This window comes from Xenopus tropicalis, chromosome 1 (assembly GCF_000004195.4).
Source record: "Xenopus tropicalis strain Nigerian chromosome 1, UCB_Xtro_10.0, whole genome shotgun sequence".
Taxonomy (NCBI): Eukaryota; Metazoa; Chordata; class Amphibia; order Anura; family Pipidae; genus Xenopus; species Xenopus tropicalis.
Window position 1 is genome coordinate 96,825,771 of NC_030677.2, and position 144,179 is coordinate 96,969,949.

The 144,179-nt window shown below is 35.8% G+C and overlaps 1 protein-coding gene across 8 annotated transcripts; it reads right to left on the bottom strand.

Moving 5' to 3' along the window:
* Positions 1-27,199: 27,199 nt before the first annotated feature.
* On the bottom strand, positions 27,200-115,137 carry nrg1 (neuregulin 1). 8 transcript variants are annotated; one of them, XM_012955099.3, is made up of 12 exons: positions 114,472-115,137; positions 96,811-96,997; positions 96,145-96,263; positions 76,925-77,056; positions 56,798-56,921; positions 53,811-53,869; positions 44,560-44,583; positions 36,433-36,535; positions 35,508-35,634; positions 34,683-34,810; positions 32,856-33,056; positions 27,200-31,396 (listed from the first exon to the last, which is right to left on the bottom strand). In XM_012955099.3, the coding sequence occupies exons 1-12, from the start codon at positions 114,569-114,571 to the stop codon at positions 30,724-30,726; spliced, it is 1,977 nt and encodes a 658-aa protein (XP_012810553.3). In that variant the 5' UTR covers positions 114,572-115,137; the 3' UTR covers positions 27,200-30,723. The 8 variants fall into 8 exon arrangements, with proteins under 8 accessions (XP_012810553.3, XP_012810549.3, XP_012810544.3 ...); XM_012955095.3 differs by having other exon boundaries at positions 34,683-34,813; XM_012955090.3 differs by lacking the exon at positions 53,811-53,869 and adding an exon at positions 54,363-54,430.
* Between the last annotated feature and the right edge of the window lie 29,042 nt (positions 115,138-144,179).

The window sequence follows — 144,179 nt, forward strand, 5'->3', positions numbered from 1 at the left end:
AGAACAGTCTTCCATTTTGCCACACTCCATTTTAAATGATCCCTGGCCCAGTGAAAACGCCTGAGCTTGTGGATCTTGCTTAGAAATTACTTCTTCTTTGCACTGTAGAGTTTCAGCTGGCAACGGCGGATGGCACGGTGGATTGTGTTCACTGACAATGGTTTCTGGAAGTATTCCTGAGCCCATTCTGTGATTTCCTTTACAGTAGCATTCCTGTTTGTGGTGCAGTGTCGTTTAAGGGCCCGGAGATCACGGGCATCCAGTATGGTTTTACGGCCTTGACCCTTACGCACAGAGATTGTTCCAGATTCTCTGAATCTTCGGATGATGTTATGCACAGTTGATGATGATAGATGCAAAATCTTTGCAATTTTTCGCTGGGTAACACCTTTCTGATATTGCTCCACTATCTTTCTGCGCAACATTGTGGGAATTGGTGATCCTCTACCCATCTTGGCTTCTGAGAGACACTGCCACTCTGAGAAGCTCTTTTTATACCCAATCATGTTGCCAATTGACCTGATTAGTGTTATTTGGTTTTCCAGCTCTTCGTTATGCTCAAATTTACTTTTTCCAGCCTCTTATTGCTACTTGTCCCAACTTTTTTGGGATTTGTTGACACCATGAAATTCTGAATCAACATATTTTTCCCTTAAAATGGTACATTTTCTCAGTTTAAACTTTTGTTCCGTGATTTATGTTCTATTCTGAATAAAATATTAGAAGTTGGCACCTCCACATCATTGCGTTCAGTTTTTATTCACAATTTGTTTAGTGTCCCAACTTTTTTGGAATCTGGTTTGTATTATTTTGAAAGAATTTTAAATTCAAATCATGTTTCTAGATTTGGTAGATGAGAAATCACAGTATCCTCTTCATATATATATATATATATATATATATATATGTTTCACGATGCCTATATTCTGTATTGTGTCATTTACTCTCTTATAATTTAAAAAGACTGTGACTAAAGAAAAAAGCCTTTTTTTAATATGTAATTTATTGATCATCAATAGCCTTGAATGTTCATTCAGTGCTAGATTCCTTTAAAAGTAGCACAATGTCTAAAAATTCACAGTAGCAAAATGTCTAAAAAAGAACACAGCATTTCCAGCTGATTTGACTTACTACAAGATACTACAAGATAACTGAGAAATAATACTAGGAGAAATAATTCTAAATAAACTGTACTTTCTATGTTTCCTTGAAAACGTTTTACCATTTATCTGAGCGACTTCTTCAGTTCAGTGAGTGGTAGGGAATTTCTAGTCATTTAAACCCAGAAGGGTAGTACATTCACAGACATCCAATCACAATGATTCCACTCACAGATGGCTGAAAGTGATCCAGTTACAATGGTACCATGATTCTCATTGAAGCAGGTGTTAATCTTTTAATGCACTGGTAGTGTAAATTGTTGTAAAACCACCAGGGTAAGGATATCAAAGCAGTAATGTATGTTGGTGACAAGCAGTGTCACAGGACCCTCCTATGTTCAGGGATGGTTTTTCCAGTTTGGCATAAATAACCTGCTTTACACCTTCACCTTCTTCACACTTCTTTTCCAACCATTTGTCTTCTTGGTCCAAAATATGCACATAACTGTCCTCAAAGGAGTGTAGCTTTTTCTTGAGATGTAGATAGACTGCTGAGTCTTGTCCTTGTTTTAGCAGAGTTATTCTGCAGGAAGAATGGCCAAACTTCCATGTGGGTTAGCACCCCCACACCCGTCCCTTTAATGGTGGTCTTAGGCCTTTAAAAAAATATGGGTGTTGATTAATGGGCTGTCTTCTCCTTTACAAGCCGCGAGCGGGGGAGGATTAAGCCTGTAGAACCAAGCTGTGGTCCTGGCAATCTCTCTCTATAAAAGCAGAAGGCATGGGAGTGACTAAGCCCTCTGACTCAAACCAGCCCCAGGTCAAGAATGGCAACAGTGCACGGGAGTGCCAGCCTTTGAAAAATATGACCAGAGGTAAATAGATAGGACCACCATACGGGGTTTACCTTGACGTGGTATGGTGGCTTACCAATCTTATGATCATAATTTTGTAACTAAAAACCCCTGTTTTTTGTCAATACATGCACTAGCATAGACAATTTACTTATGAAACAGGGGACCAGGGAATGTGCATTGATCAATCCCTCTCTCTTTTTGTAAGCTTGTAGTTAATTTGCCCAGATCAGTCGCACTTCCATTGTATTTGCATATTCTATTTAGCCTTGGAGTGCTCCCACAATGCCCTTTCTGTGTATCTATGTATTTTAGCAGAGTTATTCTGCAGGAAGAATGGCCAAACTTCCATGTGGGTTAGCACCCCCACACCCGTCCCTTTAATGGTGGTCTTATGCCTTTAAAAAAATGGGTGTTTGTTAATGGGCAGTCTTCTCCTTTACAAACCGCAAGCGGGGGAAGATTAAGCCTGTAGAACCAAGCTGTGGTCCTGGCAATCTCTCTCTTAAAAGTAGAAGGCATGGGAGTGACTAAGCCCTCTGACTCAAACCAGCCCCAGGTCAAGAATGGCAATAGTGCACGGGAGTGCCAGCCTTTGAAAAATATGACCAGAGGTAAATAGATAGGACCACCATACGGGGTTTACCTTGACGTGGTATGGTGGCTTACCAATCTTATGATCATAATTTTGTAACTAAAAACCCCTGTTTTTTTGTCAATACATGCACTAGGATAGACAATTTACTTATGAAACAGGGGACCAGGGAATGTGCATTGATCAATCCCTCTCTCTTTTTGAATGTATGTTGCTGACAAGCAGTGTAGCAGGACCCTCCTATGTTCAGGGATGGTTTTTCCAGTTTGGCATACTGTAAATAACCTGCTTCACACCTTCACCTTCTTCACACTTCTTTTCCAACCATTTGTCTTCTTGGTCCAAAATATGCACATAGCTGTCCTCAAAGGAGTGTAGCTTTTTCTTGAGATGTAGATAGACTGCTGAGTCTTGTCCTGAGGAGTTAGCCCTCCTATATTGGGCCAGTCTCTTACTGAGTGGTTGTTTTGTCTCCCCAATTTATAGATCCAAGCACTCTTCACTACTACTACCATAGACCACATTAATTTTTATTTGTTTTGGTGCTGGGTCTTTTGAGTGTACTGACTTCTGTCTCAGGGTATTCATTTGTTTGAATTCTTCTAAGTTTTTCTGATGTTCCAGCCACATACAGGATGACTTTGCATGCTTTGCTTCTCACCTTTGTTTATTGGTCTGGTCTTTTTGCTTAACTTTGATTTCATTTTGATAAAGGCCCAGTGTGGGTATCCACAGGTTTTAAGAGCTCCTTTCAGATGCTTGTATTTCTTCTCTTTAACCTCTGCATTGGTTGCTACAGTTTAAGTCAGATGGTGTAGAGGTCTTATAGGAGCATAGCAGGAAAAGCAAAATAGTCATCCCATATGTGGGATCCCATATCAGAAAAACTGATCATTTTCAACAAACATCACATTTCGGTGTTTTTCAAACCAAGCAACACACTGAGACAGAAGTTGGTGTGCCCAAAAGACCCAAAACAAAAGCATATGAAAAGTAATGTTGTCTATGCTGTCTAAATGTCCAATGGACATTTGCTCAACACAATGAAAAGGATACAATAGTCAGAAAAGCTTTTGGATGCATGTGGTATGCACCTATATTGTCCTTAAGAAAAAGAACCTTGGAGGAAGCTTAGGTTATACTATTCATAACAAAACAATGTAAGTACAGTACTGCATAGTTAATCCTATGGTAAACTACACTTCGCAGCACAAGTAGAAAAAAATTAAGGGTATAATCCATGCATAAATCTTTCCAGATAAAATAGATAATTTACGCTATCCTGTAGTTCAGTGCTGTCCAACTGGTGACCCCCCTCTGTGTGGCCCCCCACCTGTCTGGCTGCTTTGATGGCTTACCTTTGTGTAAACTTTAAATGGTATCAGTACTGAGATTAACTGGCCCCCTGCATGGTTCTCACCTCAGATTCAGGCTGTAATCCCCTTGTATTGTATAAAAATGTAATCCCCTGCATTGTTCACCCCCTGCAGTGTTCACACCTCAGGTTCAGGCTGTAATCACCCCCATTGTTCACCTGTTCACACTTCAGGCATTGTAGGTACTGCCTGGACTATGCTGCCTGTGTGTATAGCACACACAGGGAGTATAGGGTAGGCAGAGTATGGCACATAGGCAGCATAGGGCAGGGAGGGTATGGCACAAACAGGTAGGACAGGCAGAGTATGGCACACACAGGCAGCATAGGGCAGGCAGAGTATGGCACACACAGGCAGGGTTGGGCAGGCAGAGCATGGCACACACAGGCAGCTAAGGGCAGGCAGAGCATGGCACACACAGGCAGCTAAGGGCAGGCAGAATATGGCACACACAGGCAGCATAGGGCAGGTAGAGTATAGCATACACAGGCAGCATAGGGCAGGTAGAGTATGGCATACACAGGCAGGGTAGGACAGGCAGAGTATGGCACACACAGGCAGGGTAGGACAGGCAGAGTATGGCACACACAGGCAGGGTAGGACAGGCAGAGTATGGCACACACAGGCAGGGTAGGACAGGCAGAGTATGGCACAAACAGACAGCATTGGACAGGCGGAGTGCTGCCTGTGTGTGGCATACTCTGCCTGTCCTATGCTGCTTGTGAGAGGTGGACCTGGCAGGTGTTTGTTGTGGGAGTTTGTTAGCAGTTAGAAATAGCCATTAAATGGTCCCTAAGGTGTGTAATTATGTGCTGGGGGTTGCTGTGCTATCCACAGGGGACGAGGAGGCATACGGATTTTAAGGGTATATCTTAATATGGCATAATATAATTCTTTCACATATGAATGACGGTTGATATCCCCGCAGTAGGGGCCAAGCATTTGCGATTTTGCTCTGCTACCACCATTGTGATAAAATAGGTGTGGTTTTAAAAAGGGGAGTGGTAAAAACTGACTTCCATTAGCGGCCCTCCACTATGTATGATAGAGGAATTCCGGCCCTCGGCACCGCAGAAGTTGCACAGCACTGCTGTAGTTGATCAAATCCCCTTAGAGTGATAACTATAATACAGCATTCCATTGTAAAGGCTGAATTGATCTCCCTTTCATTACTGTAACCTAGTAAAGGTCTCTTTCTCCTGTGCATTTTGATGCTATATTTCCTTTATCCTGCACTCCTACTGTTAAACAAGGCACCATGAATAGTAGATTAGAGACCCAGCAATACAATACAGGTCATTGTTTGCACAAAAATATGCAACTGTTTGGTTCATTATTAGACTATTACATTTTAGACCATTTATGTATAAAGCACAAGAGGTTACCCAGACCAATCTTTCCATAAATTGTGTTGGTTTGGCTAGAAATATGAAGATGTGATTAAAGACATTTTTCTTTTAATAAAAACATTCTTTTTTCTGGGGTTTCCAGGCTATTTATAGAATTTCATTTACTACTGTCTATTTCAATCATATTCTGAATTATTCTTTTAGGCCAGATGCTGCTGTCATCAGATGAATGCAAAGGACATCAGTTAGTAATGCAACAAATGAAACTGCTGTCAAGAAATTCTAAATCAGCAAGTTTTCCCACCTGTCTCCATAGAAAAAAGCAATTGGAGCACAATCCCAAAAGTGAGGAAAATTTGTTTGTGGGAACAACCATTTAGCACAATGACATCTGCTTCACAGATGTGCTTGTCCATCTTGCCAGCAGGAGACCAGTGGAAAAAAAGATTCATTTATATCAAACTATAATTAAAATGTACACTACCTCAACAGACAAAAATGTTAAAGTATTTGTTCTTTCAATGCATTTATTTCAAATTTTTGGGTAATAAAACATATAGTTGCACAAAAACAGCTGAAGCTTCAACTGAAACAATGTTTAACTGACTGTATTATACACAGGGTCCAGGTACACAAGCCTTAAGGTGGCCATACACGTAAAGATCCGCTCGCCTGGCGAGGTCGCCAAGTGAGCGGATCTTCTCCCGATATCCCCACCTACAGGTGGGCGATATCGGGGGAATTTAGGCTAATTTGGGGCCAAATGATCGAATTAGAACGACGGTAATAGGCACAGTCGATTCAGGGACCGAATTAATGAGCCGATGCGGTCCCCGATCTGACTGAATTTTTTAACCTGCCCAATCGATATGTGGCCGATTTCAGGCCAGGTATCGATCGGGAAGGCCAGTGGTTGTTTCCCCTACACTGGCTGATAAGCTGCCGAATCGGTCCAAGGGACCGATATCGGCAGCTACAATTGGCCCATGTATGGCCACCTTTAGACATCAGCAAGGGGAGATGATAGACAAATTCACAATGAGGTAGGCACTCACAGAATCCACACTCAAGACTTTATTATTAAACAAAGCATCCCAAACATGAAAACACCTTACGCGTTTCATGTCTTTGTAATAAGTATCCTAAACAGAGGGGTTTCAGATACCACCAATCTTAATTCTAATGGTATTACTGATTTGGGATTCCTTATCCAGAAACCACTAATCCACTAATGTTCAGGGCTGAATCGTCAGATATGGAGTTAGAAACAATAGAAATGATACTTCCACCTGCCGATTCAGCCCGATCAAAATCTTTTAACCTGGCCAATAGAGATGTAGCGAACCTCACACACTTCCGCCAAAAAGTGCGAACCTTTGCGAACTTAGTGAACCCCATAGACTTCAATGAGAAGGCGAACTTTAAAACCTAGAAAAGCCATTTCTGGCCAGAAAACTATTTTAAAGTTTTTTAAAGGGTGCCACGACTTGGACAGTGGCATGCAGGAGGGGCAAAAATTTCTCTGAAAAATACGTTGTTGACACAGCGTTGCGTTTTGTGCTGTAAAGGGCAGAAATCACACTACATTTTTAAACTTGTGTAATAAACTGCTTTAAAATGTCCGGCGTCTACATGCCAATCAAGTCGTGTAAAGGTTACAGCCGGTTCACACGCAAAGACAAAACGCCGCAGTAGTGGATACGGAATTTATTATTGCTGGTGGAAAAACAGCAAACAGCACTGGACACATTAAAGAACAGTAAGTTAAATTAAAAAAAAAAAAAAATTAATAATAAAAAAAAAGTGATCTCTGGTTGGTGCTGGGGGTGAACTACTAGGAGCAGCACACCAGTCCCCCACAGCTAGACTAATAGCACTCGGCTCTATAAATTACAGTAGCAAAGTAAAAAGACACAAATAAAAAAAAATGATGTGAATGTGTGGTTGGTGCTTAGTGCACTACTATGAGCAGCACACCTGTCTCCAACACACAGAGATGGAGCTGCAGTACACAATGAAAACAAGAGTAACAGTAATCAGAAAATAAAAGCAGTCCTTACAAGGACTATTGGGTTACAGCAGATGAGATCAGCAGGACAGCAGCCCACAGCAGCTACATACAGAGCAGTAGAAAGTAGATTACTAGTCAGCAAAGCTACCTAAACTGTCCCTCAAACCCCTGCACAGCTCTCTCCCTATGTGCTAATACAGAGCAGTAGAAAGTACTGTAGATTACTAGTCAGCAAAGCTACCTAACTGTCCCTCAAACCCCTGCACAGCTCTCTCCCTATGTGCTAATACAGAGCAGTAGAAAGTAGATTACTAGTCAGCAAAGCTACCTAACTGTCCCTCAAACCCCTGCACAGCTCTCTCCCTATGTGCTAATACAGAGCAGTAGAAAGTAGATTACTAGTCAGCAAAGCTAACTAACTATCCCTCAAACCCCTGCACAGCTCTCTCCCTATGTGCTAATACAGAGCAGAAGAAAGTAGATTACTAGTCAGCAAAGCTACCTAAACTGTCCCTCAAATCCCTGCACAGCTCTCTCCCTATGCTAACTCATCAAGCACACACAGGCAGAATGTAAAATGGCTGCTGGGCTTCGGTTTATATATGGAAGGGAGTGGTCCGGGGGTGGTCCAGGAGGGAGAGCTGCCTGATTGGCTGCCATGTATCTGCTGGCTCTGGGGTGAGAGGTCAAAATTTGGCTCCAGCTAAGGCGAACCCAAAATTGCGAACATCGCTAAAAATTCGTGAACTTGTGAACTTGCAAACACCCGATTTTCGTGCGAATTAGTTCACCTGCGAACAGTTTGCCTGCGAACAGTTCGCTACATCTCTACTGGCCAATCTACGAATCGACCAATATCCGCAGCCTTCTGCAATATCAGTCACCTCTTCGAGCCGCCATACACAAAACTAGGTTTCGTACAATAATATTAGTGCCTGTGTGGCCTGCTTTATCCATAGAGCTCCAAATTAAAGGAAGGCTACTTTCCATAGAGACCATATTAAATAAATAATTCTAATTTTTTAAATTATTAATAATAAAACAGAACTTTGTACTTTATCCTAACTAAGCTGCACAAATCCATATTGGTGGCAAAACATTGGGTTGGGATTATTGGGTTATTTATTGGGTTTAATAAATATTTTAATGATTTTTAGGAAATTTAAGATATGGTGATCCGAATTACAGAAAATTCGGGAACAAAAAACAGATTCCAACATTCTATATAGTAGATCCAATATCTGTACTCTAATCAAACAAACAGTTAACACCTGCCTCAGTAAGCTCTCTGGTACTACAGTATAATGACTGGATTGTTATCAGCTTGTGACCTTATTAACATTTACACATCGGTGGATTTTCAATACCTTTCAATAAAAAAGTTCAGTGGAGCTTTAGTTATAAGATATAGATATATTGTTACTGGTCTATGGCAAAAAACACTTGCAATATTGTAGCATTTTATCTCCTGCATGTTGTGTTCAATTACAGGGGCGATTCTGAGACATATAGCCACCCTGAAATGGCTACTGCAATGCCACCCCCTGGAGGGGTTCCAGGGGGGCCGCATAGTTTGTGCAGAGAGTGCAATCGAACTAGGAGAGGCACATTTCCAGTTCTATTATAACTCTTGTGAGCTAAGGCCTTTCACCTTTTTCAAATATAACACTGTCATATATATAACAATAATATTTTCTAGTTGTTTAACTACAATAATGTTAATGATGTACAATAATGATAATATCAGGAGCCAGAGTGGAATAGCACTTAAGCTAGCCCAGTAAACTAGGAGAAGAGTTAACTGCAGCAATGGGGTTTCATGTGCCCCAATGCATCAACAGAGCCTATCCGTTTATATTGACAGGAACATCTATAAACTCAATTTTCCCCAAATCTCTCATTTTCTTTAGTGTACTTCACAGCAAAATCTTGCACTAATTGTTTCCCACCCCATCAACTTTTACAACTAACTCTGTCATAGGGGAATTCTACAGATCTAAAGCATTATACATTGTAACTTTCTGACCAACTTTTGCAATTAAATGCAATGCCTTTAGTGGCAGAAATTCTGGCTTAGATAAATGACCTTATCCATTCAGTTAACATTTATTTCAGATTTTTTACATTTAATTCTGAGTGTGTGTTTCTAGAAAGCAATTACAGCTTTAGGTTTCGTGTTTTAAACAGCGTTGTTTAAAACATTCACATAATTTTTCAAGGTCAATGCCAATGTTTTATTCATTTTGGCATTCGTGCTGCAATTTACAGTATGTGTGTGCTTTTTGGAGGCTTAAAGGCAATTTGGTACTATAGTTTATATTATCATTAAGAGATTGCAAGTGTATATGCAATAGAAGTAAAGGTATGTAATCTATTATCCTGAATGCTTGTGTCCTGTGCGGGTTGGTCTGGCAGACCAGCCAAGACCCACTAATATGCCCCATTCCTACAAATTGCCCCACTCCTACAAGTTCCCCCTACCAAATGCAAGAATCTAACCTATAACATGGAGTTTTCAGGAAAAGGGATCTTCCTATAATTTGGATCATCATATCTTAAGTCTACCACAAAATATTTAAACATTAGAAGAATTCACAGTATGGATTTATGCAGGTTAGTTAGTTTCACCTACAAAGTGATGTTTTATTGATACAGAGAAAAAGGAAATCATTAAAAAATAATTTCTTGCTTAAATGTGAAATGGCATCCACTATTTTGGAACTTTCTGGAAACCAGGTTTTTGAATAACAAACCTCATGCACTAATAACACTTAGGAGGAGATTTATCAATGTTCCAGTTTGATTTTTTTCACAGTTCAATTTTTTTGCATTGAAAAAACTCAAATTCGAATTATGGTTAAAAAAATTTAATGTATGGTATTTATTAAGTGCAAAAAAACCCAAAAACATGAATGTAAAAATTTGCCATCTAAAAACCTGCGAGTTTCTATAGAAGGCAATGGAAGTTGTCACAGGCAAAGTCAAAGCATATTTTCAATTTGAGATATTCAAGTTTTCTAGTTTTTCTTCAAGTCTGTAAATTTGAAAATTCAAGGTATTGGAGTTTTTTACCTGAACGAGTTTATTCAATTTAGAAAAACAAACTCAAATTCACAAACTCAAAAATTGATAAATTAACCATTATCTTTATTTTCAAGGGACATTGTTCACGTCGTTAAAAAGATATTTTAGTTAAATTATTATTTTTTCCAACTAGGAAAAATGAAGATCAGTATCATTACATTAATCAGTTTTAATCAGTACAAATACAGACAATTATACAGTGGCTTGCAAAAGTATTCGGCCCCCTTGAACTTTTCCACATTTTGTCACATTACAGCCACAAACATGAAACAATTTTATTGGAATTCCACGTGAAAGACCAATACAAAGTGGTGTACACTTGAGAAGTGGAACGAAAATCATACATGATTCCAAACATTTTTTACAAATAAATAACTGCAAAGTGGGGTGTGCGTAATTATTCAGCCCCCTTTGGTCTGAGTGCAGTCAGTTGCCCATAGACATTGCCTGATGAGTGCTAATGCCTAAATAGAGTGCACCTGTGTGTAATCTAATGTCAGTACAAATACAGCTGCTCTGTGACGGCCTCAGAGGTTGTCTAAGAGAATATTGGGAGCAACAACACCATGAAGTCCAAAGAACACACCAGACAGGTCAGGGATAAAGTTATTGAGAAATTTAAAGCAGGCTTAGGCTACAAAAAGATTTCCAAAGCCTTGAACATCCCACGGAGCACTGTTCAAGCGATCATTCAGAAATGGAAGGAGTATGGCACAACTGTAAACCTACCAAGACAAGGCCGTCCACCTAAACTCACAGGCCGAACAAGGAGAGCGCTGATCAGAAATGCAGCCAAGAGGCCCATGGTGACTCTGGACGAGCTGCAGAGACCTACAGCTCAGGTGGGGGAATCTGTCCATAGGACAACTATTAGTCGTGCACTGCACAAAGTTGGCCTTTATGGAAGAGTGGCAAGAAGAAAGCCATTGTTAACAGAAAACCATAAGAAGTCCCGTTTGCAGTTTGCCACAAGCCATGTGGGGGACACAGCAAACATGTGGAAGAAGGTGCTCTGGTCAGATGAGACCAAAATGGAACTTTATGGCCAAAATGCAAAACGCTATGTATAAAATTGATTCATGTTTGTGGCTGTAATGTGACAAAATGTGGAAAAGTTCAAGGGGGCCGAATACTTTTGCAAGCCACTGTATATAGTCATAGTCTCTGCTATAAAAGCTTTTCTCAGGAGGATTCCCCTTGAGAAAGGCTTTTATTGCCGAGATGTCGGGGTAATTCTCATTTTGGCAAGTGTATCCACTACCCTGTGTATCTTTTTTCATCATTGTGCACAACTTTGTGGTATGTAATGTACTTTATGACTATGTGTAATTGTCTTTATTTGTACTGATTAAAACTGTAATCTTGTAATGTAATCTTTTTTTTTAATTATTCATAAAGGATAACGAATTTCAATACTACAACTGTGCTTTATTATTTCTGTGTGCAAGCCCATTTATATACAAAATGTATTGTCCTTGTTACACTATACGGGGGTAATTTTTTATGCTGAATTTGCACCAAATAATTTTATATTGTGATATTTGTTTATTTCCTCCATTATTGCCTCCATTAATTTATGTTTTCTGTAGGTGAGGGTCAGTGCCAACAGACCAAAAAAGGTTTTTTATAACAGTTTAAACAAATACACCAGTTGATATAGTATTCTATATTTTAAATAACAGATTTGAATAAGTGCATTGTATTTTTCAGCTTCCATGTGGCCTGGTTTCTTCCAAAAAGTATGGTAATAAATTCCAAAGAACAAAAACAACATTCAAAGAAAAAAAACTTCATATTATATTTTGTTCACGGTCTAACAAATATATCATACATCCTTTGTTTCTTTTCAGTTTATACATGCTAAAAACAAATGCTAAGAATTATCATGTTACTGAGAAACTATGTAAATGGTTTTATATAACTTTATTCATTGTTGCATAGATCTAAACACCCATAGTGAACATTTTGTCCCTGCATTTGAAATAAATAACCAATTAGGCATAGAAAAAACTAAGGGTATAACTAAGAGTTGTGTAAACATGCATACACGGGCAGATTTAATGTTTAGACTGAAAATTAAGTGCAATTTAATTGCTGGCAAATGTTTGGAAAGATTCTGTTAAAAATTAAAAAATTGTGGCTGGAATTTGGCCAGTTACAATGTGCTTACAAGAGATGCCACGTATACATGTTTTGCCTGGTCTGGTTTGAAATTTCATTTATTGCATCATTTCATTGTCAAAATGCTATATAAAAGAGAGTTTAGCCCTTTTACTGATTTTTAGACCCCGCCCCAACCTTCTTCAGGGCTCTACAGAATACTTCCATATAATTTTCCCTTATGCAGCTGAACCTTGAAAGTATAATATATTGAAAATTGGTGGTCTGTATGGTAAAGCTGCTTAGAGCTGGAATACAGTACCTACCTCTTTTAGTGCTATACAATACTGTGTATTGTAATTTCATTGTTCTTAGCAAAACAACTTCTTAAGGGCCGATTCATCACAATTCACGAATCGAGAAAAAATGAAAAAAGAAAAAAAACAGGAATGTGAATACACTCCAAAAAAATAGTATCTATTTATTTCAGAAAAAGTCCTCAAAAAGTTGTTTTTGGCAAGTACAAGCTGACGAGTTTCAATAGAGTCAGTGAGAATCGTCTCCGACCTATATCTCTGCTCCCATTCATCTCCAAACTGCTTGAGCGCCTAGTTTACAACCGACTGACGCTATTCCTCTCTCACAATAACCTACTGGATCCCCTACAATCTGGTTTTAGACAACACTCCACTGAAACTGCTCTAACCCGACTAACAAATGACCTCCTATCGGCTAAAGCCAAAAAACACTACTTGCTACTTATACTTCTCGATCTCTCTGCTGCTTTTGACACTGTGGATCACCCTCTTCTCCTCCAGACTCTCCGCTCTCTTGGCCTTCGTGACACTGTCTTATGCTGGTTTTCATCTTATCTCTCAGATCGATCCTTCAGTGTCTCTTACAATGGGGAATCGTCTTCTCCCTTGCCTCTTTCTGTCGGGGTTCCCCAAGGCTCTGTCCTGGGCCCCTTACTATTTTTTCTCTATACCTCCTCACTTGGCAAATTAATCAATTCTTTTGGCTTTCAGTACCACCTTTATGCTGACGATACTCAGATCTATCTTTCCTCTCCTGATCTCAACCCAGAGCTTCTAACTCGTGTCTCTTCCTGCCTGTCCGCTATCTCCACTTGGATGTCCCAACGTTACCTAGGTATCTATACAGGTTAACAATTTTACCATCACCCCATCTTCCCAGGCCCGGTGCCTTGGGGTTATCCTTGATTCTGCCCTGTCCTTCACTCCTCATATCCAATCACTTATCAAATCATGTCACTTTCACCTAAGAAATATCTCCAAAATACGATCATTTATCACCCAAGATGCTGCCAAAATTCTTATTCACTCTCTTATAATATCTCACCTGGACTACTGTAACTCCCTGTTAATTGGCCTTCCCCTCCAAAGACTGTCCTCTCTCCAGTCCATAATGAATACTGCTGCCAGGCTCATACCAACCGCTCCTCCTCTGCCATGCCGCTCTGCCAATCCCAGCACTGGCTTCTCCTACCATCCAGGATAAAATTCAAACTCCTGACTCTTACATTCAAAGCAGTCCATAACTCTGCCCCACCCTACATCTCTGAACTCATCTCTAGGTACCATCCAACCCGCTTGTTACGCTCCTCTACCGACCTGCTCCTCAACTCCTCTCTCATTCCCTCCTCACACGCTCGTATTCAAGACTTTGCAAGGGCTGCCCCCCTTCTCTGGAATTCGCTCCCACAAACTGTCAGACTTTCTCCCAATCTCTCTGCCTTCAAGAGATCTCTAAAAACACATTTATTTAGAGAAGCTTACCCTAATCTAGTTTAGCAATACCCTGTGCCCCACCTCTCACAACTCTGGTCATGCCCATTCCCACACCTTGTGTCTCAACCCTTTCTCCTTGTAGATTGTAAGCTCTTTTGGGCAGTACTCTCTTCACCTCTTGTATCGGTTATTGATTGCTTTATATGTTACTCTGTATGTCCAATGTATGAAACCCACCTATTGTACAGCGCTGCGGAATATGTTGGCGCTTTATAAATAAATGTTAATAATAAAAAAATAATAATATCAACTTTATTTATTTTCCCAGTTATTAAAAAATTCAAGTTTTTTTTAGCCTCATTGAAAATGATGGAACAATTACCATGGTTTTAATTTTGATAACACTATTCAGTAGCAGAAATCTAATGGCATGTGTGCCATATTTATAAAGGACAAAAAGGTTATAATATTTTAAATTGGTTGTCCAAGTTTTTGTATAGTGAATAATATCCCCCTGTTGTAAAATAGAGGGGAAGTTACCGAGGAGTCTTTCTGTAATGGCACAATACTCTATTGACTTGTATAGTGGTTTCAGTAAAACTGAAATAAAATGTTGAGCAATTTATCTGTAAGACAGAGAATTTACAGTAAAATTTAGATCAAGCTACAAGGCTGCTGTGTCATAGCTTTCATGATCAATTAAACCTTTGTTCATTTGCCAAGTAAAATGATTAAACTTAATATGAGAGGAGAGGGACACAGAGCTCTATTTCAGACTAATTAATCCTACTCTGAAAGAAAAGCAAAACCATTTGAAGAAGGCTTACACTGTACAAATTAAGGGTTTACTAACATTACACCCACTGACTCCTTTAGTCTTTATGAAATATTTTATATTCTAATTTTCAAAATTGTCATTTTTCCAAGGCACATTTATAGTTCAAAAGTGTCTTTTAGTTATTCTGATTTTACTATCGTCAAGAGAGGAGCAGATTAATTATATTGTTTTTCTATTTCCAAGCTGATTCACATTCCACACATTTCATTTGAATTTACCAACAGTTTGCTTTATAACTAGGATGTAGAGCTAAATATATACAAAACAGTATAACCTCAATATTACATTCACAGGATTTGTTCCCAATAAGGGGGTCAACCAAACTACACGCCACAAAGATTAATGAATCAAGGCTTTGGAATTCACTAATAAAACTTTTAATAAATACATTTAATAAATTATAACTTTAAAAAGTGACTGTCTACCCTATTAAGTTCATTTATTACTTTAAATTAAATCCTCAAACATCACCTGATTCATGTATTACTATAAAGTACAGGTATGGGACTCATTATCTGGAAACCCATTGTCCAGAAAACTCCCATAGATTACATTATAATAAAATAATAAAACAGTACCTTGTACTTAATCTCAAATAAGATATAATGAATCCTTATTGGAGGCTTAAAGGGGTGGTTCATCTTTAAAGAAGAACTAAAGCTTAACTAAAGAAATAGGCTACAAATGTTGCACATTATGTTTTGAGCTTCTGTACCAGCCCAAGAAGATCTGTGCCTCCAAAGATGCCCCAACAGCTCCCCATCTTCTTTTCTGCTGCTTCCCTGCACATGCTCTTTGCTGCTGTCAGTTACTGAGCTTAGGGATCTATGCATAATATACTGTATATATAGAATACAAATGTAACAATATAAAGCTGATTAGTAATTGATTCGGATTCCCATAACATGACAGCGCTGAAAACAGTGCAGTTAGCATCAGAATTTAATATTCAGACCTGTAGCCTCAGTTTATATTACAAGCCAGCCTCATTTTCTGCTTGATTGTTTGCAACAATCCCTAAGCTCAGCTTCTCAACAGCTGCTCAGAGCCCACTGAGCATGTGCACTTTCATAGGCATTATTACTACTATAGAGATGCTAAAACTTTTGGCTAGTACAGTCTAGTATAGTGTATATATAGTCTAGTATATAAAAAAATGCATTTCTAGCCATATTCATTTTTAGGGTTTAGTTCTCCTTTAAGTTCATTCTAGTATGTTAGAGAATGGCCAATTCTAAGCAACTTTTCAATTGGTCTTCATAATTTATTTGTTAAGCTTATGAACTATTTTCTTTCTTCTTCAAACTCTTTGCAGTATTTAAATGGGGGTCACTGACCCCAGCAGCAAAAAAACTATTGCTCTGTGAAGCTACAATTTTATTGTTATTGTTACTTGTTGTAACTTTCTCATCTATTCAAGCCCTCTCCTATTTCATATATCAGTCTCTCATTCAAACCACTTCCTGGTTGCTAAGGTAACTTGGACCCTAGCAACCAAATAGCTGCTGAACCTCCAAACTGGAGAGCTCCTGAACTAAAATGAAATAACTAACAAACTACAAATAAAAAATGAAGATCAATTGCAAATTGTATCAGAATGTTACTCTCTACATCTCTAAAAGTTAACTCAAAGGTGAACAACCCCCTTAAGGCATGGTTATCCAAATGACGGAAAGAAACCCTTGTGTGGTTTATTTGGTCACTGTTATTTACACAGCATGATAAATAAGCCTCTTGAAGTTTGCAATTTGTTTTTTTGCTTTTTTCATTGCAGGTAATAACCTTTCCATTAAGTCAGTGTAATACTTTCTGACACAGTTCACAGTTGCTGTGAAGCCAGGGCCGCCATCAGAAATCACGGGGCCCCTCACAACAAAATTTTCTGGGCCCCACCCTCCCACTGGCCCTCCCATCAATACAAGGGATACACAAGGACTGGTAGCCAGGGCCCCCCTAAAACATTTGTGGCCAAGGGTTATGTTTTGCATTAGTGCCAGGGCAGGGACCCACTAAAACATTGCTAGCCAGCCCAGGACCCCCTAAAACATTGTGGTCCTCCCCCAGTGTTCCCATACAATGGCCTGCTCCCCGCTGCTTCTTGACGCTCCCCCCCCCAGAATCCTCCTGCTTCTTCCAGGGCCCCCTAAGCATCCTTCAGCTCCCCCCACCCAACATCCTGCTGCTTCTTCCAAGCCCCCCCCAAGCATCCTCCACCTTCCCCCAGGGCCCCCCAAAGCATCCTCCACCTTCCCCCAGGGCCCCCCCAAGCATCCTCCACCTTCCCCCAGGGCCCCCCCAAGCATCCTCCACCTTCCCCCAGGGTCCCCCCAAGCATCCCCCACCTTACCCAGAGCCCCCCCCAAGTATCCTCCAGTCCTCTACTGCCGCCGCCGCCAGCATCCTTCTGCTTCCTCCGGCTCCTCACCTGTGTCAACTCCGGCTTCATTTGTATCTTCCACTACGTCCCGAGCTCCCCGCTACATGTGCACTTTTATAGGGTTGCGCCCCGTGCGTGTGACGTCAGTGAGCACATGGCGCAACTTTATAAAAGCGCACATGTAGCGGGGAGCTTGGGACATAACAGCGGATGCCGGCAATGGAAGTAACAGGGCCCGGAGTTGAGTGAAGGGGGCCCGAGGTAAAAAAAAACTCTAGCACGGCCGGGCCCCCTTTAAACGCCCGGGCCCGGGACAACTGTCCCCCCTGTGCCCCCCTGATGGCGGCCCTGTGTGAAGCACTGGTACTCACCATGTCCACAAGACTAAGTTGAAGTACACTATAGTACATTTTAAAGTATCATTTATTAGCAGTGCAAGGCTAATGAACAAAGTCACAAATGGAAAAGAAAAAAAGGAGAAAAGAAAGAGAAGTGGAGATAAGATATACATGAGATGTACATGTATGTGTGTATGTTTTTGTATGGCCTGCCTAAATATTGGTCTGTATTTGTAATCAGCAGAGGCATTTGACTGTATAAAAGATCTAAAGTGCAGTGATAATGATAGCAAGAGAATGTTCCGCACTCACAGGTCTTAGGTGAAACATAAAGTGTTTAATCAAAACAACATCTAATGTTTCAGCTGCCTCCGCAGCCTTTCTCAAAGACAAAGGCTGCGGAGGTATATGTATATGCAGTGATATATGTCCCTCTTTATCCAAGTAACAGCACTGATTCAGAATATACAACATAAACTCTATTCTACGCATGGACAGATATTTAAAAATAACTAAAGTTAAAGACTTTTCTGCTGAAACATATACTAAGATGCCATGATAAAATACAGGTATGGGACCTGTTATACACAATGCTCGAGACCAGGGGTTTAGAATAGAATTGTTTTGCCACCCATAAAGATTAATTATATCTTAGTTGGAATCAAGTACATGGTACTGTTTTATTATTACAGAGAAAAAGGAAATCATTTTTAAAAAATGTAACTCCATTTTAACTTCAACAAGATAGTCTTCCCCTAATTCGGAACTATATGAAAAACATTATCAGTATAACGTATCCCATACCTGTATATTATCTGATTGTAAATGACCCGTTTATGACCCAGTTTATAGGAGTTTGTTTTTCTTTAAGCAATTACATTGTAGAGATCTTGCAGGGAAGTTGAGATAATTAGTAAGCATTTAAACGTGCTAGAGTGCCTTTTCCATTATTATTTGTGTGACTGAACAATAACTAGGTATATAACACACAGCAATTCTAAATAGATTCGAAGCATTGACATGGAAATGTAAGTTAGAGATCAAGGAGAAATGCTAATTGGAAAAAAAACTCAATCAATGAAGAAAATTAGGATTCTTAAAATGTTTCCTCTGGGAAGCAGCTTATTTGATCTTTCTGTACAATACCTGAAATGAAAAGACCAGAATCTAAGGCTTAATTCCAAGCGCAGAAGAAATTTTATTCCAATAGTCAACCTCATTTATGTATTTTATCTGCATTGTCTTGGATACCTGTTCCAGAAACAACATTTTGAAATAAATTTTCTGACGTAATTATTTTCAGACAGTGTAAAAAAATTAATTTGCAGCAAATGTTGCAGTTTTTCTTATCTGACTTTCTAATAGTGGCTTTGTTACAGGGATACTGTATGATAAAGAAAATCAAATCAAAAAGAATCCACTGGAGAGCCCTGACACTGCAATAAGGTGTTAGACTTAATTTAGAGATGCATAACACTATGTTTCAGACCACATGGGTCCTTCCTCTGGTGAACAAGATGGGGTGCCTTGTTTATTAAAGGAGAAGGGAAGTCATTTTGGCATTTTACTGCCAATAGATTAGCCACCTAGAATGCTATATTTATTATATGAGTAAAGAGCCCTAAAAGCTCCCTCTGTTTAATATACCAGCTGCCATTTTAGCTTCCTGCTGCAGCTCTAGCCGTTGGTAGCTCAGATTCCTAAGGGAGGGAGAAGTGAGTTTTATGAATTCTTATGGGCGGGGGAGCAGGAGAGGGGAGAGAGCTGTGCAGACTCCGGCCTGGGAATGAAGGATTTTTCTGAGAAAAGAAGTCTGATACCGAAGAACATGTTTACATAAAAGGAGACAAGAAATCCTGAGTCTCTTTTGATAGAGGACTTTCTGTGAATGCTTAAGGCTGTATTTACATAGACGTTTCTGACTAAGCTTACTTTTACCTTTCCTTCTCCTTTAAATATCTAAATATAAATTGCATATCTGGTGTTGTCTCCTGCCTGTCTCCCTAAGACATCGGAGCTAGGCAGTTAGATAGTATTTTGGAAAATAGTTTAAGATCTGAGTTTAAAAGGGCAGTAGGTGTGCAATTTGTACATTGGGTAGGAGCCTTGCTTTCTTTTGGTATTAAAGAAAGATAAGACATCAAGTTTGTAGACAGAATTAGTTTACCCTGGAGAAACTGGTTAAACAATTTTGTTAAGTAAGGATATAGTACCTGTTGGTATAGCTTATAGAATTTATAGGGAAAACATATTTTTAAGAGTGGAGTTCTTCCAAAGTGATTTCCCTATCATTTAACTGAAAAAATCTGAAAAACTGAAAAATTTAAGTTTAGTTTTCACGTATTTGTAGACTTCAGGTTCATGTAAAATGGTCTCATGAAGGAGCCAGTGTGCTTTCCTAGGGGGTAACTGGACTAAATTTATAGTGAGAATCTAAGGGGCATGATTCGGTCATGACAATGGAAAAACATCTGCTGAAAAATGTAAATGGAGATAGGGATGCGACACAAAAAAGTAATCTATATGGGAGTGAACCTTGTATACAAGAGAATAAAAACTATACTGTCTATCTTAAGGGTGTGTAATGCACCATGTGTCAAATTTTGAGGCTTGTCTCATGGTCTGCCTAAACAAAGTAGACAGAGCATGAGCATACGATTTGAGAGGAAGTAGTTCTATTGGTCATTTAAGAACAGGTTAAAGGGATTCTTTTATGATTTTTACTTTTTATTTCTAAATTACAATGTTTACATAGCAAATAATTTACTCTACCATTTAAAATGTTGTTTTTAAACTAACAAATGCATTTTGGTATATTGGTATGTAGTCAGCCATCTTAGTGCATTGTTCACTGAACTTTCAGAAAGAGCCAGCATACACATTAGAACTGCTTTAAGGTAACCCCACAAGCCGGACTTGGATTTCTTACTATTGAGTGCTATTCTCATATCTACTGGGAGCTGCTATCTTGCTACCTTCCCATTGTTCTGCTGATCGGCTGCTGGGGGGAAAAGGGAGGGGGGGTGGTATCACTTTAACTTGCAGCGCTGCAGTAAAGTGTGACTGAATTTTATCAGAGCACAAGTTACATTGGTATGGCACCCTGGGAAGTGAAGAATATGGCTAGCTCAATGTGAAATGTTATAGTTAAATATAAAAAAAAATCTGTTTCATGCGTTTTGAATAAAATATGTTTTACCATGAACAGTATCCCTTTAAGTTAAAATTGCCTCCTGTAATTACATATTACATAAATTGGTTTGCTTTGGAAATCACTTTCCTAAGGAAGCTAATGTGTCTCTTGTTTGGAGAACAGACATAAACTAAGAAAATCTGAACATCAGTGTATGTACCCAATAGCATTAAATAATGACTCTTCAGGTCCTCAGGACTGAAAATGGGCAGTCTTTACGGAAAGTATGCAATAGCCATGCTTTATGTTTATGTATTATTATGCTTTATGTTTATGTATTTATGTTTATGTAGTATGGCTACACCAGCCTTCGTATACGGACCTGAAGCATAGTACGTGGTTGGGTAAAATTTTAAGGTGAGTTTGTAAGGGGTATTCTTAGGAAAGTGCATGTCTTAAATAAAGGCTATTGTATACCTTTTAGCTATTCTATTTAATCCCTTAAAATTCAGTGATATAAACTTAGCCATGATGTATAAGTATAATAACCGCTAGCAATAATAGCATTATATTCAACCAGGTCCCCCAGGGTCCCTTGGTAGTGAACACAACTATAGTACAGGTATGGGACCTGGTTATCCAGAATGCTCGGGACATGGGGTTTTCCAGATAAGGGATCTTTCTGTAATTTGGATCTCCATAACTTAAGTCTGCTTAAAATCATTTAAATATTGAACAAACCCAATAAGCTTGTTTTACCTCCAATAAGGATGCATTATATGTTAGTTGGGATCAAGTACAAGGTACTTACAGAGAAAAAGGAAATCATTTTTAAAAGTTGGAATGATTTGCTTATAATGGAGTCTATGGGAGATGGCCTTTCTGTTATTCAGTACTCTCTGGATAACAGGTTTTCAGACAAGGGATCTCATACCTGTATAAAACTAGTGATAAGCAAATGTTTTCACCAGACATGGATTCACAGCAAAATTCCACATTTCGGCATCAGCAAGTCGCCAAGGCAATAATGTTGCAGAGAAAAATAAGTTACTGCAAAAAAAGAGCCCAATACATTTGGAGTGAGGAAATATGCCCATTGACTTGAATGCTTTTGGAGTAAACAAAAGTGCCCTTTGACTTTAATGCATTTGGAGTAAGAAAAAAAGTTGCACACGTAAAAATGTTGCATGTAAACATTGTTGCACGTGAAAAAAGTTGCCAAAAAAGTTGACTTGCATTTTGCAAATTTCTCACCATTTTGCAAATTTTTCAGCAGTTTCACAAACTTTTTGGCAAAGCAAAATGGGACAGATTCGCTCATTACTATATATAACAAGTAACTATAGCAAAAAAAAAAATTGGGGAATTTCAGCAAAAATAAAGGCTAGCTTCCTTATTAGCCCCAAACTGCAACAGGGGGCTGCTTGCCCAACAGATTTCAATGTAGTCATAACTAGAGCTCAAGAATAAGATCAAATGATATGATTAGTTGAAATGAAAAATTTTCTGGGAAAGCAACTTTCATGAATATTAAAGTCAGGTAGCTTGGAGTGGAGAAGGGCTCAAAACAAGTTTCAGAGAAGCTGAGTTGTTCCATACTTTTTTCCATTGTGGGCTCAAGGCTACAGGGCTTTTTGATTGTGGGGATGTGCTAATTAATGTTGATGGGCCCTTGAGATTCAGGCCTAGTGCATGTAGAAATTTGTTTCCATTTTGAGGATTTTGCTGTGTGTAGGTTTGTCCTGAGCAATTCACCACAAGTTTAAAAAGGAATCCCAACATATATGGAATACTATGTTCCCTAAGCTTTGAAGTAACAGGCTTAAAATCCCTTCTCTTTCCAAGTGTAACTGGCGATAGATCCATGAATATTTGCAATTTATGGTTTTGAAATTCAATACGTAGAGTGCACTTTAGCCAGAAAATCTTCTTTACTCTGGTAGTAATGGAAACAGGCTATGATGTCTTGGGGAGGCTTAGACCCCAAAGAACGATGGACTCCAATAGACATGAGTCTGCTGATTAGTTTGGACATACAGTGGCTTGCAAAAGTATTCGGCCCCCTTGAACTTTTCCACATTTTGTCACATTACAGCCACAAACATGAATCAATTTTATTGGAATTCCACGTGAAAGACCAATACAAAGTAGTGTACACGTGAGAAGTGGAACGAAAATCATACATGATTCCAAACATTTTTTACAAATAAATAACTGCAAAGTGGGGTGTGCGTAATTATTCAGCCCCCTGAGTCAATACTTTGTAGAACCACCTTTTGCTGCAATTACAGCTGCCAGTCTTTTAGGGTATGTCTCTACCAGCTTTGCACATCTAGAGACTGAAATCCTTGCCCATTCTTCTTTGCAAAACAGCTCCAGCTCAGTCAGATTAGATGGACAGCGTTTGTGAAAAGCAGTTTTCAGATCTTGCCACAGATTCTCGATTGGATTTAGATCTGGACTTTGACTGGGCCATTCTAACACATGGATATGTTTTGTTTTATACCATTCCATTGTTGCCCTGGCTTTATGTTTAGGGTCGTTGTCCTGCTGGAAGGTGAACCTCCGCCCCAGTCTCAAGTCTTTTGCAGACTCCAAGAGGTTTTCTTCCAAGATTGCCCGGTATTTGGCTCCATCCATCTTCTCATCAACTCTGACCAGCTTCCCTGTCCCTGCTGAAGAGAAGCACCCCCAGAGCATGATGCTGCCACCAACATATTTGACAGTGGGGATGGTGTGTTCTGAGTGAGCAGTGTTAGTTTTCCGCCACACATAGCGTTTTGCATTTTGGCCAAAAATTTCCATTTTGGTCTCATCTGACCAGAGCACCTTCTTCCACATGTTTGCTGTGTCCCCCACATGGCTTGTGGCAAACTGCAAAGTGTTAGTTTTCCGCCACACATAGCGTTTTGCATTTTGGCCAAAAAATTCCATTTTGGTCTCATCTGACCAGAGCACCTTCTTCCACATGTTTGCTGTGTCCCCCACATGGCTTGTGGCAAACTGCAAACGGGACTTCTTATGGTTTTCTGTTAACAATGGCTTTCTTCTTGCCACTCTTCCATAAAGGCCAACTTTGTGCAGTGCACGCCTAATAGTTGTCCTATGGACAGATTCCCCCACCTGAGCTGTAGATCTCTGCAGCTCCCCCAGAGTCACCATGGGCCTCTTGGCTGCATTTCTGATCAGCGCTCTCCTTGTTCGGTCTGTGAGTTTAGGTGGACGGCCTTGTCTTGGTAGGTTTACAGTTGTGCCATTCTCCTTCCATTTCTGAATGATCGCTTGAACAGTGCTCCGTGGGATGTTCAAGGCTTTGGAAATCTTTTTGCAGCCTAAGCCTGCTTTAAATTTCTCAATAACTTTATCCCTGACCTGTCTGGTGTGTTCTTTGGACTTCATGGTGTTGTTGCTCCCAATATTCTCTTAGACAACCTCTGAGGCCGTCACAGAGCAGCTGTATTTGTACTGACATTAGATTACACACAGGTGCACTCTATTTAGTCATTAGCACTCAGGCAATGTCTATGGGCAACTGACTGCACTCAGACCAAAGGGGGCTGAATAATTACGCACACCCCACTTTGCAGTTATTTATTTGTAAAAAATGTTTGGAATCATGTATGATTTTTGTTCCACTTCTCACGTGCACACCACTTTGTATTGGTCTTTCACGTGGAATTCCAATAAAATTGATTCATGTTTGTGGCTGTAATGTGACAAAATGTGGAAAAGTTCAAGGGGGCCGAATACTTTTGCAAGCTACTGTATTTATGTGTAGAGGTCTTTAAGGTAGTTATGAATATCAAGACACAAGTAGCAAGGCACATACCTCTTCTGCCTGCCTACCCCTAGTTCTGGCCTTTAATTAACTCTGATCACGCCATGTTGTTTTTTCTTCGTATCTCACTGAAGTTGAATAGTAATAACCACTGAGTGGAGGGGGCACTTATGGATGGCAGGGGTTGCCTTGTGCCATTCCCTTTTGGTCTGGCACTGGTGGTAGCAAGTGAAAGACTGTCCAGACATTGGAACTTTGACATAATAGGCCAACAAATATATTGCAATATATGCAAAGGATTTATCTTTCTGTGTTATCCATTATTACTCTGTTCTTTAAAAGCACACATAACATAACTGTTCTTATTAGAATATAGTAACGTGGGCCAAAAAAAATCAGTTATGATAACAAATTGGTCAGGCTGGGACTGTTTACACAGTAGAAAAAAAAATCTATGTATAAACTTACATGAGGACTATACTAAAAACTACCCTTAGCCATACTCACCAGTAGATATTTCCAGATCCTATGAGGCATCTATTGACCTTAAACAGTGGTTCTGTGGTGCTGACCCTCCAATAGGGCTAGAGTCATTGATAGGGGTACCTGGACAAAAGGCCATTTAGGCATAGAAAAAATACCTGTATCCTCTCATGAGGTTGTGACTTGGGGGTGAACTTATATGTTTAAGAGATTCTTGAAACTATGAATAAATAGTTGATGCAATGGGTAGTGATCCCATTGCAAGTACATACAGAACACGTTTATTTTTAAAAATGATTTTTGTTATGCTAGCAACCGTATACCCTCAGGGATAAAATGTAGTCTTCAGAAGACACAATCCACTACAAAACATACAGAGAGGGTTATGAAGTATCTGCTGCAGTCTGGTAATGAGTAGCAACCAATAAAGATGTTTTATTTAATTACTTAGACTGTACTAGAATTATAAACTACTACTTATTTGCCACGTTACTGGACTGGGCTATTACTACATATCCCTATCAAATAACTACTTCCTATAGTAATAGAATAGTCCTATAGCTCATAGAATAGGAATTTTGTCACTGTCTTATTGTCAACAGGAAAGGGAAGCAGGGCTGTGCTATGTGTATATTTTTTAAGTACATTTTGGTCTTTATCTGAATTGTTAAAAGGCTAACCTACTGAAATGCATCTAATTGGGATATTATTAAATTTCATGGGGGGGTAAAACTGATTTGTTAGTTATAGAATAGGTCGAACATATTTCAACCAATAAATAACATGTGTAGCTTTAATTTATAAAAGGATGATGGAATGCCATGAACTGCAGTATTACTGCTTAACAAAAAGTGAAATTGAAGGTTGCCAAACCTCTCTTGCTGAAATGAAGTTATATATATATATATATATATATATATATAATGGATTTGTTATTCTGAAACCTGTTATCTAAAAAGCTCCAAATTACAGAAAGGCCATGTATCATAGACTCCATTTTAAGCAAAAAATTCAAATTTTGTAAATCTTTTCCCTTTTCTCTATAATAATAAAACAGTACTTTGTACTTGATCCCAACTAAGATATAATGAATCCTTATTAGAGGCAGGACAATCCTGTGTTTAATTAATGTTTCAAATATATTTTAATTAAACTTAGAATACGGAGATCCAAAAATACAGAAAGACCCCTTATCCCGAAAACCCCAGGTCCTGGCCATTCTGGATAACAGGTCCCATACCTGTATATGTGTGTGTGTGATATTAAATGCCCAAACACCCTTATCTAAGTGGCAAACTCATTATTTTATTGCTGGTGTAGTAGTGGATTAAGAAATATAATTTTTTTTACAATTCCCTGTGCATGGACATAAATAAAAAAAAGATGGGGTCTGGTGAACCAAGAGAATGGGATCTATTATTTATTTACTATTATTTTATTTGCCAATAATGGTCCAGTAAAACATAAATGCATAGGGTATTCTACAGAGAGCCATGTTGATCTACATGCTTGTATTAATTAACAGAAGTGTTAGCTGCCATATTGCTTTCTACATTATGGTAAAATAAATATTATATACAGACAACAATGTCCCTGTTTTCTAGTTATAATAAAAAATGGATGCTTTGCTAATCAATATATTTTTTTTTCCAAGCACCTCTCAGACACAGGAACTATTTGGTATTACACAGAAGGAAAAGAAAAATACATAAAAATAATTTTAAAATACATCCCTTTTGCTTGGATACTGCCATATTTTGACACGCCAGACCTAACTTCCTTTTCTAGTATGAATCCCATAGCACTGGCAATTGGGGGCTTCAAACATTAGGCTGGGCAAACATGGTGGCAGGGTTCACTAGTGAAAATCTGAATAAAGTATCATCTACAAATGTAGAAAACCTCAATTGCTTCTTTTCCCCAAATGGTCCTTATATTTAATATTTGATTTCTTTTCACCAAAGAAGAGAAACCGATTCTCTCTCTCCGATATACCACATGAAGTCTTACTGAATCAATCTAAACATGATGATTGGAATTCTTGAGTTTTATTTCATTCTTTAAGTCCTAGGGTTAGCAGCTTCTAAGTTTCTCTATTCAAGACAAACAGTATTCTTTATTAAAATAAATAAAATGTTTAAAATAGAGCACTTTAATACTGTGCATTACAAAGGATTATGAGAAACAAATAAAATTGTCTTAAGTTGCTTTGCAAGCTTTATGTATAGAAATTGTAGATGAAATGTGTTGCTGCAAAACTGGAGACTATCAGTGTTCATAAGAGTGCATATAATATATTCATATTTTGCAAAAGATTTGCCAAGCTAGCAAATGCCTAGTATTCTTAAACAGTTGAAATATTCTAAGGCAAAGCCACACTAGTACGTTTTATTGCATAAATCGTCTGTTTCAACTCGATCTGAGTAAGGAACGGAACTGGATACTGTCAAACTGAATAACATAAACACAAATAATGGACACATTGGTCAGTAAAAAAAAGAGTAAAAGCTGGATTTCTATTTGCAAGTGTGAATTATTATTAGCAAATTATCCCATATATACATTTTTTTAAACAGTCTGACAACCATTGAATGTGTATGTTGGATGCTGCATGCAACTAGTAGTTAATATTTTGCAGAGTCTTAGCAATAACCAGGTTGTTGCAGGTAAAAATGTGTCTGTTTTCCATCTTGCAGATCATCTTCGCTGTACCTCTGAACACTTCACTTGTGTGACAAATAGAAGAGCCTGTGAACTAAAAACCACCCGGTTGCATACACAGTGTCCCTTTAGATATTTTCTACATTGCTCTTTTTTACATTCCTACCAACTTGAGTTATTTATCAAAAGCTCCCCTGCTTAGGATGCTGTGTGTGCAATAGAAAGGTAGTTATAAAGCAAACAGCTCTTATTATGTTTACAAGTGAGGAATCAGAAGGGCAAAACCACAAGACTGAGCAAGTCAGTAAAGAGGGACAGTTTATTCAGACATATTTTCACATGCAAGGCTTGTACAAATTACAGTATCAGAGATTCACAGCATGACCAGAAATGTTTTCTTTTGTAGGGGAGAACCATCATATTGATTATTGTTTCTATATAAGGTAAACCTGTTGTAATATCAAATATTTGAAAACTAGACCTATATTCATTTAGGACCTATTTTATGCTGAGAAGTCAGCACTTTCTAATGAAATGCTTGGTTATATATACGGCAGCATTTTATTGCATCATAAGCTCCTTTTCAGATAGAGAATTGAAAAATCATAATTAGTTATTGCTTAGTATTTGGGATAATAAATTCTTTAGTTTTTCCAGTACCTTGCAACATATAACTTCCTTCTGCCAATTTCCAATACATTCTTTCTTCTCAACAATAAATTACTTTAAACAGAAAATAAAGATACATTATGTTCTGAACAGAAAAAAAAATGTTGAACTATAAAAAATACAAAAAAATAGACATTTACCATAAATTGAAATTTCTCTTCCTAGCTTAAAGGCTAAAATATAAATAATAAGAACATATATTTAACTTTTTACACAAAAAACTAGGAAAGAGCTAATGACACAAAACTTCTTATAGACGGTAACTGAATAAGTAAAATATTCATTAATATGTATTTACACACACAGCTGAAAAAAAAACATATATTGGACTTTGTGATATGTGCCAATTGTGTTGTAACCATATACTCTGCAGCATTTTCCTTAAAGTACAATTAACAGAAGCCAATGTGGCTGATGAAGCAGGAATTGCTACTACGCACTAGAATGGGATATGCCCTTCAAAACTACAGGTGCAGATTTTTAAGAAGCAAACTATTTTTAATCCATGTCAGTTTTGCAGAGAGTCCCACAAATGCAATTGTAACATACTTTTCATGGCATGAAAAAAGAAAGAAAAAAAAATGAAAAATGTTAGTTATGCAAAGCAAGACACCAAAAAGTTACTAACACGGTTGCTGACATTTTTAGTATGTCTCATTCTTTCAAAAAGCAAGCACTCAAAATGAGTTTTCCCTTTTATATTTAATTAGATTGTATTCTAGTTTTGTTAGGAAACAGAGGAAACGTAAACTGAATAGCATCATTCCCCAGTGAATCACAGTGAGAGTCAGATGTTGCTGCTACAAAGAGACTGTCTACAAAATGATTACATATATTGAATTCTTCCAAAAATGTCCAGAATCTGAAATGTTTCCATTGATAGAGAGAAACAGTAGTGGGAGAAAACATAATAACATGGATGGTAGAATCATGCTTAATCATTCTAGGGGAAGAAAATGCAAAATAATGATCCTTCTTAGTGTAAAGATGCAATATTTTCAGCATGGGTCTAAAACTAGAGAAACTACTAACAGTCACCAAGTCTCATTTAGTCACTTGTTTCATGCACATTCCTAAACAGATGCTCATGCATTTTCAGCTTAGTTAATGCAAACGTGCTTATCTATATATTAAAAGGACTTTTCAAATAAATATCTTTTCTTGTATATCAAAATAGGATGCCCAATTCTGAAACTATATTTATATCTATCCTATAAAAATTATTTTGAAGGAATACCTACATAAAAGAAAGATTTTCCCATTTCTTCTTTTTTTTTGTATTTTTTCTTTTCTAATAAGGGGTGCAGTTGCTACATTTTCTGTTTGCCTCTTACATACATAAAGTAGTAAAAAAGTTAAAGAGGATCACTGGTCAAAGTGGTTATACCAATCATATATCTGTTCCAGTCTCCTACTATGACTCCAATTTATCAGGTTAATTTGTGGTTCTGTAAAAGTATTCAGAGTTCTGAAATATAGATTTTGTTTGTGTTTGTAAAGCATTATTTTTGGGGGTTGATGCCTTCAGTGAACATGAACCTGTTTTCAAGGCTAACTAGAACATTTGACAGCACTGCAATTGTAGTTTTTCATAGAAGCCAGTTTTCACAGTAGCAGGTGTATTTCCATTATGTATTCTATGTTAGTTATTTGCACTATCCTGATGTAGTTAACAGTAGCATGCTCTTCAATCTACTCATTTCATTTACCCATAAAGCAAAACTTTGTCTGGCAGCGCAGATATTATGTTTTATATACTGTACTGAAAGCAAATGACTTCCCATTGCAGAAGACCACAGTCTTTTTTATGAGTACTGCATTCAAGGGATAGCTAATTAGGACGCTACAGTACAACGAGCAAATATAGGGAATAGTTGCAACTCTTAAAAACCACACATTCAGTCAACACCATAGATGCAATGCACAGAAAGCCAAGAAAAACAAAAAGTCAAAAAGTTCAGCAAAAATACAGTGGGACAGCAATTACTGGGACGTACAAAATTGTTATCAACATAACATAACATAAAGGCACCATTGATGTCTCTTAGTTTGAAATACTGTAAAAAATTGCTACATATGGCACATAACACATTTGTACATATACTTAATTTATAAAATTTTTCCTGTTCTAGTTGCGGAACTGTTAAAATAAAATAAATTGTTTAAGTTAAGGTGGAATACTTCATTATATAAAATAAAGTTTTACAGGTCATTCTTTGTCTTGTTTTATACAGCAATAGGGTCTTGATTCGCTATTACACTGGACAGCCTTGCTTGTAACTCTTCCTGCGTTGAGAATCGGCTAGTTGGGTTAGTCCTGCTGTCAGCATGTCGGTATAAACTTGCTGACTCTAAGCTGGCTGCCAGTGGATTCTGTATACTCAGGAAAGGTGTTTCCTCGCCTATTCTTTCATCTTCTGTCTCACTCTCTGATGTACTGCTCTCGGAGCTTGTGTCAGTGTCCAGTTCTAATCTATTGGAAATGTGGCCATTGGGTTTTGTTCTTTTTGCCCTTCGGCTGTTGACTAATTTCTTTGCAGGCTCTTGTGACGGCTCATACTCCTGTGTGGTTTCATACTCCTCATCTTCTACTATTCTTAAAGGACTTGGCGGTAAGCTGCTGCTGTCATGGGCAGGATTGTGATGGTAGGAATTGTACTGCTGGTTGTAGTGGTGATGGTGGTAATATAAGTCATATCTTTTGTCTCGTAACCTTGGTGGAGACACCAAAAGTAGAGGTCTTTCTTCTTCTATAAAGGGGCTTACAGCCACTGATGGAACAGATACAGCTAAGCTAGATTCAGGTGGAGACCTTTCCAAACAAGGTGATTTAGGAGAGATCGGTGTCTGAAATTCTACTGGTGACATGCGGGCTGGTGTAGTCATGGCTGAAACATATCTGCAACAAAACAGAAATTATAATTACTTCCTGTAAGGTATTAGTTTATAAAAATATAAAGTTACTGCTTTACACTAAGGGGCAGATTTATCAAAACACGAGTTTGAATCCCGAATGGGAAAAATTCGGATTGGAAACGAAAATTTCTGAAGATCGCAAATATCACGAAAATGCTTACGAAAAAACCATATTAGTCCCAATAATATCGTATTGGCGATCCGAAAGTCAAGAAATTTTCGTACCGAACGATTGTAAACAGCCGCAAAACCGATCCGATTTTTTTCGCGCTAAAAATACGAAAGAGTCGGTCAAGCGTCGAAAAAGTCGATCAAGTGCCGAAAAAGTCACGCAAGGTACGAAAAAGTCGCGGAAAATATGATTGGACTGATCGACCGAACGCTCGGATCGTTCGTGGATAAGTAAATGTGCCCCTAAGTCATTACATGTTGAAGAATTTTTTTTGGATTATACAGGTTTATATTAAAACTATGTTACTGGCCTAAAAAAACATTTGATTAGAAAAATAAATGTGTCAGCATCATTATTATTAATTTATATAGTGGCAGCAAGTTATTCAACACAATGATCATACTGATGAACACAATTTTGCTGAAATAAATGCTTCTAGCTGATTAAATAAAAGTTAATAAAACAAATCTAAAGCTGTCTCTATTTTGCTGCAAAAGGTTCAAAATTGCTACCATGTATATAAAAACACACATACTACATATACTGTAAGCTAAACTGCACTTTTCTGCATGTTTAGGTACTAAATAGGAGCCACACCCAAATGCCAATTTACCTTGTGCTATTAATATCAATAGAAACTTACCTTGGAATGCTGGAAAAAATATATCTAGATATTTAAAGAGAACCCCTATTTTTTATCTTGCTACCTTCCCATTGTTCTGTGGCACACTGGGAAATGACGGACATGGCTAGCCCCATGTGATATTTCAAAATTAAATATGAAAAAATCTGCTTTTAAAAAACAGATTTCAATGCAGGATTCTGCTGGAGAAGCTCTATTAACTTATGCATTTTGAAAAAAAATGCTCTTTTCCAATAATCTGAACCTGATCAGTCCATCTACATAAATGAAATCATCCATTTCCTTTATTTACTATTAAATAAACACCATGTCATTATTACTTCCAGAAATAAAAATAAAAGATAAACAATAAATTCTGTACACTTTTATACACTCACCCAATTAACAAAATCTATGGGTTAGAAAACGTATCTAGTAATCTTCAGGGATCTCAGAATAACTGTTTCCAAATGCCTGAAATTTTGGTGTACTGCATAAGTCAATTTGTGCCTCCTGCCAAAAAATATGCTTAAGGTTGATTCTGCCAGTGTAGCATTTGCTATCATCCTGTCCTTCTTGACCTTGTATGTGTGCAGGCTTCACTTGGAAAAGAGGCTCAAAAAAGCTCAAAATGAATTGTGGTATTACCTTTCACTGTGTGGCGAATCTCTGTATGAATCTGGAGTATCTCTGGCATGCCTGAGATAACTACAGTCTCTAGGCCCTCCAATACCATTCAGACGCCCCCTGGGCCCCGTTGGGCTTGTGTGCCTGCTGTTTTCCACCGATGATGTAACAATTACCGAGTGGCTCTCTGAAATGATGCTTTCTGATTGACCATTACTCCAGCTAAAAGGAGAAAAAAAAACACGAAAGTAATATATATGCCTCCTTTTAACACTGAATATACACAACATTTTTTAAAGTTAGGTCATTATTAGTAACATTGATTTCAGCTGTACATTTAATTCTGTTTACATTTACATGTCACACTTGTGTGTTAATCTTAATAAGTATTATGGTATTTATTTTGCTGTATTTATACACATATGGAATCTGGAATACTTAGGACCTATACTATAAGTATAGTAAAAACATTTGAAAATAAAATAGACCCAAAAAGATTATTTTGTCAGTAATATGGATTTATACAGCTTAGTAAGAATGCAAAATACTTCTTATGCCTCATGCAATACTTGGTTATTTCAATTAATTCAGTCAGACAAACTTTGGAGTCAGTAAATACTTACATTTAGTGGAAAGATTTATTAAAGTGCTAAATTAGAGCCTAATGTCTAATGTCTATTCATTTGTATGGGATTTTAAGAAGCGTAATTATCAATGTTGGACAGTTACAGTTACTCTAATCTCACATTTTGAACCCTTAATAATGACTATGAGAATGTCAAAATTGTCTGAAAACGTGTTTCAGGCAAGATTTTGCACCTGTTTTCTATAAATTGTTTGCTTGGGCTAAATATGTACCTATAACACATATAACTAGAAACCACATGAAAGTTTACTCATCAAACATTCGTTTAAATGTTTTAGGTCTATGTCCAATAGAGTAAATAAAACAGTAAATTAAGCTAAAATGTATTAAAATAAGCAACAATATGCTGTGTTTAGCAGAGTTAAAACGAAATGTAAAAAAAATGTAAACCATCAAATTATGGTTGACAAATATGCCTTCATATAGAAATGCAGGTTAAAAATAAGCACTAGTTTGAAAATATGTTCCAAGCAATTCTCTTATATGATGGAAGAATAATCCAAGCAAGGGCTGTTTTATAAAACTGTGTAGTGTTACAAGATATTTTTTATAACTGAAAGAGGAAGGTAAATCTACTGCACTGGTTGTCATAGGGTTTGACACATATGTAGGGATTAGCAAAATCTTTTGCCCAGTATAGTTTTGTGGAAAACTTTGTGGTTTTGCTAATACACGCTAGAATTTCATTTTCTTTTGCCAGAAAAAAAAAATGTTTCTTTGCAATAGACTAGAAAAAGTTGCAGAAAAAAACACAGACATCATTATTATCTGCTATTGCTTCCCACATCAACCAATGGGATCAGAGACCCCCCCCCCCCAGCCCTCTCCCTGTCTATTTAAGGAGCTGCGTTGCTGTGGTGTTTGGAATAAGTTAGAAAAATTGAAGCCTTTTTGTTCTGTGATAAAAAGTTGTAGAAAAGTAGAAAGCAGCTTCTAGGTAATGCAATATACATGATAATGCAGAGCTAAACATCTTAAACACAATGTGGGTCCACTTTCCCAGTGTATTTTGGCAAAATGTTGCCATCACTACTGGATAATTATTGATAATTATAAACTTTATAATTAGGAATTGTTTAGCTACAGCTGAACAATTCTGCATTCTGGACAGCGAATAAGATCTAGACAGGGAATTAGATCTTTCTGTAGAAGAAAATGCTGCAATGTAAATAATATAACTTTAAAGTGAAAAACTCACAAACCTGTGACTTGGTGTTTGAGTAACAGTTGTTGAATGATGTGTTGTTGAAGTATAATGACTTGTAGAGAAAGATGTTTCTGTTTCCCGCTCAATAACATGTTCACTGGATATGACATTTTTCGAAACATACTGCTGGAAAAATAAGATAAATATTATGCAGGGTAGATACTTTGTAACTTTGCCAACACTATATTTTAGAACTTACTGCCATGAAGATTAAAGCAATCATTCATAGTTTAAGATGACCTCAAATATTGTCACGCAAAACATTTAGCTTATGCTTTTTCTGATTTTCTAGCTGGAATTCAATCTGGAATAGGTAAAACACAACTTGCATGTATAGGCTAGTCTCATAAAGAGGCTAGCCTCTGTTTCTTCATATAATATATCACCTATCACAAAAAATAAATTTTATGTGAAAGTTGTTTAAAGGCAAAGTATTCATCAGTATTAAATGTATGTTTACGTTGTAGAAATTTTTACTGAAAAAATATTTTAGTTACTTCCCTTCAGCACTGTTCCTTTCACTGTAAAGAAATGTCCTTACAGTCATTTACTCTGTATATACAATTGTGGGTTAATTTTTAACTAAATTAAAAACTTCTGTCAAGAAAATGCTGTTTCACACTGTAAGAAATCATATTCCTTCAATTGTGAATTTTAGAAACCTTTACTTTAAAACCTGTATTTGAATTGTAAAAAATGTAACAATAGTAATGTTATATCAACATAATATCAACATAAATGTCATTTTGCACAACAGTAATGCTCCTATGAGTTTCACAGAAGAGGCAAAGATGACGAGAAAAAATTCGCTATAACCTACATTTACCAGCTGGACATTTTCTGGAGGTGGGTTTGGATGGTGAGGTCCATTCGCCATGTTCACCATGTTGTTCCTTTCTGATCGGAGGCTTTGTCTTAAACGGTCGTGCAACTTTTTTCTCTGTTTCCTGGAGATGAAACAGAAAGTCATCCTCAACTCAACAGTTACAAAACAGTAATTATATACAGCAATATCATGCTTTCGATAAATGTGGTTGCCATACACTCTAGATACAATCTACTTTGACAGCGAATGTTAATTTAACTCATAATATTTGTAACCACTCATTAATAAATATTAACTAGACAAACCATAGGAAGCAGATTTATCAGTTTTTGAGTTTGGGTAAAAATCACATAAAAAAAGCAAAAAAAACGCCAAAATACTCAACACAACTATTTCTGTGTATGTGAGGCTGAAAATCTCAAATGTTTTAATAAACTGGGAAAAATTTTTAAAAAGTTGCTTACCACATTTTACTTGCAAAGTTTCCATACAAACTTTTGTTTTGTTTTTTTTTAAATAAATCACAACTATTTCAAGTTTCAAAAAAAATTCAATCACAGTATATTATATCCACTTTTTTTGCTGCAGTTTTTTTTTTACCAAAATCTTACACAAACTCAAATTTTGATAAATCTTACCAAAAGTGTTTAGCTATTACAGTTACATAGTGTATTTGTGTTGAAAAAAAGTCTAGAGTTCAAACCCTCCAAATAACCCATATGCAGTTGATCAATTTTACTAAAATCTTTATCATTGTCATAAACATTTAACCTAATTAACTTACAATTTAATTTATTTGCAACTATAAAAAAGTAGCTGTGCTATATTGCTATAACTAAAGACTATGAAACACAAATATATCACTAATGTGTGTGTTTGCCTTGATTTCGTAAAAAGTAGGAATAAAATGAAAGTTTACTTGGTTTTGCAGTAGGCCACAACACACATGATGCCAACTACAAGAAGTGCAATGCAGATGCCGGTAATGGTCAACACTCTTTTCTGGTACAACTCCTCAGCTTCTAGAAAGAGGGAAAGAAAGGAATATACTCAACTCCTCGGTCATTATGTGTTAGTAGTCAGAAAAACTAAAAAAAAAGTAGCAACAAAAGCTACTCATATCTACAGAAATATATTTCAGTGATATATATAAATATATATAAAGATTAACAGTATATTTTAATTAACATAAAGTAAATTGTAAATCGGACTGATGATTTATAATAATTAGCATATTCATGATATATAAATATATATTGTATATATATAATGTATATAGACACTTTTAACACTGATGCGTTTAACATGATATTTCTGCTGTTGATCCTGTCAAGACAGCTGGTGTTTCAGATTGAAATCTTAGTATAGCGCACTAAAAGAATTTTATTGTACAGCTTATATATAGCAATTTAAAGTATCAGTGCATGTTTATGAGTGTTATTTATTGTGTCTATTTTCTTTTAATTATAATGGGCTGTGATTGATTATAAATCAAATGTCAGCAAGTTTTATTTAATCGCTTATTGTTGGAAAATATCAAAAGAAAGATTACCCCTTGTAATATTATGACAGTTTTTGAACTATTGATTGCTTTGAAACAAAAATCTAAGTTATAGAAAAAGATGATTTAATATAAAAATACAATACTGAAATCATGTTTATCTTGTTTTCTTTTATTCCTCCCTGTTATTTATTGTAAAAATGGAGCAAACATATATAATATTATAGTATTTTCTCTTTTGCATCTACTATACAGTAATATAGGGGTTAAATGAATAACATAGTTAGGCTTATTTATCAAGGCTGTCACCTGGACAGTAACCATAAAAATGTTTGCCTTTGTTATTCTATTAGCAGCTGACTGGAAAAGGCTAATCATTGATTGGTTGCTATGGGATGATGCCCAGGTAAAGTCCAGAAGCCCAAAACTATTGCTTTCAAACAGTAAAACAGTAACTTCTACCTACTCACTGGCTACTATAGTCTACTTAAGCCTGGGTGAAAATGTACTTATTATTTATGTGTTTCTAGCTATAGATGAAAAAATAAAGGCAAAAGTGGACTTATATAGATACGAGTTTAATGTTAGTTAAATGTGTATAAAAATGTGGAATTGTCATTTGTTATAACAGAGATTAATGGCAAAATGTGGGAAGACTTGGGGTGCAACACTTATACTGCCAAAGCTACTTTACTTTCTACAAATATGTATTGCAGTGTATGGGTTCACAATAAACACTTGCATGCTGATATAATGTGCTCCAATAATGACATGCAATGCCAGCATTCCTATACATTTAAGTGATTTATTTTATGTCACAGTGCATCCTGAAAATACATTTTTCACTTGAGTGCACCAGACATCTTTCCTTATGTCACATATGGTACCAGACTCCCTGACAACACTTATTACACCCCCAAATATTGTAGGACCGCTTGTGCTACTTTGCACTTGGGCAACAGATATGGGTGGCATATGTTAAATTCTATACTAAGCAAGTGATGTGACTGGGGAAAAAGCAGAAGGGCTGTGCAAGTTGGGCGAACACACATTAGAGGTTTAGTCATGTGACTTAAAGGACATGTAAACCCCACATACAAAAATGTGAATCAGTGAACAGCCTCTTTGAAATCTTTTAATACCTGCCACTCTGGCTGTCCAGAGGCTAATAGTAAGTCTGCAACATCTTCTTAATCACTTAGATTTCTTTCTCGTCCTGTAACCCACTCGGCCCCCTCCCTTAGGAATTTGCTTTGACTTCTGGCTTGTGGGCATGCTCAGGTGTTCTAAGCTCAGATTACTAAACACGCCCTCCAGTCTAGCAGCCAGTGAAGAGATGGCATTGCTGGTTCCCATAGAAACTCAGCTCTAGCTGTCTGCTTAACCTCCTAACCTCCTCTCCTGAGCTCAGCTCAAACAAAGCAGAACTTTTATCAGACATTTCTGCCTGTGCGAGCCTGCATTCTTGATGAAATGTATGCTGAATAAGGGTCTCTGTGTGTATGCTGTTTGCGGATTTAAATGTATCTGATTATCTAACAGAGGAAAAATGGCCTCCGGGTTAAAGCTGCTATTTGCTTTAGGAAAATGTGATGGTGCTGGCAAACGGAGGGGATCTATGCAGTACATATGATGCCATTTGGGTGGGGGAGACATGCCAAATGATATATATTGTAGGCAAATGTAGGCTTTACATGTCTACTTTAAAGTTAAAAAAAAATCAACAGAGTAATTATGTTTTATGACATAAAGATTTTTTTTGCTTTTGAATTTAGGGTCTAATTTTTACTTCAATTAAATTACGGTTGCTTTAACTTTAACTTTTTGGTATTAGGCAAATAGTATGTGCCTAATTTAGTACCAGAACATGTACAAAATTCAGGTATGAGGTAAATCCTTAAGCATTTTGTTTCAAACTCTACTAACTTTTCTTGTACCCTCTGCATAGGCATTCTGTTTAGATATTTATATTTTAATTCAACTGTGATGTGAGTGAAATCAATGTTTTGAAAATGAAATTTTCTAATGATTGATTATCTGTAATGAAAAAAACTAAAAGGTCTGATCATTTCAAAATGCTTTATAAAAAAAACCTAAAGCTGCACAAACAGATTTCTTTTATTTTATAAGTGAAACTAATATCTGACAATGTACCTTACAATTAAATAACATTTCAGCAGTCTTTACAGGACAACTTCAGAAGTAAACAAAGACATTTTTACATTTGAAATTGGCTTGAACAAATTGTAGGAAAGTAAAATACTTTTGTGTGATAATTATAGTGCAATCTTAGGTCTATGGTAAACTATCTAGTACATCTAGTAGAATATTATATGGAAAATAATATGGATATTTTTTTTTTTTGTTTGGTAGCCCTTTTAATTTAGCACTGATCTTTGGCACTTTTTAGTGAGTCTATAATCTTTACTTTTTCCTTATGATTGATAGTAACCAATTACACAGGAGACAGCAGGACTATACATATAGCTGACTATATGGTAAGTTTTTAATCAGCAGTAACTATTTGCAACATATATTAAGGAACTGATTTTAAATTTTGATTAAGGCAACTGGAATTTTTGTCAAAAACATATTTACTCAAAAAGTACTATTTTTTGTGACACTCGTCCTATTCCTTCATGTTTTCTGCTTTTTAGGGAACTTTGATATGACTCTTCCTCTGTCTTATCCTTAATGCAACAGAACTGTTTCCATCATCTATACAGAATATTACAATGGGATCTTTGCCTTTTTTGGCCCCGCTTCCTTAAGATATTTTAAGTGTAATCTTACTTGAAAGTGCAAAAACGCCAAACTTTAACAAGGCAAATTAACCCAGAAAAAATCTGATTACACGGCCCAAATCATTGTTCCTGCTTGTTTTAATCGAAACAATAATCTATTTCTTCTAATACAATACAACACTGAAGGGACAATTTACTGAGCAATTTTCTTTTCAAGCAATATAGAGTAAATATATATTATTATTTCAAACATTTTTTCTAGTTAAACCGAAAAAGCAGGCTACCATATTCTTGGGCAAAAGTTTGCAGTTTCACTTGAATTTTTTATGATTTTTTCCAGAGAACAATTAAACTTTCCCTACAGAATAATATATACAGTAGACTATAGTCTGTGATGATCTTCCTTAAAACAAAACCCGTACTAAAGGTTAGAAAAATATGGTTATTATATTCATAGAGCTTAACTATTACTGGATAGTTATTTATAATAAACCCTTTTGGTAAAAACCACAAGAGCAAGTGTCTCCAGTCTGCACTATTAAATAGCATCCAGTCTCCTCTGATGAACATAGCCCAAAACAATTATTCCTATCCTAAAATGAATAAGAACAATGTAGCCTAGTTGGCAACTATATGTAGACATTAAGGGGCAGATTTATCAAAATGTGAGTTTAGAACTTAATACATAAAAAGTCACCCACGTTCTGTTCAGTCCTACAGGACTGAATGTTAGAGCTCACCATTTGATAAATACGCTTCTGAAAATAAATTAAGAGAACATGGGTAAGTTTTTATGTATTATGCTCTAAACTCACATTTTGATAACTCTGTCCCCCAATTTTGCAGCTTAATGAATCTGTTATCTTAAATATAGTGCATAATAATAATGAGGATTGTTACTGGATACAGTGCACTGTTTTAAAGGATTTGTTGCAAGCCAATGTCAAGAATATGAAACATACAGTTAACAGTAATGAACAATATCAAACAAAATGAATATTAAAGATTATTAAGAAAGTGAAAGAGGGCAGCTTTAATGAAGGTTTGCATTGATTAAAAGAAAGGAAAACATGAATAGGGACACAGTTAGATTGGAAAAGCAAGGTAAAAAAAGAGGAATATATAAGGCCAGAGGTTAAAGGTGAAGGAGTCAACTGTAGGCCTGGCACAGCATGCTTGATACTGGAAAAAACAGAGTGAAGAAATGCTTGAAAAAAAGGTTAAAGCAGAATTTGAAGGGATTTCTCATACAGCATAACGCCTGACCTGGTTTTCGAAACAGTTCACTCATACTCTAACAGGTACTTTGTAATTATCATACTTTTCTGTCAAAATATTTATGCAGACAGTGGTAGCTAACAATAATTCAACAATTATTGCTCACACTCTAAACCGAAATCAGATATGTGTATATCAGGTATGTTAGATGAACTGATAAACCTCAAAAAAAATTGAAATTTGTTTCTGCAGATATATCAGTACAGTACAGTAGATTTTCAAAGTATTATAGAGTTAAAGAAACACATATACATCCATATAGGTAGTTTTAAAATTATATAACAATAAACTAGTTTGGCTCTTTGTTACTGTATATTATTGTTTGGTACAGCTGGAAACCCCCTGGAAGATTACAAACTGGCATAATCTACTGTTTAAGTCAACTTGTATTTTTACCTTTTAATTTAATAGGAAGTTTACTAATTTCCCAATATGTCTGCAAGAAATTGTGAGTTAAGCCAATGGCCCTAAATATAAGGTCTAGCATTCATATTATTTTCTGAATGAACGAAAGCACACAATGGCCGGATCCTTTGGCTTCATCATAAAGGACAGCAGAGTGTAACTCTGAGAGTAACTCAACTTGAGTTACTCAGAGAGTAACTCAAGTTACTTACTAATTCTTACAGATCCTTACTTATATATACAGTATATATTATAAAGGTATAATATTTCAATATTTCAACTATTAATATACATGTAACATATTAGAATATATACCTTTACTTTTGACTTTCTGCAGTGTAATAGCCCACTTAATTTCTTATATACCTTCTACTCCTTTTTTACGCCGTTTCGGTGAATTAGTTTTACACAGCATAATAAATATGCCCCTTTATGTGCAAAATCAAGTAAAAAACTGTGAATGTATTGTCAAGTTTTGAACTTCACATTTCTTTTTACTGGTCACTTTCAACAGTGTATTGAGTTTCAATTAATAAAAACTCTAAAATTCACAAATTCAAAAATTGATAAACTTTTAGGAAAAAAGTTTAATCATTTTAAATACTGTATTTTGACTGGGCCATTTATGTTTTGCTATTCTATAGTTATTGCAGTCCTATTTTTAACTTAATTAAAATAAAGATAATAGTGTCAGAAATGACACAATATCACAAATCAGAACATTTGATAAGGACTAAAATGACTACAAAAACAAATCTAAATTCAATTTTTTTTATCATATAAATGCAACCCTGAAAAAGCTTCTAGCACTGGATATACTTCAACTATAAGGCTACTTCATTATCCCAGAGGACCAGTATCTAGCTGCTTTTAAACAAATCAGCCCTTAGAAATTAGCAAGCATCAAGCAGTAGTGTAGTTGGCCCAGAATATGTTCTCCACTGTGGTCTTTAATGAGCAATTTTGACAATCTAGAAACAACTGTGCTGATGATTATGAAGGAGCAAGCCTACTGCATAACACTGTCTAAGGTTGTTCATTTTGTGTGCATTGGTTCATTTATATAAAATTTTTCCCTTCTGGGGCATAAAGAGAAATAGATTACTTCTGCACCTGGGCCATATTTATATTGCTTAACTGTGTTTTGTGCCTAATTTGAGTACCCTCCATATTTTCAGAACCCTGCATTTACCACCATCTTGGATGTGGTAATTCCAGGGTTTCCTAGAATCAGTTAGTGTAACTGTGCATGTTTCTGAACAGGAGGGAGGATTGACACACAGGTGGCAAGTGCCAACTATAGGAAAGTGAAAGCATAATCTCTGGTTGCAAGAACTGTTAATGAATGGTGTCAATGCATGTGTGACTGCAACTACAATAAACCCTATAATGTTTTAAATAGGAGTGCCATTTTAATGGAGAACTATAAATGTATAATAGAATCATTAAGGCTGTACAGGTATTGGACCCCTTATCCGGAAACCCATTATCCAGAAAGTTCAGAATTACGGAAAGGCCATCTCCCATAGACTCCATTTTAATCAAATAATTCACATTTTTAAAAATGGTTTCCTTTTTCTCCGTAATAATTAAACAGTACCTTATACTTGATCCCAACTAAGATATAGTTAATCCTTATTGGAGCCAAAAGAATCCTATTGGGTTTCATTACTGTTTACATAATTTTTTCAGCAGACTTAAGGTAGGAGATCTGAATTACGGAAAGACCCCTTATCCGGCATACCACAGGTCCCGAGCATTCTGGATAACGAATCCCATACCTTTACCACAAGTCTACACAGATCTTAGCTAATTAGCTATTATACATTTTTTTTATTTAAAGAACAGTATACCTGTCAAAGCTATACATTGGGGTCTGAGATTACTAAAAAATTAACTGGATCTATTTATCTCTATTAAACTCACAAAAAGTCTGAACTTCTGATAGCACTGAAGGTACAATAGGGTTGATTCACTAAAGTGCGATAACACATATTGCATGCTTTTTTGCGTTAAAACTGACGTGAAAAAACCCCGCGTGATTCGCTAAAGTATTATTGCGTGCATTAAGTCGCATATCGCATGTGTTAAATTTCTCGCTACCAAATGCGTTAATTTTACCGCTTTGCGTTAATTTGCCAGCAGATATAATACTATCTCATGATTCACAAACACTTTGACGTGCTAAATATCGCATTTGTCTGTGCAAAAACAACACCTACTTGAGGCAGGCGGTAATTAAAGAAAAGTACAGTTAATGAGCTTTTGGCAATAAAATATGGACTTTGCAGTGTTATTTATTCAAGTATGTGTTGGCCCTAGAGTGATGCAGCCTCCAGTTTGCAGGGGAATGGTCATTTTCTTAAAAGTAGTTTTACGAAAGTAATGCCGTGTATGGCTAATATGGCGTGCGTTTTTTTCGCACACGGTGACTATTTGTGCGCAATGCATTCATTAGCGCATGTTCCATCAAATACCGCACGAAAATAGTCTTCGCAACTTAAATAACGCAAGCAGCATCACGACTAAATTAACGCAAGTTTCCTTTTAGTGAATCGTGCATTAAGACGCAAAAAATTAGAAATTTTAACGCATGCTATAAATAGCGCATGTTTTAACGCACTTTAATGAATTGGCCCTAATGTCTGTTAAAAAATATTATCTATAACAACTACCAATGTCAGATTTGTTGTTTACTTTTTTCTTATAAAACTATTTGGTTCAACAAAATGTTAACTAGTCTCAGATTTAACAGGTCAAATTAATTTGTCAAAAGGCAAGAGCAACATTTAAGGTAGGCCAATTTGTAATTAAGTTTGCTCTTGTAAGTGTGTTTTAATGCATTGTCTATCAGTTCACTTTATTGAAAAATTACTTGCAGTATAAACAATTAGATAACTTATGCTAGCATTAACTCAGTTTAGTAAAAGTGCAAGCAAATGCAAAAATGTTATAGATCTGATCTAATTATTTTCAGCTGTGAAATCTAGAAAAGTGTTATAGCTGTATGATCCCTTTCAAAGCACAAGGAAATTGGTTAGGAATTGAAGGAAAAAAAGAAGGTTTTAAGCTTTTAGGCTCTAAAATCTGCAGGCTAAAAGGAATGATTGGTCCATACCCATAAATTCAATTCCAAGATGCTCTGCCAATGCAGAAAGTTGACAAAAAGAAAGAAAAGGGAAAAGTTTCAGAAAAGAGCAATACACTGTACTCCAAAACAAATTATACATAAATACTATGGCTAATCTATGTCTGCACATTGAAACAAGACATATGATGCATGGTTAATGGCCATTTTAAATGTCCATGTTCTCTTGGGCTCATTAAGTGGTAACATAGACATAATAGGTCAGAATGAACACAGGAAGAAATCTGAATGTATACAAAAACAGATACAAGCAGAGGTTTTCCTTCTATACATACAGTATAAATAGTAATTCCTTTTCATTTACATGCAGAACTACTAGTGACATGATGTGAAATCATGGCTTAGATATCTCAAGACTTTCATAATTTGTCTTACAATTAAACTACATTACAAAAACATTTATACGTATAAATTTGAATAAAATATATTTTACAAAATGATACACACATGGGGCAGATTTATCAAAATTCCAGTTTGTGAAAAAAACACGGATGTGAAAAAAATTACTGTGATTTATTTTCAATGAGGCTAAAAAAACTGAAAATAAATAAAGTTGTTCATTGACTTCTATTGAACCTCGCCAGCTGTTACTTGCTTTTTTCTCCGTGGATTTTTTCCTAAATAAATTCAGACTATACATATTTGCGTTCCCATTTCTCGCTGCATTTTTTCTTGAATCAGAAAAATCGTAAACTTGAATTCTGATAAATTGGCCCCTTCGTTTCCATAATAAAAATGAAAGACATCTTTTTTAAACAAATATAATAAAAGTGATTAGCTATATTTTCTAGATAACTAATATATAAAGATAATAAATCTATAAACAGAAATATAATTCACTTTTTTAACTAGCCAGGGAAGACTTTAAATAATTCACACAAAATAATATCAAAGCCAAAAAAACCAACAACAAACAAAAAAAAAACTTTATTGTATATGTATGTAATTATTTAGTTGAATTTTTTGGTGTTCAATCAGTAACACTTCAAGGTTATAAAATCAAATGGAATCCATCCAGATTTCTTCCAAAGAGAGCCATTATTAGAAGCCTACATTAACATTGCTAATGAAAATATTAGTTGCACAGAAAGCCTAGTTAGTGACATGCTCATGCATACATATTTTTATTTATGCTGGATGCTTATCCTGTTAGATTCATTTTACAGAATTTATTAGGCAGCTTCCACTTCAAATAAATCAATTTTAAAATGATCAGTAAAACAGAATGTCTGGCTTTGTTGCTTAACAAGAAAACATGCTGAATATACATGCATTCATTTGCTAGGAATTGGTCTAATTTTTTTTTTTCTATTCATATTATACACTTGGTACAAACAAGTGTTTTAGCTTATTATTTTTGCTACAGTAATTAAGCTAAAGACTGTATTGGACAATTTTGTTACCCTTTAATATGTAACAGATTATTTAAATGTTTAAGAGCAAGGTTTTATTTTTTATAAGAATAAGGTAGATAGAGATCCTGCATGGAATTTAGACTGTCAGCACTTATCTTTAACCATTTTGATTTCTTTACATCTAAGGGGGTGTTCCTTTTTTTGAGTTTATTTTGCTTTCTCCACAGCATCTAATTCTTTACTAAAATGCTTATAAGCATTAGAAACCGCCTAATCAGCACCTGCATTAGGTATTTTCTATAGAAAAACGGAGACCATAATTCTAAATTAACTAGTACATCTTAACTTCTATAATTATGTCTTTTAAATAAACTGTTTATAAATAAACAGTAAAACATATAAAATCCTATTTTTCTCATAATTTATAATATACAACAAATTTCACCAAGTAATTTCTAGATTACATTCTAATAACACAATAATTTCTAAAATCAAAGATATAACTAGATATGGAGCTTCACTGGTCTAAGAAAATAAAATTAAGAGTAATCATTCATTAAAATGCATTCCTACGTAATGATGAACACGGTTTCAAGTATGGAGACTAAGAAGCAGTAATCAGCTATAAGGTTTTGTCTGAGCATCTGTTTCATGACTGGTTTCATGCATATTGTTCTGGGAATCTTTTAGTATAGCTACTTTATCATAATTTTTTTTCCCATTGGTTTAATGGCCAACATTTCCAAATTAAAACCATTTACCCACATCTCTGCCAGACAATTGGTCATTTTAGAGCCTTAACAGAGCTGTTTCTTATATTAGCTTTAGCAGGGGACAGGAAGGGGGTCTCATTTTGCTACCCTAAATTTTTGTGTACCAACCACAATTACAAGCTGTTAAAGGACTGGTGGTTCTATTTTTTGAAGATGTTACATTATCTCTTAAAGATGATTGTCTCCTTCAAAAATAAGCAAAAAGGCGATCCTTCATGGGTCCTGGAGGAAAAAACTGTCCTTGTTTAAAATATTGACCACAGTTGTACTACTTAGTTGCCAATGAAATCTATTAGTATGGCCAAGACCTAAAAAAAGCTGAAAAATGTAGATGGGTGTGTTGATGTACTGTTCAGTCATGTTGTTTCAAACAGCTGGACCCTCACAAAAAGGGCTAGCCATTAAGTGATATTCATTCACTGTTTAGCCATGTTGTTTCAAACAGCTGGACCCTCGTAATAAGGTCCAGTCATTTTAGTGATATTTGAAAAAAAGAAGCAACACAAGGAATGATGCTTTAAATATATGTGTGTGTGTGTATGTATATATATATATATATATATATACACACACACACACATATATATGTATTATATAACTTGGAGATGGTTTATTTCTGTTAAGTGTTTAAATAACTTGAGAATATATGAAGAAAACATGACAATGCTATTTTAGATTACTGTCAATCAAAAGAGCAAGGGACGCAGAAACTGACTATAGATCTTAACTAATATTACCCCACATTTAATGTAAGTCCTATACACCACAGAACTGGTATACAGCAGCTCTGTGTACAACATGTGCTAATCCTACAGTGCCTTAACCCTCTATCCCATATAGAAGCTTATGACACAACATGTATACACAGATGGGTGTTTTTGCTGCTACACATGAAGTTACACATGGGACCCAGCCTTACTTTAGGTGAAAGTTTACATGCTGATAATTTCAAGAAAAGATTAAAAGTGTACCATAAACAAATATAATGGGCTGACATTATGTGAAGCATTAATTGCTCATAGTTGTATTTATTTTCATTTTCAAGAATTTGAATTACACAATTATAATTATATATAATAGTATTAATGTTATAACATTAGAAATTAGTTATATATTTTATTAAATAAATATATATAATGAGAAAGGTCCCGATGTGGACCGAAACGTTACGTCGGCTGTTTATGCTACTTTGAATATATGTTTTGATTTTTCACAAGAAATCCCGGAGTTGCTGGTCTTTTTTATACTAATATATATATATATATATATATATATATGTTTCATATAAATTATTTCTATTAACCAGAAAGTAATTTTTTAAGTTTATTGTTTTATCTTATTTTTTTTTAAAAAATTCTTCTCATCTTCCTGCAAAGTAACATTTTTAGTAGCACATACAGTCATGTGAAAAAGTAAGTACAGCCCATGGCAATTTTTTACTTTTTTAACATACTGTTACTTGATCTTCATTTCAATAATATTGATACATTAAGGTGATATAACATAACAAATACTTTTTGTGTTCCATTATGTAATTTTTATAGGCATTCATGATTTGTGCGGCAACCCCATGCATAGATTAAAAGAACTCTCTAAAGGCTAGACTCATAAAGGGAAAGAAAAGAGTCTGGAACAATATTTAAAAAGGTTGCCAAACAACTGTACACCAATTATTCCTCTGCCTAGGCCAGGCTGTCCTAGCAAGTTCAGCCTAATAGCATAGCACAAGATACTAAAGAACTGAATAAATCTCTAGAAACCCCAGAATTTTATCATGGGACCCACAGGGACCTTCCCACTATTTTTATCAAGTGCATGACATTAAATTATTATTATTAAAACAGGCTAAAAAATTAGATCTACATGGGAGGTGTGCCAAGAAGAAACCTCTGCTGTCCAGAAAGAACATCAGGAAAACTGTACTTTGTGTTTCTGAACACCTAGGGGCCCATTTACTTACTCACGAATGGGCCGAATGCGTCCGATTGCGTTTTTTTCGTAATGATCGGTATTTTGCGATTTTTTCGGAAAATTATCGCGACTTTTTCGTTACCAATACGATTTTTGCGGAAAAACGCGAGTTTTTCGTAGCCATTCCGAAAGTTGCGATTTCTTCGTAGCGTAAAAAGTTGCGATTTTTTCGTAGTGTTAAAACTTGCGCAAAACGTTGCGCCTTTTAAGTTTTAACGCTATGAAAAAAGCGCAACTTTTCGCGCAAGTTTTAACGCTACGAAAAAATCGCAACTTTCGGAATGGCTACGAAAAACTCGCGTTTGTTCGCGCAAATCGTATTGGTAACGAAAAAGTCGCGATAATTTCCGAAAAGTCGTAAAGGCGCCGAAAAAATCGCAAAAAATACGAAAAAGTCGCAAAATGTTCGTTTTCCAATCGGAATTTTTCCAATTCGGTCGGAATTCGTGTCTTAGTAAATCAGCCCCCTAGACAAAGACTAGGGGGCTGATTTACTTACCCACGAACGGGTCGAAATGAGTCCGATTGCGGTTTTTTCGTAATGATCAGTATTTTGCGATTTTTTCGTATTTTTTGCGATTTTTTCGGCTTCTTTACGAATTTTTCGTTACCAATACGATTTTTGCGTAAAAACGCGAGTTTTTCGTAGCCATTACGAAAGTTGCGTAAAATCTGGCGATTTTTCGTAGCGTTAAAACTTGCGCAAAAAGTTGCGCTTTTTTCGTAGCGTTAAAACTTACGCGAAACTTTGCACCTTTTAAGTTTTAACGCTACGAAAAATGCGCAACTTTTCGCGTAAGTTTTAACGCTACGAAAAAAGCGCAACTTTTTACGCAACTTTCGTAATGGCTACGAAAAACTCGCGTTTTTACGCAAAAATCGTATTGGTAACGAAAAATTCGTAAAGAAGCCGAAAAAATCGCAACAAATACGAAAAAGTCGCAAAATGTTCGTTTTCAAGTCGGAACTTTTCCAATTCGGGTCGGATTCGTGGGTTAGTAAATCAGCCCCTAGGACTACTGGAACAATGTGCTTGGTCAGATAAGGCAAATATAGAATTATTTAGCCACAGTAGCATGCAACATGTGTAAAAACCAAAGACAGCAATTTACCAGAAAAACCAGCTGTAAAGCATGGTGGTAGAAATGCTATAGTCTGTGGCTGCTTTGCTGCATCAGAGTCTGGGAAGCTTGCATCATAGAATCCATTATGAATTCTTCATTGAACTTTAGGATACTTCAGGATAATGTAAGACCATCTGTAGGAAGGCTGAAACTTAACCCAAAAGAGGACCTGGCAACATAACAATGATCCTAATCATTCCCATAAATTCACCAAGAAATAGCTGGGGGAAAAAAAATAAATTGAGGGTTCTGGAATGGCCAAATCAAAGTCTAGGTCTACATGCTGTAAGTCAAAGCCTAGATAAACATGCTTTGGGGGGGATGAAATACCCTTTGCACTCAAGAAACCCTTCAAACCGCACACATCTGAAAAGATTCTGCATGGTGGAGTAGAAAATGTTTTTTCTTAGAGTTGAAGTCAGAGACTGGTAGACAGTGATATGAAACTCCTACTTGAGGGTGCTTTTGCCAGAGGAGCAATACCAGTTATTAGAGTCGAGGGTGTACTTACTTTGGTACAGAAGGCAAATACATATCTGTTAACTTTTTGTTGAATAAATGATTTTAAAGTAGTTTTTTCTTGTTTTTTGTTACATTATATCACCTTGATCTTTATATAATGTTTTAATGAAGAACAAGAATTGATATGTCTACCTAAAATAAAAAAGGAAACATATACATAGGCTAACTGTAGTTTTTCACATGCCTGTATCTAAAATTTTTACAAGTTAAGATAAATTTAAAATTATATTAGGGTGTTAATTTTTGCCATGATATTCTAAAAGAAACAATAGGTTTTACTCTAGTGTGTTTTTATCCTACAATCTTTTTTTATAATCAGTAATCAAGTTTTTTTCAGTTGCTAAAACACTAGCCACTTAAACCTTTGGGAAAAAAAATAATGGAAAAAGGAAGTAGATGAAAAAAAATCATATGAAAGAGATCTCTATTACATTTTACTACATGAATAAACCCAAACTCAAGCTACAACTAATAATAAATCTGCCCAAACTTTGTTGCTACTATGCAGTAATGACAAAAATGTTGCTCAAATGTAGATTCCTGACTGGATGTTTTATGACCAGAAACCATAGCAGAAACATCACTTTGCAAAGTTAAAAAAAAATACAACTTTCTCTATACTGGAAGCAAAAAATAAAATTAAACAAAGCTGTTATTTGGTTGCCTAGGGAACTTTTGATTTACTTACTAAAAGTACTTCTCTAGAGTTAGACATTTCCACAGGAAAAACCTCCTTATTTGGGTGCTAGTGTACCTGAACTCACTTAAAACGTTTAAAAACTTTTGTTTGGGTTGTCCTACAAATGTTTGCATTCTATTTTTTATTCATTTTCCAAACTAATATTACTTAGTATGAGGTCTTTGAAAGTGCAAATTATCAGCCAATTTGAGAGATTGTAAATTAGGAGTATCACAAACATTACCTAAAGAGAACTAAAGCAACTGGACTTAAGTAATAATTAAAGACGTTTCACTACTCATCGGAGCAGCTTCTTCATTTCAACTGACTGGTATGGGAAGTCCTCAGCATTTGTACTCTTCCATTAATCAAATTACAATGGCACTTCAGAGAGGTGCCGTTTGTTCCTGCAAATAAATGAGTTAAAGGCATTGCTGGAATATTGGTGTGCTTCTATCCCTTTGCAAAGATACATGAAAAAAGGCTTGGGAGCGGCTGAGCAAGTCAAGCACCATCTGAGAGTATGTATGTAAGTGGTGTGCTAAAGATTTTTCTTTATGTTGACTTCAGAAACTCACAGAGGTATGAATGCTGTGGAGTTACTTACAGCATTGTAAGTAGCAGAAGGCTCCCACCTCTGTTTAGGGATGGTTTCTCCACTTTAACATGAATAGTCTCTTTTACACCTCTTTCAAAACCAGTGGTCTTCTTTGTCCAAAATTTGGACGTTGCTATTTTCAAAGGAGTAAACTGAAGAAGCTGCTCGGGTGAGTAGTGAAAAATCTTCAATGATTACTTAACAAGTCCAGTTGTTTTGGAATTATTTATACTAGATATACCATGACCTGGATGAATGAAAATCTTCATAGTCATTATCTAAAGTGTTTATTAAAAAAAAAAGGATCTCCTTTTTTTTTTTTTAAACACAGTGTGTTTACAAATTTTCCTTACTGTTCAAAATTTATTGCTAGTGGTTACCCACATTAGTCTATTTCCATTGCATCATCCTTAATGTTATTTAGATATCCTATACATATAAAAGAAAATTGTATATGTATTTTCCAGTCATAGAGCTATGACTGATGCCAGCACTGGTAAAGTAACCATAAATAGTGTCCTTCTTACATTGCAGTGGTCTAGCCTATTAAATATCAGTATCATTATGCCAATAATCCTCAGATTTAGTAATTTACTGGGGCGATCCACATTGAGAAAGTAAGGGTCAATGCCTTTTGTCAGAATTAGATCAGTGCTTTAATCTCAGTGAGTCCTGCCTGGTTTGTGTAATTTGGAAAACTGGGCAGGAGGTTTTGAATTGGACAGCCCTTCCGAAAACCGGGCTGTCTGGGTCAAAACTGGACAGGTGGCAACCCTGTATTAAAGTTATACTTGCAAAGTGAGTAATGCTTCCCAGCTAAGGAGAATAAATTCTAAGTAAACAGATTTAATGATCAAATAAATACATGATATGTAAGTATATTTAACTGCTAAATGATTTACATCAATGTGTAATATTAATGCACAGCATATATACATTAATCATTTGCTGTTAATTCCACATTTGTAAAACATCAGCTATGTGGACAATACCTTAGAGATGATTAGGATGGTCTACACGATGGCAATGTTTTTATTATTTATTTTTTTTTTTTTTTGGTAGTTGGAAAAGTTTGGAACTGTTTCCATAAATTTTGTTAGAGCTCTGTTTGATTTAACAGAGCTGCTACAGTATTCATCAAAAACAAAGTCTGATCAATACAATCAAAATGGCATTAATCTTGTAATGTTCATTAAGTAATAGTGGAAATTTAAGTTGGCAGCACCATGTTGTCCCTATTGCCAAAGTATGCATTTTAGCCATGGGGATAATTAAACAAAAAAGCTATTTAGCAAGTATACCCCGACAAAGATATTGAGCTTGCAAAGTCAATAGTTTTAGGAAGAGTAAGGGCAGCACTTACACTACTGCACATGCTCAATAGCAAGGCTGGCAATATGATTAACACTATGTTAAGAAAAGTAGCACAAGAAGCTCATACTGTCCTGATTATTACTGCCAAAGGTCAGTGACCATTCTCTTGTGGGGCCAAGTAAGCACTTTTATGTGAAAAAATAGCTTTGAAAGCTGAGATTTTGTTAAATTGCAAATATGTTTATTTTGTCAACAGGGACAGCATAGTAAACCACTCGTTAAACTATCAAAAAGGCTAAGGGTGGCCTAGGAATGCTGTTTCTCCTATGTTTTTAGGCATAATCTTTGTTTCACACATGCCACAATGTTAAATTTAAAGTAACATATTAACAGAAATGTGTAAATATTTTCAATTATATCTAATTCGGATGGGGTATATTCAGCTTTGCAATATCTGTAATAACATAAAAGTAAAGAATTCTGATACAAATTATCTATTTATTTTTTCTTATGTTTAGTTTCACTATTAAAACCAATTTTGTTTTGTTAATTTTTAAGTTTGTATCCTAACTCCTTATTTTATATGTACTCTACAATCAAGTATTACCCATATGATTTTTATCTTACCTCCAAATCACAGTTTTAACAATATCTTGTAATACCACATGCATGCCCACTAACAAAGTCAAAGAAGAATAGTAATAATAATAGTAAATATTATTATTATGTGGTGTCATGCTACAGGCAGAGGCAAACAGTACTGAACCTAGTAGAGAACGATAAATCAAGTACTAGATGAGATCGGAGAAAAGATGCAGCAACGAGAAAGCAGCACCAACTGAGCATGCTCCTATTCAGGCAGAGACAGAAAGGAAGTGGACGTACTGTAGAAGCTGGCCATTACGTAGTTTTGGCAGCGATCACCAGTAAATTCATTTGGGCACCTGAGAGTAAAGACAAAAAGGTAGAGAAAACAGAGAAAAGAGAAGAGTTGAATATATGCCAAGAAAGAAGATCCTTCAAGTGTAAACTGATTGTTCTTGGTGGTTCACTATCAGAGACGGCACCCCAGCTTTTTGTACCAGCATGACTTTAATGATAAAATAAAAATAGAATGATAATTTTCCAAACGCCACCAGCTTAATACAGTCTAATAATTCCAATCTAACATTTGCTTGATAAAGAAGATCAACTTCTAAAATGTGTCTATGACTACATTATTAGGTAAAATATGATTAACACAACTCAAAAGTAACATGGTGGACTATGGGTCTGGATTTTCGGATTAAAATTTTATCTAGTCATGTGTAAAACAAAAAGAGAGATCACTGTCCTTGATAAGTGATGGCACCAAGCATAAGAGCGTTTCAATTTTTTTTTATATTTGTTGCTGTAGTTGGGAAGAAAGAAATTAAAGATCAGATTATTATGACATACTTTCTGATCTTACGACTCTCAATGGATCAGTTTCAGTGCATCTTGCTCCAGTGAATCCAGGTTTGCACCTAAAGGGTAAAAATTCCATGAGCAAAATAAAGCAAAACTAATAATTAAAAAAATCCACCTGCATTTTGCTTCTTTAGGGCATCAGCAGCTCTTTTATGATCCTGACACCAAGGTGGAAAAAAATGTAAAAAGTGAACATTTTAGTTTATACCTTCTACAAACCTCATGGTTGTAGACTTTACTCAGCACATTAATTGATAATGCAAATTAGCAAAAGTATTCTAACTGAAAAATATATAGACTTACATAGCCTGTTTATAAAAAATAAAAGAGCAAAAATACAATGTGGCCTGATGGATAATATAAAAATACATTGTGTTGATAAACTATAAACATTAAATAAACTGAAGGCCTTAAGGATAAAAATAAGTTGTGTTGATATACTATAAACATTAAATAAACACATTTTTCATCACCATAGTCAAAATAACAGCAGATTATAGTAAAAGATTAAAACAATCACTTATTGATTGTGAAAATAAAATTAAACTGGTTTGGTATAGACAGTTGCCCCTATATGTAATTTGCCTCTACTTGCCCAGGTGCAGTAACGTAGAACAACCAATAAAGTGCTTGCTTTTAAACCGATGATCATTAAATGTTAATTTCTGAATGATTCGTATTGGTGACCAGTACCAAACTTTGCATCTTTTATTACATAACCCCCGTATAGTTTACCAGGCTTCTAGATTGTAAACTCTTTTGGGCAGGGCCCTCTTCTCCTTCTGTATCACATTATTGGTTGCTTTGTATATAAATCTGTATATTCATTGTATATACCCATTAACTGTATATAGCACTGTGGATTATATTGGCAGTTTGTAAATATGTGTTATTAATGTAATAATGTAATAGCTTCTAACACTTATATAAATACTCTCTGTATTAAATTGAATGGGTAAATTTAATGGGATTGTGGTGGTGCCTAATGTGCATAGAAGAAGAAATTATTTTTACACTTATGATATTCATATTGACAATGTTACACGTGGAGTTGTTTTCCCCACGGCTACTCAGAATCTCTTCTAATCTCTCCTAATTTACTTTGGACAATCAACTTGTTGCTCTGCATTTTTTGCTAAGAGTTGCAATTAAGTTAAATAACAACTTGAAAGCATAAACACTGCTATATCAGTACAGTATTACAATATCCACATGAAACAAATACAGTTTTAAATGTTCACTTTTATAACCCAGTGCCATGTAAAAAATCAAAAGCTATGTAACATATTAAAGAAAAAGGAAGAAAGTAATATCCAACAAGTACTGTGCTTTTGTTACAGAAAATTAGTAAATACGTTCTTATTCCCCCTTATTTATACATGCTAATATGGTTTTTATTACATGAATAGGTAATATATGACTATATGATATATATGATTCCAAGCATAAGTCCAATTTTGAGAAAGGAGCATTGAAGTGCTGAAACTTTTGTTAAAGATACCTATCAAATGTTATGTACACTAGATAATCAAATCTGCATTATTATTGAAAAGGAAAAATACACAAATATATTATTCTTTAAAGAATATAATTTTCTGTTTTTTGTAGTAATGTAATGGAAATATGTAGGCTATGAAAGTAATGAAACAATTGGGTGGAACTAGGAAGGGATCATACAGCATTTCATACTAAAAAAAATTGTGTTTTTGGCTGCTCGCTATTATTCCAGGTCATTTTAGTGAGTTCAGATATAAATGAACTGATTGCGTGTTTGCATGTGTGCTTGCTGGAGGTTATATAGAAGATTTATGGGGTTATGTAATAAAAGGCACTAGGTTTACACAGGAACAGTAACCCATAGCAACCAACCAGCAGGTAACATTTTTGATCACCTGTTTAAAAGCAAACATTTTATTGATTCTATGGGTTACTGCTTCCAGGTAAACATAATGCCTTTTATTAAAAATGGGGGTAAATGTGGTATTTTTATGGTATTAAAAAGGTTTTATCGCTATACTGTGTATCCATATTACCTTTTTTGGCTAAAGCAAAAAGGGTAATATGAAATGTTAAAAGCATAATATAAGCTATAGATTTACACTTTTCTGAATACTCTAAGGACAATAAACCAATTTTTAATTGGTAAAAAAAAATTATTGTTTTCAGGTTTTATCAAAATGTGCTAAAATTACCCATTAACTATAATATGTAATCTTAGAAGATGTATAATATTTTCATAACCCGACATCACTTAACAATGTTCTGGGACTTGTCATTCAACAACAGCTTGATGGCCAAGAGCAGGACAGCCTTGCAGCAATACCATTACACTTCAAAGAGCACAAGACTTTAGGTTGGATAGTTACTTTCCAGTCAAAATAAACATGTCATTCAAAGTATTGCAGTCTGTAAACTTGTCTTACTTGCACATGAACTGGTTGCTGCTTGTTATACCATTGAGGACATAGCACTCTCCTCCGTTGACACAGTAGGTCTTTTCTTTGTCTGAGCATTTTATAAGGTGACCTGGTCCAGTTGTGGTGTCACCTGACAAAACAGATAATACCATTAGTGCACTAGTATACAGGTTTATTAACTGTTGCACTTATTATCATGCCACAAGAATAGTCTCTCAGTTGACCCCAAAATCAGGATAATTTTATTACAAACTATTGAGGAGATTTTTGTACATACTGGGAATTGCAATGTCAGGTGAACAAACAGGTTTGTCATTACACCCATTCAATATATCAACAATCATATTGAATTTACATTGCAGGTAAATACCTGCAAATACCATATCTAAATACCCATTATCCAGAAAGTTTAGAATTATGGGAAGGCCATTGCTAATATACTCCATTTTAATTTAATAATTCCATACTTTAAAGCATACTTTCTTTTTCTCTGTAAAATAAAACCGTACCTTGTACTCAATCTCACTTAAGATAGTATTAATTCTTATTGTAGACAAAACAATTCTATGGGTTTAGTTAATGTTTAATTTTTTTTTTTTTTTTAGCAGACACAAGTATGGAGATCCAAATTATGGAAAAGACCTCTTTTCCAGAAAACCCCAGGTCAAGATCATTCTTTATAACAGGTCCCATACCTGTACAGATTTTAGGAAATACAAACATACTAACAAAACTATTGGATTAATTTAATTGCATAAAAATGTATACTATAAAATTAAAAGGACCAAAAATTAGTTGGCTGTAAAATATTAAAACTCAAATATAAATATAAAGTATATAAATATACTTGCCCATATGACAATGGGAAAACATGCACTAATTCAATAACCAATAGCATATCATACATATTCTTAAGGTGGCCATACATAGGGTGATTAAAGTTGCCAACTTATTGTCCTGTGTATGGAACCTTCAGATGGACCTGCCCGACTGATACTGATCGAGCAGGTTTAAAAATCCCTTTAGGGTGAAAAGTGCATTGGCTTATTGATGCAGTCCTCACCCTGATGGCCCACATCCTGTCACTGTGATCCAATTGTTTGGCCCAAAGGCTAACTGGATCAATAAGATAAAGATCTGCTCATCTGGTGACCTTGCTAAGCCTATTGCTCAGTGTATGGTGAGCTTTAGTCTTCCCTTAGTGGTTACCTGGATGTGGTACTACCTTCTACAGTAACCACATCAAAGCTAATTGCTATGGGGTACTAAATTTTAGAAAATTTGCCCAGTGTAAGAAAATGAACAGAAATATTTATACATTGGGGCACATTCATGAAATCACGAGTATGAATCCCGAATGGGAAAAATTCGGATTGGATACGATAATTTTTGAAGATCGCAAATATCATGAAAATGCTTACGAAAAAATTGTATTAGTCATGATAATATCGTATTGGTAATCCGAAATTTTCATACTGAATGATTGTAAACAGCGGGAAAACCTTTCCGACTTTGATCCTTCTGTGCATGTTTTTGGAAGCCTCCCGTAGAACTCAATGGCACTTTGCAGCTCCAACCTGGCCCAAGGAAAGTCATGATAACAAAGCTTGAATGAATCCAACACTTTCGTACTCGGCGCGACAATACAATTTTGTCGCAAAGTACGAAAAAGTCACGCAAGGTACGAAAAAGTCGCAGAAAATACACTTGGAGTCTTCATGGATTAGTAAATGAGGCCCTATGTGTTGAGCACAAATATTCACAATCTTACTGATTTATAAACAAAAACATGCTCTGTCTAACTAGTTTAGTGTATATACATTTGACTCTTTGATGCTGACCATCATCAAAGGAGATAAGTACATTTATTAGGATACAGACCAGGGGATTTTCAATATGTGAATTGCCTTATATTTATAGATGTTATCTGGTACGAAACATAAAACTGACTCCTGCAGAACCAAACACAAGACTATTTAAACATATTCTTTATATTCTTTTCACTTTTTTTAATCATTGATTTAGAAAATGTTCTCACTTCTGAATACTGTTAATTAAAAAATAATTTATGCATTCAGTAACATTATCAAGATTGTTTTTAAACATCTGAAACACACTGCTTAAACAATGAAATTTCACAACACATAAAGACACTGGCTCATGTTAAATTAACTTTGTTTTGAACCATTTTTTTCTCCTCTTGGGATTAATGGCTGCACAAGCCAAAGATAACATATCAAGACGACAACATTCAGCAGATACTGTAAGACAATGTATTTCCTGAGAGCATGTCCAAGAAAAAAAAAAGATGGATAGACTACAAGAGACTATTTTATTTTGTGATAATGCAATATCAAATGTCTCAGAAAGAACGTTTTCTAGATAAAAATGTACAAACTAAAATTTAAGAGCTATAGTTTATACACAGAAATGTATTGTTATGCCAGTAGACACACACATACAATATTTAGTTTGACAGAGGGGCTTATGTCACACAGATGATTTTTACTGACTACTATAGTTGTCAGACCTTTCATTTGCTCCAGAGAGGAAAATTAGCACTTGTAAAACCATAATATTTTATTTTAAAAATGATTAATTTAATGCATTCCAAAAATAATGCTACAAGGCACTACAAAATATTAAGAATGAAAAGCCTAATACTTGAGTCTAAAAAAATATTTTATATATACTCAAGATGTTTCTAAACCATAAAAAATCAAAGCAAGTTAGCCTAATTACAACAATACCTGGATACAACAAACTCTTTTACTACAAACACTATTAGCAATCTCCAGGAGGGTATATAGTCAATTCAAGGCAGAAGCTAATCTAATACTAACTAGATCAAGGGTTGTTGCTAAATTTAATTTTGTTATATTATTTAACATTGCTGTATAGTTACTTACTGAAAACAAAGTAATTTTAATACAGCCAGCTGATACTACAAGTGTTTTAGGAGTATCAAGGATTGCCAGTATTTCTATAGCTATTTTCTTAGTTCCCTATTAATAAATCAACATCAGGCAGTACTTTTACAGGACAGCTTAAATTAAATATTAGCCTTATAAATAATCATAGTGATTAATAACCAATACAAATATTTGTATTCAAAGTTTTGTAAAATAAATCAAAATATTTCAGTTTAAGAAGTTAGAAACATACATTTCCACAAACTTTTCATAATTTCCACGTTTTACACGTTCAACATCAACATGTTCAACATCCTCTGAAACCAGTGACTTCTGTTTATGGAGATTATCCAAATCCTTTATCACAGGATTTCCTGTGCAAAGTGTAATGCTCGGCATCAACCTTCTGTTATCAAACTGCCTCATGAATTCCTTGGCAGCTTAAACATGACAGGTATGAATAGTTTTAGTACAAATATTGTTTCCTTAAGGGGGAGCCATATCTAATTGCTAAGTAGATGAATGATTTGACCTGTAATGCCTTGCATTGGAAATAATTGGTCCAATTTACAAGTTTACATATGAGTTTTAATATTATTTTAGCAACAGAGAGTCAAGTGTAAAATTAAAAAATAGCAACAAAGAACTTTAATTCTAAATTCTTAGAATTTAGTCTTAGAAAATTATAGTTAAAACAGATCAATGGCCACAAATGTTATATTCAGTTTTTTTTAACCCAATAGTCATTTATCAATATAATATTTATTACACTTACAAGTTCAAAAATTAACATACTTTAATACACAATGCATTTAATTTTCCCATTTAATGTGTCTATTAAAAATATGAAGAAATGTATGTTAAAGGATGTTATATTCCTATAAAGTTATTAAAAGACACCTATTATAGTTATTATATTAAATTGTTTCTGCCACCCGAGATCAGGATTAATAGAGTCCACACTATTGATGGGGGAAATAATACTATTCCCAGCTCATTATGTGCATATATCTGACATAGGTTTGGGAGAAAAACCATCTGATATTACATCACACACAAGCATAAAGAATGAGCCTGAAGATTTGCTCATTATGTCCATGATTTTGACCATTAGTGCCTGCACTGGAAGCTTCCTTCCAGTGTAGGCAGCATAGCGATTGCTAGACAAATTTTCTTCTCAAAATAGTATTGTTTCCCCAATCAGAGTACAGTATTTATTAGCCCACACCTCCAGTTGGAAAAATGATAGGTGCCCTTAAGTGTGGGCTGGCCCGATACCGGGGGGTGGGGCATGTCCGGGCCGAACCTTGGCACAACACCTGATGGTTGCGGGGGGGTTTGGACTAAGCTCTTCCACTCGCCCTCCCCACCCGCAACACTGCCGACTGCCCCTTTTGTGACATTATTGCAGGGCGGGCGCGGGTCTATAAATAAAGGAAGGAAGCCAGGCCGGGCAGGGTTCGGGTTGGAAGCAGGTGAGTTAGGGTCGGGTTGAGAAAATCTCGACCCGCACATCACTAGTGCCCTTTGATAATTTGAAATTTGCCATAAGGAAGCAATTGTATTTTTTTTTCTGTCCGGTATTCCATATACTCTCTTTTCAACAAAATCCTTTTAATAAGGTATAATATTTCTATTGATATAGGAAAAGTTATCAAATGGCCTTGATAACGTGTTTTATCTCGGTATAAAAGTAAAAAATGCTGAGACAAAGCTGTCTCAGAGAAAATCCTATCAGAATCATTATTTTTATATAACACTGAATTTAAGTACTGCAAATGAAATGGAACAGAAGAGAAAAGGCGGTTGGTAAGAAGTATGAGCCTGGCAGCAGCATTTATCATGGACTAGAGAGTTGAATGTCTCTGCAGAGGAAGACCAATTAACAGAGAGTTACAGTAGTCAATACCTGATGTGATGAGAGAGCAAATCAGAATTTTGGAGGCACTTTGGGTAATAAATTACCATATTTTGGAAATTTTCCTTAAGCGTGAGTAATGTGATTTAGTTATTGATTGAATATGAGGCGTGAGGAACAAGGCAAAATTAAGGATACGCCCAATGCACTGGGCCTGGGGAGATGAGGTGAGACATTTCTGGAATATTATGGATGTTTGGTGTTTGGTGTTTTTCGTGTCTCTTCTCTTACTTTATTTTTTTCTCTAGCAATATATAGAATTGTGCTATTTTGTTTATCTTGTTATAAAACATAAATAAAGAGTTAAAAACAATGGAACATTTTTATTTATAAAACCCCATCTACACATTTCCAGTTTGCCTCAGAAGGGGAAAAAAAACTTTTTTTTTTGTTTTTATTAAAATTGTAACTAACCTTTTAAATACTTAAGGGTGCATTCTATGATCTGCAGTAGTAAGTAAAATGTCTGATTTACCAAAGGAAAAACATGAAACCAAGGTCAGTATAAAATGTATTGTACTAACTAAGGTGAGACAGAAATAGATTTGACATAGATTTGACTTTGCTATTATTTGGAGTATTTATTACAATCCTTTAAAGCTGACTTATTATTTTCCCAGCTTTGCAAGAAATGAGCACTTCAATTAATGTACACACCCAAACTAACTCTGTGAACTCAATGTGATAAACAAGGGCAACCAGTAATGTACACACAAACTTAATAAAGGTTTCTTACTTGTCCTTCATATTACTGCCTTGAAAACATAATAACAATAGGCAAAATTTGGAGCCTCAACTAATAATTTTAAAACATAGAAAAACTATAATATTTAACCAATTAAACATTTTTGAAAACAACAATTTTGGAGCTTTCTACATGACAACTAACTGATTCTGCAAAATCCTTGGAAAATTGCAATGCTGAAAAGACTCGAGACATCTGGATAAGCACAATACTTTAATGTTTACTGACCTTCTGACCTTCATAATCAGAAATTATGATTTCTTTTTAAATGTATTTCCATGTTCTATCTTTACCCTTTCTAAAAATAATATTTTGAATATCAAATAATTAAATGTTCTACCCTTCATGCTTTCCTATCATCAAATCATCAAAAAATAAATTGTTGGTATTATTTGAGACTGTTAAAGTTAATATATATCATCTCCTTGTTTATTATTATCACTTTTAGCTGTCATATTGTATAGTTTAACAAAGTAGAGTATTATGTAAACAAGCACATCCATTTATCAACCTGCCTATTGCATAGATAATGTTGTAATCATATTTCCACCTGCTATGTTTTCTTAACAGAGCAGAGCAACTGGACCATGGCATGAAGATTCTTGCCAATGGTTTTAAATACCAGTACAGCCAACACTGACACAGCTTCTAGAGATAACAAAAAAATAACAGTTTACAAACCAAAGACATGCAATACAATTGTTGCAATGAAAAAAAAACATGTTTTAACCTAGAGGCAAATTTGGTGTAAAAAATGGAAGGCAGTAAGTACTGGTGTGTGACCCATTCTGAATGCTCATAAAAGCTGAAAGTCTGCTGCCTGCTGACTCTTTACTAACAACCTGGAGGAGGAGGAGGACACTAATAGCATACTGTTCCCAAATCAGGAAAACCCCATTTTTTTTTGCTAAGGACTCTGCATAAGGGGTTTCCATACCTTCATATTAATTTTAAGTTATGAGACTTTTTTTCTGTTTCTTATTTTGTTAAATGCATGGGTAATACAATCAATCATTATTTAGCTGTGTATACTCTTTCATTTTTACTTGCGTGTTAGCATACATCACAAAAAGATCTTGATTTTTTTACACAAATTTGTCTTAATGTCAATTTAATCACCACCAAATAGCAAGCTGTTCTAGGCCTTAACAACTGACCTAATTTAATGATTTAATTTTGTATCATCACAGTCATGGGAAGCTATTCCATCAATGTCACCTAGAGACCAAGAGGAAATGGAGCAGTTTTATTTTTAATAATTACTTAATTTTCCAAATTGGTTAAGGAACAGACATTTCCTTAACGCAAGAAACCAAGAACACTTAGCTTAAATGATATATGAGAGATTAATATCTGTTAAGTGTATAATAAGGTCTTAATTATATATACACACATTTAAACATATATTAAAGAACAACATTTTAAAAAACATTAATGGAAAAGAAATATTTCTAGTTTTTTTCTATATCAAGAAGACTACTAGGAAGAAAGATCTTGACCGTAACCTGACCATAATAAATGAAAGGATAATTAGTTTAAAGCTATTTTTACCCTTTGTCTTTAATTTAGAGTATGCTTTTCAAATGCATAGATGTTTTGCTTGTATGTAGCATTCATTTGCTGTTTTAGGGGCTACATGTATTCACCTGGTCTGAATCATTTTAAAGGAAATTGGTAATCTGAATTATACAGAAAGTTTATAAATATACTAATGCTATTTTCTATAGTGTACTTTTTGATCAAACAATTTTTAACTTTTTACTTTTTGCTTTTCTCTATAATAATAAGGCAGCATATTGTAATTAAGGGCAATCCATGTTGCTGGCAAAACAAGCTATTTTTTTTTTTTATTTGCTATTTGACTATTAAGTAGCTGTAAGGCATCTTGTTCCATATAACTGAGAGACCACTGATCTAGAAGACCCCAGGTCCCAGAGTCTGGAATAATAAATATAGCATTGATGTAACGTTTTCTTCAGCGTTATGGAAAAAAAACAGAATTTCTAATTCCTTGTTAAAATAGACCCCTGAACTCAGCTTTTATATGCCTTCTCTATAAATATGAAGGTATAATGATTGTTGTTAGTATTTTTATTGCATTCACAAGAATCAAAAGCATGTGTTTTGGTACTGGAATTTTTGAATTGAAAGTGAGTAGATATAATTTAAGTAATATTTGTCAATTAAGAATTGCCTAAACCATGTAACATGTTTTGTGCCTTACTTTTTTCATTTTTGTTAGATTTCTAACTACAACTAAACATAGTAGTAGTATTCAGCCAAGAAATTCACATAAAATCAATTTATATACCATCACCCAGATTGACTTTGCAAAGAGGCTGAATGATATTGACTCATGAGTCATTAGGCATCTGGCAGCCGGCCAACCTGCTAGTAAGTAGCTTCACATTGCAACTCTTTAAGACTGCTGCCAAATGCAAGGTATGTAAAAATGAATTTTGTTACATCAAATATATATATATATAAATATATAGTAAGGCCAAACAAAAAAAATGGTGTTTAATTCAAAGTTTCGGCTTAGACTCAAGCCGAAGACAGCAGAAGTCCTGGGAGTGCAGTTTGTTTGGGCTTACTAATTATGTTAATGTTATGTTATGAGATCCGCACATCACAGGTTCTTAGAGGTGATAAAGAACACTTTAATTGGAGGCTGACATTTCGGCCTACACCAAAGGCCTTTTTCCGGAAAATAAAGTATTCAGAATGTAATGCAGATCCATTATTTTCTTTATTATCCATTATTATCCTTATTTTCCAGACTGCACCCAGGCCATCAGAAAGAGGAATGAAACGTGAGTGCCTGCTACCATTGACACAGGTTGTTCAGTGAAAACTGTAATTATTTAACAGTTCATTAAATCATTTCTAAAAACTATCTTTGGAGAATTCAAAAGTAGTCATTTAAAACACATGCTCTAGTACATAAGCAGAAATGTTTATTATTGTTGCAAAACTCTGCAAATTTCCCCATACCAAGAAAAAGAAAACATTTAATATTCCTGAACTCTGTTGCAAAAAAAGAAATTATTGGGAAAAAGATTGCCAAAACCAGCCACAGAAATGCTGACATTACAAATGTTGTACAACACACTAATATTATCAGATTTAAAACTTGGTAAACGTTGGACTGGTTGTGCAAAAATACATTCCCCTAAAACACAGAAATTTCAGACTGTATTTGTTAGAAAGATGATTTAATACATGTCAATTCCTCATGCAGTTTCTAACTGAACTATGCCCTTGAATTCCTTTGACTATATATCTTAGACATAAAAAACAAGCTTGTTGACTAAGATTTGGAAATCACAAAAAAAAAAAAAAAAATATGTGACCTGGAGATGGACACAGAAAGTACTGTTTCTATTTTTTCTATTGATACTAAATTGTGCAAAATGTTAAGTTCCAAGTTTTACGCACTTCCATGCAGAGTCATAATTTTGCCTCCTTACAGGTGTTTGGTGAGGTCTCACCTTGAGTATGCAGTGCAGTTTTGGGCTCCAGTCCTTAAGAAGGATATTAATGAGCTGGAGAGAGTGCAGAGACATGCAACTAAACTGGTAAAGGGGCTGGTAAACTATGAGGTTAAACTGTCATGGTTGGAGTTGTTTTCTATGAAAAAAAGGCATTTGTGAGGGGACATTATTACTCTGTACAAGTACATTAGAGGGGATTATAGGCAGATAGGTGGTTTTTCACGGTGAGATTGTGGAATGCCAAGTGATGTGATGGCAGATTCTGTTAAAAGGGGCTTGGATGATTTCTTGAACAAGCATAGTATTCAAGGCCATTGTTATACTAAAATCTACAGTTAGTATTAATGTTGGTAATTCTGATTTATGTATGTGAGTGTATAGATAGGTCAGTATAGGTTTGTGTGTGCAAGGGTTGAACTTGATTGACTCCGGTCTTTTTTATCCCTATTTAACTATGTAGCTATCTGTATAATAAAACTGTAACCGATTTTTTGGACTTTTACCCAGCTTGTGTCCAAAAAATAGACAGCCAACATTGCTAACACAAAATTTACTTGTCCCAAACCATATATGTTCATGTTCATGGAGAAAAGTAAAAGAACACTAATGAGATTATGTTAAGGGAGATACCCACCAATAGCAAATTGTGCCAAGTATGGAATAAAAAAAAATGAATGCCTATGGTGGACATGTGTGTTAACAGTTACATTTTAACATATACATACAATATAAATAATAATATATATTATAAATAATAATATAAATAATGTAGTGTCAGTAGGGGGTTTAATACTAGAGTGATTATTGCTAGAAACAATGGGTGTTGACATTTTCAGGTGATAATCCATGGTTTCCCATTTGTTATAATGAAACTACCTGAAGGTAATTAAACAATGCTAATAAAAAGCTGAGAATTAACAATAAGTAGCTTCTTCCACACTGGACTCATTTTGGCCGACCAATAAATGCAAGCAAGAATCAGCCAATATGCTAGCATCAGCCTTCTTTTATGTGAGTCACCATGACTGAGTGCAGGAACACAGAACAGATTTTTGTCATGCATTTCAACATCACAATCTTCTCTGTGAGTCTGCCCCCAGGCCAACACGTTGGCATTAAGAAGCATTATGACTAATAATTAACAATAACATAAAAAGACATAACATAGGATCCCATCAAGTTACCCACAGCCTGTGCACATACTGTGGGCCATGAGGAAACTTGCATTACTTCTAACTATAATCAGTGGAATGAAAACAATGGTGATTGCTAATGTTTTATCTGTAATCAAATTGCAAACAAGTGTGTGTCACAGCCATAACTTGTGCTTTTTACACATTGGTATTTTATAATCTGATTTTATTTTTTAGCTTTTTTTTCCCCTTCTTTCATTAAAAGCTACTGGTAATATTTATCAAGCTTTGAGCCAGACAGACTATCGGCCAATTGCATGTCAGTGATTGCATAAATCAAGGCATGAACTTTAATATATTATGCCTACATGACCATTACGATTTCTCTTTTTCTTTTCACATCTAAGCATTTAAATGCTGTCTGTTGTTAAGTGGTGAGTCAGTACAGACACAATAAATCTCTAGATATTAAAGTAACATGGCAGCATCTCATTGACCTCTAGCATTACAATCAAAGACTGAAAAGGAAGGTAAGCCTTTTCAAGATGAATTGAATTCTTCTGTGAAAATAATTCAGATTTTAAATATAACATCTTGATATATGTAAGAATATAAGTACATGATCATATCTTTAGTCATACCTTAAAATGTTGCTCATACCTTAAAATCATGATAAATAATAAAACCTATGTTTAAATTGTACAACACATGTGATTAATGCTCTATAATTTGTATCATATTTATGTTCTTCTCAGTACACCTTTTATATCCAGGCCATGTCTTTTATGAATTGCTAATCCAAAAGTCTGCAAAATCTGACCAATTTTCTTAAAACCACTAGTTTTGGAGTCTTTAAATCAGGACTTTCATTAAGAAACAGATGGTGGATATACATTTCTACATGGCTTCAGTTTCTTGGAACTCAGAAGTTCAAATACATTTTTTTTCTCTTTTTCTACAGTTTCATTTCTGGTGTCTTTTTGACAAGCCTTTTTTCATCAACTAAGTCATACATAGAAATGTGTATAAATTAGTCTTTTCTTTGATGTTTATATTCAATTTCTTGGTTTACAAATTGTTTTCTCTGTATATTCACATCTCCCAATTAAAATTTATGTTTGGCTCAAGACAATATCTTTCCAATCTTACTTCTAAATGTTGCATTTTACAACAGTTTTCCACCTGCACTATATAGTCCACATCTCTTATTTTTATTTTTGTTTATGTTACCTTTCTGGTTTCTTCTCCATAAGATTTTAAACTCTTTGGGAATAGGGTCTCTTTTTGTGTGGTGATGAGTTCTTAGCACTTTTAGGTAACTATGTATACCCTTTTGAAAGGTTTAAGTACAGGTAGTACCAGAAAGATAGCAGATTATAGGACACTGTACTGAATACGGGAAGCAGTATCTAGTGGGATTTCTTTGTTTAACTAGAGCTGAACATGATAACCCATAATGTTTGTTGAGCTGGGATATTTGTGTTACAGAATCCTCTTTACTTAGAATAAACCATGGAAAAAAGTAAAGTAAAACCTCTATTAAGTAAATCATGTTAACTGAAAAAATAAAAAGCTGAGCTAATGTATGAAAAACATATACTGTGATTTTAAGTCTCCTTTTTTTGAATTTCTGCTTTTATTACACAAATGCAGAGAAAGTCACAAAGAAGCATTTTCTGGTCAACTGCTTGAAATCTGATTGCTACAGGTTACTAGAGCTTATTATACTTGCAACGTTACTTTAACCAGAAAGTCCCAGTTGCTTAATTTCTTTTAATTATATTTCTGTAAACAAAAGATGGATTTAACATTTATTTTTTTGACTTGTCCTTAAGCTCATAATGCAGAATTTTACCAAAATAATGTAAAACATTCCAACTTGCATTTCATTCACATAGAAATGTATCTTCCTTTAAAGCAAATATGATTATTCCTGAGGGAATAAAGGCTTATTTTAAATAAAACAACACCTGGATAATACATATGAGCATATTATTGGTCTGTGGGGAAATCTGTTACGTCAGTTTCTGTAGCTACCATTTAATTCTTTATTGGCACGTGTATTGCAACTGAAACAAAGCACATACAACTAAATAATAGAATCTCAAATTCTAAAAGAGAAAAAAAAATGAACAAAAAATGCAAGTACTGGTTCCCATAAAAGGTATCATCTCTGATATGCACCAAGAGGACTGTCTGCTTTCTGAAGTTCTACCCACAATCACTAATTAGCCAGCTTGATTTTGTGCTTACAATCACTTACACAAGTCACGTGGGGGTGTAAGATAACTCAGCATTTATAGGGAGCAATTGATCTATAATCTGAAAGGTAACCCAAACTACTACACTGGGGATACAGTACCAAACTCACCATAAAGTGTTTTAGTAAGTACTGTTGAGATGACCAAAATAGAATGCAGACAATCTTACTAGAAATAAGACTTCCATGGCATGGGCCTAGCTATAAGGCCTTTTGGTAAAAGAGTAATTCCTAATCAAGAAATTAAATGAGCAAGAAATACAGAATAATCTATGGAGATGCAACAGCTGTCTCAGACACCATTTTCTGTAACTTTATAAGGCAGAATTATTCTGACAAAATGTTCCCAATGGAACATATCAAAATCTCACTCATATTCATTTGTTTTCACTCATGCTTGGCATTTTCCAATAAAATGGAATGGTAAAATGATATTTCATAGAGCAACTGTATTTCTGAAATCATTCCCTCTGTGGGATGAAAGGAGTGAAATAGTATATTATAGGAAACTTTGAATTTAGTACAGTTATACGATCCATTATCTGGAAACCTGTTATACAGAAAGCTCCAAATTATGGAAAGGTAATCTCCTATAGGCTCCATTATAAACAAATCTAATTTTTCAAAATGATTTCCCTTATTTCAATAATGATAAAACAGTACCTTGTACTTGATCCCAGCTAAGATATAATGAATCCTTATTGGAGGCTAAACACTCTTTATTTAATATTTAAATGATTTTTAGTAGACTTAATTCCAAATTACAGAAAGACCTCTTATCCGGAAAACCTCAGGTCCCTTAATTTTGATCTACATAATGTTACTATTAGAACAACCATGCAACTATTGTAACAATTTTATAATCATTATGCCAATAGATGCACATTTGAGTCTGAAGAACATTCACAAAGTACATCCCAATTGCCACTGGCCAGTTATAAGATTATGCAAACACTATTTAGGAATGACTGAACAATGCAAAACTGTAAAAATAAAATCATTTTTGTAAAAGAAAAATTGGAATTCTACAATAGTTATCCTTTACTCAATAAATGCAGCTTCCAAACAGGTCAAAATAAAGTACTGCAAGTTTCAGTTCAGCTGCTGTATGTAAGTTATTGATCTGGCTGGAGGAAACTGCATATCAATATTTTGTAATGAATGTCCTGCTTACTGAGCTGTGCTGTGAAATATACTAGTACTTAAAAATGAAAGATATTATTGTCTAACATCCTGTCTGTGTCTAACTAATTAGCCAAATGTGGCAGTTATCTTAACAGCTGGCCAACAGGAGTGAGAATGATTACAAATTACCTCTACAGGATACAGAACATGGCTGATATTATATATTTGATTTGGGTAAATTGAGATATATTTATGCACGGCATTCAATATAACAATTAACACAAAAACATTTATTTTCCATTATAAAATACCACTGATTGCTGTGTCACATTAAATATAAGCTGTATATAGTTTTTTTTATTAGATCTGCAACATTCTCCTGGACAATGTTTTCTTTAACTATGATGTACTGTAGATCTTTCTGAATGCTGCAAATGGAAAATTTAAGGGTTGCTGTTGCTGAAATATAGTCTTAGAAACCTAATAAATTAATTTTATACCTTCCTTCCATAGATACACGAACAAATTTTCATAGAAATTGTTTGCAACTTTTGGTCAGCTGATGACTTCTACACCTGCACAGGGGATTATCAGTCAAATTTACAGTTATGAGCAATCATGAAATATCACTGCACTTGATAACAAGCAACACTTAATTAAAATAGTCAACAACAACAAAAAAAAAAGACAAGCATTATACTCAATCTAATTTCCTATCCAACACAAAATATATTGGCATATAGATTATTATGGATAAGCAACCATGTTAGGTTGTGTGTCATAGATTAGTGTGTTACCAAAAACCCTATTTTTTGCCAAGGTAAGATTTCATACCCTACTGCTGTTGTATGAAATACCTAGAATATTTTACAAGGCATTTGTTGCAATTTAAGGAAGAGAACAATGTGATTTGCATTCTACGATGGTAGAATGCCACTAAAAAGCTTTGGAAATACTAAGTGGATTAGTCTGCTGCTAAGATAATTGATCATTTGAAGACATAAATCACTATAACAGAATTGTACATTTCAACATCCACTAAAGATTTTCAGTGGATATATTATTAGCGTTTCTTAACAGGACAAAATCCTAACAACAGAATGAAATTTTAAAGTTTAGAAGAAAAAATGTAAGTATCTGTTGTAAATAGACTTATGTTGTAAATATAAACATATTTGCACACTTTATACTTTTAACAGCTGGAACTATGCATGCTCAGCTTCCCTAGATAATTCAGACAGGACATAAGTAGCTATATATCTTGGTGAGCAAGTACAATTACATTAGCAGAACATTAAACCTGTAACCAAATAATAACATTACTCCCCAAAGGCCAGTTTTAATCTTTATTGTTCTCTTCTTATATTCATCCCTTCCGGTGTGATAGCAACCCATCCAAGAATATGATTAATAGACTGGAAGAGGTTATACTTTAGGGTTCTATATTTACAAAGTGAATATTTACCAGCCTATAGGGCTCATTTACTAAAAGAGGGCTAAGTGCATAAAAGTAGGGCAATGTTTTTATCCAAAATGCAACATTCTTTCACAGAGGGTGCTCACCAGTTTGTCAAAACTGTATGTCAGATGCATGAGACTAAAAGATATGGACCATTTCATTTAAATGGTTTTAACTTCAACCTCCCGCAGAACATGGGCTTACATTTACTCCCCTTTTTTAGTTGTGTGTGATTCAACTTGTGGAAATTTGGTGCTTACAGGCACAGGCCTTACAGAAAGGGTACAACTCAAAAATGAACAAGACTATGCATTAAAATTGTACCTCTGCATCCATGACCACGCAAACTATGGATATGCTTGCACTAGGCAAGGGGGATGGGGAAGAAAAATGAGGCTGTTATACTAATAAAACAAGCCTATATTTATTTGGGATTTTACTTGCCCTTTACACAAGTAAAATTCATTTACAAGCTTGTAAAAAGATATGCACTTTCTATTGTGTCTATTTAGATACACACATGCACATGGCAAGCATTAATGGTGCATTTAGCAAAAACTGTGCAACATGATACACCCTTATTACCCTGCAAGGAAAAATTGCCAGGTCTATATGTTAAGCCATAATGCACTCTCACTACATTCTACATTCTGAACACCACGACAGACTTCAGAAACATTATACATTATTATAAACATTATACTGTTTTGGAATAGCAATTCTTTATTATAAAAAGACTATATGTAGTTTGCAAGGGTTGTAATAAAACCAGACATCAGGATTTAACATCAGTAACAAACAGTTTTGGCCAACGGCAGTAATTGCTTGTGGGCGAAAAATGCTACATAATTTTCATAGAAAATTCTCTTTTCTTTTTAGTAATTTGCTATTTCCATGAATATTTGGTATAGGTTTCGTTTTGCAGCTAAAGTTTTAAAACCTAGAGTTGGGCAGCTGTACATCTTCATATTACATTTTTAAAACTATAAATTAGAAGGAGGACACAAAATGTAGCTGAATGTGTTGAAATTCAACAACCACCAAACATCAAGTCAAAGCAGGATGATGCACTACCTTACACTTCTTCTAAGCAATCTATGTAGATATCATCTGAGTATCACTGTCTATAACATCATGTTAAATTTGCATGAGGAAATTCTGTTCAAAAAGTACTAAAAACTGTTTTATATCAATACATTATAAAGTGGAAAGTCAGAAACTTTCCATAGGAGAGAATCTGCTTAACTACCAATTTTCTTCCACTTGGTTTCATGCCAAGGTCATATCTAGTATTGGCTTGGCAAATTTCAGACACTTTTTCCTTATGCCAATGTTCTTATTAGGTTATTAATATTTTCGCATTAAAAAAGTTAATATGATGACAAAAAAAATTCTTCAAACTCTTTAAATGTCATATTAAAAAGTTATGATGAATGATATAAATAAGTGCACATTATAAATATAACTATAAATATTACTAAATAGTTACCATTAATGTACTACTTAAAAAACACAAACTATATTCATATTGCACCTATAAAGGTAATGTATTAATGTGGGTTATATTGAAAAACAAGTACAAATACCTCTTCTAAGAACTGGCATCTAGCAGCCAGCAAGAAATCAACTATTAAGTCATGTGGGAACAAAAATAATTATGGCCTGCAAAGTGTAACAGAAGGGATGCAAAGTGCTGAATGTTTTTAATGGTTTTGTTGACAATGAACATGTATTTAATCAGTGAAGGATATAATCCAGAAACAGAGCTCTCCTGGTATTGTTACAACAAATACCAAATGTGCATTTTGTTTTGCCAAAGATATAGCATATTTAAAGTAAAGATAAGTCTTGCCAAGAAATTGTATGCCCAGAGATCCAAGGCTTTGTGCATTTATTTTCCAATTATCATATATACTTAATTTATACTTTTTATACATTTATGTATATTTTGTATATATACTGTGGCAGTATAATTCACATAAATACAATCTGGTTTACAAAACAAAGTACAAAAAGGACAAAAATTCTTATTTCTGTTAAATAATTAAAAAATAAAATGGATATTCCTGACTACTTGGGCTAATTTTTTGCCTAAGAATAACAAATAAGGGTACACCTTAGAGACATATTTTTTGTAACAACAGAGATCCATTGAGTAAATATTATTGGTAATATGGGGCAAATACAATTTATTAACCCACTGAATATATGAAATGCTAATGATTATATTCATGTACAACAGAAAGGCAAAAGACGGAAGCAACAAGACCAACTAATGACTATTAGGCTCCAGGCTCAATAACAGACTGTGACTTACTATAGTATTACTGTCTTTCTCTGACTCTCTCTATTTACAAAATCATAAGTAAGTTGCATCATAACTTTGTTAAAGCACAGCACTGTATATACTTCTCCAAAGGGTTTAGATTGCACATAGGGGTATAGGATTACATGACACATCCCACTACCATAGCCAGAGAAGACTATAAAGCCCAATTTATATATTAGAAGAACAGCTGTCCCACCAAATGAAAATAGATCCATTATTAAGTTTCTGAAACAAACCTATTGATTATCTATTTAAAAGGAATACATAGTGCATTCTGCACTTATTTGGAGAATGATGAAAAGTCCCTTCCCACTAGCTATGTTAGTTTTTGATGCCACATTCTAATCTAACATTATAAATTATTGTTGCCCATAATTTTTTTTTTTTTTTTTTAATTTTTAGTGTTGGCCATACTTGAATATTTGTATGGCTCTTGTGAAGAAGCTGCTTCATGAACCCACTTCCATTCCCTGAACAAAACCGAAGCAAACACCACAGATCTAAGCACTACTCTCTCTGCTTCCTTTGTGGAGTATTAATAATGCATGCATGAAGGAGCATTAGGCAAAGATAGAAAGTAGACTCTGCAATGTAATAATAAATTATTTGAAACCATGTGTACTGCACCACTGTTCAACACCTTCAACAAGAAAATTGCAAACATGCACAATATGCATTATCTGTTATTGTTCTATTATAGCAATACACTAAAGAACACTTTCAGCCGAGTTCTATTCCTATGCCTCATTCAACCTCAGTCTCTATCTTTGGCTCCCCCTCCACCCCCAGCCTTGACGATAAAGTAAAATCAATTACACATTACCGGGCTATGACCTTGAAGGATATATTTACAATGAATCAGCTAAATATGTACTGTAGAGATACATTTAAGATATGTATTTTGTTCCTGCAACTAAAGTGCATCATTTAACAATGTTGCATAAATTTCACTTAAACTACATTAAATATTATATAGTTACGTGGAATGTTTTCCTTTTGCTCTTTTATAGAAAGTTGCTACACAAATTTTTCATGTAAACAAAAACAATTATTTCCATATACGTTAATATCAAAGTAAATAGGTATTTTCACATGCCTATCCAGCCATCTTTAAATAACTAAATTTGCAATGCAATTTTCTTTTTCAGAAATAGAAATATATGCATTTATATGACCCAAGGCAAAAATCACCTTGTTAGTAGTATTGCACCAAAAGGCAAAGTAAAATATGTAACAATTGTGCTACAATGCTCACTAACCTAAAATAAAAGATTTCGAGAGGGTGGGGCCTTTCCTTCGCATAAGCGATTAAAATAGACATGGTCATCCTGTTGCCTTCCACATGGAGTATTCCAGTGTATTGCACCACTTTTAGCAGATGAAGGCCGAGAAGGATAGCTGGGAGCTGTTGTTAAATAACATCTTAAGGCTACAAGTTACTCATTTCTAAGTTAACAGAAGTATTTATTTAAGATGCAGATGGAAAATTACAATATACTTATTAGATTTGGAGAAATTCTTGAGCTTTGCATGGTTAATGCACATGGTATCTCACACCTTAAAAGTGACTCAACAGCACCATCTTAAAAAAGTCATGTGCCAACTAAATGACTGCAGAAGCAAAATATATTTAAGCAGAACAAGCAGAACGGGTAATTCAAACACCTGATGAATGTCAGTGGGAATTAATTAGGCAAAGTGGATTTATTTAAATGTATATGCATATTTGGTGCTGGCATAAATTAAAACACAACATTATTTAAACTGCTTCATTAATCACCCCTTATGCTGTGAAGGTGATACAGAATGAAAGATGCTATGGTTATTTTAAAGACCCATGTAGGCCATACTCTTTTGGCTTACCTGAGTCTGTAAAAAGAGACTCTTAAGGAGAAAAATATTCTTAAGAAGAAAAATATTCCACAGTTTTGCTTCTCAGTGATATAGACATATGCTGTGTTGCCTGCTCTTTAACCCACTGTAGAGCAGAAACAATAAAATACCGTCATTACTTTAAAATCTTCAGGAATATGTGAGGGTCTTTAATATACACATAAAAACAAAATTTCAGCACTTACTAAGCCAACAGTTTTGCATTTTTACTTTACAGAATTCATAGCTCTGTAATCGCTCTAAAGCTACTGTACAGTAATACACAGCAGGCATTGAGCTGAAGCTAAATGAAAGGACATTCAATTTCTTGTTTCAGGCATATTTTACTATTTAACTATTTACTATTATTACTATTTGTTACTGCTTAAACCAATGCATAAAAGGGCAACAGTCCTGTATTGAAAAACTAGTCAAAGGCAATATAATACAAAATTATTTTGTGGTCTTTTCTGCAATAGATTAATCATATTCAATAGCAATACATTAAGGCCAGTAATGTTACAAAATGTGCAGCAGATAAGGTGGTTACTTTTCAGGGTCAACACTGACTACATGTGGCATGTTCTTAATAAATGATGAAGCCCTTAGTGTCTTCATCGTAATTCTGTTTACACTTTCAGTCTTTATCGTAGTCATAAACTGGATGTAAAGTAGAGGTGAGACTGCAAATTAATAGCCTTACAGTACTATTAACTAGGTTGTGATCTATTAACTGGACAAAATTGTGGATGCATTACACACCCTTTCTTAAAGTGTAAGAGTGCTAAGTATAAATCAATCAATAAAAAAACAGCTAGATACATAGATATGTGCTCCACAATAAAGGCAAGAACAGAATATTAGGAGTAATACCAACTATACATACCCCTTTTAGTAGTAGCTAAACGACCTCTTTCTGTGGTTCCAATTAGATTTAGGGTAGAAGGCTCAACTGATTTTCCTACTGATGTAACTTTTGGTAAAATTTGATCAGGTGTAAATGGCTGTAAAGTGGGTTCTGTGGGTAAAAGAGAAGTTCCAAATTTTAATGTAACTGGTGCCTTAGCATCAGTTGTAGGAATAAGGACAGGTAAAGTACGAACAGAAGATGGCACCAAAGTGGAAGGAGCGGTGTCAGTATAAAGGATAAGATCTTGGCCTCTGCGCCCAGGGTCCAAATGGGTAGGAGAGTCATACTCAAATATTTTGTCTACAAACACCCACTTAAGGCCAGCGATGCAGAGACACAGGCTAATTAGACATGCCAAGATAGGAATAATACAGATCTTCTCAGAGTTAAGGCAGATTCTCAGCCTGTCTGCCTCAAGGCATACACAGCAGGTAATAGCAAGGCCTGTGATCCCATGGGTCGTTTCCTCCTCAGCTTGAGTCCCTGGCATGCTTTCTTCATTCTGAAGTTCAGCAGAGGGGGGGCCTGAGCTCTGCTCAGAGCACTGGTTCTGCAAACCCTCTGCAGTATCTTCAGACATCTTAAAGGCATAAATCTCAAGCAGCTTGCTTTATTGAACCTTGGATCTTTATGTGTTCCATAACCAGAAAAAGCAGGGCTACATGCTCTAAAAAAGACATCTGCATTTTATCCAGTAAATCAGAAAGTAGTCTCAGCAGGCTGTTGAAAAGAGCAACTAAATGGTATTCTTTACAAAAAGAGTATAGCAGTTATGGCTCTAATATCTGATTCTCTTCTTTGCCCTTTTGTTAATTAGGAGAGCATGCTTCACTCTCCCTTTCAGACATGTTTTCTATGAGGATGCAGGACACACATAGTCAGCAGTCATTTAGTTAGGTAAACCAATAACCAAGAGTAAATTGCTGTTCTCTCACCTGCAGCATCTGAAGATGGTATCTGTTTGGTAGAAAATAACTGTCATGAAGCAGCAACAACAAAAAGGGAAGTAACAACGGCAACAGCAGTACACGAGGCAGCAGTGGCAGCAGTAATACCATCCTGTTGTGTTAAGGCTGCGAGCGAAAGAGGCTGAATCATTACAGAGCAGCAGGTGCCTGCACAGTGAACATCACTGCACACAGTACTATGACAAGCTGGGACCAGAAAATAAGGATAACAGTTACTGTGTGGTCACTCCCTTTGTCTTCATTGCCTGTTTAGTCTTCTTCACTGCGCCTGTATCTTCTTTCCCATTTGCACAGAAGCCCTATGTCCTTGCATTCTCTGTCACGTACCATATCACTTAGTTTCTCCTTTCTCTTCTGACTGCTCTCCCCCACCCACTGCAGGGCTGGTCTGAATAAAATCCAGCAACAGAGTGCTACCAGTGACTTCCTACTTTATCCAATTAGAAGAAATGAAGATCATCAAATCAAAGAGAAGGCAGCAGGCAACCTTTATGATCTTTCATTCTCTTTTTTTGTCTTCTTTTTTAGCTTCCACAGTGTTCAGTTAGGGAAAGGCGCAGCAATCGATTACAGCAATGTAACTAGGCTAAGGATGAGGAGGTGAAGAAGGTAGCTTTATGGGCAGAACCTAAAGCTTAGTGAATCTGATATCTGATTCCTCCCAAGAGACAAACTGTTGTTTCTATCATCCTGCTGTTCTAGGGAGTTTATCCATCAGTAAAATAATACTGTTCACAATGTGGACAAGAACAATTAAAAAAAAAAAATACTCAATTGAGACAGAATTAGATCAAATCAGACTTAGCAAAAAGTGCTTAATTATTCCACTATATGGTTATACTGCGGACAAGGCAATGAATGGTCTAGGGCGGAGATGTACAACCTCCAATGTTTAATAAACTACATCTCCCAGCATTCACCTAACAGCCTTTAGGGATGATTTCCCATTTCCCATCAAGCTTTGCAGAAACAAGAAATTAATAAATAAATGATTGTATTTCGCACAATAAAAGCATTAAGGTCTTTGGCAAGATGGCAAGCATGTTTTAAAACATCCTCAGACAAAAGGAAGGTTTTGAGGATATAAAATGTCAAGATAGCACTGGATTCAGGGAGAGGTGTGTGCATTGGTGCAGTTTGGTTTCACTTGTAGAAGGAAGGTGTGGCAAGGATTCTGCACAGTCATGTTACATTTCCTCTGTACTGATATCTGCTGTGCGTCTTTTTTTTTACATATGGGATGCCGAGGCAATTGTTGCTATCACAAACTGCCTTAAGAAAGTAGCTGCTTATTTGATAATAAGGTGCTGCCTATTAACTGAGAGACAATCATATTTTAATTGCTGAGAAAAGAGGCACAGCCAACTATTTTGTAAATTTTACTAGGTTACTGACTCTATTGTTTTTAATTATCTTTAAATTAAGCATGTAAATAATTGTGCTGTAACATATCGCACTCAGTTTACACTACAGAGTATTTGTATGTAAATATTTAAACTGCTTTTATAAATATGTATGTATAGATCATTTTAATTTACAAAAAACTGTCATTGCAACATGCTAAAATATCTTATAATATGCATATTTATAATTTAGGGGGTTTATCGGCTAATCAACAGCAGCAGGAGATGGTTATATTATTTGTAAGTAAAGATGGGTTGTGAACTAGTCCTAATTGAATTTTCTGAGTGCTGTCAGAAAGAAGTATTTATGAGTGCTCCTGCGTATTGCAAAACACAATGAATGGGTAGCAGAGCTGTTCAAAACTCTGACTTGGAAAGCCTACTTTCATTCACTAGTCACCTCTTTGTGACCCCACAAAAGGCTATTTGCCTTTCATTTCATCAAGAGCCACTGCCAGAAAATACATTTTATGATGTCCAAAGTCCTGCATACATTGTAAATAGAAAAAGGGCAATATAATAACTGCAGAACAGCCACATTAGATGGCAACCTAGCCATTACATCTTGTTTTACACAATATGAACATAATAGTTAAAAATATTAGATCATCAAAACTTCCTAATTTAAATTGTTTACTTTTTATTTAACTTTCATTTACATTGTTTGTTAATATTTTTCACTTCAGATACTACCAATCAAGCAATTCTACCTTTTCCAGGGAACCTTGCACTTTTTAGTTGTTTTTACCTATTATAATCAGGTGTGGTGGTGTGTACTGAATAAAAGCTGCCAAACTCGAGATTTTGCTAAATATTTAGAAAAACATATATGAGGTTGCATAAAACATGGGAAATGTGAAAGAAAACTATGATTATGCCTTAAATTGGGACATTTTCACACCATAACTGCTTGCCCATATTGCTGCCCATATAATAATTATAATTATTCTATACCAGAGTTCATCACATATATTACTGGGCAGAACAGTTAAACAGGTATTTTTAAACATTCACGTGATGTGATATGTTCCAGACTAAGTAGTGGAATGACACTTATTGAGATGGTTTCAACACACCCACTCAAGCTTCACATTCTTAACACACCTCGCATAAATAGAAAATAGTGTCATTTTCACCTCAAGGTACAAAATCTTTCTTCTGCATTACAGTGAAATAAAAATGCAAATTATAAATCAGGAATTCTGTAATGATTTGCAACAAACTGTCCACACACATAAACTAGGTGAAACCTTTTAAAGAGTGAAAAAAGAAACATTGTAGTTACAGAAAGGTAATTAGGACAGCTGGACTTGATAGTCATGTGCCTAAGTACAGTATAGTAAATACAGCTTTTATTAATACCCCTAGATGAATAAGCTTATTGCACATTTCTATCTAGTTTACATGTAAGTAACTCAACAAGACTGATTTGGCAGCTTATCTGCCCGTGTATGGGCACCGATCGGTCTCGCTGGCCTGAAAATGGCGAAACAAGAGGATCTTACAGTATAAGGCCACCTTTAACCAACCTAAATTAGATTTGTGTTAAATGCTAGCTCAGGATTTAAATATGTAATGTGTATCTAACCTTGTTGTGAACTGGTAATATTATTTTGCACCACAAAATTTGAAAACCTCTATTAGGTCTCAATAGGAGAGTTTTTTATTATGTGTTTGGCAATAGGTTGCAAGGAGTAATGATTCGCAGTTTTAACATACATGTGTGTAAAACATATCATGCCCCCCCCCCAAAGGAAGCTCTAAAAATAGCCCCCATTTCATATCAAATGCCAATACATGATTAATAACCCCATTAAAGTTCACAATTTAATTTTGTACAATACACTCACTGATGTTAATTTCACAATAAGCCAATAACCCACCAAAATGTTATTGGACAAGGGAAGCAAACTGGAGCATCAATTGGAAATCCATGCAGACAAGAGAAAGACTATGCTAGTGCAGATGGTGCTTTAGCTGGAATAACTCCCAACACCTTAATATGAAAAGGTTGCAATACTAAGTACTGTGACACCAAGTTGTTGGTGCTATCAGTCAATATACTAAGCAGTACTTATAATACTGAACTTTTCAGTTAATGAAAGTTCAGAATTTGAAACTGTTGTTAAAAATTCTCACAAAAGGGAAGCAATTGACTGACATATCCTTGACAGTAAATGCAGACAGGACATTTGATTTGCTTGCTGATTTAATTTGAATTGCAAAGTATTGCTGGCAGTGAAACCATAAATATTTAGCATTTTCATGCAATGTGTTGACTTTTGTTATGTTAGGGCAGAATCATTCTTTTCACCCATTTTCTGCCTGCAGCCAATTAAGAAACCTTCCTGCATCTCATCACTTTAAGTTCTGTAGATACTGCAGATGTAAATTCCTCTTCTGGCATAGAGCCAGACATTTCCCTAGCAAACTGACTGCTGAGCAACCAGAAAAACTGCTGTCAAAAGATGATATTCATATTACTAAGTGTCTAATCAATCTAAAAAGCCAACGTTTAGTCACAGATAAATGCAAATAAATGTCATTAGAGGAATCCACAAATGCTTGGACACATTGCACTTGCACAAGCAGCAGGGTGCATGGTGGGTGAACTTTTATATCTAGGTTCTCTAATGTGTGCTGCAGCATTTAAGAAAAACTGAAGTAAAAACTATGCCAATTGCAAATTTTTACTGGCATTGCCAGTGTCTGACAATGAATGCAGAAAACCCATTCTACGCAATGTTCATAATTTATAAAAAAACTTAATAATAAGATTTATTTTATTTTCTAATACAGAAAATGTACACATCTCAAAAAATACAGTACATTTATAATAAGAGATCTTGTTTGATAGAATATATTCTATCTTTGTGATAGAAAACAAGAGATGTACTGTCAGAAATATAAAAAATAACAAATATTTTTCCCAGGGGTTTAGTAATATATTTACCATTTAGAATATGAGATGCTGTAATATAAAACAGAGATATTTTAGAATGCTCATACTCCATATCATAATATTCTGCAATATCTTAGCATTTGCAAATCTGGTGGCTACTCTTACCAAAATTAATTCCTTACTGAATTTAAGAAATATCCTAACCTCAGCACAATAAATATGATACTTTTTAGATATTCATTAATTATTAAACTCTTTAGAGCAATGAGAAAAAGAAGTAGCCAGAATTTCACGCATAAAGCAGATATTCAGCAAATACAGTTACTTCAACTGTAACTGCCCATGTTTATAGGATGTTACATGCAATTTAAGACTACACAAGTCCTCCTAGAACCCCTTAATATCACAACCTACAGATAATAGATCAATTATGCGTGAATTATAACTAGCCAATCAGAGAAAATATATGATTCATCAGTGCAAATAGTACCTGCCTATGTTCCACCAAGCAAAGTGAAAAATACTTGGAATATGCATCACCATGATATAACTAATAAAAAAACATAAAAGGGAGAAATGTGTTTTGAATTCTATACAGTCTCAATATAGTATCAAATGGGACAAATTAGTATAGTGAAATACACAAAGAAAATTACACCATGATTGTTAACATGATTTGTGTCTGCCACAGTGCATTCCGAAGATTCATTTATCCTCTAATAAAAAATTGAAATCAGTCTGCAAGCTCATGTAGTTACAGGAAGTGGGATGCATAATTTAAATGGCTGCAGAGGCTATCTTACTTACCACTGCAGTGGTGAGATCCAGCTATTGGCTGTAGGACGACTGCCAGTGCATTAATAGATGAGATACAGCAGAATCATGCCAGAAAAATGCACAGTAGTAATAATAATTATTTCAAAAGTGCAGCACTCATTTGAAATATGTGCCAGTACAATACAGTTTGAAAGAACCAAACTTTGCAAGTCACTGTGATCTGTTGCAAATCTCGAGATACTAATTTTCCACTGTATCTTATATAAACCCTGTGTTAAATTATATGTAAAACACATAAAAAATCAGGGTATTTATGTTCTTACAAAGATAATATTTATTGAAATAACACCAGCATTTTCTTAAACATATATATATTCATTTATAAATATTTCACAACATTTTTAGCAAATTTCCTGTTAGAAATACCTGTTAATTATATTTATAATTCACTTATGGCCAACTTAAATATAACTACATAAATGTAGCTGTATTAAATATGAATTGGCAACATTAATCTGCTTGTTTAGACGCAGTTTGCGTCTTTAATACAAAAAAAGGCTACTACACTTCCACTTTAATATGAGCCTTGTAAGTCTGATTATTTACCAGAAATAAAAATGGATTTTTCACACTGGCTTATAGAAGCAGCCATTATCTGAACAGACTACTAATCAGCTATGCAGCAAGCAGATTTCATAAGTGACGGGTATTAAAACATTGAGGCAGAAATCATTTTCATAAAAGAATCAAATGAAATGTTGCCCAAATATACAGTATGGTTTAGAAAAACATATATATATATATATATATATATATATATATATATATATGTAGAATCTTACATTGTACAGGAACATCCAATTGCCTATATAATTGCTGAATATAATTTAAATTTTTTTGCCCTGCTATCCGAACTTAATGGATTTCCTGGCAGGAAGAGCAGTAGCCACAAATCTGCAGGCAGTTCCATCTGCACCAACTAGTTATCAATTAAAGGCAACCTTATTAAGACAATTCTATTGTTTGGCAGCTTTGCCCTTCAGCACCGCAATGATGAACAGCACCCGGCTGACCTAGATATCTATTTTAAATTAGTACATATAACAGGGAATGGGAAGATCATGCTTTCTATCTGGTACTGTCAACAATATGGCAATATCAGTGCAGATTCACTGATTTTACAAAACACAGAAAGCCTTAAAAAGATAGTCAGTGACAGAAGTATACAGGATATTATTGAAGCCCCTTTTTAATAACACAGTATTAATTAAAACTAAAATCTAATTTACTAATTTACTGCAATTATGTCATGCAAAAACCAATTACTAATAAAATATACAAAAAGAAGCCTAGGTGTCAATTGTGGGGATGTAAAACCTACAGCCCTGAAGTGTAGTATGTGAATAAGGCTTAAGATGCTGCAAAAATCCCTAAGCTGTTGGACCAGTATGGTTTCTTACTATTAGCTAGGATTTATTGTGAGACCAAATGCATCATTTTGAGATATTTTTGTATGTAAAAAAAAAAAAAAAAATTTGCAGCAATGATTTAATATGTTTGTCATGTATTAGCATATTTTCTTTTTTACATCTGCAGTTTGCTTAGGCACTGCAGTGACACTTCATTGCAGTGCATATAAAGCCTTATCATCTCATTTTCCAGACTGCTTCCAGAAAAGCTTTTGTCCTGTCAAGGTTAAAATGTACATGATGCGGCAGTTTGGCAGGTCTCTAGTTACTCAGCATCATCAATTCCAAGGAGCTTTGTTCTGAATAAATTACCCTTGTGCTTTTACAATGAGCCAGAGTAAAAATAAAACCGTCTTTCATATTTAGACTGTTTAGCATTGTTTTGTTAAATAACCTAAAGATCCAGTCATATTTACAAATATAATACCTGTGTTACAGTAATTATTCAATAATTGTTTCATCACCAATGAAGTTGCAAAAGCATTGTGAAACACCTTCAGACAGGGTGCAGCAGCGGCACTGGAGACTTAATCTACTTGTACTTACTCTATTATGAATGCTACCTTCCTTTCATAAAACTATATGACCTATTGTGCTTGTTACAGTGCAAGTAGAAATAAACACAACACACCTTCATCTTTTCACCTTTTTAACTATGAAAGTTGTTCCCTAGGGATTCAGAGTTAGTTCCTAGGGTTCCTCGTTGTAGGCCTGTAAGGGTTTATTTTCCTTGACAACCTTAACGTTGGTTGGGGTAAAAGTAAAAATGGACACTTTTATGAAAAGCTAAATATTACTCATATTCAATATTCATATATCTGAACAGTGTTACGGGACCTTGACAAAATGTTTCAGAAATTAAACTAAACTAACATACCAATCTATAAACTCTAGGGCGCATTGAAATTATGATAAATTTTAACATGCAATTACCATCTGTAATGAGCATCTAGTATACAAAAAGGGAAAAAATAACATTTGGGCTCAGTTCCTAATTAAAATGACTAACTTTGCAATGTGCTAGTTCCAAAATCATTTGTCAGTGTACTTCATGCCAACAAACCATTACTAATAATTAGCCTCTTAGTTTAATCTATTTAGAAGTCTAGCCAAATCTAATCAAGTAGCCTTATTTTCATTACCAAGTAGTGGCTTGTCAGAGATTTTAAAGTTCTTCTACCAGGGTCAGGGGTACAAGAGCATTTCTTAGAGCTCATTCATGATGCAATTGCACCCTACCTGTACATTCTTATATAACCAATAATATATTGTACAATTTATTCATAAAGAGAGTAATCAACAAGTAATTTTTCTGAAGTATTCATTTTTCAATTTACAGTAATGTAATCACTCAGCCATGCTGTCCATTCATCCCAATACTGTTTAGTTTTATTGTGTATTAAATTTGTGACTTCTAGTTTCTAGTTTCCTCTACTAAGTTAATCCATTCTTATAGTGCGGAGGATGCTGTTGCTTTCCTGTAAAAGATGGAGAACTAGTCTGTTTTGCAGAAATATTGCCCTTTGTCATCTTGTTAATAATATCAAAGACCTCTGACCAGTACTGAAGTTACTCCATGTTTGGTCATTGCAAAGTAGATAGATTACCAGTATCCACCCTGTCACCCTCTGTTGTAATTATTTTGTCTTACAGATAAACAAGAATTCATTATGCAGGGGATTATCTGTGCATTGGGTTATCTATCTCACATGTCTGCGACCCACATGCATGCATGTAAGATGAGCATGACAGCATGCATCTCCTGTCACACAAAACTCTGTGGGGGTTATTTAATAAAATACACTAAGTTTGCTTAGGAGAATTAACCTATAGCAACCTTGCTTAGGAGAATAAACCTATAGCAACCAATCAGCAGGAAGCATTTACTGGTCACCTGTTTATAAAGAAAAAATCTTAATGGTTGATTTTGGTTACTGCTCCTGGGCAAAATTAGTGCCTTTTATTACATATAGTGGTCTGCATTCCATTTGTAGTGCAAGTGTACCAGTCATTTGCACTTTTCACATTGACCCTCTTTAGAAATTAACTGTTTTGGGTTTATTTGTACATTTGTACCAAAGAAAACTTACTCTATAATTTTTCTGTCAGTTTATAAATAAGGTTGTTTTAGTTGACCTCTGCTGTTTCTATTAATGGCTGTAGGGAGAGTGTCAATTACCAATTGCTTCTTTCCTTACTTCATTGAATTATGAAAGGAAATATTTTTTTCCACTGACCTAACAATAAGACAAATCAATAATCTTTACAATGTGCCTCCTTTAATACTTTCTAGCATTATTGACATAATAGGTCTAAGCTGTAATGTTTCTTAACCCTTTAAGTGCCAAGGGACGTAGATTCTACGTCCCAGGTACCAAGGGACCAAAGTGCCATGGGACGTAGAATCTACGTCCAATGGCACTGTCGGGTTTACAAGCGCTGCGCTCGCTTTTAAAGCAGCGCAGCGCTTGTAAACCCCTCAGATCCCCCTAGGCAACGAGCAATGAAGAACATACTCACCGATCCGGGTCCCCCAGCCGCACCGATCGCGTCGCCAGCCAATGACAGCAGTGGACACGCGTTGATGACGTGTCCACTGCTGTCCCTTTAAATAGCGCCGCCTACTGTCGGCTCCCTCACTCCTGCTGCGCACTTCGGACGAGATGGAGCTCCCCTGCTGCCTTCCTGCTGGATTGATCGCCCCTGATCGCCCCTGATCGTCTGCCTGCCTTGGGTAAGCTGAACTACAACTCTCTACCACTGTTTATTTTGCTTATTTCTATCTCAACTGTCTAAAAAATTTTTTTTTTTTTTTTTTTGCATTTTTTCTTCTATCTTTGTCATTATTACACTTTTGTACACATACACACTTATTTACAACTTTCCCAAGCACACACAGACACTTACACACACACTTACACTTACACTTTTTTTTTTTTTTTTTCTTTCTTTCTTTTCTTTTCTTTCTGTCTTTGCTTTCTTTGGCAGTCTTTTTTTTACTAAAACTTTATTTCTGATCTTGCTCTATAATTATCTGATTTATTTGGTTGCATTTTAGTGTTTTTTTGGCATTTTCATAATTGATTTCTGTTTTTGAATTATTCTATTGCACTGTAACTTTTTTTATTGCTATTTGGTGCTGAATTTGCAGTGACGTTGGTGGATCCAGGGCTCTGACCACCGATTTCATTGCAATTATTGTTCTTCTGTTGGTTTAGGTGGTTTTATTGGATTTTACGGTGTTTTATCTTTGCATTGTTCTTTATTGTGTGTTTAGTGCCCCCAAAAAGGTTGCTTTTGCAGTGACATTGGTGGATCCAGGGCTCTTACCGATTTCATTGCAACTATTGTTCTTTGATTGCTTTTAGTGGTTTTATTCCATTTGATTTCAGTTGTTCTAGAAAGGTCCAGAGGTGCTAAGATTGTTCTGGTAGTTTCTATTGCCAAGGGTTAGGCTGATGCCACATGAGGCGTAGGGCTGATTTTTTCAGCAAGTGGAAAAACGCTTGCCGAAAATTCAGCCCTACGCCTGCTACTTGTTCCTGCACCCGAATGAATGGGATACGCTCGGGTGCAGGCACGTGTAGCCGATATACGCATGAAAACGCGAGACTTTGCATTCTCACGCGTTTTCATGCGTATATCGGCTACATGTGCCTGCACCCGAGCGTATCCCATTCATTCGGGTGCAGGCAAAAAAAAAGGGGTGCATAGAGTGCAGCCCCAATATTATGCATTTTCAGGTTTGGCGGCCATGTACTTATGTGCAACCAGACATAGGTATCGTTTTATTCAGGGGAACTTGCAGATTGATGGTTAGTAAGTTTTTGGTAGTTGCCATGGAGATTTTGGGGAGAAATCTAGGTTTTTTATCTGGTTTTTCCTTGATTTCTGACCAAAATCTAGGTTTGTATCTGGTTTTTCCTTGATTTCTGACCAAAGCGCTGACTTCTGCAAGGGACTGCGGCCACAATTTTCCATGTAGAAAGAGAAGAGTGGCGTCTCTGAATAGCTGAAGGTGTGCACTTTTCGTAAATATATAGATTGTGGGGGTTATCTCACAGGTAGGGGGGGTTAACACTGAAAAACTGCAGGTAGTGCACATAGAGCGCAGCCCCCAAAATTTCAACTGAAATTGCCCTTATGCATTGCCCCTGTTTTGGGGCATTTGGTGGCCACGTCTTTATGTGCACCCATACATATGGGGTATCGTTTTATTCAGGGGAACTTGCAAATTGAGGTTTAGTAAGTTTTTGGTAGTTGCCATGGAGATTTTGGGGAGAAATCTAGGTTTTTTATCTGGTTTTTCCTTGATTTCTGACCAAAGCGCTAACTTCTGCAAGGGACTGCGGCCACAATTTTCCATGTAGAAAGAGGAGAGTGGCGTCTCTGAATAGCTGAAGGTGTGCACTTTTCAGAAATATATAGTTTGCGGGGGTTATTTCACAGGTATGGGGGTGTTTAGACTAAATAACTGCAGATAGAGCACAGCCCCCCCTTATGCATTGCCCCTGTTTGGGGGCATTTGGTGGCCACGTCTTTATGTGCACCCATACATATGGGGTATCGTTTTATTCAGGGGAACTTGCAAATTGAGGTTTAGTAAGTTTTTGGTAGTTGCCATGGAGATTTTGGGGAGAAATCTAGGTTTTTTATCTGGTTTTTCCTTGATTTCTGACCAAAATCTAGGGTTGTATCTGGTTTTTCCTTGATTTCTGACCAAAGCGCTGACTTCTGCAAGGGACTGCGGCCACAATTTTCCATGTAGAAAGAGAAGAGTGGTGTCTCTGAATAGCTGAAGGTGTGCACTTTTCGTAAATATATAGATTGTGGGGGTATCTCACAGGTAGGGGGGGTTATCACTGAAAAACTGCAGGTAGTGCACATAGAGCGCAGCCCCCAAAATTTCAACTGAAATTCCCCTTATGCATTGCCCCTGTTTTGGGGCATTTGGTGGCCACGTCTTTATGTGCACCCATACATATGGGGTATCGTTTTATTCAGGGGAACTTGCAGATTGATGGTTAGTAAGTTTTTGGTAGTTGCCATGGAGATTTTGGGGAGAAATCTAGGTTTGTATCTGGTTTTTCCTTGATTTCTGACCAAAGCGCTAACTTCTGCAAGGGACTGCGGCCACAATTTTCCATGTAGAAAGAGGAGAGTGGCGTCTCTGAATAGCTGAAGGTGTGCACTTTTCAGAAATATATAGTTTGCGGGGGTTATTTCACAGGTATGGGGGTGTTTAGACTAAATAACTGCAGATAGAGCACAGCCCCCCCTTATGCATTGCCCCTGTTTGGGGGCATTTGGTGGCCACGTCTTTATGTGCACCCATACATATGGGGTATCGTTTTATTCAGGGGAACTTGCAAATTGAGGTTTAGTAAGTTTTTGGTAGTTGCCATGGAGATTTTGGGGAGAAATCTAGGTTTTTATCTGGTTTTTCCTTGATTTCTGACCAAAATCTAGGGTTGTATCTGGTTTTTCCTTGATTTCTGACCAAAGCGCTGACTTCTGCAAGGGACTGCGGCCACAATTTTCCATGTAGAAAGAGAAGAGTGGTGTCTCTGAATAGCTGAAGGTGTGCACTTTTCGTAAATATATAGATTGTGGGGGTATCTCACAGGTAGGGGGGGTTATCACTGAAAAACTGCAGGTAGTGCACATAGAGCGCAGCCCCCAAAATTTCAACTGAAATTCCCCTTATGCATTGCCCCTGTTTTGGGGCATTTGGTGGCCACGTCTTTATGTGCACCCATACATATGGGGTATCGTTTTATTCAGAGGAACTTCCAGATTGATGGTTAGTAAGTTTTTGGTAGTTGCCATGGAGATTTTGGGGAGAAATCTAGGTTTGTATCTAGTTTTTCCTTGATTTCTGACCAAAGCGCTAACTTCTGCAAGGGACTGCGGCCACAATTTTCCATGTAGAAAGAGAAGAGTGGTGTCTCTGAATAGCTGAAGGTGTGCACTTTTCGTAAATATATAGATTGTGGGGGTTATCTCACAGGTAGGGGGGGTTAACACTGAAAAACTGCAGGTAGTGCACATAGAGCGCAGCCCCCAAAATTTCAACTGAAATTGCCCTTATGCATTGCCCCTGTTTTGGGGCATTTGGTGGCCACGTCTTTATGTGCACCCATACATATGGGGTATCGTTTTATTCAGGGGAACTTGCAGATTGATGGTTAGTAAGTTTTTGGTAGTTGCCATGGAGATTTTGGGGAGAAATCTAGGTTTGTATCTAGTTTTTCCTTGATTTCTGACCAAAGCGCTGACTTCTGCAAGGGACTGCGGCCACAATTTTCCATGTAGAAAGAGAAGAGTGGTGTCTCTGAATAGCTGAAGGTTTGCACTTTTCGTAAATATATAGATTGTGGGGGTTATCTCACAGGTAGGGGGGCTTAACACTGAAAAACTGCAGGTAGTGCACATAGAGCGCAGCCCCCAAAATTTCAACTGAAATTGCCCTTATGCATTGCCCCTGTTTTGGGGCATTTGGTGGCCACGTCTTTATGTGCACCCATACATATGGGGTATCGTTTTATTCAGGGGAACTTGCAGATTGATGGTTAGTAAGTTTTTGGTAGTTGCCATGGAGATTTTGGGGAGAAATCTAGGTTTTTTATCTGGTTTTTCCTTGATTTCTGACCAAAGCGCTGACTTCTGCAAGGGACTGCGGCCACAATTTTCCATGTAGAAAGAGAAGAGTGGTGTCTCTGAATAGCTGAAGGTGTGCACTTTTCAGAAATATATAGTTTGTGGGGGTTATTTCACAGGTAGGGGGGGTTAACACTGAAAAACTGCAGGAAGTGCACATAGAGCGCAGCCCCCACATTTTTAGCTGTAATTGCCCTTGTGCATTGCCCCTGCTTTGGAGTGTTTGGTGCCCATGTCTTTATGTGCACCCATACATATGGGGCATCATTTTATTCAGGAGAAGTTTGTCTTTCAAATATGCCTTTGTTAGAAAATTTTTATGAGATTTTTTTTTGTCAAATCCACATTTGATCATGCGTCCAAGTTTACGTTTTAAAAAAAAAAAAAAATGTCATAAAAAGTTCCAAATTTCACAATGCACTGACAAAAGGTATTTGGCTTTTGAGTGAAAACTACATTGCACCTAGAAACCTGAAGGTCTGTAGTTTCTAAAGATACCGAACATGAGGGGATATTTTAGATTTACATATAAGTTATGCTGCATTAACTGTTACAAGCGCTTTTCTGCTTTGTTCTGGTGTGATATTGTACTAAGTATTGCCTTAGTTTGGGGGTTACTTCTGGACAGGAACTGTGGGGTACCACCACATATTTGGTATCGTTGGAATTGGGAGTATCAGGGCTTTTACAAACAATAAAAAAAAGTGAGTAAAATTAACTTTTCTATGGAAAAAAACCTCAAAATATACAGAAATTTTTCATAATTTTAATTTTTTTTTTACATATTTCACCCAAAATACACATCATATCTCCAGAAAAGTTATAAAATTTGGTATGTATGTCGAAGCCCAATTAGTGACGAAAAAAACGATATATAATTTCCCTAGTTTCGTGGAGGTTTTCCTACCAAAAAACATTGTTAAAGTGAATGAGTACAAAATGCTTAAAAAACGTCTGGCACTGGGGGGAACCGAAATGACGAATTCGGCTGGCACTTAAAGGGTTAATATAATACAAGCACCTCAAAGTGTAGTATTTTGTTTTTAATTCATCGTAGACCTTTAGACCGATTCGGCAGCTAATCGGCCCGTGTATGGGCACTACCGACAGGCCTTACCGACCGATATTTGGCCTGAAATTGGCCAGATATTGATCAGGCAAGTTAAAAAATCTAGTCGGATCGGGGACCGCATCGGCTCGTTGATGCGGCCCCTGAACCAATTGCCCCATTGCCGCCAATATAATTCGATCGTTTGGCCACCGTAGGTGGGGATATCGGGTGAAGATCCGCTCGCTTGGCGATCTCGCAATGCGAACGAATCTTCACGTGTATATGGACCTGTTGGTAAGGCTATTTAGACTGGCCTGCTTTAAAAGAGTTTCATAACTTGACAATCAAGTGGACAGTTTGCTTTAGGTCAGCGGGTACTGATCACCTATGAGAAAGCAAACATCTGATTGTGTCTTTTGTTACAGAACCATAGTTCTGTAGGAAAATTTGCCACCAATAAGGATTTATGTAGGCTTAGTTACTATCAAGTACAAGTTATAGCATCTACTGTATTATTGAGAATGCTTAGGGGCCTGAGGTTTTCCAGATAAAGGATGTAAAGTCAAAATCTCAGTGTTTATATATTGCTCTAAGATTGGAAAACACTATAACAGATGTTGTTCTAAATAAATCAGATGGCAAAGCATTTAAAACAGGGTTTAAACACAGCTAACTAGAGCTCTGTATTCCTGTGTCTGCAGCAGATCAAGGAGTGGGTGTGTTTGACTCTCCACTCATGTTTCACTTCCTTATCTGTGCCTGACTTGCTATCATCAGCAACTGACCAATGACAATCCAGTAAATAAAATCATGTGCTTTTTCAAGTCTGCTATAGAACAGTCCCTGATTTTGTTTTTTTCAAGTCTGGTTCAGAGAAATCCCCTGCTTTTTTCACATGAGCATGGGCAATGGCCCTGTAGATGTCCACGAGCTGTGATCACAGCTCATTTCAGGGGAATAGCATATGATACAAAATACAAAATAACACACACACAAGGATTATGATTTTTAACTATACAGCCCCTTTAAGGTATGTGCTTTGAAGAAATCGCAATAAGTCTTTCTTCTGTTTAAAGAAAACTAGTTGTTATCTGAAAAATTAGTTCCTACGTGCATAAATAACAACATCTGTAGTATGATGTAAAATCAAGATGCTTGCTTGACCTTACAGAAATGTGTTGCACACATGTTGTTAAGTGGAACATAATAGTATGAGTAACCCTTGACATGAGGACCAAACAGGGAATCCAACATAATGGGCTTTGATCTTGTTTTTTCCTTTGAATGTCTATGATCTAACATTTAATTTAGTTTTAAATCATATGCTATAGTCACTCATGAATACTGTATAGTATGGTATCTAGTTCCACCTTGAAAGCATTTAAAAATACTTAAATTTAAAGATAGTGCCTCAGTACGGTAATAGTAAAACAAAATGTTTCATAGATAGGTATTAGAAACCTATTATCCAGAAAGATCAAAATGGTGGGGAGACCATTTCCCACAGAGTACATTTTCAGGTAATAATTTTTGCATTCCTTTTTATCTGTAGTGATAAAAAAGTGCCTTGCACTTAATGGTAACTGAGCTGCTTAAATCCATATTGGTGGCAAAACAATACTATTGGGTTTATTTAATGTTTAACCTTTTTTCTGGCAACAGCGTATGAGATACGTTGTGGCAGAAAAAGGCTTTAACTGCCAACGATGTGTCTCATACGTCGTTGGCAGATAAAGGCTACTCTCTGCAGTGGCGGCATGTGCCCCTGAGCAACGAGCCAGGGGGCTGTCATGTTGGTCCTGCAACGCGATCGCCGCAGGACCATCCCAGAAGCAGCAGACGCGATCACATCACGTCGGCTGCTTCTTCCTTCCCCCCAGCGCCGCCGCCCACTGAGTTCCTGCCAGACTGCAGCGTGGAGGACAGGACTGGTGCTTCAGGACAGGTAAGGTGTTTTTTTTTTTTTTTGCAGTTACACACTTACACACATTTACATTTATACACACTTACATACATTTACACACACTTACAGCACACAATTTAGCAGTTGTTATTTTTTTTGTTTTTTGTTTTCATTTTGTACACTTATATACACTTATATACACTCATATACACACTTACACACACTTAGGGGCACATTTACAAAGGCACCAATGCTCGAGCGTTCATGCGAACGCTCCGAGCGTATTTTCGCCGATTTTTCCGGGCGTCTGGACGACTTTTTCGTACGCCGCACGACTTTTTTGGACGTTTGCACGAAAAAATCGGAAAGGTTTTACCACTGTTTACAATTGTTCGGTACGAAAATTTTGTGACTTTCGGATCGCCAATATGATATTTTCGTGACTAATACGATTTTTTCGTAAGCATTTTCGTGATACTTGGATTCGTGGATTAGTAAATGTGCCCCTTACTGTCACACAACCTTTTTAATTTTTTTTATTTTTTAAAAAAAATATATATATATTTTACCACTTTGTTTTTAGTTTCTTTTCCATAAAAACTGTTTATTTTGACAGCGTGACTATTGGATCAGATATTCTGACCACTAATAACACTGTCAAGTGACTTATTTTGTTGTTTCACTGATTTGCACAATTTTTGCAGTTTTATTGCATTTTTATCCCTGTATAAGTTTTCCTGATCTGTTTTTAGCATAGCTTTGCTGTGTGTAACTTTGGTGTACAAAAATAACTTTACTTATTTTGAATTCATCAGAATGTGTACTTTACAAAAATATATGGTTTTCTGGGGGTCTCTGTATAGTTAGGAGGTATTACGGCACATAATACACTGTCAGGGGGCTCTGTGTGCAAAAACTGTTGGCAAGCGAGAAATCCATACGCGCTATTTTCATTTTGGGGTCAGTACATACCATGGACTTTGGTATATCTATGCATATTGGGCATCAAACTGTTCAGTAGACCATAGGTGTTCCTATTTGGGATGATTTGCCTTTATCTGATCTTTATCAAGAAATTGTGAGAGATAAATGCGGCAAAGTGCAACATTTTTATGTGATTTTCTGAAATGTCATACAAATCTGCAAACTTAGGAAATCTTTACGGCTTGGTACTTTGGAGCAAAAAGAAATGTGTACCCATTATAGATTTGGGGGAATGTCTACTTTCCAAAAATATATGGCTTTCTGGGGTGAGTGTACTTTTTTGTAGCATTATCCCACATAAAGGATGTAAATGTGTTGATTTTGCAGGAGCTGAAATGATATATCATATGGGGGTATGTTCCCATTGGGGCCCCTACATGCCACATACTTAGGTAAACCTAAAACCTATAGCTGGTGACTAAAAGGGGTTGTTCACCTACAATTTCCAAATCTAATTATACCAACAATGCTCTCAGAAAATCCATTTTGTAAAAAAAAAGTAAAAAGTCCACAGTAAAAGCTTTTTTTTATACATTTTAAATCATCCCTTCTTCTGTCTCTCTCGTCACTTTTCTGAAGCCAGGCTTTGCCCTTACTTTTTTCCTATCGTACCAATGCAATGGCATAGGCAAACAGTCTCAGCATACCACTAATCCAACATACTGCAGCACTCACAAGCACAGAAAGCAATGTCAAACTGACAGGAGACACAGCCATTAGGAGCTAAGTCTGCTGCCAGTACTATGCGTGACAGGGTCACAGAACCCCCCCCCCCCAACATAGAATCTGTGCAGAAGTGACGGTGTGACATATATTACAAGTTATATTCTCTTGACTGTAATTTGTCGCATATTTGTACATGATTTGTTTCAAATCATCTATCCTAGTGAAGTTGAATAATGCTATAAGAAATCCACACCACAAAAATTCACAAACTACATCATGTACTATAGAGCTACATATGTACATATTGTATGAGCTTTTAAAATATTGATGGTATTTTACAATAAACAATAAAAATGATGACCTGCATTGGAGAGTGACAGATTATGCAAAATTAAATAAAATGTTGTTCTTACTTGGTACTATGGTGACATTGACGGTCATGGTGTCATTTCCAAGCTGGTTTGACACTGTACATTTGTATTCACCATTATCTGCACTGGAAGCTTTGCTAATTTGAAGTTCTGAAGATTTTCTGTGGAACAAACAGCAAATGCTCACTTTATTTAAACAAAAAAGGCAATTCAGTCATTCAAAATATAAAACTTTATCATGGGGGTATGGTATTAGAGATCCCTTCACACATTAAATCATTAATTAATAGAGACTGACAAATTTCAGTATCTGGTGTTATGCTTGGGAAGTGCACTTTGGAGGGAATTATAACCACACTGTTATTCTCCTTTAAGTTAAAAAAGGTTTGAGAATCAAGAAAAAAAGGCATTCCCTACATATATATTAGTGATTCTTGATACACTCCCTGGTATGGTCTTTTGTTTACACTTATTTTCTGGTTTTAATCTGTTTTTACTTTTCACTAAATGATGATACTATATTTTTGCTAACAAAGTACATTATTCTACCACACAATACATTTATCTTACACAATACATTTATCTTAGATCTTTACCTGTTCTATTTTGTTATTTCCTTATGGTACTAGGAATTTCACAGCAAACATGCAAATAAAATATCATGTTGGTAATGCATTTTACCTCAAAAAACAAAATAAAGAAACTTACTTTTTTCCCCTTATCTTAATGTGTTCAGGCTTGCTATCTGGCTTATTTTTTGCTCCGATTTCTTTTTCTCCTTTAAACCATCTAAATTTTAGAGATGGCTGTTCAGAAACTGCTTGACATTTCAGCACAAGCTTCTTTCCCTCTTGTACACTTTGAGTCTTCATTTCTTTTAATTTTGGAGGTGCAGCTGAGGAAATTAAAAAAAAAACAATATTCAAATATAAAAATACAAAGACTTGTTACAAAGACTTGTGTGGGTGTATATATAAATATACATATTTATAAACACCTCCTGGCTCAAATTTAGGCACAGAAGGAAACTGAAAGAAAGTGGTAAAATACACTAAGACACTCTTAAAAAAGATACTATTAATTTTACTGCAACAACGAAGCAGATTCCTCCAGAAAAAGATACACATTTCCCAAATTTCCTTAGAGTTCTCTAACAAACATCTTTCCATGCTGATATTATAATAAAATACATTCATTTTTTAATGTTTTTCTTTTGAATATACTGCAACGAAATGTGTTAAGCTAGTAGATCCAGGATATATAAATTGATTTTGGCTTAATTACAAATATGCTAAGCTTTTACTTAAAAGTACTCTGCCAATTTTTATCTTTTTCCCCTAACAATCAGTTTTTCTTTTCAGTTTTAGCCATTTAAGCCTAATTCATTTGCCATCTCTTATTTCCACTTTTATGTTTTCCAATCTAATAAACAGACATACTTTCAAGTCAAGTCAGCAATAAGCTTGTATATACGTCTTTATTAAGGTGCTTTAACTACAATACTACAATACTGGTCCAACAATCCACAACGAATTATGGGCAAAACTAACATCTGTATCATTGGGTCAGTCATGCTCTCAATTTTCACCATAATAATTTTAATTACTAGTAGATTTTTGCCCTTTAAGGGAAAACTATACCCTCAGAAAAAATACTTAACCATGTAACCTGTTAAAGAATCTCGCCAAACTGGAATATATATATATATATATATATATATATATATATATATATATATATATATATAGTCTGTTGGGAGCCGGCACTCACGTTTAAAAAAGTCACTGGATGCCTGGGTGCAGTATTAACAATTCAGGAGACATGTCACAGGAAAGATACCGCACTCACAGGTCTTAGTAGAGAAAACAATGATTTATTTTCACAGCATACAAATGACGTTTCGGCTGTCTCCACAGCCTTTCTCAAAGTGAACACAAAGTATAACCCATTCAACATTTAAACCCACTATGGCGCCAAAACCACCTGAAAGTGGAGTCATGCGATATATATAATCTACTGAATAGTCGCATGACTCCACTACAGTTCAGCCTGTGCAGGTTACGTGCTACACTGCGGAACTTTACTTTCACCTTCTACACATCGCTGTTAGGTAATTCTTCACAACCTTATCTTATTCTTATAATTTATGCTTTATTTGCTGTTTCATTTTGCTGTTTTTATTTTGCAGGATTTTTACATGGGTGGGGGGGCTACACTCTTGGGTTGTATGACGTCATCAGGTGGTTTTGGCGCCATAGTGGGTTTAAATGTTGAATGGGTTATGTTTTAGAGCACAGTGGTACACTCTTTTCAGTAATATGTATACTTAATATAATATCTAAAGCACAGCCCATCCCTAAATGGTGGATCAAGGGAAAGGATGCAAAACAGCAATATTTACATATATATATATATATATGTCACAGGAAAGATACCGCACTCACAGGTCTTAGTAGAGAAAACAATGATTTATTTTCACAGCATACAACTGACGTTTCGGCTGTCTCCACAGCCTTTCTCAAAGTGAACACAAAGTATAACCCATTCAACATTTAAACCCACTATGGCGCCAAAACCACCTGAAAGTGGAGTCATGCGATATATATAATCTACTGAATAGTCGCATGACTCCACTTTGGAGAATTACAGTTCAGCCTGTGCAGGTTACGTGCTACACTGCGGAACTTTACTTTCACCTTCTACACAACGCTGTTAGGTAATTCTTCACAACCTTATCTTATTCTTATAATTTATGCTTTATTTGCTGTTTCATTTTGCTGTTTTTATTTTGCTGGATTTTTACATGGGTGGGGGGGGGCTACACTCTTGGGTTGTATGACGTCATCAGGTGGTTTTGGCGCCATAGTGGGTTTAAATGTTGAATGGGTTATACTTTGTGTTCACTTTGAGAAAGGCTGTGGAGACAGCCGAAACGTCAGTTGTATGCTGTGAAAATAAATCATCGTTTTCTCTACTAAGACCTGTGAGTGCGGTCTCTTTATTAATCTGAGAAACTGCAAATGCTGTTGTTTTAAGAGTTTCATAGGCAACTATATGAGAAGAATGGCCCTGTTGTTAAGCTTTTATGCCATTGATTTAATACCAGGTAGTCTTAGTGACATAGATTTTAGCTGCTGGATAAATATTTAAGTATTTAAGAAGTAAAAACGTACTTTTAAGTATAAGGCAGATACCTTTACGAAGTGTCTTAAGGTTAAAGGTTTGGTGTGCAGTTTCCTATGTTAAGCAAATGCTTGTGACTATATGGGTATATATATATATACCCATTTATAAACAGCGTGTGTTTGTGTGTGCCCTGCAAAATGTTTTAATCACTTTCCCGTGTTACCTACAGAAGACAAAACTATACTGCTCTGTTTTAAATCCTGCAATGACCCTACAGCTGTGTTCTCTGTGACATAAGTTAGGTTATATTTGAATAGAGATAAAGTATGACCCAGTACAGTAACCCATGGCAACCATTATTTTTATTTACCATTACTCTTACAACACTAGATAAGTAATTGCTAAGGGTTAATGGACAGGTATAAACTGGAATGACATGCAATAACTGTACTTGTATATAGTACATATTGTACAATTTTTTTTATATGAAGCTGAATTATTATTCTTATTATTAATGTCAACATATTCTGCAGAGTTGTACAATAAGAGGGTTTATACATTAACAATTACATACAAATTAAGACACAAAGCAACCAGTAACTGATACAAAAGGTGAAAAGCCCTACCCAAAAGAGCTTACAATCTATCATGAGAAGGGGTAGAGACACAGGTGTGGGAATGGGCAAATTAAGTAAGGTGAGAGACGTAGCACAGGGTATTGCTTTAAGGCTTATACCATACTTAGGGGCTGATTTACTAAGACACGATTTCGAATCCGAATTGGTAAAATTCCGATTGGAAACGAACATTTTGCGACTTTTTCGTATTTTTTGCGTTTTTTTGGCGTCTTTACGATTTTTGCGTAAAAACGCGAGTTTTTCGGCGTCTTTACGATTTTTGCGTAAAAACGCGAGTTTTTCGGCGTCTTTACGATTTTTGCGTAAAAACGCCAGTTTTTCGTAGCGTTAACACTTGCGCGCAAAGTCGCGCCTTTTTCGTAGCGTTAAAACTTAAAAGGCGCCGAAAAACTCGCGTTTTTACGCAAAAATCGTAAAGACGCCGAAAAACTCGCGTTTTTACGCAAAAATCATAAAGACGCCGAAAAAAATCGCAAAATTACCGATCATTACGAAAAAAACGCAATCGGACGCATTCGGCCCGTTCGTGGGTTAGTAAATGTGCCCCTTAGCATATGATGTATATTTTCGGCATGCCAAAAAATGCTTGCCGAAAATATCGCCATGCGCTCCTACCTGTGCCTGCACCCGAATGAATGAAATACGCTCGGGTGCAGGCACATGTAGCCGATATCCGCTGAAGATATGAAGTCTACATGATCCTTAAGATGATCAAGCAAGGCTTCACAAACCAAGGGTTATTATGCTAGAGAGGCTGTAATGATACATTTACAGACTTACATTTGGTCAATAATAGACATAGAACACTATACAGTCATCTAAGCTTATACAATCCATTTAAGAAATCCTAATCTTCTGGGATAGTGGCACCCTAAATAATGACTTGGATTGACTCTTGAAGAAAAAACATATTTAGAGTATTTTATGTAAAATGTTATGTACTACTCATGGGGCATCCATATGTCCCACCTTTCCAACATTGTCCAGACAATTTTCTTCCAGGACATTGTAATGTCCTGGCTTACCATGTGCTCCAGTTTTGTAAAAACCGGAGGTGAGCACTGGATAAAGAAGTCTGGTGCAGATGCATAGTAAAGTGTCACCAGGCCCAGGCAAGTTAGAGATCATGTACAGGGCAAAAGAAGGTATACCTATGTGCTTGCCTATTAAAAGACTACAGATTTTCCAATTATTTTTTTTAATTAAGGTGGTGCACTTTTTATTTCTAAATTGCACTTTTTACATTTCACATTATTTAACATTTTATTTTTGCATCAACAAATGTATTTAATTTAATGGGTAGGCGGCCATCTCAGGTCATTGTGCCTGATCCTGAGCTTTCTGAAAGAGCCAGCACTACACAATAGAATTACTTTCAGATAAGCTATTGTTTCTTCTACTCAATGTTACTAGAGGAGTCATGAATTGGGCGAGCCGGACTTGGATTTTTAGCTTTGAGTGCTGTTATCATATCTACCATTACGTGGGGCATGGGAGCATTTTTAGTAATACAGGTGTCAGGGACCTGCTTTCTTGCTACATTCCCATTGTTCTGCTGATGGGGAAGGGAGGGGGGTGATATCACTTACACCACAGCAGTAAAGAGTGACTGAAGTTTATCAGAGCACAAGTCACATGGCTGAGGGCACCTGGGAAACTGACAATATGTCTAACCCCATGTTAAATTTTAAAATTAAATATAAAAACATCTGTTTGCTGTTTTAAAAAATGTATTTCAGTGCAGAGTTCTGCTGAAGCAGCACACTTAATGGCAGTACGTGACAATATGCCTTTAAACAGATAAGGCACTGAATTGCTTTATGGCTAATATTCATCTATCTAATCTATGGCTAATCTATCTTTATTACGTAAAATATTACTATAAAAACAGGAAACCTTATGTAAAGGAAACCTTTAAGATCTAAGTTAGGGTGAAAATGTAAACAGGGACAGTAAAACAGATATATTAAATGATGACAGCATCTCTAAGCTCTAAACGCAAAGGACAGCTGTGAGTAAATGTCATGGAAAAAACATTAGTTTGTAAACTAACTACGTATTTATTTGTGTATGTGGCATAACAAGGTACTAGTCGCATATGGATCACTTATTTACAAGGTTTCAGAAATAGAAAACATTACAAAAACAGGAAATCAACGAGCTTGTCACTTAGAAAAGTGTCATTTAGGATAATCACTTAAGAACTTGGCAGGACAGCACAAAAGTTGGGTTAAAAATATACTACATTTCTTGTTTTCTCACCACAGTCTTCTCTGGATAGCAACTTTATCCAAATATTTGCCACTCAGCTGTTATACAATTTCACAGTGCCATTCTTTTACACTATTGATCTTAGAATTTGCTGAACGCCTATGAAGTAACAAATTAAATATGACTAAATAAAGAGATCACGTTTCTATACTCAAACACTTACTCCAAATTATTCTATGATGTAATGCTAACTAATTTTTAAGACAAATCAGATCAGTATCTCTTTCTTTTTAAAACCTTTTCTTCACTGATGATTTGAGCATCTCTAAAATTAACCAAAAACATTAAACAGATAAGAATTTGAAAAATAAATTTGATTTTTAAAGAATTCATATGTTTATCAAAGTTGATAAACATGTCAGTTTGTTATGATGTGTTTGTCTATTAGAAGGAATTCAACACTTTTATCTGCTGGAGATATTAGTGCTCAGTGCAGCTGAGAAGCAGCACTGTGTGCACTAGTACCCATGTGAATCCTTACTTACAAAGCCTTTTTGCATGTGGGGAGAAAGGATTCAGGCAACTATTTTCAATGCCGAACAGAAAATTGTTCCAACATAGAAAACTTATAAATCTAAAACCTTACTAAAATACAGTTACTGTTCTGTAAAATTAGTAATTGGAGTTTTCTGGATAAGGAATCTTTCTGTAATTTGGATCACCATGCTTTAATGTTTCTTAAAAGAAAAAAAAAACATTTTAACATTAAATAAACCCAGTAGGATTGTTTTGCCTCCAATAAGGGTTGATCTTAGGATCAAATACAAGGCACTGTTTTATTCTTACACAGAAAAAGGAAATCATTTTTAAAAAATTGAATTATTTGATTAAAATGGAGTCTAAAGGAGATGACCTTCCATAATCCTGAACTTTCTGGATAATGGGTTTCTAGACAACAAATCCTATGCCTAAAGAAAAGAAAATTCCTACTTGCAATACTATATCCTTCGGCGTCACTGGTGTATACAACGCAATACATGAGGAAAGCAAGCTAACTTCATACTTTAGACTAGATTTTTCTGTGTCACAGTGAAAGCTTTGAGTGATTTTATAAACAGAAACAAGCAGATGTAATTGTAGCTTGATTCCTGAATCCTTGTAATAATATTGCTTACTGCTGTCATCGGTTCATCAGCACATCTATACACTTGAGGCCTCTGTTCTCTGAGAACAAGCAACACATTGTTACATACTGGTTGCATCCAGGAGCATTTCTTTATCACTCATAACAGCATAAAAGGTGTTCTTTAGTAAAACATGTCATTCCTTTTTTTTTTGTTTAAAAAGCAACAAATGGAGGCAGAAGCTATTTTAGGACTCTTATGAAGCAGAGAAATATATAGCTAACTCCAATAATTGCAAAATGGCATATGTCAAGGTGTAATCTTTACATTTAATGGTGCATTTGATGTCTTTCACAGCATGAGTGACAGGTTAAGGCACCTTTAACCACTTAAGTGCTACATATAGTAAGATCAATCTATAGACGCTGAGGTCCTTTAACACCTTTCAGCTTTATTTTGTGGAGCTATAGATGCATGCATTTACTGAAAGTTCTTTTAAAACCATACTGCTATCAGAATAAACTGTTTCCACTTCTTTTCTTACAAACAACAGTAGTTTTGTCTTGCTTTATGCAGGGTTTCTAAATATATGCTCAGGATCAGAGCATGTGTCTCGCAAGGCACTTAAAGGTCACTGCCACCTAGCTCTTTGGTAATGAAAGAAAGAATCAGTATGGGAGAGCCAGCCCATATTAGGGAATGTGAGTGATTAAATTTGGTAGGGGGACCTCTGCAGGGCCCCTATAATGTACACAGTGCTTCAATTCTCCTGTAATTTTTACTGAAAATCTACATCTACAGGTACAATTAATGAAGCTGTGCAGGACAGTTGCAGAAAGGTAAAACTTTTATGATTATTCATCTTTGGAACCCTGTAACTTGTCTCAATAACCAAGCACCTTACTAATATACAGCAATTTATAGTAACAGAGGATAAAATCTCATGGTGGCATTTACTAAAATGTTTGATCATAACAATGACAAGCCATATATAAAAAGACCACAATGATGTCACTCTTAATTTTTTTTTTAAGAACAGGGAAAGCATGTCCAAAATTGGGAAATATTGTATAGCTAACAGTGCTGTTTCTGGCACAAACTTATCTCAAATACACAGCAACTGCGAACAGACACTAACACCACCATATCTTAAAAAACAGTGCTTCTAGGATACAAGAAATAGATCTGAAAATGTCCCCATGGAAATGATGTGTTGCATGGATGATTTTATTTATGAATTAATCTAAATGGGATATTATGCTTTTACATTAGGCATTTACAGAATCTGCCATCACAACATCACTTGGAAGGGCATTCCCCAACCTCACTGCCCTCACCGTGAAAAACAACCTACGTTGCTTCAAATGGAAGCTCCGTTTCTCTAATCTAAAGTGGTGGCCTCTGGTGTGCTGATCCTTTTTATGGAAAGAAACCCCCCAATCTGCCTATAACCCCCTCTAATCTACTTGTAAAGAGTAATCATGTACCTTCACAAGCGCCTTTTTTCCAGGAGGAGCTGCATCAGTACATGTGCTGTGGAAAACTGACATGGTAAGAGTCCAAGGCATGCCATGCTTTCTGTGATTATAGATATCCTAACAAAGCATGAGCCCTAATAAACTAATGGCAAAATCAATATTTTTTTTCTTTGAAACAGTACCGGCTTCTATTGTTTAACTTTACACCATGTGTAATGAGGTTGGGCAGTTTCTCAGTAGTGATAAAAAAGAGAGAGATTGACTCTGTAATCCAAACAGTTCCTCCCAGTAGTATAATGCACAGAATTGACTGTGCACTGTAACACTTTCTTGCCTGTCATCTTTTGTAGCACGTGGCCTGAAATATCCAGTCATGACATGTTCCAATCTTTTGCTCACAGAGCAGCCATTAAATAATATACCTTTGAGAAAAGGTCAGTATAGATGTTCAGATACATCTGTCAGCCAACATCTAAACATTTTTACAGTCATGTACAGCCTCTAGTCCCCAGTGTGACATTAGCTTAAAGGTAATTAAGTAGAATGAATGACTAAGGATTAGTTGAGCACACATGCACAGATATCTGACTGACCATCATGTCAGCCAGTAACCCAACATGTGATATCAATAAATCTGTATTTTCTTTCTGACTGATCAGGTCAAATGTGGCATTTGGCCAGGTGGAGCACACATATACCAAAGATCAGACAATGTAGTTAGTACAAAAAATTGTTGTGTGCGACACAGCCAGAGCAAAGCAAACTGACTGCTGTACTTTAGAAATAATTTTGATACCACAGTACTAATCAAACTACACACTAATTAAATGACATGACAAAATAGAAAACAAAATAGAAAACAAAAGCAACACATTTTGAATGTTGGTTAGAAATGGTCATATTTGTATTATTTCTAGGTATGTTCAGGCCCGGATCTGTGGCAAGGCCACAAAGACCTGGGGCGGCATAAATTTAGGGGAGGCATGCCACCCAAGCCACACTGTAATTTTGCTCACATACAGAGCAATGGGGACCCCTCCCCACTGCTCTGTATGTAAGTTTAAATGAACGTGCGAATGTGCATGCGTGGGGGGCGTGAATGGGGACAGACTTTGGGAGCCCTGGTGACAAATCCGGCGCTGGGTATGTTGTTATCATTCTATGGTGCTATGCAGTACTACACATGGGGTCAGAAAAGCATAATATTAAAAGTCAGCAGGTAAGCAGAGAGATACGGATCCGCTATAAAATTAAAGCCCCAATACAGATCACTTATCAGCCTGTTTACAGTGCAGACGTAAAAAATGTGTATTGACTTCAAAGTGCCTTAAACTACCATCTTTTGTTATATATCATTTTTCATTGTTTTAACACCCTGAAATAACACTAATCAGAGCATTTTCAAAGTTGTTAAGCTGTTATTACTCATGGTTTATTTTCATATATTTAAGGTGCTAAAAAATAGCTCTTCTCCCACGTATCAATGCATAAAGAGCAACAGCTGTCTGAAGGGAGCAGCTGCATTTGCTAGCTGTGAAATGAAAAAGTTATGGGAATTCAAAGGAAAGTTTCTTTCACTAGCATTCCTCTCATAAACCACCATCTTCAACCAAGAAATGAATGGATAGAAAGAAGCAAATTATTTCTTTGAACACATTTTGTTTGGCCACAGTAACATGTTAAATTTTGATAATAAACAAATCTAATTAAAGAAATTAAATCACAAATTACATACAGATGGGGCAAATTTAATCTAAAAATTTAGTTCAGAGAGTGCACCATGTCCCACCCCATTATTAAGCTGTTACTCAGCTGAAATTGATTATTACACCTGTGCCAAGGAGCAAACCAGTAACGTCAAAACCTAGTTTGCTCCATCTTAATGTTGGAATTTCTCTCTAGCATGTTATGTTTTTTGGAATAAGTTCTAACGCTGGATTTAGTACTTACATCCACATATACTCATTCTGTTTTAAGAAGTGTTTTCACTGCCCATGCACAGGTAGGGAGACCCAGTGTGTGACATTTGGATGGGTACATAAGCTTCATAATCTATAGTGCCTTTGTTGTAAAATTAAGAAAACTATTTTATGTATATGTACTTAATATGTCCCTAAAATAACCGGGAGTGAAGGCAACACTGAACTCATAACAAGGTGATAAGCACTTACTGGTAACATTGATATATTTCTTAGAATATCTAGGGCAGCACATAGAGTAAATAAACTTTCTCCCACAAATCTCCCCAAAGTCTTAAGCTTTGTCTCCCTGCTATTCTTTCAGGAACCCCAGGGGGTCAGCCCCACAGATTAAGAACCACTGCTCTAAGTTGTTTTGGAAAGTTGATATTAATCTATATATTACTTTTAACTATGTAAACTGAATAAAACTTTGCAGGGTAACACAATTATTAAGGAATAAACCAAGGGTAAAATATAAATGTCTTATTTTTCCTACTGTGTGGAAAATGCTCATCATGTGTATTATGCTTACTTCATCAACCTTTTTAAGATCAACGCCTTAAGGAATGTGACGTTCATATCAACTGATGCTCGTAAGATATGTTTATATTATGCACTAATGAAATGTTCCACAATCACTGAACAGAAACTCACACAGAAGGAAATTATATAAAATATAACTAGCAGTGCAGAAATACAAATTTTGGTTGTAAATAGAAACTAGGACAAGCAGGGCTGGAACTAGGGGTAGGCAGAAGAGGCAGCTGCCTAGGGCGCAACGATTGGGGGGCGCCAGGCAGGAGCCTCTCCTGCCTACCCCTAGTGCTACTTTGTCATTGCCTCCGCCACTTGTCATTAGCGGTGGAGGCAATGACCGATCTAATCGCACCGCCCCCCCCCCTGCGCCTCCTCTTGTGCTTTGGTGCGCATGCGCCGTTCGGGGGGCAGGGAGGTGGGCGGAGTTGGCTGACCGGGTTGCCTAGGGCGCCTGGTCGGCTTGGCCCGCCCCTGAGGACAAGTCTATTGAACTTGTTTCTACTCAGGGTACTAGACTTGAGTTTGTTTTCTTCTCTGTGGACCTTGCAAAGTCCATTAAATTATATGATATTGGCATAAAGTCCAGCATAACTAAGGTTGGGTCAAGAGCACTCTGAGGACTGTCAGTAGCAACAGTAGGGCACAGAGGAAAAAAATCACACAGAACTAAAGAGGAAAGCAGAGAATGGTTTTTCTGAAATGCTCTGTCTTATAGTAGAATATATACAAGTCAGAAAGGTGATGGACATACAGCATGCATACATTATTTGTAACAGCTTGAACAGCTCACACGATTCTGACATATGGTTTGTTTTCCTCTACCCGAACGGAACCTGATAAAGTATCAAGTATGTTAAAGCAGCATTGACATTTGTTCCTCTTTGATTGCTAACAAAACAATGATTTAGGGTAAAAGTTCTTATGCTTCCAGAACTTGGCATGTCTTCTGTGATAACTGTTTCACAGTTTGGGTCATCTTAAGCACCTGCACTCTAATAACACTTACACAATACACTGTGAGGACTTTACGTCATGAGCCTGGATTATTGCAAGCTTTACTATTGTTTCAGTTAAGTTTTAGTTTTAAAAAAATATAAGGGAGAAAATGCTGCTAACTTTACAAACTCTACTTCCTTTTGTTATTTTTATCTATTTTTTTACATCATTCCTATGTCATGATTCAAACATTACAAAACACTGAAATCCTTGCAGTAAAGAGATCAGTGCTTAAATGATATGTTTTAATAGAAGCAAGAACTACCTTAATGTTTAAAAGGCCTTACATTTAGGGTGAGGCCCCTTGAATCGCTGGCTCCGCTACTTTCAGCTTGGCGTTGTTTTTCAGCTGGAGAGGAGTGGATCAACTCCTGTACGCCACTCTATTCATCTGCACAGCATCCACTTGCGGAGTGGATCATAGGTTGGCCTGAAAGCAGCCGCTGTGAATGGAGTGGGTACAGGAGCAAATCCACTTCTCTCTAGCTGAAAAAAATTCCAGGCTACTAGCAGTGGAGCCAACTCTCCATGGGGCCTTACCCTTAGACTACTAACCTGTCTCCTCTTTGCATACCAAACCACTAACAAAAGTCACAGCTCTACAGCAATACACACTGGTTTACAGAAATGTCCACTAGACTAACAAGAGTATTTTCCTGAATATCAATTATCATTAAAATACCCAACGCAGCTGGGTAAAAACCCAAACCCAGTATTTAGAATACAAACCCAGTGATTTAGACAGTGTTTAATAATCCTTGCACTTATAAGAACAACCAATTGTAGCTGGCATGCTATTTATTTACTTGCATCGCACAACTTTCCTATTCCATTAATTCGGGTGCAGGCATAGGTAGAAGCAAATAGGGCGTATGGCACGTATTTTCAGCAAGCAAATTGGAGAGCTGTTGAACAAAAAGCTACATAAATCCAAAGCCACACAATATAAAAAAAACAAAGACCAACTGCAAACTGTCTTAGAATATTATATACATCAAAATAAAAGGTGAACTGCCCCTTTAAATAAGACACCATGGACAAAAAAGATTTCTGTGTTTTGAGGTTTTCCAGATCCTGTATATTAAAAAAAGAAACCTAGGTCTACAGTTCTTTGACCTGAACAAAAAACACCAAACACATAATTTGTCTTCACACAGAGAAATGTTTGGTATTAAATAAAAAACTGAGTATCAACACTTCCATTGTATAAAATGCACCAATTTATTTAATCTACATTAGGATTCCAACCTGCATGTGTATACAAATGACCCTAAAGTTACTGCTGGGTTGCCTTAAGCTTATTCTTGGAAAAGCTGATTACCGTTTTCCTTAAAATTCACCATAAACATCATTCCAATTTGCACCATGTAGCTCTACGCTGAGGCCAAGAAGGACTCTGCTGGTGTCCCCGGACGCTCGCCAAAAATGTTAGCTTTCTTATTTGCAAGATTTATTTAGCATGATGTCATGTGGATAGCCGGTTGTCAGTTTTCAGCAATTTGCAATACTGACTTTCTCAGTTTTTCCACCACCTGTACTGGCAATGTCTTCAAGTACCATATGAAATGAAGATACAAAATTTATGGAGTTGGCATAAGCAGGAAAAAAGCAATTTGTTCCACATCATTTAGAAGTGAGAATATTGTTCCTCTCTGGGGAGTTAGTCATACAGAAGCTATACTAACTACACTTACAACCCAAAAACTAGTTTACAGTGTGTAGTAAGGCCTGAAAAATCTTTTCATCATTTTCAATTAAGAGCAGGTTGGATTCTAGACATAGTTTTCTTTTAAGGCAACAGGTGTAAATACTGGACATAAGTTAATTTTCAAAGTTGTTACAAAAAGGTGTAACCGCCCCTCAAAGCTAATGAGTGTTTGTCTGAGCCTCTTTCACAGCAGATAGGTGTTAACAGTTACGATTTTCAAGAACTTCAAAGGTCTTCCCTAATTAGATAGCAAACAATTTTACTTTGAGATAAATTAGAAGTCTTTTAACCTGTCTGTTATTGTTACCTTTATGACCCTAATCTGGGAAAATTGTGGGCCCCATGTAATATAAAATAACCCTTTTAAGAGACATTAATGAAAGAACTATTATAGCAGGTTTCCTGGAATGTTAAAGGAGCTTCATTTGTGATTGTAAAAAGCAGAATAATGCATAAATTACTTTAGGTTTGTGTCACATGGGAAGTTTAATGGCTGCTATTTGTGCTATAGCTAGCTAGAAATAGGTTTCAATTCTACATTTGGGGGAATAATAGACTACTTATTTCACACATATACTACTTCTTTTAGTACTGGCTGATAATCTTTATGTGCAATATACATATCTATATATTTTTTGCTAAGCATCTATACAGGTATTACATTTATGCAGGCATCTTAAGTGGTAATCTTCAAATCAAATGCAACTTCAAAGTGATAACCATATATGTACAGGTATGGAACCCATTATCCAGAATGCTCGGGACCAAGGGTATTCCGGATAAGGGGTATTTCCGTAATTTGGATCTCCATACCTTAAGTCTTCTAAAAAATCAATAAAACATTAATTAACCCCAATAGGATTGTTTTGCATCCAATAAGGATTATTTATATCTTAGTTGGGATCAATTACAAGGTTCTGTTTTATTACTACAGAGAAAAAGGAAATCAGTTTTAAAATTCTGAATTATTTCATTAAAATGGAGTCTATGGGAGACAGGCTTTCCGTAATTCGGAGCTTTCTGGATAACGGGTTTCCTGATAAGGGGTCCGATACCTGTACATGTATACAGTATATATAATATGGGAGAAGTGGCAAATGAGAGAAATTGCTCACTGCTTCCAAATTATTTTGTTCCAGAAGGATTATCTGCACTTTCTGCAGGTTCCTAGAACACCCCTTACTGCTCCACCTATAAAAATGTGTTCTCACCTTAACCATCCAGGGGACAGCTATAAGGTTCCCAGTTACATCATTACTACATATTAGTGTAGTAATACTACAAAGTACAAACATAAATCTCCTCTCCAATGCAAATGTCATCACAATGACTCATGCAGAAGCCCTCGTGAAAAGGGGGTTGTGGGATCACAAGCATGCATTAATTTGTGTTTCAGGCAGGTGTTATGTATACATATTGGTGAATGTAATACAATCTTTTTTCATATAGAGTAAACTTGAGATCCTGTTTCCCTTTAATAAAGAAAATAAGATTACATGATGTGAAAATAATATACCAACCAAAACAGATCCTGATATCAGTAAACAAACATTAAAAGAAAAGAACAGCAATTAGAAAAGACCCTAACCCCTGTCTCTCTCGCATTTCATAAGCAGGTCATTGTCCACTGGAATTCTAGCCCTGGAGGCCACAGCTCATGTTTTGTCCTGACAAAATTACTGGAAACATCTTTGAGGTTGAGATAATTCTGATAAGCTACTGAGGGATCATTCCTCAGTGGCTCCTTAGTCAGGAGCCATAAAGGAAGTATCAAAGACTTAGAAGCAAAAACTTAAGTAAGAACTCAAACTGGCTTAATATTTGTAGCCCAACACAGTTTATAATGACATGTTTTGCTCATTATTCTATACACAAACAAACTACTCAGTTTAATGTTCTGTGTTTCTCAGGTATAAAAATATTATCCGTGCTCATAATGGGAATGCTTTAACTGACTACAGTTTAAACTAGCAGTGCCACCTACTTAGCAGGCAGCTTTATTGCATGCAATAAAATGAATAGCATTTCATTTGAAGATGCCTACATGGAGACAGATGGAAGAGAAGTTCCGAAAGTCACCTAAAAATATCTATTCCCCCAGCAATTAAAAAAGGAACCCAGCAGCCATTAAAGTGTAGAGTGTAATTAACTATCACAACATTGTAGAATACAGGTCACAGGACTCCTGTTTAGTTAACAGAGAATTAAGCATTCATCTCTATCTATGCTTTTTAACATTCAGAGAAAGAAAAACCATTCAAAGTGCTAAAACCACAAGGACTTTTTGCTGTTTACTCAACAAACCTTTACAGAAGGGTAGTTTTATGCTGGACAATAGTGAATTAAACAAAAGAATGTGTTTTTATGTTGTTCTACACAAGAAAGTATTTAATGAAAAGGACACACGTTTTCCTACAGTTTAAGCACATGCTTCTTACTGCTCCTAGATCTCTTTAACCAAAGGGTCCTATTGCAGATGTAAGGCATCTTTATATGACCCCGACTACTACTTTTTTCCTACAGTTTAAGCACATGCTTTTTACTGCTCCTAAAACTCGTGTATGTTTTCATGAACAAAAGCCATATACTGTTATATAAGCCATATAAATTGTACAGAGAATCCAGTTTGTGCAAAAATTATTTTAATCCAGTTTGAGCAGACATTATTTTAATCTACATGGTCAGTTACTCTGTCAATTATTTTGGCTCTGCAAAGTGCTGTGTAATTTATGGCACTCTATAAACCTCCAAAACCTATATACACAGTATCAATATTAAGGCATAACATATATTTTTCTAGTCAAAGCCCTGGCTAATGCTGTTGAAAGATCATTTTTCAAAGGCAAATGATTACAAAATAGAAAGAATTGTAGTATTCAAGAATTTCCAACTTTCCCCAAACTTTAGCTCTAAAAAGCATTTGCTTTATCACATGGATATTGTAGTTGAACAAAAGACTAGCAGAATATAGGTGCAAAAATAAAATCAGAGTCAGTGGATAGGCAAATAAACTGCATCGCATCATTTGGGGGTCTATTCATCCTTAACTGCTAAGATAAATATATAGAATTGTGCCTGAATACACACAATTTGGACTTTAAAATAAGAACGGGGGCACCAGAATATGATGTATATCTTGCTTTTTGGACATGACAGCATCCTTCTCTCTGTGTCACAAATAGGATATTACATGGGGTTTACAGCCTTACACATAGGGTTTCCTTGTCCATGATAAATGACTGCAATATGGATCTTCCACAAAGTAAAATGTCAGTCTTCAATTAATATTCATTAAGATCTCTTTAACCAAAGGGTCCTATTGCAGATGTAAGGCATCTTTAGATGACCCCGACTACTACTTTCTATTACTGCTACAGCATCCACTTTAAGTAGAAATCAGTTAAAATTCCAAAAGTATTCAAAAAAAAAATCTCAACACTGTCGTTTGTTACAGCAGCAATAGTTCTCTGGCTGACAGAAATATCCCAATGCACATGAATCAGTAGCAATCAGCGGCAAACCCCACATTGATAAAGGTGAAAGCATACACCATGCGGTATGGGTATGTTTGTGCAGGGCAGGTTCTTAGCTATCAAACTCACTGGATAAATACAGAGATCACTAAGCCCTGCCTTTTATGAATGAAATGAAAAATATAATGAATATATGTGCAGGAGTTGTGGGAGGGGGGGGTCCAGCTGTGCTCTTATGAAGCAGCTGCACAGTCAAAGTGATGTGACACAGTACAAGCTGGGTCTACACGTGTTTTAGCTAGCAATAAGCAGCCTAACAAAGGCTAGTGGGAGTTGTAGTTTAACATCATTTAATACAGAATTTCCAGCCCTTGCTAGGGGAAACTGTAAAGTGCCTTTATTAATGTTTTGTAACATTCTCCTCAACAAGGAAAAGTCAGCCAATGCAAATACATATCTAGTCATCTATCTATGAACTGCGATAAGGACTTATCTTGCCTATCTACTAACAGCTTCTTCACGCCGCTCTTTGTTGATGTTTCTAATCCTTTTCCAGCCAGGCTCAACGAAAAAGCACCCAGGCAACCAAATACACGTAACAGATACACGTCTGGTATCACAGCACAACAACAGGTAAAAAGGCCCTGACGTCAGTGGCATGGGCTTCACCTAATTCCGCGCAGCAGGGAAATCCCTCCATTCAGTGTCGATCCCCAGTGCTATCGCTAGGGGGCAGCCTAAGAATACAGATGAAGCCTTGAGTTACAAGAGCCGGCTGGCTTTTTTTTTCTTTTTTGCACGTAAAAGAAAGAAAAGCTGTCACAGTAATTGACCTAATCCTAACAAACTGAAACGGTCATGAGAACTGCTTTTAAATACCTTCCGCTGAAACAATAAAAGAGAGGGAAGAGGCATTAGCACGCTTCTTTTTTTTCTTTCTTTTTGCTTTATACCATTTTAACCTGAATAACTGCTGAACCTTTGAGTCAGGGCTGGTGAGGTGTAGTGAACGTGCTATCATTCAGAAATGAATACGAAATGCCCCTGTGGTGTAGGGAAATGGAAACTGTAAAGAGAGTGCCACATTAGCAGCATCCAAGCAGATAGAGACACTCACCTGCGCCTTGGGCATTGCCCTCTGCTTTCTTCCCTTTCCTGTCCTTTTTCCCTTTCCCTTTTTTTCCCTTTCCTTCTTTTTCCTTCTTCTTCTCAGCCATGGTGACGGACTTTAAACTTCTCGAGTGAAACCTTTGCAAAATAAAATCCAGTTTTCCTTTTGTGCCTTTAGTTCTCCCCACTGAAACGTGGTAGTTCCTTATGCAGCTGTGTGAGCCGACCGGCTGCCTGACCCTAGGCACTGGGGACTGACCCCAAACTCGTTATCCCTGGTGTGACAGCGCCTGGTCGCACTCTCTCATTAGCCTCCCCCTCTGCACTCAATCGGCCAGATCACTAGGACACAGCTAATTAGATCAGAGCAAGAGAGCAGGGCACAGGCAAGGAGCACATAATCCAAAACCAAATCCCAGTCTGAAAGTTAGGAGGCAGGTATATTCCTTTTTCTCTGAAATCAGGATAATACTACAAAATAAGACATATATGTATCAAAAGATAAAAGTTTAAAAAAAAGTTTCTATTGTGCCCTTGTATCTGTAAAAATTGCCTTTTCTGTAAAAAAAAAACAAAAAACTCTTCTTAGTTCCTCCAAGTTGTATAGTTCTGTCAATGATAGGATCCCTGCTCAGTGCTTCTCTCTCTCCCAGAGAGGAGGGAACTTTCTCCCATGCTGAGTTCCTGTCAGTTTTGTAAGCTCCTCCACCCACCCACATAGGTATTTTCCCACACCCCCTTTTTCTCTCTAGGTGGAGCAAAGGCTGTGCGCATTCCTTGGACAGCCAACTGAGAAATGCTGCACATCTCCCCAAGAGGTCGCTAATCATTTACTTTAATGGGCTGCAAACAGCTGGGAAATGAATTCATCACCCGGGAATTACTGTCGCACTCATTCACTGACTTTTGCCTGCTTTTTGTACGTTTGAATGGCAAGGTGGGGGTGTTATTAAAATTATTTAACTCTGCTGTTTTCAGAAGCTATACAATGGTAAGCATAGTAACCTTATGCCTATATCATAACATGCTACTATATAGAATTTAAATTCTTTCTCTCTGATTTTGTATTTATATTTGTGGAGGCTGGATGGTATGCTGAAGTGATACTTTAACCCACTGAGCTGTCATCATCCCTAATCTTGCCACTCATTTTCATAGAGCTGCACTGCTGACATATTTGGAGATCAGATCTTAGGCATCACATCACTACTGCCTGTATATTATAACGGTGTCAGTATGCCTTTAAGAATTGTCCTTAAGTTTTATTGATGCTTGTGTTTTAAAAGCAATATTGTTTTAAGTAAAATTGATTAGTGCTCACACATCAGACATATTAAAATTGTTCAAAGCATGCTAGCTGTGCAACTGCCTTTTGCAATGCAACCTGCCTAAGAATACTCTACTCAGTTCAGTTTAATTTCAGGTATAAGGATGCAAGTTAGCTGTGGTTTTGTGAATGCCCTCTTACCATGGAGCAGATCCGATGGCATTTTTTCTTGCCCAGCTACCGACTTGCCTTCAACTTGCAGACTGGAGTGAAAGGGATGGATTCACCAAGTTCAGGAGCTGGGGAAATCTCAGTCTCATGAAATCTCAATTGCTTGCACAAATTTTGTGGGACAGCTAAGTCTATTAGAGCAAAGTCTCCTAATTCAGTCCTGACATAAGAATGGTCACATAAGCATACCTGCATGGTTCCTATGAGCCAATATATAACAACTGTCTGTAGGCCACTTTTCCTTTGTTCCTGCCACACAAACAATTGGAAAAGCAGGCAGTACTGTGGATCCTCTTAATTTTTTTTTAGCTGACAGATAATCCTCAATCCACCAGGGGCACAGGATTATTTGTCAAAACAGGCCCTGATTTGCCTTACATCCCCAGATGGTTGGGCAGTATGGACTAAAAAAATTTATACAAAAGATTACAATGGAAAAGTTGCTTATAATAGGTCCACCTTTAATGTACAAAAAGTTAATTTAACTTTTCATATCTTAAAAATATACATTTTAGACAAAGTATTTTTGTAGATTCAGTCCTATTACATTATGATATATTTCTTTTCTGTTGTCCTATTATATTCTAGAATTTTAGGCACAGTTATAAATGTCACCTAAACAGTATTTTCTGAGAATAAGTTTGAAAAAATCAGAATACAGCAAAGTTCAGGTATGCTTCCACTTCACACAATTTTAACATAATAATTTGCCATTGTTCCTAGGCTTGTCTGGACAGAACTGCTGATAAAACTAGAAACCATGGGTGATTTGATGCCTGAAACCTAAAAAAATCCTTCTCTAAAGTTATTTGTACTTATCCACTGCTGATGACTGACACACAATTAAAAAAGACGCTAATTACAAACTATAGCTTGATTTTCTTCAATTCATTAGTGTACTGTCACTTTTGAAAAATCAAAACCAGTAATAGTGGAATAGTTGATTTTTCACATTAGTTATTGCAGCACAGCAGAGTATAGAGTTGAATAAGTATTTCTTAGTTAATAAATATAACTAAGTGAAAGGCATTTCATCTGATGGCGAAGAATGCACTTCCCAGAAACAGACAGCAATTGTACATTTGAGTACTCATTTACAAGGCAAGTGCAAAGCAACTTGCCATGTTATTCACCAAAAAGTAAAATGCAAACAAATTCAAAATTGTGAGAAGTTTCAGCAGTTGAAATTTTACAGGAATTCTGTGGAAAAGCATTGCATAATGGGAAAAAGTCAATTGCATTTATTTTTTGTCCCTAAGCCAGGGGCACATGGAGCAGATTGTCCGGTTTACCTGCCTTCGTTTTGTACTCAGGCCGAGGAAAGTTCCTTCCTGTAGCTCCACTGACAGGCATGGTGTCAACCTATGTGGAACTACTCAATGGTCAATGGAGCAGCAAGGTGCACATAGAAGCAGATCTGCTTTCCTCCACCTGCATACAAAACCATGTAAATAGCACCTTTCACTACACAACCTCAAAGGCTCAAAAATTTAATTTCTACATGCCAGTGTGAAGTATTTTTTGTACTAAAAAAATGCACCATACCAGTCACAATGTGACTGGCATAATGCTATGGATGAAATGCCAAAGTGACTTCTTATATCATTATAGTTTACAATGGAGGGGACATTATTACCTATTTTATTTTCAGGAGATTAAAGTAATATTAAGTAAGACATTTTTGTGTTTATAACAGCCCAGCCCTGGACATAGATTTTTTGAGTTGTTTAAATTCCATAGTGAATATAATCTATATTGTGAGCCATGTTTACAAAAGAATGAAATTAGAATTTACCAGTGTAAAATTCTGATGCCCTCTATTCATTTGTATGGAATTTTTAAAGATCTGTTCATAAATGGGTGAAAGATAGCGTTCTCCCTTTGATAAATACACCTTTAAAAAATACCATAGAATTAAATAAAGAGTAGTGGAATTTCACTCCTGTTGTAACATACACTCACCAAAAGGATTATTAGGAACACCTGTTCAATTTCTCTTTAATGCAATTATCTAATCAACCAATCACATGGCAGTTGCTTCAATGCATTTAGGGGTGTGGTCCTGGTCAAGACAATCTCCTGAATTCCAAACTGAATGTCAGAATGGGAAAGATAGGTGATTTAAGCAATTTTGAGCGTTGCATGGTTGATGCTAGAGGAGAATGGGCCGACTGATTCAAGCTGATAGAAGAGCCACTTTGATTGAAATAACCACTCGTTACAACCGAGGTATGCAGCAAAGCATTTGTGAAGCCACAACACGCACAACCTTGAGGCGGATGGGCTACAGCAGAAGACCCCACCGGGTACCACTCATCTCCACTACAAATAGGAAAAAGAGGCTACAATTTGCACGAGCTCACCAAAATTGGACAGTTGAAGATTGGAAAAATGTTGCCTGGTCTGATGAGTCTCGATTTCTGTTGAGACATTCAAATGGTAGAGTCAGAATTTGGCGTAAACAGAATGAGAACATGGATCCATCATGCCTTGTTACCATTGTGCAGGCTGGTGGTGGTGGTGTAATGGTGTGGGGGATGTTTTCTTGGCACACTTTAGGCCCCTTATTGCCAATTGGGAATCGTTTAAATGCCATGGCCTACCTGAGCATTGTTTCTGACCATGTCCATCCCTTTATGACCACCATGTACCCATCCTCTGATGGCTACTTCCAGCAGGATAATGCACCGTGTCACAAAGCTCGAATCATTTCAAATTGGTTTCTTGAACATGACAATGAGTTCACTGTACTAAAATGGCTCCCACAGTCACCAGATCTCAACCCAATAGAGCATCTTTGGGATGTGGTGGAACGGGAGCTTCGTGCCCTGGATGTGCATCCCACAAATCTCCATCAACTGCAAGATGCTATCCTATCAATATGGGCCAACATTTCTAAAGAATGCTTTCAGCACCTTGTTGAATCAATGCCACGTAGAATTAAGGCAGTTCTGAAGGCGAAAGGGGGTCAAACACCGTATTAGTATGGTGTTCCTAATAATCCTTTTGGTGTGTGTATATTATTATTATAAATAATATTAAGCTCCACTGTAGTTTAATGTCATTTCAACCTTTACGTTAGGTAATTGCCATCAACATTGCAATATGTAGCTGTAAAATAACCCAGTTAGTTGGCTGATGAGATACACTAGGTTGGCTGCTAAAATTACTTTATGTGCCAAGTTTTAATCTTTACAATATTCCATTAGCTGCAGTATATTGTGTTATGGAATTCAAAGCCATCCACCTTATCATGTTCTAATTACAAGAAAAAAAGATCAAGCAATCAAAATATTGCCCTTTTTGTCAACCCTTCACTAGTATTTTGTGGTTTCATTTTCTAACGTTTATACTGCCACAGCTGCAAGTTTGTGTTTGCTCTGTTTTTTATCACTATCCCATGTCAAATATGTCCTTGGTTTTCAGGGACGTCCTTGATTTTATATTCAACTTTTGCTATGCCTTATTCTGGTTGGTGACATTCATGGTGCAGTTGAAAATAAATATAAAAGAATTTCTGTTTATAAATAAAAAGTTGGATTTATTATCTTGTCCAATGTTTATCACTAGCATTTCCCAGCCACTCATTGTGAATATCAATTTTTAGCATAAGGCATATCAATTTCTTATTTCTTCGTATACAGATAGGGTGGTAATATTATCTGCAATGATCTGTTGTAAAATACTTTTATTCATGTTATTTAGGGAGCACAAAGTTCTATCAGTAAATTATTTTATATAAGTAAGAAAATCAATTCATTTACTAAGATTTCCCTGAAATTTCCACTATTTACCATGCATGGCTGCACTGATATAACTATTAAATAGGAATTAAGGCACACACTGCAGAGCTAAAGCTGAGATATTGCCCTGTCAAAGACAAAGATATTTTATTTACATATTTACAGACATTCATTGTCATACCTGTATTAGACCAATCTGCTTGTTGTTTGTTGTTAATACTGCAAAGGGACAAATTTGTCCCATGTTACAGCTCAAACATCTGAAATGAATCCTAGGATTATGATGAGATAAAATAGTCAGTATGCTTTTACTTTTGATTTTGTGCTTGTGAACCTACTCACTTTTAGGGAGTTAAATGTCATTCTTTTTCATGCAGGTGGACTATATATACTTACATATCTACAAAAGCACCAGCTGTGAGGAGAACGCCATGTGACTTAGGATTTGTAAAGTACACTGTATAAGAAATCTTGCATAGAATAAATGCGAACAGGGAGCTGTAATGTTGCAGATGGTGATATTTGCTGGAAATCCTGGGAATAATACCACTTTAAAATATATTCTGTGGACGTGCAGCTGGTATACATATGTATTTGTAAGTCTGCATATGTATATTTGCCTAGGAATGGATTCTTCAGTTGCTAATCCCAAATAGGAAAGCATGATAACCATTAGGCCTAAAGCTTGGGAAAAGCAGAAAAAGTCTTAAACCTCCCACTTTCACTTAGTGGGCAATTAGAACTCGTTTTAGCTATGCCTTCAAAGTTATTTAAAAGCAATAGTAACCTATAGGGACACACTTCTTTATGTCTTCTTTATTATTTCTCTATTTTTCTTTTCCGGGATATCATTTCTAATTTTTAACATGATACATTAATATCTGGATGTGTCAGTACTGGTAGAGTAGGCACAGCAGTTTATCAGCAACAACCTCAAACTACCCCACCCCAGACTTCTCCACACAGTCACCTAGTTACCTCACCTGCATAATTTCTTAACAAGCATTTGAGCATATTATGAACACGTCTGAGGTTCCCAGAGCACTGTTCATATGACGTGTTCACCAGACTCAGCACTTAAGGCAGCCTAAAGGGATATATTGCAGATCAAGATCAATGTTCTTAAAGAACAGTGTTCTGGCACATCCATTGCTTAAATTAATTAAAAAAAAAAAAAAAAAACCTAATGTAATGGACTTATTTTAGAGGTGTGAAATGGTAGTTAGTTGATCTGATATGAGGGGATAGTTTTTTAAAGGGTCCTTCACCTTTAAATTAACTTTTAGTATGTTGGAATGTTTTATAATTTATTTTTTTATAGTTTTTTAATTATTTGCCTTCTGACTGAATGTGTTGTTATTGCTACTTTTTATTACTCATCCTTCTATACAGACCCCCTCCTATTCATATTCCAGTCTCTCATTCAAATCAGTGCATGGTTGCTAGGGTAATTTGAGCCCTAGTAACCAGATTGCTGAAATAGCAAACTGATAAGCTGCTAAATAAATAAGTTAATTAACTCAAAATCCATAAATAATAAAAAACAAAAAAGCAATTACATATGGTTTAAAAATATCATTCTCTAAATCATACTAAAAGTTATTTTAAAGGTGAACAACTCCTTTAAGCTGACTCTGTGTATAGTTTACTAGACAGCCACATAATTTAAGGAATTATTGGTTAAAGGCATATAGAATTCCTGACATAAATAGGAATACTATAGATGGAACAAATCACTAACAATCAGATAAATGTGTTAATTAACCTTTATCCAAAGACAATGATTTTTTTTTTTTGACAATGACAATATTTTTTTGTGTTTCAGCACTAATGCTATATGCACTATGCTATAACAATAGCTACAGGCAATTATTATTTATCTAAAAGGAAAGGTGGCCACACGTAGCGATTTTCTATCTTTCGTGCAACCGAAAGATCGTTCCCACCTTCCTCAGACGTTCAGGGCTAAATCGTCAGATATGGAGGTAGAAACAATAGGATTTCTACGTCCTTCTGCCGATTCAGCTCTGAAGGTAGATTCTGCTCAGGCACCTTCAGTGGCGCCTAAACAAAATCTTTTAACCTGGCCGATTGGCGAGTTAACCGATATCCGCAGCCTTCTGCATGTACGGCTAGCTTTAACAGCATAATCTCCCCAAAATCCCTTTAGAATACTAAACTTCATTCATTACAGTTGTTCTGAGTGTTTTTGTGTGAAATTCTCTACAACCAGCATATTACAGATTCTGGAAATCTTTGCCTTTATGAGCTAACAATCTGCCTATTAGTAGTGTTAACCCATTAGAAATTACCATGACCATGTCTGGTAACCCATAGCAACCAATAAGATGTTTGTTTTCAAACAGCTGACCAGTAAATTCTACCTGCTGATTGGTTGTTTAGGGTAGCATGTAGCAAAACTTTTATTACATTATCCCAATCATATTTTATCAACTTCTAACAACCAGTGAAGAAATGTTTTTTCAAACAACAGACCAGTAATATTTGTATGTATGTTGTATATCTTTATGTATAAAGCACTACTTATGTATGCATGGTAAATGTCACAGAAGGGCAATCAAATTAATAGATAAATTAATTACATAAATTAAAGGTATTGATGATCTAACATACATTCTATACAAAAAGGAAACATATATGATACTGATGTATTTAAAGGGACTCTGCATTATATTAACTTCTAGTATAGTGTAGATGGAATAAATATTGTAACTGGTCCTTATTTTTTATTTTTGGTGTTTTTTAATTATTTACATTATTTGTTCAAATACTCTCTAGCTTGTAATTTTAATGGTTAACTGATTGCGGTGGGTATAATCAAAATAGATTAAAAAAGATAAATAGAAGATAAACAGAAAGATAAATAGAAGAGAGCCTGAAAAACATTATAACTAAAAACTAGGAATAACATTGAAGCCTAACAGTCTGTTATATTTTTGGTTCCTGGCAACCAAACAGCATTTTTGTTTTAGGCTGGAAAAAGCCAACATGGAAAGGCTACTAACTGAAGTACCATACAAAATAAACAATGAAGCATAGCATGCTAACATGTTATTTAAAAACCAACTTGCCCTTTAATGTAAAAGTGAAGTAAAAAATGTGTAAGTAGTAATTTATCCTTAGCCTGGTGTCAGGCATGATATTTAATTTTTCTTGAACTTCTGAATTGGGAGCTGACCTGCTAGGAATTTAACTTTAATTGATGGACTTGCACTTTTATTCAGCCTAAGGTACAATAAAATAAAATTACAAACCATTTAGGTAAAACATTAATAAAGATCTGTTGATATTGTTGTTATGTAAATATTTAGAATGTGTTCACTTGTAATCAGCTAGACATTTGTGTTATTAACATTTCTGAGAAAGAACATAAGAATAGATGGTGTAGGTATTCAAAGTGCACACTGCATGCAATCCTAATCTGTGCATAGAGCATTATAAAACAGAATGAAATCAGAGAGTAGTATATTTTCCTTTAGTGCACTGGCACACCTGTTACAGGAAAGTTTAATCTAGTGGTATTACCCCAATGGCAGGAGGCCAGGTTTCTGTATCAACATATTTTAAGAGAGCCTTGATTCATCAAGCATCTGAACTATTTGTTTTCATAGCCTACATGAGTTTCCTGAGTGTATTTTTCCTCTTAGCCAATGCAGAAATATGATAAAAATGCCATGGATATGGATGTAAACGAAGAGAGCAAAATACTTGTCTGTTGGCATTTGCACAGTAACTAGAAATATTTGGTTTTTCCTCCAGCTTATCTTAAAAAACAATCTTGTTTTTTTGACACAGAACTAACAGTATTATCATATCAAGATCATTAACACCAGTGGCCTTTTGTTGGACTACAACTCCTAGTATTTTTAGGCACCCTAGCATTTCTGTAATAAGCTTAACGTTTTCTGATGTTTAGCTATACTGAATTGCAGGTCTCTTTGAGTACTTAGCACCTACCAATTTTTCATCTGCTGTAGATGAAAATAACTGACAAGGATGATGAATCTGCCTGCTGTTCATCATGTGTTACTAAATCTTATTTTTTTTTTACCAAAATATAAAAACAAAAAAAATACAGCCCGTAATTGCTTACCCTATTGAATATATCCATAGGGTCAATGTTTTTGTCAGTGCTAGAATGGGAATAGCTCAGCTAGAATAGGTGTGTAACATATGTTAAAATAAAACTTTGGAATGATGCATTTCAGATACTCAGGGACTTATTTATCAATTTTCTAATTTTTGAATTTAATTTTGTTTTTCTGAATTGATTAATTTGGAATATTGAATGATTGCTTATTTATTAAAGTGGTAAACTCCTGTGATTAAAAAATACTTGAATTTTGGAGTTTGGAACTTGTAAACCCGACACAACTTGTAAACCCGAATTACAAACTCAAATAAAACCTAAAACCGTAAACTCTAATTGACAATATGGCTTGATTTTGCCTAGGACAACTTCCATTGACTTCTATAGAAACTCACAAGCTTTTAGATGGCGAATTTTTACATTCCAGTTTTTGTTTTTTTTTGCACTTAATAAATACCAGACATTTAAGTTTTGCGAACCGCAACTTAAATTTGTTTCTTAAGAGCAAAAAAATCTTAAATAGGAATAAAAAAACAAACTTGACTGTTGATAAATCACCCCCTTATGGTAGATTTTTCCTTAATGGCATTGGGCAGCACTATCCATTAATGCATCCTATGTCCTTGCTCCTAAAAACTATATTATTTAATGGGGAATATACAGTGTTTACATATTATAATTTGGTACATAAAGGATTAGTAAAAAAAATTGACAAATATTATTCTTCACAGGAAACACTGATCTATGCATATCAGACTAGCAACCATGATTATTCCTATTAGGGAATAATGAGCTAAACATTATGGTGAAATAGTGATCTCTGTTGGTCATTTTTATATGAAAGGGATGAAAGAAATGGTTGCTAGATTTTTTTTGTTCAAGGCCTCCTTAAAGGTATTAAAGGTATTATTACCTTTAAGCTAACTTTTATCATGATGTACAGAGTGATAGTCTGAGACAATTTGCAATTGGTCTTTATTTTTTATTATTTGCAGTTTTTTCGTTATTTCATTTTCAGTTCAGGAACTCTTCAGTTTGGAGTTTCAGCAGCTATTTGGTTGCTAGGGTCCAAATTACTTTAGCAGCTAGGGAGTGGTTTGGATGAGAGACTCGTATATGAAAAGGAGAGGGGCTGAATAGAAAAGAAAGCTACAAAAATTAACAATAACAATAAAACTGTAGCCACACAGAGACCCCCATTTAAAAACTGCAAAGAGTTGGAAGAAGGAGGCAAATAATACAAAAAATATAACAAATAAATTATTATAATGAAGACCAATTTAAATATTGCTTAGAATTGACCATGTTCTGGGCCTCCTTCAGCTCATGAAATGGGTATAGATAATGGAAAACATTTGTGTAAAAGTTATTCTGTCATACTTACAATATCTAGGCCAGCAAATACATATTCAACCTGTGCCTCGCCCTACAACTTCCAAGCTTGGCATTTAAGTGTATCTAAGAGAGCAAATGATCATTCTCATCAATTCTCACCCTTACTGGGCTTCCCAGGGGTCCAGCCCCACAGTTTGGGAATCACTGGGATAATGTAATATGTGCAACAGCTACTTTCTTGTTCTAGTAATCTGCAGCAACTAATATTTATAGGATTAAATTATTAGCAGTGGATCAACATTGTGCCTTGCATATGGCTTTCCTGATGAGGTGTCACATGCATAGATCAAGAAGTAGAAACAACAGTGCTGGCATTTACTGACAAGAAGCACTGATATCCTAAGCAAAACCTCTAAAGTAGTTGTATATTTATTATAAGCATATAGGTAATATTAAGCACTTTCTATCTATTTGTGTTTTATTATATTATAATATGTTCTACTGTGCAACTTATTTAGAGGATTTAAAGGATGATTGATCTTAGTCGGTAGTTACTTAAACAATTGCTTTGCAGCAGAAGCTTAATCTACAAAACATATATATGAAAATATAAATAGTATGCTTAAATAAGAAGCACCTTGTAGAATAAATTCATACTGCTCCAAAATAAGCATGGGCTACAGGAAACCTCATGTACTCTGCCAATTACCCCACATTTTATCACATGACAACTGCACTATAGTGTATAAAGGAACATGGAACTGAGAATGAATATATTTTTGTTCTTTGTAAAGATATATCAAACATATAAAATAGTATATTTAAAATGGCACTGTAAAAGTTGATTTAAATTGATTTGGTGTTTTTGTAAAGTAATCAAGTATCCTCTTTACAGCATTGCTAGAGATGATACCTACAAATTTATCCAGCTAGTTCTTTAAAAGCAGCCCCAAATAGTGCTAATTATGAATATCAGCTACTATACTTTTGAAGCAGTAGCATAAATCGATGATTATAAGTGGATTGATACCTCAGGCAGAAAAATGTGTAAGCTTATGTAGACTCTAACCAGTGTTGTACAAGACACTGAAACACATTAGTCTTAAGTTTCCCTGTATGGCTGCTCGGGAGTTTAAATGCTTGCCTTCGAGATCCCAGAAGAGGTCACTGCTCAGCAAGAAGGGAAATCTGCACAGCTGTTATATGAAATCTCTCAACCATTAACAATATTTTGCTTCTGTTAACCCTTTTCTAAAATTTCTTATGTTCTTATGATGTTTTCAAATAATGTTTATTATGTATTGTTTTGTAATGTACCAGTTACAAGGCTTTACGGTTATCCTTGATTTAGAGGCATTTTAAAAATGTTAACAGTACAATTGGGTGGAATAATTCTATGTCAGGCAAGGCAGAAATTAAAGCATACTTATACAATTTGAGATGAAATATGTAGGAATCATCAATATATACATAATTACCAGCATTAATTATTGGATTAGTCCATGTAAGGAAAATATCCGTCACAACATTCATGTACATATTGTTATCTATTTATCTACTTAGAACAAATTGTAATGTACTGCTGACAGCTATGGACGATGTGGGTGTTATTAGTAAATTGCATACCAAGTTTATTCCTGTTTTAAAATTCACTTCCTGTACCAAAATCCAAGAAGTTGTGTGTTCATGGTGGGTTTTAACTCCATAAGTGAAAAAATCAACTGTCTGCAGTTTAAATCAGGGATGTATAACTGGTTATTCTCATTATGTTGCTGAATTACAACTCAACGCATCCCACCTACAGGAAAGAGCTGAAAGTTGGCCAGCTGTGTACTTACTGGCCCAGAGTATGTAATACTGGCAGCAAACCATAATACAGAGAAGTATTTTTTTTAACATTGCATGAGTTTTCAGACCTCTATAGATTTTTAACTTGTTTGAAACTCAATACTAGCATGTTTAGAGATCTTCTAAGTGAATTACTATAAAAACCACCATAGTACAATTGAAATGGAGGACTCGGCTGCTTAATACATACAATTCTTTTAAAACAGGTCATGATAAAACTATTTTAAAGGTTGGACACACATACAATTATTATTAATAATGCATCTTTATAAAGTGCCAACATGCTAGGCAGCACTGTAAAATACACTAATGTACTTTGAACATAAACCTAATTATACAAAGGGTAAAGAGCCCAAAGACCTTAGTCCAAAAGGCAAAAGACTGAAAGTCATAAAAGAGGAAAATGTCTATATGTGGTCACTAAATCACAGTTTCGATATGCCTTCTATAGAGCCAGGCTTTCCAGATCTGTTTTTTTTTTTTACAAATTCTGACACCAATTGTCAAACCAAAGAATGAGGTGGTGTGGGGTAAGTTACTAAAATTACTAGGTTTTGAAACCTAACCAATAACAATCAATTATGTGTTGGCTTTCATGCTTTTTTTATATTTTGAGCTAAACAGGGGAACTAACGCTCTGTTAAGTCCTTGCAAAGTATTTTATTTGCTAGCAGGAGTCCATTATCTAGGGGGATTATCTGTGCACAGGTAATCTAATTGATCAATCTGTTGAGGACTAACATAAAACATGAACATTTCTATTTTTCCTAATCTTACTTACATGAATCAGTGAATGATTAAATTGCTTACAATATGAACTTTAAGTTTCGGATATATATATTTTTGTAATGTTTATAGGATTACTGCTTTAATGGTATAATCAAAAACTAAATAGTAGTTAAAACTAAACTTCAACTTCCATCTGCTATATATGATATGTGAATATCACCTTTTCCATTGCATGGGTGTCATGACTCAATGTTATGAAAAGTGACAAAGTAAAAGTGACTGGTGATGAACGTCAGTTATTACAATGAGAAACCACAGCTGGATGCTGCCTAAAAAAGAGGAACAGCAAACAGTACATACCAAGTGAGACAGGAGAGCTTCATACAAATCACTTATGGAAATCATAATGTGTTCATTCTGTACCTTTCATTTAAAAGAGTTACAGGTAAAACTTTGTTTTGAAGTTGCTGTTTGAGTTATGTTTGGTTTAAGAGCTTTAGGGCTCTGGTACACGGGGAGATTAGTCGCCAGCGACAAATCTCCCATGTTGCGGGCGACTAATCTCCCCGATATGACATCCCACCGGAGAAAATGTAAATCGCGGTGGGATGGCATACGAGGCAACTTCGCCGATTTCCACAAATTGCGCCGCTGCGTATGCCATCTCACCAGCAATTTACATTTTCGCCGGTGAGATGTCATATGGGGGAGATTAGTCGCCCGCAACAAGCCAGATTTGTCGCGGGCGACTAATCTCCCCGTGTACCAGAGCCCTTAATGGCTATGACACAAGAAGCTTCTTATAGCCAGCTAATTGTATCGGCTACAAAACACCAGAATACCCTGCCATAGACAATACTGAGAATTCTCTCTCCTAAAACACACGTAGAGGCAATTATCAGTATTATCTATTTTGTAGCCGCAACAAGGAGCTGGGTACGAGTAGCTCCATGTGTCATTGCCCTTATATGTAGCTTGAGGGTGGTAGTCAGCAAGATGGCAGAACATCCACTAGGACGTTGCTAACATTTGTGACTGGCTCCTTCCAATCTACTGTTCACAAAAACATCAACAGAAGCTAATCATTTAGCCTTTTAGTAGGGTCTGTGAGCTCCCAGACTTTAGGAAGATATGATCTGTAAATCCACTACTAGTGAAAAATGTACACCAGTTCATTCAAATTCCACAATATACAATGGGTACAAAGTATGCAGGTTGAAAATGTAAATAAAATTTAATAAAAGTTGCAAGCTGAATAAAAAAATAAGTATTAAAAATTGTATTTTGCAGTGTAATTCGTTTATGAGATGGCAATTACACTGCAAATTTTAACTGTACTGCAATTTTTTACAGCCTTTTTTATTAATTTTTCCAATAACAAATTGTATTACCTACATGGGCACAAACTATAAAAGTCAAAAGTCAATTTTGTCCCAATTGTACATATTTTTTCCTTTTACAACTTTTTACCTTTCTCCATTAGATTCTTAGGAATCCATTCAATCATCTCTAGCTTTAAGCTATATTGAGCTGGCTCCATCTAACAAAAGACATAAGAATGCTGCCAGTGAGATCCAGACAGCTAGGTTCCAGTGAGTGGTTTTAGTCTCTATAGTAAGGTCACCTACGTATCTATACTAAAATAGGAAACTTAATAACAATGTGCAATATATAACATATATAATAAGTATCTTATCAGTCCATGGCCCAGTGAACTGGACAGTGTGGGAGGAAACCATGCACGGAGAGAACATACAAACTTGCTGCTGTACCATAGTTCACCTTACCCCTGGGTGTTGTTCCTGCCTCCTTGCACTTCAAAATCATCAAAGGTACAGAGCACAGTTTGCAAGTGCTTAGTGTATTTTGGTCTAAAGGCTGTAACTATATGGCTCTTGTGCTCTAGCATTTGCCTCTAGCCCTTTCAGGTATTTGTGTACATATTTTTATGCAGCAGAGTCTTCCAGAAAAAGTTTTTTGTACAGCATTACTATTAGGCCAGAAGACCTCGGAGCAGATTGACCACTCATTCTTTGAGCTACAGGAAGGAGTGTATGCCAGCTCTTTCCTCTGCCTAGGAAAAAAACTTTTTTTTTAATGTGTACAATAAAAATAAAAATTTGCAATTCATTATTTAATATTCTTTGATGGAGAGTCATATATATATATATATGGCCACACAATTTAAAATTCAGTACAAGGATGAATAGAAATGAATTAAGATTTACATTTTCTAGCGGCACAAAAATATAAAAATTGGGCATGAAGAAGTCCTGTAGCTTGTATCAGCTTGTATGACTCACTTTGTGTTAAGGTGTGGACAAAGCCAGAACTAAGGGTAGGCACAGGACATATGCCTAGGGTGCAATGCTAGGCATGTACTGCAATCCTTATTTGGCCCCTCATCGCCCTGGATTTGCTCCACCCTAGTCATCAGTGAGCAGGCATAACTATGCGCGTATACTCATGGAGGGGAGAGGTCTAGCGGGGTTGGGTGAGGAAGCCGGAAGGGTTGCCAAGGGCAACCAGAAGGCTTGGCACAGCCCTGGGTGTGGATGAGTTCTAATAACCCTTTGCTTCTCAACAGTAGCCCAGAGCACAATAAGCGTGAACAGTGTCACAGACACTCAAAAGATGGCATTCTCCTGTGTACGACTAATAGACTGTAAGCTCTATGGGGCAGGGACCTACTTCCTACTGTGTCTCATACCACATGGCACTTATTCCCTGTGCATTTATATATATTTATTGTATTTATTTATTATAACACTTGTCCTCCCTGTGTGCAATTTTGTAAGATTGTACAGTGCTGCGTACCCTTGTGGCGCTTTATAAATAAAGTTATACATACATACTGTACATTATTACTATTACAGAGCTGCCAAATAGGCTGGTATAGCAATTTTTTTATTTTATTATCATAGTTTTCAAATATGTGCATTCAGCTTATGCCTCTTTCCAGCTTTCGAATTGGGGGCACTAACAAAAATATATTTGCAATGTTCAGACGCTCTTATATTTATATGTTAGTAACTCATTTACACCTGGTTGCTAGGGTAAATTGTCTTACAATATCACTGTTTACATCACTTGTAAGGTAAACTACACCTTTCAAAATTGCTGTGAATAGTTTATGTTCATACAAATATTCTAATGCCCATTTGTGGCTGGTTTTTATCGTTTCTCACGTAAGAAGATGACGTTTTAACTAACCTGTTGACCTGCTGCATCTCAAAAGTGTTCCCATATGCAAGCCTTTGAAGACAGAGATGTGGAAAGCTAAACACTGCCTGATGAGGAAATCCATATTAAAATTATACCTTTTACCTCAATAGTTTTTTCTTTTGGGTACAGGAGTCTTTGTGAAAGTGCATAGCTTGGGTTCACTATATATATACTGGTTTAAGCTGCCTGATCAGATGTTTTAGATCATTTCCATTTATCTCACTCTTTAGGCCTAAGGCATTTGTACTCTGTCATAAATCTGAATAGTTTTAGGTTATTTATTAGCAAGATTTTGGAGGATCCTAATTTTCTTTTCACAATTTTCCCACAGCATGATCAGAATCTTCAATATATACCTACCCTAGTCATTATAATATCGGACTTGCTGATCCAATTTACATTTTATTTTGTCTCTGGACATTTCCCCCCCATCTTTTAAAACTGCTGCTGTTATTAAATCTGAGAGTCTAGTGTTTTATAGAAGTATGTAGAAAGTGCAGCTGCAGGGACCCTTATCGCAGCTGCTTAGTCTCATGTACTTAAAATGCAGCACCATAAAGCTAACTGGTTCTACTCCACACTGAAGCAGAGTAAGCATTGTACTGCTTTCATGAACTTTTTTTTACCCTTTATAAATAATGAAAACTGTTATTTATTAGTTATGTATTAGTAGGTATACTGACTGCAGTTTGAACATATTTGGCCAAAAGGGGTCATTTAAAGATATTTTCTTTTAATACAATTTCCGAATAAGAGTTTTCACACAGTTTGACGCAATTTCAATATAAACAGCAGCTCATAGAATTGAAACTCATAAATAAAAGTTATCTCTAAAATGGCTTATTATACTGTCCATTAATCTTTTTATAATTCAGAAACGGATCCATTGGAATAAGCAAGCAATATTCAGACAAAAATGAGTGAGGGTAAATGTTTCATGACGTAAAACAGTTATGTTTGTTGTAACTTTCTATGATATATGTTCATAACATTTACTTTTGATAATCTACTTGTCATGTTGTTTAAGATAACTATTACGCATGATGTGTAATGATAAACTGGCTTTAGGTGCAAAATATTTCAAATGCAGACTTTTCTTGAAATGTAAATTCTCAGTATTCTTATATTTACTTTCATTGTTGTTTTTAAGTAGTTGTTTTTGGATTGTAAGTAACATGGGGTCAAGTATTTGTTTAATAGCAACATAGCATTTAAGCTTTTATTTTTATAGATAATATAATAATAAATATAATGTTATATATAATATAACTGATGCTAGGAGGAAACTGGCATGTGCAAAAGCAACTGAATTCTGCTGTGCCCTGGCTTTGTTGACTTTATTCAGCATCTTGGTAGTTTTTTACATTTGCAAAAATATTGTTCTCTCAGTTATACCATATCATTCTTTTCTTTTCCTTCACAATAATCATGATAACACACACATTCACCTGTTACTGTAATGTATATTATAAAAAATTGCAATGCTCATGCGCAGTGTTCATTTATATCAGCATGTTGTGTAACTTCCCTACTTTTCTCTACCATACATTGCAAACATTTGACTCTTTTCAAACTTTACATAAGAATGTGCACAAATGTAGCAGGCACTGAAGTGTGCCAGAAGTGACATCTTACAGACATTTTACAACAAAGCAACTATGCGTTTTCTGGTAAATCTGTGGAGAATTTTCTGTAATTATCTCTATAAAGAAGGAGTCCCCTTCTTCTGCAGAGTTAGTAAATGTACAGATCACAAGAATGTTCATTGTCTACCTCAGTCTTGTGTCTTTTAAGCAGTGTAAAACTTACTAAAGCAAGCAAATGCTATGTAGGATGGTCTCATATTAGTGACCTCTGTTTGTTTAATTGCTACTGGGAGACATAAGTTATTCCAGAAAATCTGAATATAATGGAATCTTACATGACATTCAACTTAATGCAGAAGAATACACTCATGGGTATTACATGAATAACCAGTAAAAATTATGTTTATTTTACATGTAATTTTGCAATATTGTCTCCTTGAGCACATGTCCAATTAATAACCAACACTGAACAAATGATAGTAGGGTAGAGAACCCTGATTACTATCCAAACATTTGGGGCACATATGGTTGTTGGAAAGAAATGATTATTCTTTATGATATATTGACTTCTAATAATTCACCATGCATTAAATAGACTTCTTTAAACAGGAGAGGCTTTAGAGTATTTGAAGACTTGGAGGGAATAGAAAAGTCTTAAAGGACATAGCAAGGCATTCCAGAGAAAAGCAGAAGTGTAAGAGAAATTAAATGTGGTTTTTCAGAGTAGACGAGAAGGGAAGATCAGGTGCAGAGTTTAGGGGATTAAAGGATTTTTGAATGATAGCTGAGACATAGAAAGGGTTTGAAGTGCTGAGGGGATGAATGTCAATATTTTTTAAATTTATATTAGGAAGATTTAGAATAATTAATATATACATAATATGTATAATAATTTCCAATTTTATAATATATATTTATTGCAGTTTGAAATGCATGCTAGCATATTATAATAACACTCTTACAGCTTTGAAAGCAATAGTAGGATGGTTTCACAGATTTTCACAGATTTAATTCCATGCCTAAATGGCTAAAGCATAAGATACTCTACAGAGTTGCAGTGTCATAGACAAAAACATCACCTGAAGATATTAATATCTTGCACAAATGACAGCATTGTAGATCATGAGCAGTGAGTGCCCTGATCCCTGAACTGCTGCTGTGTCTACATGATCCCCCAGCACCAATCCTATATTCCTCTGCCTACCTACTCTGCTGCTTGCCTGCCTGCATATTTTAAAATAGTTTGGTGAATATTTATAGCAAATACTGAGTATAACTCTCAGATGTTCTTTTTTCCCATAAAAACAATCAACGCACCAGATGTCACCCCTTTAGATTAGAGGAACGGAGATTCCATTTGAAGCAGCGTAGGTGGTTTTTCACGGTGAGGGCAGTGAGGTTGTGGAATGCCCTTCCTAGAGATGTGGTAATGGCAGATTCGGTTAATGCCTTTAAGAGGGGCCTGGATGAGTTCTTGAACAATCAGAATATCCAAGGCTATTGTGATACTAATATCTACAGTTAGCATTAGTGGTTGTATATATAGTTTATGTATGTGAGTGTATAGATTGGTAGGTGTGGGTTGTGTGTGCTGGGTTTACTTGGATGGGTTGAACTTGATGGACTCTGGTCTTTTTTCAACCCTATGTAACTATGTAACTATGTAAACATTATCAGCAGATATATGTGTAAATTCAAAAGGTATATTTTGGTTGTACCAGATTGTTTGGATATATATATTGCCAATATTACAGAATTCTCAAATCTGTCTAAGTATAGATCTTTTGAGTATGCATGTTTTGTGACTGTGTTGTTAGTTTTACCCATACATATCAAGTATACATATTTATAGAACTGAACCCTAAAAACAGATATGGGTAGAAATGCTGTATTTTATATAGTGAACTTACAGCACCAGCATAAATTTTCAGAATCTCTACAGCACTAATAATTCAAGTCTCAAAAGTTGTGTGCAGGGGGTCGCCATCTTGGATTCTGTTAGAAGTGTCAGTGACACTGCATGTTCAATGAGCTCTGAACAGCTGTTGAGAAGCTAAACTTAGGGGTTGTCACAAACAATCAAGCAAAAGGTTCACGTGTCATGGGAGCTGATGCTACAGGGCTGATTATTAATTTCCAATGCAAATTGCACTGGTTTTAGAGCTGCAATGTAATGAGAGTTTAAATCAATTACTAATCAGCCTGGTATTGTGACTTTTATGTTGTTTATATGCAGGATATTGTGAGTCAATCCCTAAGCTCAAGTAACTGACCGCAGCACAGAGCATAATGAGTTTAGTGTCAAGATTGCAACCCTTTCCCCACTCCTTACTTACCGAACAACCTCCAAACAATTCCTTTTCCCCAATAAAAACACTCAGACACTCTTGTTTGGAAAGAGAAGGCCACAGTTAACAGTTTATTAACCATAACATTTAAAATTTTTGTTTAACATTCTAGACTTGTAACAGAACCATTTGTATAACAAACATTTACATACCTATAAATCCTTACTCGCCTCCAAAGGGGAGATACCTAATTCCCATGTAACGCATGGGTCATACCTCCTTTCTCCCCACCCTAAAACAAGGGTGACTACCTTCCCGTCAAGACCCCAGGTCTACCAAGCTACTTATGCTCTGTGTCAACCACCCTGTTTTACTTTCTCCCCAGAGCTCAGAGCCCCAAAGTTCTGCCAACTGCAACAACAAACCCAGATGCCCCCCCCCCCCACTCCTCATAGGGAGAGAAGGTGAAACGTTACAAGCTACTGCTCCTCCCACTTGGTTCTGGGACCAACTCCCTGTGTGACTCGCCCTGCCTTCCCATGCATCCCTTAAACTGGCCAATCCAAGCCTAACCATCATGCACTGCTAACTAAACTACACTTGGGGGTCATTGGGTCCCCTGAAGAGAAAATGAGGTGCTACAGAATCACAGATCTTCCCTGTTAAAGAGCTGTGGTTGCCTTGGGCTGCTACAGAAACCTAAAATATTATGTGCAGCATTTCTAGCCTACTTCTTGTTAACCCTGTGTTCTCCTTTCCACTCATATACATTGTTCAAACCATTTGTTTTCAGATATATGGTACAGATTTTGTATTTTACTGTTATAGTTCAGAAAATAGGAAATGCATGGCACAGATAAATATAAAATTACCAGAGCAGAGATGCTCCAATAAATAGAAGTTTCAGGCAATATATACTCTGTGGGGGTAATTTTGGGTAAGAGTACTTTAATCATGAGAATTACATGTTATAAATCTAAGGAACAGTAACTACATGTTCAGCCCTATTTTGTACTATGTGGTGACTGTGTCCTTATATGCACCCATGTGTTTTGGGTATCATTCTATTCTAGAAAAGTTGCAGATGTTGTTTTTGTTACTTGTAATGTTTTCGCTTGTCTAACAACTCATTGGATTCACTCATTTTTATGACACTGGCAAAATGCAGACTTCTGTGAAGACTTTTGCATTTAAAGGACAAGGAAAGTCAAAGTCACTATTCAATAGTACTACTATCGCTATGTAGAAACGCTATATTTCTGGCTTGCCTAGTGAAAGATTTACTGAGATACACTTAATACATACTACAGACTATTTTCAGTGAACAGTGCCGCCATCTTTAATAGGGATGCCCACTTCCTTTCCCTCGCAACTCTTTACTGCACATGCGTCCCCAGCCAGGCTTCCCCTCCCGCTCCCCCAGCACCTGCAGGCTGCATGGCAGGAGCACCCCCCCCACTCTGACTCACACACCGTACTGCGCTGCATTTAAAAATGTGGCAGGGCACCCCCCCCCCGCTCCCCAAGCACCTTCAGGCTGCGTAGCACCTGCCTGTGTCATCCTCCTATGCCCCCAGCTCGCGGCTTCTTCTACTTCTTTCACAAGTGTCACCATGGCAAATGGACGCTCCTTGCTTCTGCGCATGTGCTTGCTGAGGAACTGGTCGTTCAGTCTATGCAGGAGTGAGGAATTATGGGAATCTTCTCTACCCAGCTCAGCATTTTTTCTTCCTGTTTAGCTTCTGATCATCTAAACTACTGAAATATGGGGCACTATTGAGACTACTGAAGGTATGCCTGCATTTTGAGATTAACTCTTTACTAGCCTTTCCTTCTCCTTTAAATTTGCTTTGTGAAGTTTTCTTAGAGTAAATGTACCTCAGTAAAACTACTGGGAGCCACACATTATACAATGGTTTTTGTCTTTGTGCACCCCCATATGTATGAAGTCCCCTTTTTATTCAGGATAATTTTGTATTGAGTTTTTGCTTCACTTGGGAAATTTGACAAGAATCCTCTTACATTTTCCATCATTTTTAGGATCTGCAAATATGACAGATTACTGCATATAGAAAAATGGGTTTACTAAATGTATATGTCATTTTTCAGCAGACTTTAGGCATGGAGATCCAAATTAAGGAAATACCTTATCCAGAAAACCCCAGGTGCCAAGCATTACGAAAAACCATTCCAATACTTATGTTTTCTATTCTTATAGCCAGATTTTACAGACAATAACATTTGTCATTAAACTTCATATCTAAAAAAAATGAAGTAATTTTCATCATGATGTCATCATAGTGTTTTAAAAACTCAATAAAAAAAATTAACAATACCATTTTGACCCTTTATGAATTTTTTTTAACTTATTTCTACTTAATAATTTGCCAGCATAAAATGCAGACAGCCTAACCATAACATGCAATCCTCCTGCCTTTTAACATTATCTTAGCAGTGAAAGGGCATCAGATGGCTCAAGTCTTCTAGCTACAGTACCATTCTATATGTAAAATGTCACATTTCTAAAGTTTGGATTGCTGTATTTGAGCATTTGAGCATTGCTTTGGCTCTGCTGATTATACACAGTGTCCAAACAGAGGGATTCTAAGGTTAAACCTGAAAGGCTGGACACTCTGACAACAGTGTTCTTTAGTAGCAGCAATGACTTTTTCTGTATTTATTTCTGCTGCAACTCCAAGATTTGAAATGTTTGTATATATGTGTTTGTATATACACAAGAGTGAGCAGTATCTGACAACATTTGATTTGTCACAGGCTTTATGGCCTCCAAATGGGAAAGTCCAGGAAAATGTCAAGATGTGGGAATGTAATGCATTGATGTTTATTATTTTTGAGCTTTTACGTCTTACAAAAGGCAAACCAGAAGTCACGTTAACAAGCAGGAAACTGACACATCACATGGTATGAACGTGGGAGGAATTATAGGAAAAAATTGTTCCAAGTGAACATTTAGTGTATATGGAATTATTTTAACATTTTCTTACTGGTATATGATTTGTATTAAGTAGGTATGTGGTGCTATTTTGCACAATATGGTATTTTAATTGCAGCTATTGACTGCTTTGTATTTAATATAAATATTTAATATTAATATAAATGGTTACCTATAACACTACATCTTAAATAAAGTGGTGGTTTAATTTCTTGTAACACTGCTAAGAAAAGTTTTTCAGGTAGGTCATATGCAGCAAAGTTATTGGCCAAAAATTGCTATATAATGGTTAGAAGTAAAGATAATAACAACTATTATACCATGTTAAGTATTTCAACTTTTGTCAAATATGGCAAAGCCTGAAACGTATAAGTACTTGTAACCTTTATAAAATGCATTGCTTTTTAACATAAACAAGTATCTTAATTTTCTTTGACCTTTACTTCAACTTACTTATAAAAAGTTTTTCTTGTAGAAAATTGGAATTGAATTTTAGAAAAATAGATGCAGACTGCAGCTAATATTTAATTATAGGTTAACTACCCCATTTTGTATTTGTTAGAAGGCTTGTCCTATAAACTATTTTATTACATAATAAGGACAGGGCCCCATGTAGGGCTTGTGTCCTGTGGCACTCCCTAACTTGTGCATTTGAATAATGAATACATTTGGAAATCTTTAGAGAGGTTGGGCGTCTACTATGCACACTGCCTTGGTGGTGATAAATGACCCCTACTGTATTTAAAAGGAGGGGTTAATTTTAGAGAAGGTTTGTTTGTTTGTATGCTCTGTTTCTTTTTTCATATGGTCTTTGTTTCTCTAGATCACCTCAAAATAATAATAATAATTTGAGGAAAGGTTAAAATGCATGTTCTTTTTTTTTTACTACGACTTAACCAATATTGTTATATATTCACGCTAAAAAAAGTGACATCATTCTAAATATCCTCTTATTTTCATTTCAGTTATTAATTTGGCAATACATTGGTTGGTTATTTAATAGCAGAGGGAAAAGTATAATGAAGTACAAGTAACTAAATAGGAATTAGTAGTTACTAGTAGTTAGAGTCGTACAGTAGTTGCCCAGGTACCTTCCAAACAAATAGTTGCTGTCTACTATTCACATTCCCTGCTGAGTAGCACATATCTGCTCTTATGAAAGCTGACAATCCCTAGATCATGTTGTTTTTAGTTATTTATCAAGTACCAACATTCTCTCTAGAGTAAGTAACAAAGATAAGGTCTATAATATTTTAGTAAGCCCTAATAATGTGAGTAACCAATCTAACCAGCAGCAAGGGGCACAATTACAATTTTACTTTTAAAGAGATATTTCTTGCTTTAGCTCTATTTGAAAATTATCTAATATTCCTTTATATAAATATCTCAGAACATATATTATGTTGTTTACAATCAACTAATGTAAGTAGAATGTAAAAACTGATTTCATATGTTTAAACTGCATAACCTATTTAATTACAAATAATTGCAAGTTTCAGTTTGCAAATCATATACAGAATAAATATATTTAGCATAAAATTGCATTCATGTGATAATATACCAAACTACTGTATATTTCAATGTAAATATGTGAAAAAAGTTGGGGATATTAACAATACAGACAAAACAGACATTTAATAAACATTTTTCTTGATCTTGATGGCACAAGTTAAGGGTTTATTATATTTCTTTATATTGTTTCAATAAAGAAGTAAATATACATTACAATGTAAATATATTTATTTCCAAGCATTAGAAGGAAATAACAGTGTGGCTTAAACCTTTAAAGCCTAGGTTTATTTGTTTAAAGAAATAGGAAAATATGCCAGGAATTTTTGAGCATGTTGCAGCAAAGAAATGTCCTAAATGTGCCATGAAATCTTTTTTGGTCTTTTTTAGGTTTTAAAATACTTTGAAAAAAAATTGTATTAAATCTCATTTGAAAGATTACAAAAGCTGAGCCAGTAGCACATAAATGTCTTTTCAAATTTCACGTCATATTACACTGAACAAAAGTTCATAACCCTATTCATTGTATACATCTTCTAACTTATTATAAGCCCATCAATATGCTGACTGCATTCACATGTGTAGACTGGGTTCTGGAGCATTATTTGTCCTGCTGATGCTTTTCTACAAAGGAAAAAAATAAAGAAAAACACAAAAAGACAATATTTTTATGTATATGTCTATACATATCTTTATTTATAAAGCAGGTAGCACTGCAGATCATTGCCATTAACAATGAATTAATTTCTGATCTACCAGGACAGACTTTAAATGTTACTTGAAAAATTAAAAGTTTAATATAAAGTGAAATAGATAAAATTAATTTGTGATTTTTACCCATGCATCTGAAATTTGCCACCTTATAAACCAAACACAACTATCACTGACACACTAACCAAGTCTGGAGTAAAACCTTAAGAATGATGCATTGGCAGCTGTAAGGTGGTATCAGGAAACTGATAGAGAAAATTATTTTTTACATAAAGATGATAACATTGCAGGAAAATATGTTTATATACTTATTCTATTGAAAAAGTAACACATTTTATATTGCAGATTTTACTACCCACTAAATTTTTCCCAGCCTGTAGTCAACAGCCTGTGCCCATATGGACGCAGAAGTTATTGTTAAAACCTGATATTTTCATACACCATAGGGTACATTAGTTCATCTTATATTATACCACAACTAGTTATATGCAATTCTATGCATTTAAAGCTTACCTCTGACTACAGAAAAAGGGGCATGACAATGTGGGACAATCCTGGTTACAGAAAATTTGTAAATCAAATCCCATCCACCCTCTTTTCAATTTAGTAGTAAGCTGATTATGTTAGTTATCACAGACTAATTTAGTTGCCTTTTATGAGGAGGTGAGTAGGAACCTTGATGCTGGAATGGCAGTTGATGTCATCTACTTGGACTTTGCTAAAGCGTTTGATACAGTACCTCACAGAAGGTTAATGATCAAATTAAGGAATATTGGCCTAGAACATAATATTTGTAATTGGATAGAGAACTGGCTGAAGGATAGAGTACAAAGAGTGGTGGTAAATGGAACATTTTCTAATTGGACCAGTGTGGTTAGTGGAGTACCGCAGGGGTCAGTCCTTGGGCCTTTGCTGTTTAACTTGTTTATTAATGACCTGGAGGTGGGCATAGACAGTATTGTTTCTATTTTTGCTGATGACACTAAATTGTGCAAAACTATAAGTTCCATGCAGGATGCTGCCGCTTTGCAGAGCGATTTGACAAAATTAGATAACTGGGCAGCAAACTGGAAAATGAGGTTCAATGTTGATAAGTGCAAAGTTATGCACTTTGGTAGAAATAATATAAACGCAAACTATCTACTGAATGGTAGTGTGTTGGGGGTATCCTTAATGGAGAAGGATCTAGGGGTTTTTGTTGATAACAAGTTGTCTAATTCCAGGCAGTGTCATTCTGTGGCTACTAAAGCAAATAAAGTGCTGTCTTGTATAAAAAAGGGCATTGACTCAAGGGATGAGAACATAATTTTGCCCCTTTATAGGTCCCTGGTAAGGCCTCACCTTGAGTATGCAGTGCAGTTTTGGGCTCCAGTCCTTAAGAAGGATATTAATGAGCTGGAGAGAGTGCAGAGACGTGCAACTAAACTGGTTAAGGGGATGGAAGATTTAAACTATGAGGTTAGACTGTCGAGGTTGGGGTTGTTTTCTCTGGAAAAGAGGCGCTTGCGAGGGGACATGATTACTCTGTACAAGTACATTAGAGGGGATTATAGGCAGTTGGGGGATGTTCTTTTTTCCCATAAAAACAATCAACGCACCAGAGGTCACCCCTTTAGATTAGAGGAAAGGAGTTTCCATTTGAAGCAGCGTAGGTGGTTTTTCACGGTGAGGGCAGTGAGGTTATGGAATGCCCTTCCTAGTGATGTGGTAATGGCAGATTCTGTTAATGCCTTTAAGAGGGGCCTGGATGAGTTCTTGATCAATCAGAATATCCAAGGCTATTGTGATACTAATATCTACAGTTAGTACTAGTGGTTGTATTTATAGTTTATGTATGTGAGTGTATAGATTGGTAGGTGTGGGTTAGGTGTGCTGGGTTTACTTGGATGGGTTGAACTTGATGGACACAGGTCTTTTTTCAACCCTATGTAACTATGTAACTATGTAACTATGTAACTATGTAACAGTTGTGGCTGGGAAGCATAGGATATAGGTTTCTCAGATGGTGAGTATGGAATGGCTGTGTTAAGCAATATAAGGAATCTTTGTCACAGCATCTGAGGCAGATCCCTGGCAATGGAATCAGTGCTTTGGAAGGCAGGAGGTTGACAGGGCAAAATGGTGTTGGGTACCTGATTGCTTAAAAGTCCTCTCTAGGACAAAGGGCCTGTGGGAGGTGATGTAATTCTTTATGGATGGTAGGTAATTAAAACCCTGCATAGACACCAAACTGGAGGAGTTCAAGAGGCTGATGGCTGAAAGGTTAAATGTACACCTTCATGGAACCATTATTCAGTCATCTGTGTTATTTTACATATTGATTGCTGTTATTATGTTTAAGGTTTCTGTAAATAAAGAATTAGTGCAGCATATTATTTAATAAAGCCATGTAATAAAGTAAAATACTGAGGCGCACAAGTCAGGACCCTACCTTTTTCATGTTTGTGACATGACGTGCAGCTAAACTGATATAGGGGATGGAAGATTTAAACTATGAGGTTAGACTGTCGAGATTGGGGTTGTTTTCTCTGGATAAAAGGTGCTTGCGAGGGGACATGATTACTTTGTACAAGTACATTAGAGGGGATTATAGACAGATAGGGGGATGTATTTTTCCTATAAAAACGATCAACGCACCAGAGGCCACCCCTTTAGATTAGAGGAATGGAGCTTCCATTTGAAGCAGCGTAGGTGGTTTTTCACCGTGAGGGCAGTGAGGTTGTGGAATGCCCTTCCTAGTGATGTTGTAATGGCAGATTCTGTTAATGCCTTTAAGAGGGGCCTGGGTGAGTTCTTGAACAAGCATAGTATCCAAGGCTATTGTGATACTAATATCAACAGTTAATGCATTAATGTTTGTATATATAGTTTATGTATGTGAGTGTATAGATAGGTAAGTATAGGTTTGTGTGTGCTGGGATTCCTTGGAAGGGTTGAAGTTGATGGACTCTGGTCCATGTAACTATGTAACTATGTTTCATATGCCACTACAATAAGTTAAACACATTTTGGTGGCTAAAGCTTACTATTTGAGTTGCTTCACAAAATATGTAGTAGCTTCCATAACAACTTGAAGGCAAGCAAACATTTACTACAGAGGTGAATGATTTTGTAGTAGAAAAAAAGCACCGAAGATATCGGTATTATGATTTTACAGAGTTATCAGAAAGCACAAAATCCTGTTTCAGGTTCAAGAAAATGTAACTTTTTATATCATTTTGGTGTCTAATAGTTGCACCTCCTACAGCAAATAAAGCCAAGTACCTTCAGCTCTAAATATTGCTTATTTACAAATTTACAAATCTTGGGAGTCTTTCTTGTACACTGTGGCATCACAGTGACTGTCACAATGATTTCAATGGGAAACTTTGATCACCTCCTCAGCAACTCCTCATTACAGTACGGGTTGAGCAGACTTTGTGCTGTAATCTCTTGGAGGAGGCACATAGACCGTTTAGAAAAGTTCATTAGGTTGGTTCCTCTCTAATCCCCTAATTATTACATTTGTTGTGTTGTTATTTACTTTGGTACTAAGTGTAATCATTATAATGCTGGGGTTATTCTCAATATTATATACTGGGGCAAGATTTATCAAAATGTGAAATTAGAGCTCAGTAAAATACCCACATTATCTATTCATTCTTTTAGGATTTTTAAAGGTTAATTTAACAATGGGGCAGATTTATCAAAATATGAAAATATGAAATTAGAGTTTACCACAGAAAAATTCACCCACTTTTGCAAGTTATAAAGCAGAAGGAGGTAGGGGCCCATAAGCTGTATATCCAGATGCGGCTCCAAGCAAAGAACAAAATTCCTGGGGCGCTCTTGCTTCTCTTAGTGCTCTTGTACTTGCACCACCTAACATTGTAAATAACCCCTCAATTGGTAGGAGTAGGGATGAGAAAACAGAAAAAACTACTACTTTCTAGATTTTAATCACCCTTAAATGCTATTTCAGATTCAGGTTAAGAAAGCATTTTACATATTAAACTGCTCTTCTATGCTTTTTGGAGCAGTTTCAACTTTTAAACAACACAAATACATTTCCCTTTTCCTGTACCTGAAAAACTGCTCAGTCAGTAAAGTCATTTAAAATCATACATAAGCATTAACACATATTTGAGCTAAGATAAATCTGCTTCTAGGAGTGTTTTCCGAAAAAAAATGGGACACACT

Excerpts from the sequence above, each read along its gene's own strand:
- nrg1 (XM_012955107.3), bottom strand. The coding sequence starts at position 77,528 with ATGTCTGAAGATACTGCAGAGGGTTTGCAGAACCAGTGCTCTGAGCAG. Across the intron at positions 34,814-35,507 it reads AAAATGTCCAGCTGGTAAAT|CAGTATGTTTCGAAAAATGT; the intron begins GTAGGTTATAGC and ends TTATTTTTCCAG. Across the intron at positions 31,397-32,855 it reads GATTCGCCACACAGTGAAAG|ATATGTTTCAGCCATGACTA; the intron begins GTAATACCACAA and ends GTTTTGTTGCAG.